The 121,896-nt window shown below is 34.7% G+C and overlaps 5 protein-coding genes, 3 long non-coding RNA genes and 1 pseudogene across 13 annotated transcripts in view; 3 read left to right on the top strand and 6 right to left on the bottom strand.

The window, feature by feature from the left end:
• Window positions 1-1,796: 1,796 nt before the first annotated feature.
• On the bottom strand, window positions 1,797-3,073 carry LOC127987147 (uncharacterized). Its single transcript, XR_008161061.1, has 3 exons — window positions 3,023-3,073; window positions 2,830-2,894; window positions 1,797-2,123 (listed from the first exon to the last, which is right to left on the bottom strand). It is a non-coding gene; the product is annotated as an uncharacterized LOC127987147 (long non-coding RNA).
• Window positions 3,074-7,309: 4,236 nt separating this feature from the next.
• On the bottom strand, window positions 7,310-12,827 carry LOC127987141 (uncharacterized). Of its 2 annotated transcripts, XR_008161053.1 has the most exons (5): window positions 12,706-12,827; window positions 12,529-12,596; window positions 9,483-12,168; window positions 9,250-9,389; window positions 7,310-7,984 (listed from the first exon to the last, which is right to left on the bottom strand). It is a non-coding gene; the product is annotated as an uncharacterized LOC127987141 (long non-coding RNA). The 2 variants fall into 2 exon arrangements; XR_008161052.1 differs by having other exon boundaries at window positions 9,250-12,168.
• A 336-nt stretch (window positions 12,828-13,163) lies between these two features.
• LOC127987128 (SLAM family member 9-like) lies at window positions 13,164-14,489 on the bottom strand. Its single transcript, XM_052589427.1, has 2 exons — window positions 14,041-14,489; window positions 13,164-13,917 (listed from the first exon to the last, which is right to left on the bottom strand). Exons 1-2 carry the CDS (start codon window positions 14,285-14,287, stop codon window positions 13,535-13,537), a joined length of 630 nt encoding a protein of 209 aa, XP_052445387.1. The 5' UTR covers window positions 14,288-14,489; the 3' UTR covers window positions 13,164-13,534.
• A 1,605-nt stretch (window positions 14,490-16,094) lies between these two features.
• On the top strand, window positions 16,095-21,606 carry LOC127987119 (uncharacterized). Its single transcript, XM_052589417.1, has 6 exons — window positions 16,095-16,240; window positions 17,499-17,903; window positions 19,091-19,162; window positions 19,589-19,693; window positions 19,796-19,846; window positions 21,481-21,606. Exons 1-5 carry the CDS (start codon window positions 16,195-16,197, stop codon window positions 19,843-19,845), a joined length of 678 nt encoding a protein of 225 aa, XP_052445377.1. The 5' UTR covers window positions 16,095-16,194; the 3' UTR covers window position 19,846; window positions 21,481-21,606.
• Window positions 21,607-24,159: 2,553 nt separating this feature from the next.
• Window positions 24,160-28,445, bottom strand: LOC127987137 (uncharacterized). Its single transcript, XR_008161044.1, has 5 exons — window positions 28,359-28,445; window positions 28,171-28,252; window positions 26,682-26,833; window positions 26,416-26,505; window positions 24,160-24,822 (listed from the first exon to the last, which is right to left on the bottom strand). It is a non-coding gene; the product is annotated as an uncharacterized LOC127987137 (long non-coding RNA).
• Window positions 28,446-38,660: 10,215 nt separating this feature from the next.
• LOC127987088 (natural killer cell receptor 2B4-like) lies at window positions 38,661-58,952 on the bottom strand. The gene is made up of 6 exons (XM_052589381.1): window positions 58,530-58,952; window positions 57,878-58,204; window positions 57,406-57,717; window positions 41,017-41,124; window positions 40,375-40,442; window positions 38,661-40,012 (listed from the first exon to the last, which is right to left on the bottom strand). The coding sequence occupies exons 1-6, from the start codon at window positions 58,600-58,602 to the stop codon at window positions 39,959-39,961; spliced, it is 942 nt and encodes a 313-aa protein (XP_052445341.1). The 5' UTR covers window positions 58,603-58,952; the 3' UTR covers window positions 38,661-39,958.
• On the top strand, window positions 44,254-51,638 carry LOC127987111 (uncharacterized). 3 transcript variants are annotated; one of them, XR_008161040.1, is made up of 7 exons: window positions 44,254-44,467; window positions 45,558-45,956; window positions 46,274-46,345; window positions 47,040-47,165; window positions 47,273-47,323; window positions 47,672-47,838; window positions 49,775-51,638. XR_008161040.1 is itself a non-coding variant. In XM_052589408.1 (6 exons), exons 1-5 carry the CDS (start codon window positions 44,422-44,424, stop codon window positions 47,320-47,322), a joined length of 693 nt encoding a protein of 230 aa, XP_052445368.1. In that variant the 5' UTR covers window positions 44,254-44,421; the 3' UTR covers window position 47,323; window positions 49,775-51,638. The 3 variants fall into 3 exon arrangements, 2 of the variants coding, with proteins under 2 accessions (XP_052445368.1, XP_052445367.1); XM_052589408.1 differs by lacking the exon at window positions 47,672-47,838; XM_052589407.1 differs by lacking the exon at window positions 49,775-51,638 and having other exon boundaries at window positions 47,672-47,913.
• An 11,206-nt stretch (window positions 58,953-70,158) lies between the features above and the next one.
• The window catches only part of LOC127987070 (NXPE family member 3-like), a 79,358-nt gene continuing 27,620 nt past the window's right edge, over window positions 70,159-121,896 (top strand). Inside the window, exons 1-9 of one of the 3 annotated variants that reach the window (XM_052589366.1) lie at window positions 70,159-70,353; window positions 70,443-70,501; window positions 71,313-71,586; window positions 71,676-71,789; window positions 73,424-73,722; window positions 73,810-73,880; window positions 79,206-79,409; window positions 83,058-83,395; window positions 84,483-84,865. In XM_052589366.1, coding sequence (XP_052445326.1) covers window positions 70,461-70,501; window positions 71,313-71,586; window positions 71,676-71,789; window positions 73,424-73,722; window positions 73,810-73,880; window positions 79,206-79,409; window positions 83,058-83,395; window positions 84,483-84,680 — 1,539 coding nt within the window. In that variant the 5' untranslated portion in view covers window positions 70,159-70,353; window positions 70,443-70,460 and the 3' untranslated portion in view covers window positions 84,681-84,865. Of the gene's footprint in view, window positions 70,354-70,442; window positions 70,502-71,235; window positions 71,587-71,675; window positions 71,790-73,423; window positions 73,723-73,809; window positions 73,881-79,205; window positions 79,410-83,057; window positions 83,396-84,482; window positions 84,866-121,896 lie in introns of those variants that run through there. The other 2 variants (XM_052589364.1, XM_052589365.1) reach the window with 2 other exon arrangements.
• Window positions 106,729-112,496, bottom strand: LOC127987081 (NXPE family member 3-like; annotated as a pseudogene).

The following is a 121,896-nucleotide window of genomic DNA, read 5'->3' as shown; positions in this document are numbered from 1 at the left end:
CACCTTTTTAGTTACACCCAGCATCACAAATAATAATATTTATATATAGCATTTTTTTTTTCAGATGAACTAGAAACAATTAATTTATAAGGTTTTATTTTGAAATGTAAGCCAGGAGCAATTGGCTGAAGCCACAGCCAATGGTGAAAGTCTTTGCGAAAGGAGACCCCGCCCCATTTTGGAGTTCACGCCCCATTTTGGAGATATTTGGTCTGCAGTTATACCCACTTGAATTTAGCCATCTAGCCCCATAGACTCCCATTCATTTTGCACTCATTTTTGGAACTCTGGTGGAACTGCAACCAAAATTCAGTACAATAGGACTTAATAGGGAGTGGGAAGGCTCTCCATAGACGGGCTCTGCTTAGATCCCGAGTTTGTGGAGTGCATGCGCATGAATGTGTGACATCACTGGTGAACAGCCAATCACAAGCCTTGCAACACAAAGCAAGTTTGATTTACTTCAAATAAACAATTTATAATAACAACTAAAATTGCTTGTGTGTGAAAGATAAATAATAATAATAATAATATGAATCCCAATAATTATATAAATCATAAAATGGCTTTTTTTTTTTTTTTTTTTGCATTAGTAGTCTTTAATTTGGAGCAAGATAAACTGGAGTGACTTTGTGTAAGACATGTGTCACTTCTCTCACATCTGATTGGTCCAACTTCAGCACTGTTAAAAATCGCTGTAAAAAAACGGCCAAATTTCGACAGTAACATAGACCAAGGGAAGTCATGGCCTAGTGGTTAGAGAGTTTGACTCCTACTTGGTTGTGGGTTCGAATCCCGGGCCAGCAATAATACGACTTAAGTGCCCTTGAACAAGACACCGAACCCCCAACTGCTCCCCGGGCGCCGCAGCATAAATGGCTGCCCACTGCTCTGGGTGTGTGTTCACAGTGTGTGTGTGCACTTTGGATGGGTTAAATGCAGAGCACAGATTCTGAGTATGGGTCACCATACTTCACTCTAAAAACTGCTGGGTTGAAAACAACCCAATTTGGGTTATTTTGACAACCCAGCGCTGGGTCAAAAAGGGACGAACCCAGCGCTGGGTTATTTTAACCCAACCAGTTGGGTTATCATATATAACCCAGCCTGCTGGGTTGCCTTTTTTATGGTTTAAAATGACTATATTGCAGGGTTTCAAAAACCAGAGCGGGTGTTTTTTATCACTGTATTTCAGAAGGAAAACTACTGTATTTATAAAATGTTCGATATCATTTCGCATGTAACGCTTGATAAGGCAGCGTTTGTGAGCTCAGCACCGCTCTGCAGCCGTTACCGGAGAAACCCTTACCTCTCCCGCTCTTAGCGCCTCCTCCTGGAAGAAAATAAACTCGCAGAGTGCAGCCATGTGGGGAAACAATGCATTTCTACGTTAAAATTAACCCAAATTGAGCTAGGCATTAAACCTACAAATGTTGTTCATTTTAAATATCACTTTTACACACAAATAATAATTATCAAAAGGAAAATATTTATTAAAAACAAGAGAAAAGTCAAAAAGTAACATGTTAGAAGAAATGCAGAAAAGGATGGCATTAACAGCTACAGAGTTCATAAACAAAGCATTGAACATTTGATAAATATAACTCAGGATCAAATTGGACTTTGTTCAATTGTATATATTGTATAAAAATATACGAAAACACATACAATAAATTTACAATTAGTTAGGTTCTTTCAAACTATTCTGGCATGACAGTACACAAATAAATCACAACATTAACTTTGATATTATAACATTTAACAGACGCATGTGTGTGTGTGTGTGTGTGTGTGAAAGAATGTGAGCAGGTGTATGAATGACCGAGTGTAAACTCTTCTACTAAACACACAGAAAAAGCATTTAACTTTTTTTTTTTTTTTAACAAATTATACACTTACAGTTTGTTTCATAGTCCATGAATACAGATCATGCATCACGGTCAATTTTCATGATCTCTTTAGCATAACTGATGTAATCATGAAGAAACCCCATCAGCACAGCATGTGACATCTTCTACATCATCCAGGGCAGCGTCCTCCTTTAAAACCACCGCTGTTTAGGGGAAAGTTTCTCCTCTCTGACCAGCATTCATCCCAGTCACCGCCTGCTCTTCATCAGTGACCTAAGAGAAACACATTTGAAAAGAGAAAACATTTAATTAAACTATCCATTTTCAGGTAGAGGTGTATTCACATCCGTAAGGATAGGTAAATAATCGGTTTTAAAGTTTCAACACTTTGTGCGGTTGTTTAATGTCTCAGTCCACCACAGCTCTCATGAAGTCTGTAATGGCAGCACTAGTGTGAGGGCAGGTGATATTGTTTGAAAAAATATTGCTTTCAGAAAGCTTCTTTACTGAAACATTAAAACAGACATGACATTCACATACCTCACAATATTCATGTACATGGAGGGCTGCTCTTCAAACCGTTAGTTCACCAAATAATTAAAATGTTCATAATTTACTCTCCCCATGTTTTTCAAGAATCATACAAACTCTGCTCATTTTTTGGAAAACATATGAATACATTTAATATTCTCTTTTTGTGTCCTCCATTGCTGGTCTGGGAGACCAGTATTTTATTTTGAACATACATGTTTGCTATCATATAATTTAAGATGTATTCATATATAAATATCAGAATTTACTTCTACAATAACTCTATATTTATGAAGCTTGAAAATACTGATTATCTAAACTATAAATGGATTGACAAATATTATGAGAAAACTAAAAATATATTAATTTATGTTGTAAAGACAGACAAAAGTCTTATAGGTTTGGAATGACTTGAGGGCAAGTAAATGATTTTTTGTGTGAACTTTACCTCTAAGAGCGAAGACCAAGAATAATGACTCTCCAAATCAGACAACTCCAAAGTTGGTTTGATTTCTGCAATAAAAAACACAGACATCAATGGTCTTAATGAAATGAGCACGTAATCACACTGTTGTTGCATCAAAATGTGAAGTAAACTGGCAGGAGACAACAGAAAAATGTATTTTCTAAAAATAACTTACATAAAATCTCAAAGGAATGATGCTCTCCCATGTCTCTTGCTTTTAATATCTACAAAAACAAAAAACAAACATTATTTTACTCTTAGTAAAACACAACAACAACTGATAACATGAAATTATGAAGTTTACTTGCCTTAAACGATCTTTCCCTCTCTTCAGAAGAAGCTGAGAAAACCACCTCCTCACACAAGCAGACTTCTGTGTCCTGAACTCCAGTTAGTTTGAGTTCTGCAAAGAGGGACATCAATGGTTTCAATAAAATATTCTCATATACATACATACATACATACATACATACATATATACACACACACACAGACAGAAATGTGAAGTTAACAGGCAGGACACAACAGAAACATTAATTTTCTAAAAAAAAAAAAAAAAAAGTAATAACTTAACTTACATCAGTCTCAAAAGAATGAAGTTATCTTGATGCTCATTTCAACATCTAAAAAAAAAAAAAAACATTTTAGTCTTAGTAAAAATAAAGATAGCTTGATGTTATTCTGAAGTTTACTCTCCTTAAACCGTCTGTCCCTCTCTTCAGAAGAACACCTCCTCCTCATCCTCACACAGGTCTGTGACTCCTCACACAAACAGCTTCTGTGTCTTTAACGCTCAGCGCGAGGACAATGAAGACAGGAGCTCGACAAGAAATATTACATGTAAAACATACTTTTAACAGTAACCACTTCAACAGCCTCAAAATAATTATGCTAGTCTTTACTACACAATGCCGTTACCTTTAGGAGACAAACACACATTCAGTTTAACCGCGAAAAAAAAGACATTCACATTAGCGTAACCGTGACCATAACCGTCTGTTAACGCCTCAAAAAGTACAGATAATGTAAAATCTTATGTAAATATGACAAAATACATTCACGGACGTTATATTAAAAGTACATCCTCCGTTCAGTACCGTTACATGAGGCAGTTAAGACCTCCGTGTCTGAGGCGAAAACCGCGTCCGTTTTTCTTTTTTGTATATATATATATAACGTTAAGCTCCTTTGTTTCCGCCTTTCATAAAACCTTCCGCCTTTCATACAACCGGGTAAACAATAAAAGATAACTTTACATTTTGAATATTTACTTACCATAGTCTTTCACTCACTTCTCGCTTCTATCACGCTGAGAAAATGGCGGCTGCTCGCACTGGAGACGTACGAGCTTGACGTGACGTGCGTGCTCTCCTTCACGTCCGCGTCCTCAACCCAGCCTCGCTGGGTTAAAAAAGAGAGTTATTTTCAACCCAAACTTGGGTTAAAACATCCCAAAGTCCTATCCAACGGCCTCAACCCAGCATTTGGGTTGAAAAAACAACCCAGCGTTTTTTAGAGTGTTGGCTGAATGTCATGTCACTTTAACTTTTTTTCAACGCTACTTTTGCGTCATCGAATGGTAACGCCCGTTTTTGGGGGAAAACAAACAGATTCCTGATACAGAACTCGCTCCAGGGACCTTTTGTTTTTCATTGTTTCTGATGTGTACAGGCCAGTCAGAGACAATTTCAAACAGATATTGTTTAGTCATAACCTGCGAATATATCAAATGTAAAATCAGTTAACAGCCAAGGTAGCGTGCCTAATGAGAGCTAACGTTAATCATGTAGCTACTAGCAGCTTCGTATTTCTAACTACAACAAAATTGTCAATAGCTTAAATCAAGTGAAATATGATCCAAGTAAACCACTGACTCCTCTTGACATGGCCTCATCATCTAGTTTATCATACTGTGAGTGTGTTAATGACAAAAAATAGGCTACTTGGTGATTCCACGAGATAATGGTAACGTTATATGTCCATATTTGGCCACTGCGTGGGGTTATTAATCCAGTTTTCCACCATTTCAGAGGGACACCTCTGTAAACACCGTATGCAGTAGCTTCTTTAAATATCTCACACGGTCCTCGGCCGGCAAAGAGAGTGTGTATGTTTGTGCCATTTTTGCTATAAAGAAATTAGAGCGAGTTCTGTATCAGGGGAATCCGTTTGTTTTCCCCCAAAAAAGGGGCGTTACCGTTCGATGACGCAAAAGTAGCGTTGGTCTATACTGTTTTTCAATAAAACAGTGCATTCTGGGTAATATTCATCATTTTCGAGAAGGTAGCCTGCTGCTATATATCGTAAATTAACAACGTTCAAAGTCGACACTCAGCGGCTGTGTTTCAAATCACACCCTACACCCTCATTCACTATTCCCTACATGAGTTTACTAATATTGTCCACCTGACAGAGAGAATGAACACTAATGAGTGAATTCAGACACTGATCAACAGCTGCTGTTAATGAGTACAATCACTGAAGAAAAAAGAAACAAGACAAAAGCAGTTAAAGTCAGTCACAGTAAAAAGTCACAGTAAAGTCTACTGGGGAACATTTACCTGATCATTACATTCATAGACAGCTTGCCTTTTTACACTACACTTCATTAATGTCCCAATCAGTCACAGTCTCCATCAAGCTAATGTCATTTGGGTTATGAGTTATCACTACATCATTCTCTTGGAAGACAACAAAGATTCACAGATGGCAAAGAAATAAGCAGGACTGATGAACCACATACACAAAATAATACAAACGTGGAATTAATACCAGAGACGAGCTAACAATAAGAGTTTACTGATCGATCATCAGTGGTTTGTTTTTGTTTGAACTGATTAATGACGCCATCTGGAGGATTGTTAAAGAACAGCAGCTAAACAACATCAGCACTGTGAGCTCAACCACTAACATGTGTCTCATGGATGTTCTGTTGCATGTATTTCAGTGAATATGTCATATATATTTGCATATTCATTTACAAAGAAGTAATGATTACAGAATACACCTTCACAGACCTGATAAATATCAGCTCTTCATAAGGGTGGAAAGTTAAAAGCAAAATGTTTCCAAGCATGTACAGTGGTTTAATGCCTGCAAACACATAATAATAGCTAAATGCACTAGAGAGTTACAGAAGGCCTCAGAGTGTTATTTTCCCAATTAAAGCATATATATATAATATATTTACAGTACAGACCAAAAGTTTGAACACATCTTCTCATTCAAAGAGTTTTCTTTATTTTCGTGACTATGAAAATTGTAGAGTCACACTGAAGGAATCAAAACTATGAATTAACACATGTGGAATTATATATGGAATTATATACATAACAAAAAAGTGTGAATTAACTGAAAATATGTCATATTGTAGGTTCTTCAAAGTAGCCACCTTCTGCTTTGATTACTGCTTTGCACACTCTTGGCTTTCTCTTGATGAGCTTCAAGAGGTAGTCACCTGAAATGGTCTTCCAACAGTCTTGAAGGAGTTCCCAGAGAGATGCTTAGCACTTGTTGGCCCTTTTGCCTTCTGTCTGCGGTCCAGCTCACCCCTAAACCATCTGGATTGGGTTCAGGTCCAGTGACTGTGGAGGCCAGGTCATCTGGCGCAGCACCCCATCACTCTCCTTCTTGGTCAAATAGCCCTCGATGCCTTCAGTGTGACTCTACTATTTACATAGTCATGAAAATAAAGAAAACTCTTTGAATGAGAAGGTGTCTCCAAACTTTTGGTCTGTACTGTGTATATATATATATATATATATATATATATATATATATATATATATATATTAACTAAATAACTGTCTAGAGGTCATACTAAAGAAAAACATATATTGAGCCATCACCACAGACACTTTATTAAAATTAGAAAAGAAAAGAAAAGAAAAGAAAAGAAAAGAAAAGAAAATAAAATAAAAGAAAAGTCATCTAGCACTCTGTTCTGGCTTCTAATCTAATGTTATAAAAGGTTAATTCCCGGAATTTAGTGTATTGAGGCTATCTGGTGGTCAAAACACTGAATATAAATTCATATTTCATTTTATTATTTATTTACTCCTTTTTTTTGTCAGTATGCTGTTTTTATTTTGTTTTATAATTATGTGCAGGAAGCAACTCAACAAACACACAAATAGAAATACATATTTCATTTTATTATTTATTTATTTACTTTTTTTTTTTGGGTCAGTATGCTGTTTTCATTTTGTTTTATAATTATGTGCAGGAAACAACTCCACAAATACACAAATAGAAATACATATCACGTAGATAAATCACTGTAGAATTAAACTGAAAACTGAATGTTACGTATGAAACTGATAAACCTTTATGAATTAGCCTATATTTGAAAAGATGCTAATGTTGTCACATCACGGGACAAAAGAACGAACAACCCAAAGACCTGAAAGATGAACTGATCAATTCTCTTTCTGGCTCAATACTGCATTGACTGACACAGGTGAACTTTGTTTTATTTTAATTTTATTATACCATACATCAAAACAATGCAACGAGAAACATTAAAATGAGAAGGAAAAAAATATGAACAACATTAATATGAAAACCATGCCAGAGGACAATAACAACATAAAAATAAATAGATAAATATTTTGGGGGTGTCACTTTATACCTGTTTACTATAAGCTCGAATAGGTTTTTTACTTGTGCAATTTCATAGAATCTTACAATTCAGCTTGGAATCATTTAGAAAATGAGAAAAGTTTGGTTTGGAGCCTGACCACTTCATTTTATGAATATAAAACTTCCCCATTACAATTAACAATTGTATGAAATATGCTTCATCTTTGTCAACTCCATGATCACTGAAGTATATTATTACATCAAATCCACTCAACTGCAAATAAATGTCCAATATTTTCTTAATAAAAAACTCCACATCAGTCCATATTTTTGTATGTATACAATGAAAAAATAAATGAAAAATAATTTCCTTTTCACCTTTACAGACATCACAAGAGTAATCAATTTCTGATTTAAAGCATTCCAGCACATGTTTAACTGGATCTATTCTATGCATTATTTTAAAAGAAAACTCTTTTACTTTATTAATATAAAATTTGTCTACTGTTCTCCAAGCTTTACGCCAATTCCCATCTCCAAGACCAGAAAAAGCGAGCTGGAGGATAAACAATGTTATTAAGTATATTCCTAATATAATTATTTGAGACTCTATTTTGTATAATATTTGTATTAGCAATAAATATTTTACTCTTGATCTCTTCAAAATTCAAATTTTTCTCATGTCATGCATTTCTAACAAGAAACAAAACTTATTGAGGGATTGCATCCATTACAACTGCAAATTCCTTAGGTTTAACTGGTATTTTAAATTTATTCAAAAACTATTTATATGTTAATAAAACTCCATCATTGTTTGGGAGCTGGCTAACTGCTATATTTGTTTTCAAACCAGACACAGGTGAACTACTAGCAGAACAGAACCTATATAATAGCTATTGCGCATGCGCGACTGAACGAATCACTTCCCCGAGACGACTCGTTATTCCCGAGTCAAATTAAAGATTCAAATCTTTAAAAAACTACACATCACTACTTCCTTGTTGGGATGATGCCGGCCGGTGTGGGTGCTCTCCTGGCTTCCGCGTAGGACTTAATTTTACTTCGAATTTCCAACATATCTCGTTTATTTGAGGTACCGCAGTGAAAATGATGGGATGCTACGTTGTGATCATTTTATTTGCCTTTTTCGTTCAGGGTAAGACATCTATTTGATTATGTAGGCTATTTTTTACACTTTGTTTTCCATGATGAAAAGTTCTTCATTTTCGACTATGCCCATCAGCATTTCACTTAAAATTTTGCCTTTTATTTAGCGCTGTTTAAGGCATTAGTATAAAACATAAATACAGTGATTTTGTTCGTATGAATCAACTTTATGGAAGTGCATTGCTTAGTTTCTTTAGTTCTTCCTGTTCCGGAATCCGATTTTACACAGTTTCACGCTCGTCATCACTTATTTCTAATTCAAGCTAACGTTACATATTTATCTGTAATTTCGTAATGATCGTTGTTTAAAATGAAACGTGTGTAAATGAATGTAAATGTCATTTGCCGATCAAATCCAACTTTATTTACAAAGCACCTAATAAAACAACGAAGTTGACCAAAGTGTTTAACATTTTAAACAAACCCCACGCCTCCTAGGGAAGTGTGGTTGCTTTCGCCACACATTGAATTCAGATCAATAAACCAAGATTTACCTCAGCTGGATTAATTTATTCAAATTTATTTTTCTTTTTTGTTATAAAATGTAAATCATATAGTTATAGATTAAAGTAGTATATGGCTATATACATATTTAATAGAATCACAGATAGTACCTTAAACACTGACGGGCTCTTAAGAGGAATCGTTACTTACCAACGACTGCTTGGAAAGGAATTGCTGCGTGGAGATCTCGTAGCCCTATCTGTGCTGTTATCTGCTCTGTGGAAGGATTGAGTTGGCTTCCCATTCTGTTATCTCTTGGGTTGGGACCATTGTACCAAGAGCTCCCACCGCTGCTGGACCGAGGGGAACAGAGTTGGAACTCTTCCATCACGTGTTTTAGTATTTAGGATCTTAACTTGATAAAACTGAACATTTATACTTACCTTGCTGTCCGTCTGTGCTGTCTCTGGGTAAACTCCTCGAGGTGGTACGTTCGGTAGGGGCCCGTTCCGGCCTGTGACAACTCTCTCAATGGGAGGAAGCCATGCTCTATTTTGGAGGTCCCACCCCATTTGAGTTTTCGCCCCTTTTGGAGTTCTCCAGGCTGCAGTTATACCCTGCTCGCTAAATTTGTCCCTTTCACCCGAAATCTCAGATATGATTGTAGGTTTTGCAAGTTCAACATGGGTTATAGGTCAAAAGTTGAATGAACGAGTACTTATGTCCTTTCGATTTCCTACAGGTTGAGTTGTTGCCCATAACACACTAGCATTCTGCTAATGAGCGCTAATTGGTCAGTGAAGGAATGATAATGACCAGAGATACCGCTTGATGGCTTCAGAATCAGCGGGATCAGAATGTTAAGGCGGACTTTTTCGCCCAAGTTTTTCTTTTCAACGCAGCAACTCTTTTTTTTTTTTTTTTTTTTGTTGCTGGCAATTTTATCTGTCTATTGTTATACATGTACTTTGAAATTTACATGGAAAATAAATTGAATTTGAGTACTTCTTGTGTTAAGAAATACCGGATACATATGGTATAGTATCGCCACCTTAAACACAACTGTCATGCTCAATAGTGCTAAATATCAATTAAAAACTGAAAAAGAAAAAAAAGAAAAATGCCTCACAGGTGTGCAATGATAAATTGTTCTAATAGCGGGCAAGGGTTGTACTATTTCTCATTTGCCAAGGACGAAAAAAGTTAACCCATGTGGACTGTTAATCGTCAAAGCCAACCTGAATTTACGGAGGTTCACGTGGGAGGGAAAGTTGGCCAAATGCCAAGTTGGCTAATGTCCAAAATCAGAGCACGAAAGCATCAGAGCGATTAAATAATTTTTCAACGGCTCTGGAAAGCACCATAGACATTCTCTGAAAGCACCAAACTGACTGAAGGATTGCCATAAAGCAGTACCTCTGGTCTTACGATGTGTATGACGTCATTGACATTTTAAAAGACTTTTTAAAGCAAATAAGTGTCTCTAAAAAAATCAAGCACCCAGCAATGTGTGATTTCTTTGCATCTCCTTTCGAATACAACATTCAAATTACTAGACAAAAAAAAAAAAAAAAAAAAAATCCTCAGAAAAGTGGATTTTGAGGGTATACCGCCATTGACCACCATTCATTCTGCACTTGTCCTGTGAGCGCCCTCATATGGAATCAGAGTGGAACTGCAACCAGTTCAGAAGCCGAATTGTAGTGAAAGTGAAACTTCTCGCCATATTACACATTCTTTGATCTAAGCCTGAATTGACAAAGAAAGTTGATGAACAGCATAATGGTACCAACAAAGCCGGATTGGAGAGGTTTGGTTTTGTCAACTCAAAACTAACCCTGTAACTGAATTTGTTCATGGTACAGGCCCGTGGACTGAATGAATGAATGACATCATTGTGATTTTCAATAAGATTACTTTAGTCTCTGGATGAACCAAAACTGTATAAAAGGTTATCTGCAAGATTCTTATTTTGACACTAGATGGCGCTCAGACAAAACGGCCTTCAAAGTTTTTTTTAAAAAAGTGTCTGTTTTTGCCAAATGTGTTGCTGTTGCATTTTGCTTTTGGAAGCACTGTTATACAACTGAAAAATATACATATTTTTTGTTAGCGGTGTTGTTAGTTAGCTAGTTAATTATCCCCAAAATGAAAATAAGTCAATAACAACCATCAGACATCTGCATGATATAACAATCACAGCAGTGAACAATGCATTGCATTTATCTCTAATGATGGTAAAAACAGGTTATGAACTGTTTTGGGCTTGATATGAAGAACATCAGTAGTTTTCAGAAATAACTGCCTGATTTGACTAGAAGCTCTTTATATTGGAGAATAGCACATACATCCAGTTTACTTGTGCAGGTCAGTATATATCAAAACTCTGCTTCATCAATTTAAACATTTAGATTATCTCCTGGCTCAAATCTGCAAAATATTATTTAACTTTAACATCATAGTTTTCTGTAAAACTGCTTTGAAACAATTGCTATTGAAAAAAAGTGCTATAGTAACAAATCAGACTTCACTCAAATTGACTGATATTTTAACACATACTATTTTATCTGAGAGAATCGTGTATCTGTTAGATTCAGGATTTCATGGTAAAGTGGTTCGTTAATGCTAAAGTTAGACTGAGTTTCATAAGAAATGGAAATGGAAAAAGGCATTTAACCACACGCCAATGACGCCTTAGCAGTGTCTGTGTTTAAGTCAACCGCAAACATTCAGCAATGTTCAAGAACAACTGTTTCCTGCAAATCTACACCGATGTAAATCAGATGCAAAAATGTTTCTCGTTTTGGGAATTTGTTAAAAATAATAATAATAAAATAATTATAATTATAATTCCTTAGGAGGCTATAGAGTCAAACAAGAAAATGTTTGTGTTTCACAAGATTAAAATGATTTTGTTTTCTTTAAGAGAGAATTTCATTAATCCAGCCCTGAATTAAACTTACAATCCTAAAACTCAATCTACATGCTTTCAAGGGCTGAGATGAAATGACAGACTCAGAGGTAGTCACAAGAGCTTCCTGTGAAAGACACAAAGCGGGTCTGATACGTGTCTGATCATCTTCTCTTGACGATAAGTGCATATTCCACGTCATCATCCTCTTTAACATCCTGTAAAAAATAAATAATTAATTCAGTCTTATGTGTCTTTGACATCATGACGTTTTTCAGAAGCATTTGAAGAATCACAAAAGAATGTTCAGTATCTGAAACTGAAGATTTTAACTGTGATGACATCAGCTGACAGGAAATACTTCATCAGAGGCTCATTTTGAGCACCGGAAGCATGAACTAAGGGACTTTTTGATCTGTTATCCTTTAGTTACATGGTAAAAGGTTTCTGTGCACTGAATATTGATCCTATGACTTTATACTTCTCTAATATTGAGCCGCTTCGTGCTTTTGGCTCTATCACACAGATGGACACACTGTTGAAATGACACAGATACACAACATTGTTTAGTATATTACCGGTTTCTGTGCTTCTCTTTTGTAGAATGTAGGCTCAATGTAAGTGATCTCATCTTCATGAGTCTCAGCTGTTTCAACGATAAAAATAATGGATTAAAACATTGCATTTCTGTGTTTTTAAAGAAGCATCAGTGAGACAGCTGAATAGTGCTGCATAGTGTGTGATTTAACACTTACCTTCTTTGTCTGTTTGTCTACATTTCCTGCAAATACAAACTATCACGACTGCAGCAACAATCAGCAGAGATCCAGCAGCAGAAGAAGAGATCAGTACTTTAACAGATGTTGAGTCTGAAACTATACAGATAGACACTCATTATGGTGATCTATTGAGAAGTGAACACAGTAATATTTTTCACAAGGAGAAACAAACAGATACGGGACATATGAAAGCGGACATTGAACTAACAACAGAGGAAACAATTTAAAGACAGACACAGGTGAGATAAAGCTGGAAACAAATTAATTAAACAGGGAACACTTGGAACTAATAGAACTGAAGACAAGAACAGAAAACATTACCAAATAAGGAAAACAGGAAGTGTTGTCCAGAACACTGACATACTGCGGCTTACAGTAAAAATCAAATTGGACTTCATTTTCTTCATTTCAGGCTTAAACACCTGTAGTATGCATATAAATATGTACAGTACATACAATTCATCCAATTGAAAAAAAAGAAAAGAAAAACATAGCTCAACAATTTTCAGAAATGTTATTTATAAACATAAAATGCTGAACATGTCTTGAAGATGTGCTGAAACAGTGGCCACATTTAAATCTAGACTCAAAACACATCTGTTTAGATGTGCATTTACTGAGTACGTCCGAATGATTGCACTGTTTTTTTTTGTTTGTTTGTATTTTTGGTTATTATTATTATTATTAAATGCTTTAATTCATTTTAAATCCATTTTTAAATAAATATTTCACTTTAATTTATGTAAAACACTTTGGTTTACTGTGTATGAACTGTGCTATATCAACAAATGTGCCTTGCCTTTTATCATTGTAACCAGCTACAGTCATTTAAATCAACTAAACCCATTTTAATCAAATCTATTATACACATAAGAGCTGCTGTACCTGAACATGTGTGACAGAGTTGAGTGATATTAAGATGTGTGGTCTGGTTTGTGATGGGATTGTTGAGCACACAGCTGTAGCTGTTTTTCTCCTGATATTCCACCTCCAGAGGTAGAGAGAGACTGATGCTGAGATCAGACACACTGATGCTGGACAATAAACTGTTTCCTTTGTACCAGGAGAGAGTCACATGACCCACATTCAACACTGAACACAACAATGAACAATTCTGCTGTGATGAAGATGATGATGATGATGATGATGATGAACAGTCTCTGGTAATGTCAGGAACAGACAGACGAGCTGAGAAAGATTAGAAACAAACATGTTAAGTGAGAGTTCTTGATGTCATTCAGTTTAAACTAAATATTTAGGATGCATTTACTTTTAAAACTATTGCAAATAAAAGACAAATATTTATCTCACCATAGACAGTCAGATTAAAACTTTTGCTAACATTTCTGATAATCTGTAGTTGATAGAGTCCAGTGTGTTCAGTTCTGGTGTTTGTGATGGTCAGAGATCCAGTTTGATGATCCAGCTTCAGTCTGTCTCTGAATCTCTCATCAAGAACATCATCAAATACAGTGATGCTGCCGGCCATTACATTGATTTCAGCTACTGAAGTGTTTTCAGATCCAAACTTCCACAAAATCAGATCATCATTCATCATTTCAGTAAAACCAGATTCTAGAGTGACTGAATCTCCCTCCGTCACTGACACTGACTTCACTGTATTAACACCAAATGTACCTGAAGAGTTTGATCAAAGATGAAAAGGTAAACAATTTTATCGTCTTAACTGCTCTGTATTCAACAGTGAAATGAAGAACAAAGAGGAAAAATAATAAATGAAAGGAGAAATAGATAGACAGGGATGGGAGATAAATCACCATTGATATATATATATATATATATATATATATATATATATATATATATATATATATATATATATATATATATATACGGATTTGGTGAGCTCATGTGAACAAACTGACTGAATCTGTCCTTAATATGATCTCCTGCGATCCAATAAATTGTACAATAATTTTCCTGTTCAATTTCAGAATGTATTTTACTCCGATATAATGAATGCAAATCAATCTTCTTACCCTATATAAAAACCAAAGCATGACCTAAATCAGCTGAAACATTAAATAATAATAATAAAAAACATACATTTGTAACTTACCATCCAGTTGCCACAAACACAAGCAGAACAAAATGACAACATAAACCATTTTCTCTGAGCACTCTTAATATTATCATGAAACTCTATGAAGACAGCTCAGACTTGACAGAAGTGTGACGTAAGTGTGTGTGTGTGTCTGTGGATCCTCCCCCAACAGGATTCGACCACCCTTCACTGACCACACACACACTAGGATTACACACTAATTACATCTAATATATGCCATTTATTCAGATTTACTATACAGTGGCAGAAAACAATCTCTACAGGCAGATGTTAAATGATTATTGCAGTTTGTTATCATGGGAATTTTTTTTTACCTTAATTTATAATGGTCAGCCTGTGTAGATGTGCTTTAGTGTCTATGAGTGATGAGTAAGAATAATTGGTTCCTGTAACTCTCAATGGACTGTTTCTCATACATCAGTAAAGGTTTTTTTTTTATTTTTTATTTTATTTTTTATTTTATTTTTTGTAAAAAGGAAGTCAAATCGTAAGGTTCATATTAAAACAGGAAATGAAAACACTCTTTACCCACCTAACCTACTACTGACCCACACGCATAAACTCGCATCCAGTAAAACACAGCGGGTTTCCATCCAATCTGCTCACATTACATTTCTTTGAAGATAAACGTGACCACAGAATGTTTCACTTTGACACATCAACTACGCGCATTGCTGGTCACGTTCATTCTCTTCGTTAGAAGAAAGAAAGAAAGAAAGAAAGAAAGAAAGAAAGAAAGAAAGAAAGAAAGAAAGAAAGAAAGAAAGAACATTTTCTTATGGGCGTGTTTGAATTTAATGTGGTTTAAAAAAAAAATATCGTCTGTATTGTGCAACCATAGCGGTAAGGTTCTTCGCCTTCAAGGCATTTAAACAAAACGAAAGTAAACTTAGCCGTAGATTACGTGATTTGCTGAGAAACGAGCCTCGAAATGGAAATGAAACTCTTTATGGATTTAGCCTCTGTTTCATACGTAATATCATTAATACATTGATCTACAGGTTTAGGCTGGCGCTGGTCTCCCTGAATAACCAGCTGATAAATGCTCAAACGTTAAAAGCTGACAATAGTTGCACAAGCTAAAACCGGCATACGAGCAGGTGTATGATAGCTTTCAGCAGCGATAACCAAATTGCATTGTAGATATTTAACTTGCTTATTACTATGAGTTGACGAACAGAAAACTAATATAATATAAACACGATAAACACCCTCCTCCTCTCTCCTCCCCCATCTTACATACCTACAATAATAGCAAGTTACTATCGCTTTCTTTATACAGCAACAGCGGCACCAGCATAACTTCTCCCTTTTTAATTACTTTTCTTTTTTGTTATTACAGATTTAACTGATCGATCAGGGGAACATCAACTGCAATCATGGGAGGCTACCTTGTGCTCACTTTGTTTGTTTTTCTTGTTGATGGTAAGTCATTTGAATTAAATTGCATGTGATATTTTCTTAAATAAATGTCTCTGGCAATCTCTCTCTCTCTCTCTCTCTCTCTCTCTCTCTGTCTCTTTCTACACTGTATATAGGTTAGTATAAAATCTAAATTTAAATAGAGCGATCTAACTCCAAGTAAGGACTGATTGCAAGTACACCCGGCTGCAGCCTGCAGATCGAAGCGGGGCTGCACCTGGGGCGGGGTTGCACGTGTAGCCCCGCCCCACACCTACTCTGATTGGTTCGATCGTCTTTCATAGACATTAATGAAAGGAAATGTGTGCGAAGTTGGTGTAAGACAGAGTTGTTTAAAAAGCCAAAAAACGCTGTGCAGTTTTACAAAGCCTTTATTATAAAGCAGGTGTTTAATTGTTAACTTGTCTCACTATGTCTGATTTATTGAATCACGAGATGTTAGCTGCTGCAAGTTTAATCTTCTAGACCAATCGAATTCACAAAAGAATTAGGGACATTTTTAAACACTTAATGTGAAAGTACGTGGCTTTATACATTAAAAATGTTTTAAAAAGACCAAACTCAGTAAACAAATTATTATTAAAGCATTCTACTCAGAGACAAGAAGATATGATGACAGAATACAAACGCAACGCGTTTAATTACGCGTTAAGCATTTTCCTCCCATAACCTGCTTGTCTGTAAATAGAATGCTTTATTAAAAATGTTTGGCGTTTGGAGACACCCAGACAGCAAGCAGTTTTGGCCCAGATCCGGCCCACATCTGGCCAACATGGATTTCACACGGGCCAGCTGTGGGCTGGATCTGGGCCGAAACTGCTTGCTGTCTGGGGAGCGGAATGTTGCTGCTCGGATCGTATTCGAATTCTGAGTATGGGTCACCATACTTGGCTGTATTCACTGTCAGTTTCACTGTCACTTTCAACTTAACTCAACCAATTGAGTGTACACTCTAAACATAAGAGTCAAACAGAAAACGAAAGTTTTGCTTTGATATTCAAAGAAATGATTCCAGCTTCAGTTTCACTTCACTAATATGACCTTCAATGGTTGACTAAACAGATGATAAAGTGTTCAAGTAGTTAATGTATTAAATGTTTATCTGCAATTATCCTACCTCACATTTTCTTTTCCCCATGAAAAATGTAGAACAGTAAATCCCATCTTCTGTGATTGTATTCACCGAAATCATCTTTTGCCATTTAAACGACAAACAATTAAAGTTAAGAAAGTCAAAAATATAGTTTGTCACTGTCTCCAGGTCTGGTTGCTGACACATCTGGATTGAACTTGCTGTCAGTGATGGAGGGACACAATGCGACTCTAAGCACAGGAGTTACCAAACAACAACGTGACAAGATGCTGTGGTATTTCAACAATACTCTGATAGCTCTGATCAATGGAGATCCCAGTAAGAGTTGTCTGTATTATGGTGAAGGAGGGATATTCAGAGACAGACTGAAGGTGGACTATGAGACTGGATCTCTGATCATCACAGACATCACAACTCAACACGCTGGACGTTATGAAGCAAATTTCATCCAAAGCAAGAGCACGGGAACCAGCCAAAGCTTGAATCGAAACAGCAAGTGTGACGGCACAAAAATCACCAGAAAAATGAGCAACATCGGCGAAGCCATCAAAACTTCAAGTGTTTCTGTCACTGGTGAGTATAATTCAGTCATTCAGGGATCCATTCACTCACAAGCTGCATTTTACAAACAAATATGGTTAAACTCAGCAATTCTCTGAATGTGGATGTTTAGATGGTGTTAAAAATATTATAATTTGGTCCTCTAAGACATTTTATCAGAATTGATCACTTTGACTAGTGATGTTCCTTATTCCACAATAACAGCGATATTAGAAACAGGATGCTGTAGGTGGTTTGTTCCTTGTTTGGAAAGGTTTTCCTGCAGCTACAAATAAATAGAAATGGCTTTAAAAAAATAATGGATTAAAAAGTAATACTAATATCCCTCCAAATTGGGGATCTATCATCTTTGGACTGTAATGTTGTGCGAAATTTGGGTGTCATTTTTGATAAATCTATGTGTTTTAGCAGTCATGTAAAATCTGTGGTTCGTTCCTGTTTTTTCCATCTCAGGAACATCGCTAAGATTAGATCTGTGGTTTCTAAAAAAGAGATGGAGATGCTTATTCATGCTTTTATTTCTTCTCGTCTTGACTTTTGCAATGTACTGTACACTTGTTTAAACAAATCCTCTATGGACAAGTTGCAAGTGGTACAGAATGCAGCTGCAAGACTTTTGAATAAGACCAACAGAAGAACACATATTACACCTATACTTAAGGCTCTACATTGGCTTCCAATTAGTTTTAGAGTACAGTTTAAAATTTTAACCATTACTTACAGAGCGTTGCATGATCAGGCTCCCTCTTATATCCAGGATATACTGCATGTATACACTTCTGGTCGCTCTTTGAGGTCTTCTGGTCAAAACCTTTTAACTGTTCCTAGAACACGTTTTAAAACAAGAGGTGACCGAGCCTTCTGTGTGGTGGCTCCAAGGCTCTGGAACTCCCTTCCATTAGCCTTGAGAGCTTTGGATTCAGTGGAAGCTTTTAAAAAATGCCTTAAGACGCATCTTTTTAGACAAGCATTTAATTAGCAATATGGTTTTGTATGTTTTTGTGTATCTGTGTATATTTGTATGTTATGTGCATGAGTATATCTGTTAAGTGTATATTTTAATTTAATTAATTAAAAGACTTTTTTGTCTGTGAAAAGTGCTATAGAAATAAAGCTTACTTACTTACTTACTAAATAAAAATAACAGTTTTTTTTTTATTATTATTATTTATTCATTATCATTCCATTGTGTTTTCCAGCCTCTCTCTCTAGTACTGACAAACCCAACAAAGTATCATACAATGGGGACAAGGAACAAGAGCATGAAAGCAGTATGTTTTTTCCTCCCTTCTTTTTTTATTTATGTACAATAGATCACAGAACAAATACTAGTTCATTTATAAAGGCACATTGTTCTAAAGAGTGACCGCCTCCAACATATTCCTCCCAAATTGATCTCTGTCAGTTATATTCAGGTTTGTCAGCAATGATTTTATTGTTAGTATTATAACTGTTATTTTACATATAATGTTATTTATTTTTAACTGACTGTAATCTTAAATATCTTATTTGAAATAAATCAATCAAAAGATTTAGCAATGTATTTAATAAACAATAATTTCAAAAATTTTAACAGGAATTAGTCTTTCAGATCTCTATAGGATCTTTGAGAGGCTCCATAAAGAGAATATATCCAGTGAATACTGTACAACAGACTGTCAGATTCACTCACACTAATGTCTCTTTTCTTAATTCAGGTCTGTCTTTGGGTCTTATAGCTGGAATATGTGTTGGTGTGTTGCTGCTAGCTACAGCTGCTATTCTTGGTGTGATTAACTATCGTTGCAGGAGATCTAGCAAGGGCAAGTATCACCTACAGATAAGAATTTTACAGAAAAACCATCTTTATTAACCAAAATTAGTGTTTAATTGTCTGTGTGTTTTTCTTTTTTTTTTTTTTACAGAAAACATTGATAAAAACAAGTCTGAGCAGCTGCTGAAAGTCCCATTGTAAGGTAAGACACTGCGTTATTGTACATTGAACTTGAAATCAATTTATTTTAGCTATATTTAAATGAACAAATTTAGTTGACTAACTTTCAACATTTTATTTAAATGTAGCTAAAATGAAGGTATACGGATTAATAAATGCCTTCCGAAGTGAAGCGATGCATTTTTGTAAGAAAAATATCCATATTTACAACTTTTATAAACGTTAATCTCTGAAGTAGCATCCATCAGATGATGTAGGCCAGGGGTCGGCAGTCTACAGCACGTGTGCCAACAGTGGCAAGCAGATGGATGAACGCTGGCACGCGAGCGAGAGCGAAAACTGCATACTGACGTACATTCTGAGGTAATAACTTCTCATAGTCACAAAGGAACTGATAGGAACTATAAATACTATTAAAGTATGAGAATTAAGTTGTGCTAGTCGCTGCACATACTTGGCGCTTCAGATCAAATCCTCAGCGGTCTTACAGCGCTCGTCAATGTCAAAATGACTGAGATGGCCAATCAAATCAAAGTAGGCGGGGTTTACTGTTCACAGAATCAAAGTGCAAAGCGTCAGTTTAATGTTAAAGTTGGCACGTCATGCCGAAAAGGTTGCCGACGCCTGATTTATTATTATATGATTATATTTTAGAGTAAAATCTTGATTAAAGGTTTATTATTATAAATTATTATTATTATTATTATAAATAATAGCTATTTTTATCACTTGTAGTTATAAATAGTCACTTGGAATTATGAATTTGATTTACTTAAAAAAATTATTTATTTTTATTTTGTCTTATTTTATGCATTTATCATACGCTAAGAAAAAGCCTCTCCATGTTAGTTAATATAAAATGTCATAAATAATAATATATACGTTATATTGGCTTATGCTGAAATCTCAGACATTTGTCTTTACAAATCTTTGTTTTGTTTTGCTTTCTCCTCTGTCACTCGCGTATTCGTCATTGCGTTTGCCCACATCCTACGTCATCCGGTGGACAACACTCTCGTGAACGTGCGCACGACAGGTAGCGGAGGCTAAAGACAAAGGTTTAAGTTGTAAATATGGATATTGTTCTTAAAAAATGCATTGTGCCGCTTCAGAGGGCCTTTATTAACCCCTCTCGGAGCTGTGTGGACTTCTTTTATAATGGATTGGTTCAGTTCTTTTGGACATTAAATTCTGGGCTACCATCCACTCCCATTATAAAGCTTGGAAGAGCCAGGATGTTTTTAAATATAACTCTGATTGTATTCGTCTGAAAGAAAAATGTCATATATGAGGCTTGAGGATTAGTAAATCATGGAGTAATTTTCATTTTTGGGTGAACTATTCCTTTAATATAACGTAAATTATGTCTCCATGTAGCCGTTTCACATCATTAAAATAATGTCGACCCAACATATGTATAAAACAATGTGGATTTTTTTAAATAATGCAAGTCTTTCATGGGTTTTTTACTACACCTTTCAGACACATCATGTCTATTATATTAAGCCACAGAAGCCTTAATACTCTGGGTTCCCTTTAACTGGAAATCTTGTTAACTTGATGACAGATGTGATGATTTTTTAAAACAAATAAATACACTGTAAACATTGTTTATTTATTTCTCTTTGTTTTCTGTGATTACTTGTTTTCTTACAGAACGACAAAGGTCGAGCGATTTGACAAGATTGTAACAAGAACTGGGCCCCCTCAGACTCAAATATAAGGAGAGCAATTTAGTGGGGAAGAACAGTGAACCAAATCTTGTAAAATGTTCATTAAAAGTACAAATTACTATTTACTTTTACTATAAAATTTGAATGTTCCTGGAGTGGCTGTTTGAGTGTTTCTGCAACCACGAGGTGGAGGCAGTCGCTGTAATACCTACCGAAATGGAAATGTTTTTTTCTTTGTACCTCGGTATCTATTTACAAATAATCTGACTGTAACACTGTTTCTGAAATTATACAGCCAATACCTTGTGATTATTAGGAAAATGGACATATCTAGACTGTGTAAATGTTGTTAAAATGCTATCGAAATTATTTTTATTAGCTTTTATTTGCATCTCTGTACTATGCATTAGCCAACTATGAAACTTACATAGCACAAAGTTGCTTTTTGAGGAGAAACATATATTAAGAGAAACATATATTAAGCTATTCTGTATAAGAGAACCACTAATTTTACATAGATATATTCCACATGAAGTACTACACTACCCATATAATAGTATATAATACTGTCTGTGAAAACTGTTTAAATGCTGTAAACAACAATTCACGTGTAGACCAAATAAGAGCTGTAAAAATCTCCCTCCTGATTATATGGGGATATAACCACCCCAAAATCGTGGCATTAATCACTTACCCCATGTCGTTCCAAACCCGTAAAACTATTGTCACTATTGTTCATCTTCGAAACACAATTTAAGATATTTTGGATGAAAACCGGAGGGCTTGAGAGTGTCCCATAGACTGCCAAGTAAGTAGCTAACACTCTCAATGTCCAGAAAAGTATGAAAAGCATCGTCAGAATAGTCCAACTGCCTCCAGTGCTTGTTATGAAGCGACGAGAATACTTTTTGTACACGAAGAAAACAAAAATAACGACTTCAACAGTCCACCTCCTCTGTGTCTCTCCAAAACACCGTAGCGCCATTTTGGCAAATCTGAGCTGTACGCAGATGGCGTATGGAGTCGCGCGACAAGGATGCATTGTTTATGTGTTTTGGTATTTACGTTTTGGTTTGAATGAAAACAGTGCGACAGCGCAGCGCGGTTGACAAAGAAGAGCGTACGGCCGGTGTTCTGAAATATTCGGTTTCTGAGATTTTCGGTGACGCTGGGCGGAGCATACGTGAATATTCATGAGTTTCCTGTTTCGCGTTAAAGCGACCCTGAAAATATTAGTACTTTGTCACCGGATCACATAAACTGGTCAACACGGTAGTTTAATTACGTTTCAGCTTTGAATGAAGATAAGCAAACGTAGAATATAATTGTTCGTTTGTGCACTAAATGTTATTAATTGTTTGCTTATTTGCCAGAGGCATCTGCCCATCGTTAGAATACGCTACAAGTAAATGGACCAGCAGCTGTTAAACATTTAATCACATTCCTCTGTTGCTATTAAAAACATCTCATTTGATAAGTATGTCGTTTGAGGTTGTGAATGGTGTCACAAACTTTTTTTTTCTCCTTAAAAAAGGTGTCAAGTGGAAGTACATGACAAAGCCTGCAGTTTATGTGAAGAAGCTGTTTGTTTGCAATTAATATATCTGTTACAAATCAGCAGAGTTTGATACTTGCACTTCTGCCTCTTATTTTTTTTTTCCTATGTCAAACAATCAATCAATCACCTTTATTTATATAGTGCTTTAAACAAAATACATTGCGTCAAAGCACTGAACAACATTCATTTGGAAAACAGTGTCTCAATAATGCAAAATGATAGTTAAAGGCAGTTCATCATTGAATTCAGTGATGTCATCTCTGTTCAGTTGAAAATAGTGTCTGTTTTTATTTGCAATCAAGTCAATGATATCGATGTAGATGAAGTGACCCCAACTAAGCAAGCCAGAGGCGACAGCGGCAAGGAACCGAAACTCCATCGGTGACAGAATGGAGAAAAAAACCTTGGGAGAAACCAGGCTCAGTTGGGGGGTCAGTTCTCCTCTGACCAGACGAAACCAGTAGTTCAATTCCAGGCTGCAGCAAAGTCAGATTGTGCAGAAGAATCATCTGTTTCCTGTGGTCTTGTCCTGGTGCTCCTCTGAGACAAGGTCTTTACAGGGGATCTGTATCTGGGCTCTAGTTGTCCTGGTCTCCGCTGTCTTTCAGGGGTGTAGAGGTCCTTTCTAGGTGCTGATCCACCATCTGGTCTGGATACATACTGGATCCGGGTGACTGCAGTGACCCTCTGATCTGGACACAGACTGGATCTGGTGGCCACGGTGACCTCAGAATAAGAGAGAAACAGACAAATATTAGCGTAGATGCCATTCCTCTAATGATGTAGCAAGTACATCAGGTGTTATGTGAAGTGTTTCCGGTTCCAGTTTACCTAATTAATGCAGCCTAAAAATCCTTTAACGGATTTGGATATTAAAAGCATACACTGTAAACCCTAATAAGTTGAGACTACTCAAATGATTTGAGGAAAGTGGTTGCGTAAGTAAAATTGAGTAATGGCAAAATTGACAACTCAATTCAATGGAGTTGACCTAATGTTGGTCTCTTCATTGAATTAACTTAAATGTTCAAGTACAGATAACTTAAAAAGGAAAATAGACTTAACTTAAATTTTTGAGTTTTATGTGGTTTACTTGTTTTAATGATTTAATACAAATATTGTTTTTCCATTAACAGCTTTATTTGGTTTATACATTTACATTAATTTAAGAAACATTACTAATATCAAGCTCATATTTTTAAGTCACATTTAGACACTTGAACAGCACTTAAGCTCACATTTTTAGAAAACAGTAGCTCATATTTTTAACAGCAAGCTGCATTTTTAAGTCACATTAAAATATTGAGCTCATGTTTAACAGTAAGCTTACATTTTTACAGAACATTACACTCACAAAAAAAAAAAAAAAAACATTAAGCTCATATGTTTAAGTCTCATTTTCAAAAGACCATGTTTAATGTAAATGTGTTGCAATTAAAAGTGCGCCAAGCAATTTCTTGATTTTAGCCAAACAGCTGGTTTGCCAACGATTGTGTTTTAGGCTGCAGGTCTTTCTGCCCCAAGGAAAGTAAAATCCGCTGAATGAAGTCAAACATGTATCCCAGTGACTTTGGGTAACTCAGGTGCAATGCATATAGAAGTCCGAACAGAAGGCACATTGCTTCTTCAGGAAGGTCATGTAGATTGTCCATCACTAATTTTCCCTCGATTATGATTCCAATCGAAGAGGGAGACCCATCTTGTCCCATCTTCAACTATCAAAATCCCCACTGGCACATAAAGAATTGAGCGGTGATCATCGGACATCTAGTGAAAAAACATTAACAAATTAAAATTAATTCACATACATGCAAGCTCATTTACATTTCAAAAAGGTGCAACTTAAAGGGTTAGTTCACCAAAAAAATTAAAATTCTGTTAGTAATTACTCACCCTCACGTTGTTTCAACGCAGTAATACATCATCGGAACACAAATTAAAATATTTTTGATGATCCGAGTTGTCTCACTCCTCCATAGGCTTCTCTGTAATTTAACTTGCCAGCCCAGAAAGTTTGTAAAGACATGTTAAAATAGTACAAGTGACCACAGTGGCTGAACCAGAAATTTATCAAGCGTAGCGTTACGTTATGTAACAGCGCAGCGCCTCTGGGTTGTACATCAGAACGGAGGCTCACGCTGGTCATGTGTGTGATGGTGGCCAATAGTGAGCCTACGTTCTGACGTACAACCCAGAAGTGCTGCACTGTTAGACTACTTGAACTCACTCAGAGAAACAGAGGACAATGTATAGTTGAATAGACGTTATTTTGTTTGTTTTTTTGCGCACAAAAGTATTCTCATTGCTTGATAAACTTTAGGTTGAGGCACTGTAGTCACTTTGACTATTTTAACAATGTTTTTAACTTTCTGGGCCGGCAAGTTACAATTACAATAGAAACCTATGGAGGAGTGAGACAGCTCTCAGATTTCATCAAAAATATCTTAATTTGTGCTCCGAAGATGAACGAAAGTATTACAGGTTTGGAACAACATGAGGGTGAGTAATTACTGACAGAATTTTCATTTTTTATTACACATTCACACGATGTCTCACATACACTGCATCAATATCAACCTAAAAGGGTTAGTTCACCCAAAATTTAAATCTCTGTCATTAATTACTGAACCTTGTGTTGTTGCACATCTGAAAGACCTACGTTAATCTTCGGAACATATTAAAATATTTTTAATGAAACCCATGAGGTTTCAGTCTGTCCATTCTAGAGATCCAATTCAATTACCACTTTCAAGGTCCAAGAAGGTATGAAAGACATCATTAAAGTAATCCATGTGACTCCAGTGGTTTAACCTCAATTTCATGAAGCTGCACAAGTAAAAAAAAAAAAAAAAAAGTACAACTTATAAAAAAATATTATCTCCAATGCACGGTCACGCAATTACGTCTGCTCTCACATGAATACAAAACTCACACGTTGTGGCGCTATATGAGATACTGTCTTGAGCGGGCGTTGCAGATAAACAATTACACTGGTAAATTATGTTTTTTTTGCACAAACATAGCACTCGTTTTGCTTCAGAAAATTGAGGTTAAACCACTGGAGTACAGAAGTACAGAGTACTGCAACAAAGTCTTTCCTATCATCCTTGAAAGTGTAGTTGTGTTGGATGTCAATGGAGGGACATAAAGTTACAGAATATCATTAAAAAAAAAATCTATTGTGTCTTAAAGATGGAATGACACAAGGGTGAGTCAATGAATTACAGAATTTTCATTTTTGAGTGAATTAACCCTTTAGATTGATACAGTGTGTGTGAATGACCGAGATTGTGAATGTGTTAGAGTGTGTATAGAGGGTGAGAGGGTGTCTTTTGGACATTTTCTCCTTGGAACACTTACCAAACACATCTTAAAGAAAGCAGGAGTCATCTCCAAACCAAAGGGGTAGTCCTTTAAGCACCAAAGTTCAGTTTCAGTTGGCTCTGATAGCTTGTGTGAAAAAAATAAAATGTTATTAAATCCAACCACTTGATAATAATACATTATTATAGCCTTTAAACATTTAATCAGAGATCAACTATGAAGTCTATATTGCAGTTTATAAAGAATCAATCTACTATCTTCTAAGATATATCTAGGATAAATTATTGGGACTTCTAACTAACCTTTGTTGCTTCAGAAGGTTCATCAAAAGCTGACCAGCAACTCCCGTTCTGGCTCTGAAAATGTCCAAGAGCCATGTACTATGTTGGTCAAGGGTCTCGTAAAATTCCCTTTTCAAGATCTTACCAGCAATCCTATTAAACTCCACGTAGACCTGAAAAAATTAAGAAGGGGAAAGTAACAACATGCATGCATGGTGTGCTTGATTATTTTTTAAGATAACAAGCTAATTCCAGTCAAAGGTACAAAAATGTGTTAATTAAAAAAAGGTTAATTATTTATTTACTTACATTTAAAAGGATTTTTCATTCATGAATAAAAATTTGCTGTCAATTTACTCACTCTAGCATCCAAGATGTGGGCGACTTTATTTAGCAGAACATTAAGGGAGATTTTTAGCTGAAACTGTTGTCTTTGGCTATTCATATAATGAAAGTCAACTGTAACCATCCCTTTGATTGTCAAAAAACGTGTACAAGCAAAACAAAATCGATAATTGTGATTCTTGATGATATATTTGTGTCTTATGAAATGAAACGATAAGTCTATGCAAGCAAAATTATTTATAACATTATTACCTTTACCTTGTACAAACAGCCCTGAGTGTATTTTCTACAGTCTGGAGTGCGAGTGTAAAGATATATCAAACTTTGGGAATATGTGAAAACTCAATCTTCCCAATTTGAGATCACTCATGTGAACAATCTTACTTTTTTATACAGGTTACAGCATCAAGGATAGTAGCAAGTACCATTTTGCACATCCTGCTAGTTGTAAATAAACCACACATCAGGGTGCTTGCGCTCCAGGCTGTCAGGAGGAGATGGGTCTGTTGTGTTGTTCATCAAAATGATACTTGCTGCTATCCTTAATGTTGCAACCCGTTTAAAAAAGCAAAATTACATTCACATGTGTCATCTCAAATCGGGAAGATTGACAGATTCCCAAAGTTTGATGTACATCTTTACGCTTGTGTTCCAGACTGTAGTAAACAAATTCAGCTTTGTTTGCAGAGGCTGTGAATTAAAGGTAATATATGAGGTTTAGTTTCTTGCATAGACCTATCATTTCATATAATTTCATTCCACATAACTATTCATTAATTAATAATATCTCTGTAAATGTGTCGCAGGCAGGAAAAGGTCTGCTTTTTTTATTAACATACCGGCCAAAGAAATTCTTATAACGATTAACGTTAGGCAATAGGCATAAGTCAGTATTCACGCGGCAGCCCAATTTTACACCAAATAAAAGAAAAGTCCTTTCACAAATTACACAAAGAGACATTTCAGTGTCTGGAAATAGATTTTTCATGAAGTTCGAGCCGCAATATCACGCTTAGGTCTATTGTAAACAACAGTGCTAAGTTAGTCTGTAAAACATTGACTATGTTTGGAAGTTAGGGGATTTTAACTTAAACGCATTTATACCTTAAGTCCAGTTGTATAAAAAAATAAAATAAAACATAGCAGACAATAAAGCAAAATTTACCAGCGTAACGTTACTCCTGTGGCCTCGACTCTTCCCCCTCCTCGTCTGCTTCATAACCACCTGCCTGCTAATGTTACTGTCCCTACAGGAGGAAAACGGGAAATTCAGATGTTCTTACAGAAAGTTGGTAACACGAACGTGGCAGCTAAGCAAAATTTAAATATATATTTTTCCATTATTCTACCTACCAGCGTACTCTGGGTCTTTCACAACGACTCTCTTCCCGCCTGCTTTAACGCCTGTCTGACTGCTTGTGCAGCTGCCCGCTGCCAGAGTAAAACGGAAAAGTATTTTCAACATGCAAATAATATGACAATAAAACGTATAAGGAAATAAAAAAACAACGTGTGTATATTTATGCGTTGTGTTTAAACCTTTACTTACCTATTTAACTTTAAACTGTATTATTTATTTCTTCTTTCAGGTGTTCCTGCAAATGATTGTGAACCACAATCAGTGCTGCGTCTTCAGCAAATTCGAACAACAATTCCCGCCTTGTGTTATATTGGCCAATCAGCGCTGTTGTCAAGGCAGAATTTCAAGCGCGACCAATCATTTTTAAACAGAGACGTAGCGAATAATTTAAATAAATGGAAATTCTGAGTTAATAACACTTAAAATCTTAATTCAAAAGATTTTTACTGCCAATGAGTAATTTAAACACACCTGTTTAAGTTTTGATGGCAAAACTTGGTGTTATAAGTAATGTGAAGTTATGTTAACTTGATTTCTTTATTAATTACAACATTAGGGTTTACAGTGTATTAGTATGTTATGTGTATGCCAGGTTAAAGAGATGGGTCTTTAATCTAGATTTAAACTGCAAGAGTGTGTCTGCCTCCCGAACAATGTTAGGTAGATTATTCCAGAGTTTAGGCGCCAAATAGGAAAAGGATCTGCCGCCCACAGTTGATTTTGATATTCTAGGTATTATCAAATTGCCTGAGTTTTGAGAACGTAGCGGACGTAGAGGAGTATAATGTAAAAGGAGCTCATTCAAATACTGAGGTGCTAAACCATTCAGGGCTTTATAAGTAATAAGCAATATTTTAAAATATATACGATGTTTGATAGGGAGCCAGTGCATTGTGGACAGGACCGGGCTAATATGGTCATACTTCCTGGTTCTAGTAAGTAATGTGTGTACTTTAGTGTAATAATTAAACAAATCATATGCAAAAAAAAAAAAAAAAAAAAATTTGTAAAGCTTGCTATTTGATACAAATGTTGTGTTGTTTAACCAGTATTGTTTAAAGTTTTACTACAATTTGTTCCTGAAATCCACACTTTTGAAATCAAGATAAATCAAAGGTAATCAAACCAAGCACAACCTAATAAAACACGTTTCATGGATAAAGGGCTTTGTAAAAAAAGATCATGTTTGTGGATATTCTACTAATATTAAAAACACGTGGGTCATTCTTGAATGGCTTATTCTGCAATGGGTATAAAAAATCTGGTCCCATTGATTTGGAAACATGTTTCTTCTCCCAACATTTAGACTGATTTATTTAAATTTGTTCATGGTGTTTAAATCTCTGTTTGCCATTTGTTGTTCATATAGGAATTTACTTTAATAATGTATTTAATAATTTACTTACAACAGAAATCCTATAACATGTGCTTGCTTATGTGAATCAGTAGGCCTGTCCCTAAACACATATACAAGTAAACCCTTGTGTAGCTTTCACCTGTTATTTTTTTTTAAACATGTATTTTATGTTTATACAGGTGTGTAGTAAATGTCATTTATGTAATTCCTTCACCTCATCTGTCAATAAAACTCTTAACACAGAATCAGTTGAAGTCTTTATTCAGCAAAAGCAATCTACTTTTATTTTTGGAATGAAAATAAACAAATTACTGTATGTTTTGATATAGCCATTTGTTATTAAACTACAAAACATTGTAATTGTTATAAGTTTTTAGAAAATAAGCAAAACATTGTTAAAGTACGACAAGGTTGTAGATTTCAAAACTTGACCTATACACATTTGAGTCAAAATTATTTTCAAGTGCACCACAATGCAGTTTATGATTAAAGACGTTTTTTAATTTATTTTAATTATATAGTGCATTTTATCTACTAAATTTCTAAATTTTGGGGCAAATAAATAAATTAAAATACAGAGATTAAGCATGTTTATATTCCAGTTCATATGTGCATTAAAAAAAAAAAAACATCCAGCTTTCACTTTTGTTATTAAACACATTTTTTTTGAATGACTGAGTAAACGATTAGGAATGACACAGAATAATCATTAGAGTTCAGGAGATTGTGTTGAACAGGACCACATCCCTAAATGCATTGAAGCAACTGCCATGAGATTGGTTGATTAGATAATCACATTAATGAGAAATTGAACAGGTGTTCCTAATAATCCTTTAGGTAAGTGTAGATCTGCGATCTATTTACACTATGTGCGTGAATCGGTGGGCGGGGCTAAACAGGCAGTGATGGCGTAGTAGCAGGCATTGATCATCTTCTGTGGAGGCGGTGTTTAAGCACACTATTACATCATAGAGTCCTACATTCCACAAACGTTGTTTTAGCAGACTGGCTTCAATATAAGCTGTTTTTAGACTAACAAGAATGTATTGAGTTCTAAAACTTGCTTTTATGATACAGTGAGCCCATATATGTCAAAAGATCAAGGGAATTTCGATTTCTAATTTCATGACCCTTTTAAGGCTCCACCTGGCTCCTTCTTCTCTTTGGCTCCACCCCTTTTTGGCTTCATTTTTCTCTTCCTTCCCTCCAGATGCACCTCAGTCCTCACTTCTGGTGCTATCCTGTCAGACCCTTTTCTTCGCCTCTATCTCTGAATCCGGCAGCATTGCCTCGGACTACTGTGCATAAGATACCATGCTGAACCATTGCCAAAGCCCTCTCCCTCTACCTTTGAACAGTCTGATATGACACAGTGTTTAGTTGATTTTCCTATGTTTCCATTCAGTTTTCTATAGTCACTATAGTCTAGAATGAAGTACATGAGATTTGCTCAGATTTTGCCCCAGTCTGCAGTCTGGAGAAGCTGACACTAGATGCTGAAGGCAGAGCCAGTCTATAGATTTGATTTGACCTATTTCATAGAAAAGTGAGTCATGTATGATGGTCACAGACTCCATTTTTTTTATTCTTAGACTATTAATCCATTCAGATGGAGGAGACCAGATGTCTGATATTTTGAGTGGATTTTAGAAAGCATATTGTTTTGTGAACCACATTAATGTCTGATAGTGTATGATTTTACTTATCGGGAAAAACAGTGTAATTGACACTCAATACAGTTTAAACTGAAATGTTAAATAATATTCACCTGATGGCCACACATGTACTGGAAACCTTTGATACAGTTCAGAAGAAAACACTGATCATTTTTATTTTAGCAGATGAAACCTATTTAAACTAAGAAATGTCACAATATTAATGGATTTCTGTTCTGTTTTCAACTTTAACAGTTTTTGTAAGATCTGATGTCATTGACCAAAACAACAACAGCAGCCGCAGCAGCCACGCCCATCAAAGCAGTGACGACCAATCGGATCACAGCTTCAACTGTATCACAACACTGGACACAGACTTCTGGGGATGTAAAAAAAAAAAGAAGTAATAATAGTGCTGTCATTTTTAACAAGATGGTTTATTCTCTGTAACAATCTCAAAATTGTGTTAAAAAACATTAATATCACGGCTGGTTTACCTGCACGTGCCTGACAGAATTTAGTGAAGTTGAGCTGTTCATATTCTGATGAAGATGAAGATGATGATGAAGACAGAGAGTTACTGCTGATGGCACGGACAGGCAGACGAGCTGAACATGACATAAATATTCACAACATAGGTCAATAAGACACTGGTTCAAAAGTTTGCCACTGAAGGCAATTTCAGTAAACACACAGGATTGGAAACATTTTGAAACAGTTATGAAATAATTAAGCCTCATTTACTAAAATCACTTGACTGCTGGTGTGATGTGTACTCTACGAAAAATAAGTTTATTCAAGTGTGCTATTAGTATACTTCTTTTAAACTAAAATTAGGAAAGTATGCTTTTAGTTTACTTTTTATGTACTTATCAGAAATTAGCTTTATGTGCTCTTCAGATATATACTTAATATTACATTTAAGTATACTTTAATTATTCTTACAAAAAGTCTAAATATATTTGAGCTATAATCCTAGAATCCATGTTTTCATTATTATACAGTAGAGGGCGCTAGTACACTTCTTCTGCACAGAATTTCCAAAATAACACAAGTGATGAAGAAAAAAGAAACACCAGATACTAACCTGTTTTTATACTGTCTATGATACTAACACATGTACTCTAACACGATCATCTGACATGAAACAGCATCAAAACTGTAATGTTATGGAATAAAATGTTGACCGATGAAGAGGTAATAATTACAGTCAAGCTTTGGGGTGTTGATCGATTCCATCTACATTTTGATTATCATTCTGAATCCAATTCATAGAGTTTTTTTCAGCTTTTTGTTCAAAATGTTATTTCTTTATTTTTTTATGAAACCTAACCACATTAAAATGTTTGAAAAAAGAATGCATGAAGCTAGAATAAAATGTTTTTGTTTACAAGCAGATACTCTGTTCTTTCTTTGGATGTTTTGTATGTTCAGATATTCATATAACAAAATATATACACAAGAACTAAATGGTGACATAGAAGTATAATTAAAGTATGATGTAAAGTTCACTAGAATATAGAATACAATAGAATATAGATAACATATCAAATGATGACAGTGCCATTTTGAAATGTCATGTCAAATATTGGCTCATTTTGGATTTCATGAGAGCTACACATTCCAGAAAGTTTGGGACAGGTAGCAATAAGAAGCCGGAAAAGTTAAATGTACATATAAGGAACAGCTGGAGGACCGATTTGTAACTTATTACTTATTATTTGGAAAAGAGCATAATATCATCCAAACATTCAGAGAATCTGGAACAATCTATTTAAAACAATTTAAAATTAACTTATTTTTCACGTTAAAATCATATATTTTCTCAGTTTAAACATTTGACATATCATCTATGTTGTATTCTTAATAAAATACTGAAATTTGAAACTTCCACATCACTGCATTCTGTTTTTATTCCCAATTTGTACAGTGTCCCAACATTTTTGTAATCAAGTTTGTACTTAGAACTGTCACGATCTTTAGTTGGAGTGCCCATGATCTTCTGTAGAGGGCACTTCACTCAGGACTCAATCAGAACTCCATTTCCCATCCTGCCTCATTCCTGGTACTGATTGCACACAAACACCTGCATCTGCACTCACACCTGCACCTCATTTCAGCTAATACACACACATATATAAGCAACACACTCACTCCACCCCGTCGACTTTCAAGAGTCTAGTCAGGTCACCGTTGACCGTCCAGAGTCAGGTCAAGTCACCATTAACACCCAACAGTCAAGTAAAACAACAGTTAAACTTCATGAGTCAAGTCAGTTCCCTGTTGACCTCCCAGAGTCAAGTCAGGTCCCCATTGATCAGATCCCTTTACCAGAGCCTAGTCAGATCACCGCTGACCATCCAGAGTTAGGTCAAATCACCTCTGACCATCCAGAGTTAGGTCAAATCACCTCTGACCATCCAGAGTAAGGTCAAATTCAGCCGAACTCCCAGAGCCTCGTCACATCTCTCGTCACAAACTTCCAGAGCTCTCGTCCTATCCTGCCAGGGCCATGGAGGCCGTCTATGAGCTCTCATTTGTTCCGGTCATGGCTATGGAGGCCATCCACCAACTCTCTGTCTGTCCTGTCATGGCCACAGAGGTCCTCCATGAACCCACCGCCTGCTCTGTCTCATTTGCTCAACTATGGTGGTCTACTGCTCCGCCCTGGCGGGCTTCTGTCCCGTCTTCTCGGCTGTGGTGGTCCTCTGCTCCACCCTGGTGGGCTTCTGTCCTGTCTTCTCGGCTGTGGTGGTCCTCTGCTCCGCCCTGGTGGGCTTCTGTCCCATCTGCTTGGCTGTGGTGGTCCTCTGCTCCGCTCTGGTGGGCTTCTGTCTCGTCACTCCCACGTTACCTGCTCTGCCCTGGCGGGCCCTTGTTCCCAAGTTAAGCCCACGGTGGGTCCCTGTTCCTGAGTTAAACCTTGATCCCGAGTTAAACCCATGGTGGGCCCCTGTTTCCCATGTTATGCCCAGGAAGGGCCCCTGTTTCCCATGTCAGGTGCAGCAAGGGCTCCTGATCACCATGTTAGGCCCAGGAAGAGCTCCAGTTCTGCCTGCTCTGCCCCGGTCCCCGGCCACTGCACTTCCACACGGACCTGGCCTACCGTCCCTGCCCCTGTTCCACCTCTGCTCCACCGCCCTCCTAGATTATCTTTAGCTTCTGGAAGCCACTCCTTTGGGGGTGGGGGCTGTGTCACGATCATTAGTTGTAGTGCCCATAATCTTCAGTTGAGGGCACTCCACTCAGGACTCATTCAGAACTCCATTTCCCATCCTGCCCCATTCCTGGAAGTAATTGCACACAGACACCTGCACCTTTATAGGGAAGTCGTGGCCTAATGGTTAGAGAGTCAGACTCCCAATCGAAAGTTTGTGGGTTCGTGTCTCGGGCCGGCAGGAATTGTGGGTGGGGGTAGTGCATGTACAGTTCTCTCTCCACCTTCAATACCACGACTTAGGTGCCCTTGAGCAAGGCATTGAACCCCCAACTGCTCCCCGGGCACTGCAACATAAATGGCTGCCCACTGCTCCGGGTGTGTGTTCACTGCTCTGTGTGTGCGCACTTCGGATGGGTTAAATGCAGAGCACAAATTCTGAGTATGGGTCACCATACTTGGCTGAATGTCACGTCACTTTCACTCACACCTGCACCTCATTTCAGCTACTACACACATATATAAGCAGCACACTCACTCCACCAGATTGGAAAGTCTTGTTTAGCCCTGCTTACATTTCTGAGCATTTGTTATTCCCATGTTTGACCTTTGGACTGTGTATTCCTACTCTGATTCTCTACTGCCTGTCCCGATCTCTGCTTGTTTCTGGTTATCCCTGACACACCTGATGCCATTCCTGATCTCTGCCTGTCTGACCATTCGTTTAATAAATGCTGCAATTGGATCCGAATGTTTCTGACTCTCTCTTCGTAACAAGAACACTGATATTTGTATACTACATAAAGTATACTTAAAAATATACTTGAAGTTAAAATAAGTATACTTAGTCAAATAAACTTGAAAAATACTACTTTTTGGTAATGGTACTCAGAAACACTGAGTAGTTTCACTTCAGAAGCACACCTTTGTATGCTTTTGTATCCACCTTTTTCTTCAAGGTGGAGGTAAGCCTCTCTGCGAGACTTCCGGGTTCATTAGCAGCTATAAGGAAATAATGAGAAGAATAACAACCTGCAGTAAACACTAAAACTGTTTGCACTACAAACCTGTGTTAATTAAGATAATACATTAAAATAATATGGTAAGACACACTATTGTCAATATCAAACAGAAAATTAACTGTTTGTATAGCTAAAAATAGCTGTACATAAATAATTATTAAAATAATGACATCATTATAAAGAATAAAAATTAACTTTTTTTACAACTATATATATTCTACTTTTTATCTCATAAATGGGCTTAGAACCATAGAACCGTGTGTTTCTTCAAGAAAGAATATAATCACAATGAGGCATAGCAGGTTAAATCTTAGCCTGTAATATGTAACTGTGACGGTTGGGTTTTGGGAAAAACACAAGGTGAGGGCAGGATCCAATTGCAAGTATGGGTTTATTTAAAGAAGGGAAAAATACAAAATAAACAGTCATGAGAGACAAACCAAACAAAAGAGGGAACTGGATGAAACTCGGAGGAACAAGAAGGTAAAGGGAAAACTCGGGAGACGAGCACAACTCACACATAGGGTAAGGACTCCATACAGACAACAGAGAAAGACAGCTCTATATAGGAAGACTAATGACTAAGGATTGTCAACACCTGTGCGATTTAATTGGAGTGCAATTACTGTGAAGACATGACCAGACTAGCGGAATTAAAGTGCCTATGGTGAAGTGCCTAAGGAGAAGTGAGCTCACTAGGGGACACCCAGGAAAACAGAGACTGACAGCGTGACAGTAACTCACCATACACAGCAAGACTGAATGTCTTGCTCACATGGTTGCTCTGTAGTTTATAGAGTCCACAGTGTTTTTTTATGATGTCTGTGATAGTCAGAGATCCGGTTTGATGATCCACTGTCAGTCTGTCTCTGAATCTCCCATCAGGACCATCATCATATATAGTAAAGCGGTCTGTAGTTACATTGATTTCAGCTATTAAAGTGTTTTTAGTTCCAAACCTCCACAGAATCAGATCATCATCCATTATTTCAGTAAAACCAGTTTCTAGAGTGACTGAATCTCCCTCCGTCACTGACACTGATGTCACTTCATCTGTTTCACCAAACATACCTAAACAAAACAGAATCACAAAATAAGTGTTCACACTTGTAGTTCGGTTTTGCTTGTTTGTTTGTTTTTTTAGTCCTGCTTCACTAAGAGTTCATGTTGGCATTATAACACCTAACCTAAATACAAAAATAAATAAAAATGTGATGTATGATGTACATAAGCCTAATCTATATTTTTGTTATGGAACTTTCAAAACATTGCTATGTGCTGTGTGCTAGGCTAAATGCACTCATACTAGTATCCGGATGTATGTGACTATATGGTATCTTTCTCAGATGGGATCTCACAAAAAAGCTTAAAAAATGAGGAGTCAAAACAGCGGCAGGAATTCTTCTGTTGCACACAGATGAAGAACAAAGGCCACACTATTTCTGGTAGATTTGGGAATTTTGGTCTAGTTTTTAATAGTTCACCAAGTAAGTACATTAATCAATGTAAACAAGCAGCGCAAAACAATATAGTTATAACAAAATCAGGACTTTACAAAAACAATATTTTAAAATAAACAAGTAAGAGCAAGAAGCGGTGTCTTAAAATGAAGATTATTATAACTTACCAACCAGATGCCACAAGCAGAACAAAACAAACATTTGAACCATTTTCAGATTACAGCAATTTAAATATGTGAACACTTCTGTGACGGACAGCTTGTGAACAACAGGAGAGTGTTAAAATACGATATAGTGTTGCTTGTGATACTTCAACCAATAATATTTGACCAACACCCATCCATTGCACATGTACATGCTCTTCTTGCATGCATTGGTTGTAATTCTTAGAAATAATTATCTCACTCTCATAGAAGCAGACCTGATGTTGTATAACACTATCACTATATATATATTTTTTTTTTCTTTGCAGAATGCAGAAGCTGTTTGTCCAGCAAACAGATCAAACCACAAGTCTGTAAAGATGCCAGTAAGAGTTTCACTTTGACTCACAATCTGAGCGGCACAAGCGTCACATGCATTCAAGTGAATATTATTCCTGTTTGGTCTCTTGTTCTCCTGTGCTTTGTTATATTATACATTTTTGAATAACTAATAATTCTGTTTTCCCATAGAAAACCACAGCTCATGGTTTTGTTTTTCTAGCACATAGAATGGACATTATACCATGAATGCAATAGCTGTGGTGAAGTGAAACTTCTGTGGTCTGCCTTATTTTCAAGAAATGTTAAACCTGAAGAGTAGAAAACCTGTGTATTATTGGATGCCAGAAGCACGTGTCAGTTGTTTGTTGGTAAAGAGTCTTTTATTTCCTCTCCTGTTGATGCAAACCTCACAATCTGACTTCCTTTTCAATGAAAACAGCGTTACAGACTCTATTTCACACAGCTGAGCATTATGAATAACGTTATGTATTTATTTTACGACACTAATACTTCCTGTTCTGGCATGTGTATATATGCACATATAGAGACGCTGTCTCAAAACAAAGACTATTATTGTCTGTCACTTCATAGCGAGTCTAAATAAGTGCTCTATATTGTGATGACAGCTAGTGTGCTCACTGATGGAGAGGATCCACACACACGCTGCATAAATTACACATTTTAGAGATTTTCATTATAATATTGTATAATGTTGCAGTGCTCAATGACAGCGCTTTATGCTGCACTTCTGGTCAGCTTGTGTTTGTGGCCACTAAGTAAGTTACAAATGTTTTTATACTGTTGTAGTTAATGCTTTGTTTTTATAATGAATAATGTGCTGAATTTGCATTCGTTATTTCCAGATAAAAGATTCGAGCAGTTATGTTAATGTGAGATCTCATTTGGACTTGGGTATCTTGTCATAGATCTCATTATGGACAGATTTTCAGACTCTGTTCTCACTTTTGGTTTGAAATAAACTATTGATGCCAACATAAATGTAGCTTTAATCCAAACACAGAAAACAGTGTAATTAGCACTTACAAAAAAAAAAAAAAAAAAAAAAAAAAAATTGAATGTAAAATATGCCATATTAAACATTTTTTTGAATCTGTTTGGCCAATTTTTTTATTGACAAAAAAATAAAACAACAATATCTTATTTAATAAAAAGAGCATACACATACATATATACATGCATATATATACAAATGTTGTCATTATACAAAATGTACTAACCAAGCAGAAATTAAAACAAAACAAAAAACAAAGAGGGGAGAAGTACTTCAAAATACATGTCAAAAGCAAAAAGGCTATATAAAAGAATCTAGCAGATCTGACGTCATTGCCTAGAAGAAGTGCAGCAGCTGCAGTAGCCACGCCCACCAGAGCAGTGACGACCAATCGGATCACAGCTTTAGCAGTATCACAACACTGGATGCGGACTAGACACTAGATGGCGCTCAGAAAGAACGGCATACAAAGTTTAAAAAGTGTCTGCCTTGGCAAAATGTGTTGCTGTTGCATTTTGCTTTTGATTGGCAGCACTGTTATACTACTGGCAAATATACATATTTATTTATTTATTTATTGTTAGCCCTTGAGTGTTGTTAGCCGTTAATTACCCCAAAAAGTGAAAATGGCAAAAATGGCACTGACGGCAAAAACAGGTTATGAACTGTTTTGGGCTTGATATAAAGAACATCAGTAGTTTTCAGAAATAACTGCCTGATTTGACTATAAGCTCTTTATATTGGAGAATACCACATGCATCCAATTTACTTGTGCAGGTCAGTATCTATCAAAACTCTGCTTCATCAATGTAAACATTTAGATTATCTCCTGGCTCAAATCTGCAAAATATTACTGAGACATTAAGATATTATAAACTTTAACATCATAGTTTTCTGTAAAGCTGTTTTGAAACAATTGCCATTGAAAAAAGCGCTATAGTAATAAATCTGACTTCACTCGAATTGACTTATATTTTATCACATACTGTTTTATCTGAGATAGTCGTGTATCTGTTAGATTCAGGATTTCATGGTAAAGTGGTTAGTTCATGCTAAAGTTAGACTGAGAGTTTCATAAGAAATGGAAATGGAAAAAGGCATTTAACCACATGCTAATGACGCCTTAGCAGTGTCTGTGTTAAATGTCAACCGCAAACATTCAGCAATGTTCAAGCACAACTGTTTGTCCACCAGAAGATCAGCACAGATGTCCTAAATCAGATGCAAAATGTTTTTTTTTTTGAGGATTTAAAAAAAAAAAAAAAACATTCTTTAAGAGGCTATAAGAGTCAAGCATGAATATGTTCCAGTGTGCCAAAAGATTAAAGTCATTTGTTCAAATTCCCTGTATTACAGCTTTAAACAGCTCAGATGAAACGACAGACTCGGAGGTAGTCACAGGAGCTTCCTGTGAAAGACACAAAGCGGGTCTGATACGTGTCTGATCATCTACTCTTGTTGATAGGTGCATATTCCACATGATCATCCTCTTTAACAACCTGTAAAAAACACAAGATAGCAATTTCAATTAAAAAATTAAGACTTAGTTCTGTGACATCATGTTGTTTTCTAAAAGCATTGTAAAAGAGTCACAAAAGCATGAACAGTATGTGAACATGACTGTGATGTCATGAGCTGACATAGGAAATACTTCATGAGTGAGCACTGGGAATATTAACTATGTAGATCTGCTTTAGTTAGACTGAGGAAAGTGTGTTGTATGTGTTGTTAAATATGAGTCACGGTTTCACACACACTGAATACTGATCTTGTGACTTTTATACATATTTAACACGCTGCTGTTTGGTGTTTTTGTCACACGCACAAGCACACACACTGTAATAATAATAAACAATCTCACCGGTGTCCGTGCTTGTCTTTTGTAGAACGTAGGCTCAATGTAAGTGACCTCGTCTTCATTAATCTCAGCTGTTTCAATGACAACAATAACAGATTAAAACAACTCTGCATTTCTGTGTTTTCAGTGTGTCGTATTGAAGCATCTGTGAGACAATGTAAATATACCGATAACTGCTAAACCCAACATCTACAGACATTATTTTGTGTTCTTTCCTCTGACCTTTGCATGCTGAAAAAGCTTTACTTTATTTGGTCTCAGTGATGTGAATTTATCCATCTCACTTTTAAAGTCAAACAAGTATTATTTGTGGATAACTGTAAGACTGTTCACTCAAAACCTACGCTCACATTGATCAATCATGTGCCTGTGATCAAGAAAGAAACACAAAACCCGTGCTAAGAAAACAAGTTGGTTAAAAGACTGAATCCAATATTTGGTAAAATGTATAAAACGTACAAAAATTGTCTGATTTCTTGAGAAGCAAATTTGGTAAGTTTTAGTCCAATGCAATAACATTTAGGAAAAAGAGGTCTCTCTGGATCAAAATTACTACAACACGACATGAGCATTAGAAGGAACTAAGTAAACACTCTTTTCTTTTACAAATGTAATAGCCGTTAAGAGATTAACTGTAACACTTGCCTTCTTGATCAGTTTTTCTACATTTCCTGCAAATACAGAATATCAGGATTGCAGTCAAAATCAGCAGAGATCCGGCAGCAGCGGCAGAGATCGGCACGAGTTTAGACACTGACAAAACAGAGAGACAGTCATTAGTGTGACCGACTGATGCTTTAAAATGAACATTTATGAATTTGAAAGTTTTAATTTATTTTGCTGTCTACAGTGGGTTACAAGAAAAATTACAAGGACATTTTTTGTCATTTCAGGCTGAAAAGCAGGAGATACTATAAGAAGAATCATGATTCAGCAATTGGTAATTTCCAAGCAGTAAAATGCTGAACTTTGTTTTTTTTACTATCAATCTTTGGAATCAATAATTAAAATCAACACCATGAATAATCACAAATGCACCTGGACATGGCTGACAGAGTTTGCTGATGTCCAGATGTGTGGTCTGGTTTGTGATGGGATTGTTGATCACACAGCTGTAGCTGTTTTTCTCCTGATATTCCACCTCCAGAGGTAGAGAGAGACTGATGCTGAGATCAGACACACTGATGCTGGACAATAAACTGTTTCCTTTGTACCAGGAGAGAGTCACATGACCCACATTCACCACTGAACACACCAGTGAACAATTCTGCTGTGATGATGATGATGATGATGATGATGATGATGATGATGATGATGATGAACAATTTCTTGTGATGTTAGGCTTGGGTAAAGAAGCTGAGAAAGAGTAAAAACATCCGAGTCAATAATACTGTTTCAGTCGTTGTGTTATAGAGTGTGTGATATCATTCAGTGAGTGTTTGTGATTTCAGTTTTTTTATAACACTGTCTGAGATACCAACCTTGGAATAATTCATCAAAAGGAAACTGATTAATCGGTTTACAATTAAAGTCAATATGAAGGTGTGTCTCAGATGCTATCATTTTTAAGACTGAGACGCTTTAGCATGTATAAACTTTAAAGCTACAAATTAAAGGAATAGATATTTATCTCACCATAGACCACAAGACTGTATCTCTTTCTCAAACTGTTGCTCTGTAGTTGATAGAGTCCAGTGTGTTCAGTTCTGGTGTTTGTGATGGTCAGAGATCCAGTTTGATGATCCACCTTCAGTCTGTCTCTGAATCTCTCATCAAGAACATCATCAAATACAGTGCTGCTGTCGGCCAGTACATCGATTTGAGCTAGTAAAGTGTTTTCAGATCCAAACCTCCACAGAATCAGATCACCATCCATCATTGCAGTAAGACCAGAGTCTAGAGTGACTGAATCTCCCTCCGTCACTGACACTGACTCCACTGTTACTGTATTAGCAAACACATCTGAAGAATAGAAGGTTTGTCAGATCAGAGATTCTGGTGGTTCCAAAACATTTATTGATTGGTGATTCGTCACAAAAGTTATATTTTATAAGTAACATATAAAACAAAATAACTGTGAATATTTTTCAATCTTTACACTGTAAAACTATATTTGTTTCAAATATTTAATGGGACATTTAAATTTACTTTTTATTATTTTTTTTTTATTTGATGAACTCATGTGAACAGGTGGACTGCATTTTATTAAATTGACCTCCTATGAAGTAAGACCTGAATCCAATAGATCTTACAGCAATACATTAGTTTGGTTTTATAATATTATTTTTCTACACAAATCCATCTGCCATGTGAAACAAACAAAGCATGAATATAAAAGCACAAAAACACACATTTGTAACTCACCATTTACTTGCCACAACCCCAAGCAGAACAAAAGGACAATATGAACCATTTTCTTTGCACATGCTAACATTCTAATGAAAATATCTGAAAGCTGACTACAGAAGTGAGATATAAGAGCGTGTGGATCCTCCCCCCAACAGGATTCGACCACCCTTCACTGACCACACACACACTAGGGTTTCACTTAAATTACAGTTACAATGTATAACATTTATTAAGACTCACTGTATATTGGCAGAAAACATTTTGTAATGCAGTCAAAGCTTATGACAGTTTATTAGGTAAGTCTTTCAAATATATATATATATATATATATATATATATATATATATATATATATATATATATATATATATATATATATATATATATATATATATATTCCCTTCAGAGGTTCATTCATATGAAAACTTGAATTAGTGAGAATGAGAAAAGTGTGAAAAAATATAGCCTCTATTGACAAGGAAGGTCCACTGAATTTTTTTTTTTTTTTTTTTTTTTTTTTTTCTGGCAATGTATTTATGCACCCCCCAGAACGGGGAGAAGTCATGCTATGAAATGAATTTATAACTTTAATATTTCTCATGCTTAGCTAGTTAATGTCTATGAGAGATGAATTGCGAGTATAAGGGGAAAAAAAACGTGTATTGTGATTCGTATAGGACTCTTTCTCAAACATGAAAACTGCTTTTTTGTTAAAAGAAAGTCAGACTGTGTGGTTCCTATGAAAAAATAAATGATGCCGTCAAATAATACGCACAGGCTTTCCGTCCACAAGGTCGAACCACATTTCTTTGTAAATAAATGAAACCAGATTGTTTCACTTTGACCACACAGGCGGGTGAACTGCGTTCTTTCTCTTCGCAAGAAAAATAGCGCTGTTTTTTTTAGGATGTGGTTTTAAAAAACTGTCTTGTTCCCCCAGTGGGGGAATTCATTAATTGTAATTAATTATTTGCGTTTTTATAATGGACAATTTTTTTTTTTTTTTTTTTTTTTGGGTGTGAGATTCCAGTGACAGCGAATCAATCAAAACTTCCTTTGTTATGTTTTAAATCCCCTGTAGTGTTTTTTTTCTGGCAGCATCCTCATATGCCAGTTTCAAATGAAACGAAACTTGGGCTACTTTCCAGGTCACGTGATTTCGTGAGAAACGATAGTCCTGCCACGAAACTTAAATAGCGAAACTTATATATCCGCTTTATGCACTATAGCTATGTTACGTGGGTTTCATACATAACATCGCTTACGAATATTTTACACTGATTTTGTTCATTTTTATTAGTATCTTTTTATGGAGTAGATGGTATCATAACAGATAATTTATCAAATAAAGCAGCAAACAGACTAGCATCCAGCAAACAAGCTTTTTTAAAATAATAATAATAATAATAGTAATTAAAGCTGTTTTCAGTGTGATTGACCAATAGAATTAAAGCTGATCTTTTTAAGTGTTGGTTGGTTACACGTCACGCCCTCCGCCCCGCCTACAGACGGTGGAATAAAAGCACATCTAGTATCGCTTTCTTGTATCAGGAACACCAGTCACCAGAGCCTATAGGCCTACGTGTTCTTTTTCTTTTTCTTTTCCGTTTTCTTTTCTTCTTTCCCCCTTTTATCATTGCACTGACTTCTTTCTCAGAAAAGAAGGAAATAAGAAATCAAAACTAAAGGAAATTTTGAACAATGGAAGCCTACTCTGCACTTGCTCTGTTTGTTTTTCTGATTAATGGTAAGTCATTTGACTCTTTATGTCCAATATGTGCTTTGCCTGCATGCATCGGCCATGCAATAGGAATGCATTAGTTATAGAAAACCTGTATCAATTGAACATATGCTTTCTATAACAGATAGTCCTGCTCGCGTAGAAAAAAAAAATACCTTGCATTTCAAATACAAATGTATTGTTGTTTTGGGGAAAAATGTCCAAATGAATGTATAAAAATTCTCAGGATTGCATCGTTACCTGGCTGTAATCGTTTCCCTGTAAGTCACGTGATCGAGCCAAACTAAGTTTCGTTTTTTGTTCGTCACTTGTCTCTTGATAATCAGTTTTCAGTTGATAATCGAGTTGTCTGTCCACTAGCTGAAACTAGCAAACAAGGTTGGTAAGATGTTTTTCAGCAGAACTAACAACATCTAATCAAGGCGGATCATATCTTTATCTATTTGTCCATTGTACTAAGTTGACTTCCTGGTATTTGCTCTGCCTTTGCACACGTCCCACTTAATCAAATGATCTAACCAGGAACAAACATGATGTAATATGAGCCCTTTGTTCGTTATTTTTTTTTCTAGGCGTGTCTCTGTTTTCTCAATTTTTATTGAATTGATTTTTCAGGTGAACAACAGTTAAAATAATGGGAATCTATTTAGTCCTCACTTCCTTGGTCCTTCTCATTTATGGACGTTTGACTTTGTAACCCTTTCTATTTTTGGTGAACAGTCAAATTTTTCTGTACATTTTAATCTATTTTTCTATTTTCTAATATCATATTCTTAATGTAAAATGGCAAACAGTTTATTGTTCAAGTTGTATGAAAGGTTCAGCCCAAATGGCAAAAAAAAAAAAAACGTAGTTCTAGTCAATGGATATTATCATCTGTCTTTCAAACAGCCACTGTCAAATGTAGCCAAAGTATATCTTCTTTCACCTTATATTTCAAATACATATACAAAAGTACATACAAGATCTGAGGCTGTATGTTTGTATCTTTATTATCTAAGATCTCATGCGATTGGATTTCTCATAGGTGTGGTGTTGAATGCCATGTCAAATGTGCACACGCACATGAGTTATTGTTGTTTGTTTTTGTCCTCAGGTGTGGCTACTGATGATGTGACATCAATCTCAGTTATGCAGGGAAATGCAGTTGAAATGTCTTCTGACGTTACCAAACAACAACGTGACAAGATGCTGTGGTATTTTAATGACACTCTGATAGCTCTGATCAATGGAGAGCCCAGTAAGAGTTGTCTGTATTATGGTGAAGGTGAGATCTTCAGAGACAGACTGGCGATGGACTATGCAACTGGATCTCTGACCATCACAGACATCAGTCCTGAACACTCTGGACGTTATGAAGCAAATTTCATCCAAAGCAAGAGCACGGGAACCAGCCACAGCTTGAACCGAAACAGCAAGTGTGACGGCACAAAAATCATCAAGAAAACGAGCAACATTGGCGACAGCGTAAAAACATTCAGTGTTTCTGTCACTGGTACGTCACTTTTCAGTTCCTGTACATGAAGGTGACCCACCTAAACGGTGACTTTCAAACCAGTTCAGCCTGTTTCCATTTTTATAGAAAAACAACATCATAACATATTTTCTGAACAAATGTCATTTCTGCATTCCTGACCTTGACAAGAACAGACTGACACTCCTCAGTCTTACACTAATGATAATTAAAATATAATTGGTCGACAACATTTCTTCCGTTTGGAAAGGTTTTCCTGCTGCTACAAATAACTTTTAAATTTTTTTTATAAATACTGGCTTTTTTTCATTTTGTTGTTGTTTCATTGTGTTTTCCAGCTTATCTGTCTGATCCGCTCAACATCAATGAAGAATTGTTCAATATGGAGAAGGAGCAAGAGTCTGAAGAGAGTATGTTTTTAGCATTCCCTTCCTTTTTTATTTACAATAGATTAGACTACACTGTAAAACCCGACAAGTTCACTTAACTCAAAAAATTGTTGAAACACATTACATTGACGATTTTAAGTCAAATTAACGTAATATTTTTTAGTTCAATAAAATATATATATTTAAGTGTCTGTTACCATAACTGTAAACCCTAGTAAGTTCACAGAACTCTTAAGTTTACATAAAATTAGAAATTACATTTCCAGTTGCCTTAAATATAATAACACTTAATTTCTACATTTATTTTCCTTGTTTTCTGATGCAAAGCATGCTGGGAACTTGAATACGCAATCATTTTAAGTTTACCTTACTACAACAAAATTTTGAGTTTACAGAACTTTTTTAAATTAAGTCCAATGAACTTTCATTATTATTTGAGTGCAATTAACTATTTTCATTTGATTAATTTCACTGTTCGGTTTTACAGTGTATATATATATATGTATGTGTGTGTGTGTGTTCATTTATAAAAGCGTATTATTCTAAAGGTTGACATCTTCTGTCAGTCGCATTGATGTGTGACTGTGGTGATGTTAGTGATAGTATTATTGCTATATTAGTGTCATTTATTTTATTTTATTCTAACTGAGACTGTGTGTTTGTATCATTCATGCAATGCATTGTCTTTTGAACTGTCTGTCTTTCTCTGTTCTAGGTTCAGTACAGTCTTTAACTCTTGTAGCAGTAATGTGTGCTGGTGTTGGTGCTGTTGTTCTGCTGCTGGCTGTTGTTGCAGTTGTTGTTGGTGTGATATACCATCGCCGCAGGAGCTCTAATAAAGGCAAGTATAACTTACAGATACTACAGTGAGAGAAAAACATCATCTTTATTAAGCAAAGTTATTCTTTAATTGTCTGTGATTTTTTTATTTATTTTATTTTTTTACAGAAGACAGAAAGGTAAACTCATCTGAGCATCTGCTGAAAGTCCCAATATGAGGTAAGACTACTGCAGCATTTCCGAAATATACAGATTAGTGCAAATGATATGTTAGAATCTTCACCAAAAAGGTTTAAGTAAAATGAAGTATGAAAAACTGCAATATTTTCAAGATGCAATGGAGAAATCTACCTATTCAGTATATAAATATATGAACTGTAGCCTACAGTTTACCATTGAATACATGGAATTTAAAAAGTCATCATCATGTAAAAGAAATATTGTAAAGTAGAATCTTATTAAATGATTAATTACAGATGTGATGACTTCCTGAATTTTCTATAGCCTAAATGTAAACACTGTTCATTTTTCTCTCCTTTCCTTCTGTGAATTGGTGTTTTCTTACAGAAAGAGAGAGGTCGCTTTGTCTAAGGGCATCTCAACAGGATCAGCCCAGATATTCTTCTTCTTTTTCCCTCAAATTGTGGCCAAAAATCATAAAATTGGTCCCAGTCGTGCCCCGCTGCTCAGCCCAGACACTCCTTTGTCTGATACTAGGTGGCGCTTATAACAAGGTGATTTGCATTTCGGGCCATAACTTTTGAAGCCTAATGACTATCAACAAAATCATTTCCTCACTCTCAGTCCTTGAGTAAAATAATCTAAATAGAAGTAAACATAATTTTAAAGCTGGTAATGGAGGCTTGAGCCGTTGATAGCATTCTAATGCAGTTATTACTGAAGTTATTAGAAAGAGAGCGAGAGAGACATAGAGAGAGAGAGAGAGAGAGCTTGTGTGAATTAGGCTAACTTACCTATTTACCTCTCTAAACAGCGCTGTTATTACAGCACTAGTGAGAAATGTCATGTGTAGCCTTTAACTTTTTATACTATAAACTGTAGGCTCACTGATAAATTCACCAGAGCAGCGCTGACAACACCTATCTGTGCAATCTGCATGACCATTATTACTATTAACTATGTGAAGTGATCTGGAATTGTAATGTGGTCAGGAGAACTGCCTGGAATAATGTTCTCTGTGCGCTTCCCAGAAAATAATTGCACACCTCAGAACGTTCATCAGCCAATCAGATTCAAGCATTCAACGGCCCTGTAGTATAATAGAACATTCTTTTTTCCCCAACATTTAGAATTTTCTGAAAGTTGCTTTTGAAAGAGAATAATGAAAAATAATATGACATGGTAGAGTTCATTTTGAAAAGGGAATTGTAATGGACTAATTTTATTTACAATGCAGTTGGGGAATGTAGCTTCAGGAGCAAACAGGAACAAATTTAACAAATTACAAAAAAAGAGAAAAGAAAATACAATTACTTACTTAGCTCCCTATCCAAAAACAGCCACTAATGGTTCAAACTAAAACCCTTCCTCCCCAAAATATTATTAAAAACTAACATATCCCTGCAATATATATATATATATATATATATATGTATATATATATATATATATATATATATATATATATATATATATATATATATATATATATATATATATACTGTATATAGCAGGGATATGTTAGTTTTTAATAATATTTAATAATAATGATAATAATTATATATATATATATATATATATATATATATATATATATATATATATATATATATATATATATATATGTATATATATACTGTATATAAAATCCTGTCACAAGACAACAAATGTTAGTGGGTAAAAACATCAATTATGAATTATGAAAATGCATAAATCATGTTAACCACATTTTCTGAAAACCAGCTACCATTGAAAGTGAAGTGAAAAGTTGAAAAAAGGCATGTTATAAATAAGAAACGTTATGTTTTCACTAATAACTTCTTTTTGTTTTTTTTTACTTTTTTTATTTTTGAATTAACTTCAGTTAACTTTAATAACAAAATTCAACAAAATTTAATCTAATAATGCATTTCACTTTATATTAATTTGAATTATATTTCTTAAAAAATGCATTAATCTACAGGTTCATTTAGAGTAGAATTATGGTGCTGGTGAAATAGTTTTATATAATATCATAATATCATAACTTTTTTACTTGGGGAGACTTATTGTGCAATATAATCTAGTCTTACACTAACCTGACTCTCCATTTTGGTAGTATGTAAAATTTGTGATTCATAACTTTGTTTGAATGTACACTATGTGATATATGTAAATTATGTTGAGGGATAGATATCCTAATTTCATTGTGTATATATATAATGACAATAGAAATGCATTCAAAATATTACATGATTTAATTACAAGCTATTTTTTAAATATAGAAATAAATGAATAAATATTTGAAACTCAGTATTTCTATGGACATAATTGATAATAATGTAAATATAAAGTTTACTTTATCAAAAATAAAGTTTTGCACAGAAAATTATATCTTGTTGTTTATTTGACATAATTTGACATGTGATTCATCTAAATTTGTCCACACATGCATCATGTATTTTACGGCAGTAAAACACTTTAAAGAGGATTTTACGACTTCTCTTGCAGCTGAACGCTTTGGGCATGATTTCTTTGGAAGTGTGCTGCTGTAACCTCTCTCATCAAACCCGATCACCGAAGATTCAAGACGGATTTTGCTGTAAAAGACACACCATTAGACCCATCTCGACAGGATCGCTAATCAAACTTGAGCCTTTGGTGCTTGTGCGTGTGGCTATATTTACATCTTTATGCCCTTATTAGCAGTCAAAGAACAACACAGTGTTTGTGGAAGAGATTTGTCTTTAGTAGTTTGATGAAGGTTGAGATGATCTCAGCAGAACAGATGGAGGTTGAATGCAGTGTTGGTGAAAGTTACTTTTAAAAGTAACGTGTTACATTATTGTGTTATTCCATAAAAAGTAACTAATTGTGTTACTTAGGTACTTTTTATGGAAAGGCCCTATCATGCCAAACGTGAAATGATTAAGCCTCAAACTGAATGAAATGCCTTTTCCTCTTGGCACCTCACTCCCAATTTTTCTCAACATGGGAACAGGAGAGCTGTCGGACAACAAATGGGAAAACAAACTTATTTCAAAAAGTAACTGTGATATTTCCTTTGTCTGTGAAGTGACTTTGTGTCCCATTTTGATTGAACCACTAGCTGGTGGTTATTTACTTTAGTGGCTATTGAAATAATATAAATATGTCTACTTCATTTCTATTTATTTACACATAATCTGTTGGAAGTAGTCTTGCTGTAATTATACAATGCATGCTTGTGATTATTAAAAAGATGAAATAACCTGCATAGACCCTGCATAAATTATTGAATGCAGTAATGGTACCATCACAATGAGGACACAAATTCACTGTTCACAACTTGCACTTTCATTGGGTCTCAATGTTTTAAATGATTTTTCTTTGTTGTTATTTGCATCTCTGTACTAACTTGTTTTAGGCCACTTGTCATGCAGCACTTTATCGCAGAGCACGACTGTCACTTCTGGAAGTTAAAAATCCCTTTACTTTCCTTCACAGGGCAATTGATTTTTAACTATTCTGCACAGACCGTCAAGACAAACCAACCACAGACCCACAGTAGCAAACTTTAAACGGACACGCTCCACACACTACTCACAATCACGTCTGCATTGTTTAAATGCTGTAAAAGTGAACATTTGTTGTTCACCAAATAAGAGCTGTAAAAAGCTCTCTCATGATCATATTTATTCGTCTATATGCCTATACGTCTGCAAAAACACAAACAAACAAACAAGACAGGTTTATGTCTGTAATGGTTGGTTTGGGATAAATTTCCACCTCAGAATGGCTGATGTCTTCATTGTATTTGTGTTTATTAAATTATAATTAATTGAGATATTATGCATTAAGTAGGCTGCACATCATTCATCATAATCACCAGTTACGTCTACGGACCAACTAAGTGCAATTATTCATCCTGAATTTAAACGTTTATTGTCATTATAATAACACCCGTTTATAAAAGTAAAATAAAAAATAGGTCTATATATGATTCATAGATATTTTTCAGTTAAGTAGGTGCTGTTCCGTTTTCAGACTCAGTTTTATTGGCAAAGGCAATATTTCTACATTTGTATTTCCAAAGCATTTGCAGTGTTGCAGCCTACAGTTAAAGCAGTGAAAAATGTATGAAAATAAGAAAATATATTGAAAAAGAAAGATTAAATGGATGGCAGCAGGAAATATTAAAAACTATGCATCGTTTTGGCCACTAGATGGAATAAATGCAGTATTGAAAGTTTTGACTTTTATCATGATCCCAGAGAGCAAAGCATGGTGAGCAAAATGTCAAATCACTGAAGAGTACCTTAAGACCACGTTTTCTTTTGAATGTAATTATGTTTCTTTTTTTTTATATATAAAATTGAAAATCCTTTATACTTTATTATATTATACTGTCTTTATTATTTACATCTCTCTCTCTCTCTCTCTCTCTCTCTCTCTCTGCAAGCTGAGCTGCAAGCTTTTCCCATATTGGTCATTTTGAGCATTGGCCATTTTGAATTTTGTACTACAAAGCTGTATTTTATAAACACATTCGCATAATGTTACACTTACTGTACGCTTGTTCATCGACACGATGCCCTGATACCACATGCTTATAATTTTGGATGTGGTTGACTTATTTTCTTGGGTAGTCATTTACTATGATTCGTGAATCCCTGCCAAATCCAACGATACCACACATGAGGGGCTTTACCTTAGGATTTGTGCAATTCTGTGATATAGCATCATTTAAACAACTTTTGAATCTTCAAAAAAAATACAATATTTTATGAATGCTTACTATTGCAAAACTCTGCCCTGAATGTCCCCAAAAAGTTTTGAGAAAAGATATAATGGTATTTTCAAAAAAAAAAATTGTAATGAAAATGGTCTCAGTATATTAATTGGATCACGCCAAGACAGTAGACCGCAATGTGGTCATAGCTGGCCAGGCTTCCTGTCAGCCACTGTTGATGACATCTGGGCACCTTTGACTGTGGTCTTAATAATGAATTGTTCAGACCAGTTGGGCAACATCGTTCAGATGGTTCTGTGTTGATGCATATGCATCTCCGTCCATAAAACTCAACACTTTCACTTTGACTGTTCTACTGTATATTAAAACCTTTGTGCGGTCTAAGGTAATTTCTGACCAGAGAATTTTACATTTTGAATTTTAAAACATTATAGCTTCACCAAAAAGGTACCAAACTTGGTTACTTTTATGGCAATTGGTATGTGAACACACACACACACACACACACACACAATAATTGAGGGCATGATTCAAAAAAGCTAAGTGGTCATAAAAAAATACTCACACTCATGGTCTTTGTTCAAAAATGACTGACCATAGGAAATTAATGGGAAATGGGGAGAAAATCAAAAATTCTGAATATTTAAGTGTACAATTTGACTTTAAAACTGCAACAATGTTAAATAAAATAAATTTGACTATAATGCAGTAAAAAAGTGGACAGAAAGGAAGGGCTAAAACTCTAAAACATCAAGAGTGTAAACGAATACATCCACTCACACTTGCTTACATTCACAGACACACACACATACCAAGTGAATTGGTATAGTTATAACCATATCGTCAAAATGATTCGGAAGACTGAAATAAAAGATTAAAATCATATGGGTTAAACTCTGGTTAAGAATTTTTTTTTACATTTTTGTTTCATTTATATAGAATTGTAATGTTTTGTGTAACAAAGTGATTTCTGTGTTCAGGTTTGAATGTAGTAATAAAAGAATAAAACAAGAAAAATATGAACCTTGACAAAAAGTAATTTTTCAGAATGCCTTAACATACATTTAAATCCACAACCTAATAAAAGTTAACAATTATGAATAAAACAACTAGGGTATTCACAAGCCTCTATAGAGTCCTGTTAAATTACTAAGATATTAGACTGGTCCCGTTCTATATCCCCGCCACCAAAAGTTTTCTCAGTCCTCCTGAAAGTGTTCACGGCCATAGGAAGAAAAGGCAAAGCAGACACAAAATCTGGATATACCTTCACTTCAAATCTTTTATAGTTTTACACTGACTATATATTGGACAAAATAAGGGTGGTGGAATATTTTCAACCAATAGGATATAGATTATGTGTTGAGTATGAGCCAAAACAATGTTATGTCTGAGGTAAGCATCTTCAGCAACAACCTGGGCCCGAAAGGATCCTCCACCACTCTTCACCGATTCACCTCTATGTATCATATGTGCATGTGCGTATACAATGAGGTAAAGAGACATTAGACTAGAGAATAGAGAGAGAAAGCACAGATGGGAGGAGGGAGAAAACCAATGAGACAGAAAGGGAGGGCAGGAATAAGAAAGAGGACAACAACACTCACACCCAACCTAAAAAGGAAACATCTATGGAAGGAAGGCGAGTAAGAAGGGAGAAGGGATTGCAAAGAGGCAAACTCACAATAATATCTGACAGAGATCATGATATAACAAGTCCTATACAAAGAAAACAAGTGCTTTTTTTTTTGCTCTTACCAGGAGGTGCTATTCTGCATTCAAGAAAAAATTGGATAGGCCTAGACTCTATTTTAATCTGAAATACTGCATTAATATACTGTACTATTTTCAAAGGGAAAATTTTTAATCATATTTATTACATAAATATTAATTAGTACCATGAAATTCTCTCAAAAATGCAAAAAAAGTAAAAAAAAGTAAAAAAAAATATTACTGAAAAAATATTAGATCGATTTTACTAAATAAATAAATAGATAAATAAATAAAAAAATTATATATATATATATATATATATATATATATATATATATATATATATATATATATATATAAAGTTGTTATCATATTTCCACATTGACAGCTATTCCAGTTTAACGGGAGTATTTTCTTTCCATTGGAGGCTGTTAAAATAGACTTGTGTTTTTCCAGGTAAGACAACAATAATATGTCAGTGCTGATAGCCTTGTGGGCAGAACACTGTTGCACTCTCTCTCCCACTTTATTTCCTGTGTCCTCTATTCTTTCTTATCATATTAAAGTAAAGAAAAGAAAAAACAAACCAAAAAATAAGTGGAGACGAGACTGATGGCCTTATGAATCATTATCACACGATATGCTACTGAACAAAATAGTAGCTACTTTGCTACTTTAAATTAGTTTCACCCAAGACTGATTAAAGCAAAATAAAATGGGTTCAGCATTTTTAGTGAAGGCAGATATGACGCTTCATTTGTACAGAAGTAGAAAAAGTCCTTTACCCACACATTATTCACACAAACACTGCTAATAGACTGACATCAACCACAAACATCTAGCAATACATTCTCTTGAACAACTCATTTATACGCCGAGCAGGTCACACCCCAATTTTGGCACAGCTTTAAATAAATCCAACTAGAGCAGGTTTGAATTTGACTCACAAACTGAGCTTTTAATGGAGCCAGAGCTTCCAGGGTCAATCTTACCTCTCTATAGTGATCACTGACTGCAACTAAATCATGTTTCCTTGTTATTTGTAGCCAAATTAACACTAGGTATAACAGCTGGATTTAACTGAAATGTGAGATTTGCCATCGCAACTGGAGGAGGAATTAAAAACAGAAACTTGAAGTCGAACGCATCACTTTCTAGTGATGTCAGTGCGGTGTTAGTGTGGGTTGTGGTAACTATTTGCCAAATACACAGATGTTTTTTTTGCCTACCAACAGAAACACTTTTCATTCAATACTCCTACTGCTGGTCAAAAACAGAGTTCAGCATAAGTCTATCATATTTAAATACCAGTGAAGTGTGTCTATAATGTGTTTTATTTTGATAATCATGACACAATATTACACTAAGATTAGGCCGTGTATGAAATTGCATAGTTCTCCGCTACACAGTAGGCATTAATCAGTATACAAGCATCTCTGTATACACAGTGTTCAGTAAGTATTTGTTTACTGAAAGTAAGTAAATATTTCAATGCACCCAAATCTCTTCGTGTCACTGCTGGTGTGAACAGGACTTACATGTTACATGTAGATACTACATATTGTCACCGATCCCAAAACTCATCTACAAGTTTTAAAGAATGTAATGGATAATGGATGTCGCTGGAGGGTCTGGGTCTGGTACTCCAAAAAAAAAAAAAAAAAAAAAAATCATCTCATGGTGATTGGTGCATACTCTACTTGAGTTTCCTCTTTAACTTCCTGTAAAAAAAAAAATTAAAAATCATGTTAAATTAAATATATTTAAAAAAAAATGATATTATAATATTACTGCTGATAAATTTGAGATTCAATGTGAGTTCCCTGTTTAAAAAACAGCATATGCTGGTGTTATTTATGTTTTGAAGCATGGAACGCCACTCTCTCACGAACACGCATGCGACAGATTATGGTTTATAAAGATTTAAATATGGATATTTTTCCTATACAAACTCGTGTAGCGTTTGAATGCAAACTACATTACAGATGCATGTCTGACATCCACCTCTGGTTCAAAGAGTGTTATCACCTCTGCTGTCTTCTCCAGAGCAACTTTCTCTTGGAGTTTCAAAGAGATTCGAGGAAATGCACTGCGTAAATATGAACTCGTGTTCCCTGAATGGATTTGTTGAAATGTTGCTCATTTGCTGATACAGTAGAATGAGTGTCTTGAGTATTGTGGGTTATGAGTTTTTCTCTGAATCATGATCTATCATACTATACAAGCACCAATTTCACTGACTGCTCAGTTGATAAAGAGTTGAACAGCTTATCTTTGGAAAAAATCTTACCGTTTTATGCCCTTTTCTGGTGTTGACTGTTGGCTCAATGTAAATGATCTCTTCAGGAGACTGAACTGTTTGAGAGAATAATAATAGATGCATTAAACAACAACAACAACTCAATCTTAGCTAGATCTGGTTCTTCACAACATGTGTTGCGGTTATTATAGGGCTGTTCAAGTAAAACATTTAATGGTTCATTAATTGTACGGTATGAACATGTTTAATGCTCCATTGGTTTTAATGGCTTTAACAAATAAATTCAGTTAAACTTTCATACAGAAAATGGACTTGCAGATAATTTATTTATTAACCATACTAAGACAAATGCTAATGTAATTTGCATTTTATTCTAATATGATGAAATGTAATAAATGAAAGCGGAACTAAAATATCACCCACCAGTGAAACATTTACGTGGCATAAAATGCATAAAATGTATGCATTTCTGTCTCTGTATTTCCTGTGTGCTTTATTGCATTTTAAGAAATGCAAAATTAGTTTTTTCTGAGCGAGATGAGTAAAAAGCATTGCCCAGTGTCACTTTACAGATAACAGCCAAACAACTTGCCTTTTTGATCAGTTTTTCTACACTTCCTGTAAGTGAGAAACATCCCGAATGCAACCACAATCAACAGAGATCCAGCCACCGCTGAAAGAAATATCAGCACTATCAGAGACCGAGAGCCTGTAATTATAGAGACACAGTCATTAGTGTGAGTTTGATGTAATGGTAAGTGAACATCCAACTTAGTCTTTTCTGCTTTACTTCTTGACATCATATACTCAGTTTATACTTCTGATGAAAGTTCTGATTGTGAATTTGACATGTTTGTTATAGGTCTTTTTGTCACTTCCTGTTTCAGTGCCACGTTTGTAGTTTTATCAGGTGATTGTCTCCCCCATGTACATGTATTTCCCCTTTTGCTTTTTCCGTTGTCAAATGTCGATGTGTTTCTGTTTCCAACAGTCCTTGTTTTTTGGTTCTTGTTTTAACTTTGAGTGTAAAAAAGAATAACCTCTTTCTTTTAGATCTGTCTCTTTGCCTGCTTTCTTTTCTACTCCACCATTATTACAGTGTCACATTTACATGCACATTTGCATAATCAAATTTAACAGGCAGAGAAAGTGGGACTGATTGTGAAGTGAGTGTGTGAAAGCTTGGGTTGTTGACTAAGGAACACATCAGTGCTAATCAACTGTTTTGGCCTGTAGATTAATATCATTTCGTTCTGTCTCACAGCTGACTACTTTTCAAACAGCTCTTTTTAACGTAGACATTTTTATTGACAAGTTCAGGTATAAAGAAGTGGCTGAATAGATACAAACACAATGTGTGCTCTTTAGTGTAGCTGAATGTATTGAAGCACTACTATTAGTCAACGCTACGAATAAATAAATAAATACTTATCTCACCTGAACATGTGTGACAGAGTTTGCTGATGTCCAGATGTGTGGTCTGGTTTTTGATGGGATTGTTGATCACACAGCTGTAGCTGTTTTTCTCCTGATATTCCACCTCCAGAGGTAGAGAGAGACTGATGCTGAGATCAGACACACTGATGCTGGACAATAAACTGTTTCCTTTGTACCAGGAGAGAGTCACATGACCCACATTCACCACTGAACACACCAGTGAACAATTCTGCTGTGATGAAGATGATGATGATGAAGAACATTGTGAAGTGTTACTGCTAATGACAGGAACTGGCAGATGAGCTGAAAAAGCTTAATAAAATTATATCAAATTTTAGTATTTATAAGTAGCTGTTTCTGACCTTTTTGAATGTGTTGAGGGTGAGTTTGTGATGTCAGTTGTGACTTTTAAGATTTATAATTTCAAGAAGAAAAATGAACTACAATAATTAAAAAAAATATATTAACTCACCGTAGACAGTGAGAGTGAAGTTCTTTCTCACAGTGTTGCTCTGTAGTGTATAGAGTCCAGCATGTTCCTCTGTGATGTTTGTGATGATCAGAGATCCAGTTTGAAGATCCAGCTTCAGTCTGTCTCTGAATCTCTCATCAAGAACATCATCAAATACAGCCGTGCTGTCTTCCAGTGCACTGATTTCAGCTATTAAAGTCTTGTTATATCCAAACCTCCAGAGAATCAGATCTTCATCCATTATGTCATTAAGACCAGAGTCTAGAGTGACTGAATCTCCCTCCGTCACTGACACTGACTCCACTGCATCTAAACCAGCAAACACACCTGAAGAACAGAGAGTTTGTCACACATTAAGGGTTAATGACTTTATGTTGGTTTACTTTACCAATATCAGTACACTGTAAGAAGACAAAACAGCACCACAGACAAGAAAAAAAGCTCAATAATAGAAGATATAATAAACACAAAGGAAAAATACATAAAGTTGAGAGAATCTGAATCTGTTCTTAAGTTTTTCTGAGATGCTCTAGACATGAATACAAACCAGATTTAAAATACTTGTTGATTTTCAGTATATCGTAAAATAAAATAAAATTGTTATCCATCATATTTCTCATTTAGATGTATAAAACACACATGTATCACTTACCAGCCAGTTTGCACAAACAAATGCAGAACAAAAGGACAACATGAACCATTGTCGTTGAGGTCTGTATGATCATAACATCTGAAAACAGACTGCTTGACACAGCAGAAGTGAGACACCTATCTGGTGTATAATTCCTTCCCCAACAGGATCTGACCACTTTTCACTGGAACCTCACTAGCTTTGACCACAAATATGCGGCAGTAGTCACAAGATTTACTGTTCTTACTGGCAGAAAGTTATCTTTACCAGATTTATGAGGTGGATCACAAAGTTTCAGTTTTTTATCTTAGTCTTTCACTTCACAAATGGGGCTCAATCTACTTTGTTACCGTGCAGGAGTGTCCCATATATTCCAATGGTTTTACTTGTATTTTAAATTATACATTACACTTTGTTGTGTTTAAGGTTTAAAATAAATGTCTGTAAACTCAATAATTAAATAGTGATGCATGAAGGGAATACTGCCACTGACTGTTTTGTTGTTGTTGTTCCCCTAAAATCAGGGATGGATTCATAACTATTTCTGGTGCAATGACTAAGCATTGCAAAAAAAAAGGCCTGAAAAGCCTGAAAAGGAGTTAGGGCTAGACAATTAGTCGACATTTGACATTTCGACTTTTGTTCTGAGTGATAGTTGTTTGATCTAAGGGCAGGTTAGTTGACTGTAGTTGTTTGAGCGGTGTTAAGTTTAGTATGTAAATACTTTAAAGACAATGGTGAGAAAGCAGCAGTTAAGAAAACATCTGATTATAGCAATAGTGCACCAGCTTTGCAATCGGCACTCCAGTCCTGTCACTTTAATACTTTAAGACTTGAGCAATGATGCTGAAATTTCAGCTTAGCATTACAGAAATTAATGATATTTAAAAGTATATTAAAATAATAATAATAATAATAATAAAACGTTATTTTACGTTTTTTTATATTTTACATTTTAATTTCAGAAATATTTCACAATATTACACTTTTTCACATAAATGCAGTCTTGACAAATGCAGGCATAAGACACTTTCATAATGCTGCATAATTTTCAAAAATGGTAATATAATAAAGTCCTTTCACGTCACCATTTCGACAGCATACACTTCACATAACCGTTCTTTGGTGTCACTTGGGCTTCATTAACTATGATAGTTTCATGATAGTTGACTGATTTTGAGCACTTTGAGAGCTTAGAAAAGCGCTATATTAATGTAAGGAATTATTATTATTATTATCATTATGAACCAGAAAATGGTGTAGCCTACTATACATAAACTATACATACGTGAATTAAATACTGATTACCATTATTGCGACATTTAGCGCTGTTTGTGTAGTGCTTTTTTTAGTCAATTAGCATCCATTTTCTCAGTGATGTAATTTGATTTATAAATGAGACAAACAGCAGATCAGTAGCCAGAGTTCTCACTGTTTCTAGACCGTTCTGTGAATAATTACTGCAGGTTTCTCTTTGTCTAAACTGGCTGATTCAATTGGTCAAGTTTCTGACACTTGCTGGGTTACATTCTAGAGTCTTTAGACACTCCCTAATGTTGAGTTATTATTATTCATTATAAGATGAATGAATGGAGAATAAATAAATAATTCAAATAATAATAATAATAATAATAATAATAATAATAATAATAATAATAATAATACAAATGTTTGACGGTCCCGCCCTGTGGTTGGGCCTTTCATATCACGCAGGGTTTTTCTAGCTTTTTCTTTCTTTTTGACTGAGCGCAGCCAATTGCTCCACGATTCTTTTCATTTGAACTACGAAATTACTATTATTGTCATTTTATCTGAATAAATAGGTCATGTGTTTTTAGCATCCATAATTTATTTATATTTACACACCAGATATCCAATTATCGGTAAGAGTCAGCAGTCTCTAAAGTAAATGTACCCTGTTTTTACCATGGCAAATATTAGTTAACGATAACGTTTATAATTAAACCACAGTAACCACAAATGTACATTTGTCTGAGACATTATGAAATGTTCTTTATAAGTCAACACAGGTCACAAGTTAACACGGTCACATTTCCTTGATTCAGTCAGCTGCACGATGTGACGATGAACGTCCTGTCTTCAATCCAGAAATCTGGAACTGAATCAGTGTAGATTGGTGTTCGAAAGCCACACCAACACATACTTACTTTATTTTTTATTTTTTTGCTTATCCTACTTCAGCCGCTATGGGTGATCTTACCAATAACTTGTAATCTTTACAAGAATGTAAAAATCAATCAATGAGCAAGTCTGAGTTTATTAATATCTCATCAGTTAACACGGTAACCAGTTAAACCATAAAACCGGGTCGGGGCCATGACGCACCACAGACGTGTGCCGTGTAAATAAGGGGTAAAATATTTTTTCAGTGTAGTTACTTTACTGATTATAATGGGAGTGTTTTGAAAGAATCAGGGATAATAGGCAGTAGCTACTCACGGATTGACACACCAGTGACACAAGTATTGATTGCAAGAAGAACAGAGACAAGGAAGCAAAAATTGAAGAAAGAGTATATTAGGAAAGAATATGTGTTGTCTGTATGGAGCCATTTTCCAATTCATAATCCAGTTCACAGTCTCTGGGCGCACCAAGCCTGCACTCCACGATTAACAACATTCATTTCTCTCACCACTGTGACTCCGACTGAGAATTCAGACACAGATACACAAATGTGTACATGTTCTTCACACAGACTGGGGTTGAGTCTTAATTAAGAATGAACACCGTTAAGCAAGTTTGTTCTAGTAGTTGTTCTAGTTCAAGTTTGTTCAATTTACACACGTACGTTCACATTTGTGAGTTAGACAGAAAGTGGAGCTGAGTTATGGTCAGTCTCAAAGACACTTTATCAGGTTCTTCTTTTGGATTGTTGCATATTAGCTGGTGTGGGTTGTTTTTTCTTCTTTTGACTACCTCAGTATGTCTTACATCCTATCCCAGTAGATTATAAAGACACTTCATGTATTTGACATCATCTTAAATGGGGTTTCTTATTCTTGCAGACAGTACCGCGGCTCAGTACAAAGTGTACTCAGTTTGCGTAGGGCACCGACACCCAGGGGGACACCATCCAAACCATGGCTTTGATACTTCAAATAGCTTCAAATTATAATTTACGAAGTATTTGAATAATATTTTTGTGTTGATAAAAACAGACATAAGCGAACAACAAACTTTTAAAAAAATCCATATAATGCACTATATAAAAACAATGAGGCAATAAAGATTGGTTTATTAATAATAGTTGAATAACACGGTTAAAATACATAATCTAATACAAAATAAATAATTCATTTACATAACATAGGCTATTATTACAAATGCTTGCAAAGGGCGCCAGAGGTCTGATAATTGCTGTTGTAACACTTACATGACGATCACATTCTTTTTTAATATTGACCAAACATTTAATTAAAATATCCATTTAATCGTTCATTTTTGGCCACCTTTTTGCAATAGAAATGCTAGCCTCTATCATTTCTTCAACAAAAACATGCTGACATCGCAACCCTTACAAAGACTAATCCACTTTTTATTGAAGTAAAATAGTCTTTTCTGAATGGTTGAGACTATAAAATTTTTTTTTTTTTTTTTTATTTTTACTTCCATAATAATTTGAGGAGGGGACATAATACAAATTCTGCTTAGGGCACCCATTTGGCCAGCAGCATTCCGTATTCTTAAAAAATAAAATGATAAAAATAATACATTAAAAAAAATCCATGGATCCAATTCATATACACTGTTAAAAATCGCTGTAAAAAAACGGCCAAATTTCGACAGTAAAATACTGTTTTTCATTTAAACAGTGCATTCTAGGTAATATTCATCGTTTTCGAGAAGTACACTGTTAAAAATCGCTGTAAAAAAACGGCCAAATTTCGACAGTAAAATACTGTTTTTCATTAAAACAGTGCATTCTGGGTAATATTCATCATTTTCGAGAAGTAGCCTGCTGCTATATATCGTAAATTAACAACATTCAAAGTCGACACTCAGCGGCTGTGTTTCAAATCACACCCTACACCCTCATTCACTATTCCCTACATGAGTTTACTAATATAGTCCACCTGACAGAGAGAATGAACACTAATGAGTGAATTCAGACACTGATCAACAGCTGCTGTTAATGAGTAGAATCACTGAAGAAAAAAAAAACATAAGACAAACACATGAAATACAACTGACTTCAGCCACAGCCTTAGATGAAATCAACTGAAGATTTAAACGATCAACAAACAGCTTCACCAACTTCACACATTACTAACCAGACTGACTTTATTTCTGTCAGATCAGAGAACAGAGATCAAAAGATCTTATTGAGAATTAAAGAGATTTAGATGATAATGTTACTGTTTCGTTTAGCGTCACCATTGTGGAGATCAGTGTTTGCTTTAGTTGGGCTCCTGACCATTGACTTTTGCATTTTAAATTTTGTTTTATTGCTGTATTTGTATCTTTATGATGCATCTGTTACAGCAGTATTAATTTTGATAGTCAAGTGATTATGGTTGTTTCTAACAGGCATGATCTTCTAGACTGACTTAAAGTGTTGCTATAATAATCAAATATTAATTTGGTGTTGAAATATTTGAGTGAATGACACTTCAATTTTGTTAGATTGAAAAGTAGTGTGATAACCAGTATTTATGGATTTAACGACTAGTTTTAGTTAAAAAGTATTTCGGGCAGCAGTCCCAACAACACTCAAAGTGAGAAATCAACAATCAGCATATGAATCTCAACAATGGTGACAATCAAAAGGTTCATGATGCAATGCATGCTGGGTACCAGCACAGGATAAAATTCATCCATGATTCCCAGCATGCATTGCAGCATGAATAAATTATGCCCCTGAATTGTTCACTTATTTTCTTGAATTCTTATGTGCTTATAATTTTGCATTTGTTTTAAGTTTTAGTAGCATGTGTTGTGATGTTCAGAATTGATCTGTTCATTTATTTTGTGAATTGTCACCATTGTTGTGATTCATACGCTGATTCTTGATGTTTCTGTCTAAATTTCAGCAAAGGTTTTTTTTTTTTTATTATGAGTGAAATTTTCTTAACAGTCTTTCATAACTTATGGCTCAGCAGTGTTCCTTCTCATGCTGTAGTATCAATATTCAATAAGAGAAGAGACACGGGATTAGATCAGAAATACTAGTATTTGTTCTTGTCAATCTATAAACAACAATATCAGATTTTTTTTCTTCTGTGTATTTTTGTTTTGCTATAACAAGTTCCAAAGGCGCATTGTTACAGCATGAAAAAAAAAAAAACCTTAGTTGTTGAAAAGTCACGTTCAAGAGCCCAACTAAAGTAAACACTGATCTCCATCATGGTAGTGAAAAAACACGTAAACCTATTTAACTCTCCATAAGTTCTTCTGTAGACATCTGACAGAAATAAAGTCAGTCTGGTTAGTAATGTGAATCTGGTGAAGCTGTTTTATGAGTTGTTTAATCAGATCTTGAGAGATTTGATGTATTCTTTTATTCAGTTGATTTCATCTAAGGCTGTGGCTGAAGTCATTTGTAGTTCTTGTGTTTCTCTTTCCTTCAGTGATTCTGCAGGTGTTTATCACTTATGCTCAATCATCAATTAGTCACCGAATTATCTCATTAACTTCACTGATTCAGTGTTACTCTAACACTCTGTAGTGTGCACACATTATAAGTGTTCATTTAAAACTGAGGATTTTCTTGTGGGGTTTAAAGGGTTAAAGATTTAAGATGAAGAAAAAACAGAATGAAACATAATTTAACAGTAATAAACTGTAATTAATTTACAGGAAACAAACTGTAGAAAAACAGTTATTTACTGGCACCCCTGCTGCCAGTAAATAACTGTTTTTCTACTGTTTCTTGCCGTAAATTAATGGTTGCCAGCAAAAAAAAAAGTGTTTTTCTACAGTTTTTTGCCGTCAAGTCAAGGAAAACAGTAATATACTGTAAAATGTAAACGTCAGATTTACCAAATGAAAAAAAAGTTAATTTAACTAAAATATTTGTGAACATCCATAGAAAAAAAATTAGGCAAAGTCATACACTGATAATGAGAGTAAATACTGAACTTGACTGTATTAGTGTGTGTTTGAACAAGAGAGATCGTTTAGTTTAATGTAGTTTTGTTGTTCACCATTGTGCTGGAGAGTAGAGCCGGTGCTTCAGTCAATGATGAGCCACAAATTCTGATTTTCTGCTGCTTTATATAAACACAGTAAATGTGGAGTCGCTGATACAGTGATGATCTCTGTGTTAAGTACTTCAGCACATACATGTGTAATACAGCTGACAATGAGCTGCAGTGATTTGAGTAAAAGTCATGTATTTAGTTACTTTATTACTGCACATTAAGTGTAAGAAATATTCCTTCTCAGTGGACTCAAATGAAATAAGTTCATAGTACTAACATCGTGGGAATGCTAGTTTAAAAACTCAAACTGTTTGAAGCAGTGGGAGTGGAGTTAATTTCCATGGTAGAATTTACGGTAAAATACTGTTAAAAAATAAGAGTGGTAAATTAATGGTTAAGAGCTGTAAATTAACAGTACTTTACTGGCACCCCTGCTGCCAGAAAATTACTGTTATTTAACGGCAAAATTTTTTACAGTGTAGCCTGCTGCTATATATCGTAAAATAACAACGTTCAAATTCGACACTCAGCGGCTGTGTTTCAAATCACACCCTACACCCTCATTCACTATTCCCTACATGAGTTTACTAATATAGTCCACCTGACAGAGAGAATGAACACTAATGAGTGAATTCAGACAATGATCAACAGCTGCTGTTAATGAGTAGAATCACTGAAGAAAAAAAAACATAACAAGACAAACACATGAAATACAACTGACTTCAGCCACAGCCTTAGATGAAATCAACTGAAGATTTAAACGATCAACAAACAGCTTCACCGACTTCACACATTACTAACCAGACTGACTTTATTTCTGTCAGATCATAGAACAGAGATCAAAAGATCTTATTGAGAATTAAAGAGATTTAGATGATAATGTTACTGTTTCGTTTAGCGTCACCATTGTGGAGATCAGTGTTTGCTTTAGTTGGGCTCCTGATCATTGACTTTTACACTTTACATTTTGTTTTATTGCTGTATTTGTATCTTTATGATGCATCTGTTACAGCAGTATTAATTTTGATAGTCAAGTGATTATGGTTGTTTCTAACAGGCATGATCTACTAGACTGACTTAAAGTGTTGCTATAATAATCAAATATTAATTTGGTGTTGAAATTAGTGATGGGATTTATGGCTCTTTGAGGGGATCCGGATCTTCGCGATCCGTTCCTTTCAAAGAGCCGTTCAAAAGAATGGCTCTTTTGGCTGTTTTTAAATATTTAGTCAGTTTTAAGAAGCCAGCTTGGGAGCATCTCAGTTTATCCTGGAAATAATCACTGGGAGGTATTATGAGGTGAGATTTGTAGTCAAATAATTAAAGCTCAGATATCACACACCAATATCTGAGTTTTAATTATTCTGAAATATTGATTATTACCTCATTTCTCATGTGTCGACTATATTTCATAGGGTTGCACAAATCCCTCTGCTTAGACAGTGACATCATTATTTTGATTTACCTTTAGTACAAAGTGTGTGTGTGTGTGTGTGTGTGTAAAACTACGTTGACTTATGTTATTCATACAATACCTACTCACAAATAAACATAAAAAACAAAGCCGGCTGCAATGAATTTCTGTGCAAAACAGCTTTTACTACAAACACTTCCACACAAGAACATTGTTATCACACAAGAACATTTTGATAGAAAACTAATTTTTTTTTTAAGTAGATAAAATTAGAATAAATAAAATGGAAATGTCTACATACTACATACTATTACTACTGTAAACTTTGCAAATAGGACATCAGCCCCTTCAAGTCAATGAACAATAACAAAGTGGGCTGCAATGAATGTCTGTGGAAAACAGCTTTTAGTGAAACATTTCTATACAAGTACAGTATCACAAAAGAACATTTTTAATGATTTTAAAATAAGTTTTAAATGAACACAAAATGCAATGTAAATGCATGCACAACTAATAACTAATATCATCATGCTATAAAGGGTTGGCCTGCGCTGGGTGCGCCCCTCCCCCTATAACTGTTCTGTCTCCTGGCGGAGCTCATTTGTATGAACACGCATAGGAAAAAAGAACGATAGAAAGAACGGCTCCTCTCCAGTCGCGACTCGGCTCCCATCGTTCATGTTTATGAGCCGTTCAAAAGAATCGGTTCGTTCGCGAACGTCACAACTCTAGTTGAAATATTTGAGTCAATGACACTTCAATTTAGTAAGATTGAAAAGTAGTGAGATAACCAGTATTTATGGATTTAACGACTAGTTTTAGTTAAAAAGTATTTCGGGCAGCAGTCCCCACAACACTCAAAGAGAGAAATCAACAATCAGCATATGAATCTCAACAATGGTGACAATCAAAAGGTTCATGATGCAATGCATGCTGGGTACCAGCACAGGATAAAACTCATCCATGATTCCCAGCATGCATTGCGGCATGAATAAATTATGCCCCTGAATTGTTCACTTATTTTCTTGAATTCTTATGTGCTTATAATTTTGCATTTGTTTTAAGTTTTAGTAGCATGTGTTGTGATGTTCAGAACTGATCTGTTCATTTATTTTGTGGATTGTCACCATTGTTGTGATTCATACGCTGATTCTTGATATTTCTGTCTAAAGTTCAGCGAAGGTTTTTTTTTTTTATTATTATGAGTGACATTTTCTTAACAGTCTTTCATAACTTATGGCTCAGCAGTGTTCCTTCTCATGCTGTAGTATCAATATTCAATAAGAGAAGAGATATGGGATTAGATCAGAAATAAAAGCATTTGTTCTTGTCAATCTATAAACAACAATATCAGATTTTTTTCTTCTGTGTACTTTTGTTTTGCTATAACAGGTTCCAAAAGAGCATTGTTACAGCATGAAAAAAAACACAAAAAACCTTAGTCGTTGAAAAAGTCACGTTCAAGAGCCCAATTAAAGTAAACACTGATCTCCATCATGGTAGTGAAAAAAACACCTAAACCTATTTAACTCTCCATAAGTTCTTCTGTAGACATCTGACAGAAATAAAGTCAGTCTGGTTAGTAATGTGAATCTGGTGAAGCTGTTTTAGTAGTCGTTTAATCAGATCTTGAGAGATTTTATGTATTCTTTTATTCATTTGATTTCATCTAAGGCTGTGGCTGAAGTCATTTGTAGATCTTGTGTTTCTCTTTCCTTCAGTGATTCTGCAGGTGTTTATCACTAATGCTCAATCATCAATTAATCACCGAATTATCTCATTAACTTCACTGATTCAGTGTTACTCTAACACTCTGTAGTGTGCACACATTATAAGTGTTCATTTAAAACTGAGGATTTGCTTGTGGGGTTTAAAGGGTTAAAGATTTAAGAAGAAGAAAAAACAGAATGAAACATAATTTAACAGTAATAAACTGTAATTAATTTACAGGAAACAAACTGTAGAAAAACAGTTATTTACTGGCACCCCTGCTGCCAGTAAATAACTGTTTTTCTACTGTTTCTTGCCGTAAATTAATGGTTGCCAGCAAAAAAAAGTGTTTTTCTACAGTTTGTTGCCGTCAAGTCAAGGAAAAACAGTAATATACTGTAAAATGTAAACGTCAGATTTACCAAATGAAAAATAAGTTAATTTAACTAAAATATTTGTGAACATCCATAGAAAAAAAATTAGGCAAAGTCATACACTGATAATGAGAGTAAATACTGAACTTGACTGTATTAATGTGTGTTTGCACAAGAGAGATCGTTTAGTTTAATGTAGTTTTGTTGTTCACCATTGTGCTGTAGAGTAGAGCCGGTGCTTCAGTCAATGATGAGCCACAAATTCAGATTTTCTGCTGCTTTATATAAAGGCAGTAAATGTGGAGTCGCTGATACAGTGGTGATCTCTGTATTAAGTACTTCAGCACATACATGTGTAATACAGCTGACAATGAGCTGCAGTGATTTGAGTAAAAGTCATGTATTTAGTTACTTTATTACTGCACATTAAGTGTAAGAAATATTCCTTCTCAGTGGACTCAAATGAAATACTCTCAGGTGAGAATCTTTTCTACCACCGGTGACATAATCTCTACTCAGAGGTGTGCTCTTACATCTGAGCATGCTGATCAGTTAGTGTTCGTCAAGAAGAATATGCCTTGATGTGTCCACTGTTTAGAGTAACTTACTACTGCCGTTTCAGTATTATGGTTTACACATGTTAATGTTCATGTTGTTTTGTAATGTTCATGCACTTTTATCTGTCTAGATGTACAATGTTTACATTTAAGACCAGGAGGCAGTGAGTTATTATGCAAATGCATATTTCTTTGCACGATGTTGGAAATGTTGGCATTAATAAATGCATAAAACTTCCTTATTTCCTTATTCCTTCTTTTTCTTTTCAGTCACATATATCGTGATATATCTTTGATAAAATTTCTTCCAATATATTCAATATCGTAGATATCACGAATCGTGATATTATCATATCGAGGACAACATATCGCCACAGAATTGAATCGTGAGGTACCTGTATCGTCCCACCCCTAGTTATGAGTACTCTGAACTTAATTCAGTTGAGTTTACTGAAAGAAGATACATTTCAATTAAGTGATTAACTGAGTGATAATTGTTAATTAGTTATTAATTGGTTATTAATAAGTGGAGCTGGTGATGCTGTTTGTGGGGTTGTTTAATCAGATCTTGAGAGATTTCATGTATTTTATTTCAGTTGATTTCATCTAAAGGCTGTGTCTGAAGTCAGTTGTAGTAGTTCTTGTGTTTCTCTTTTCTTCAGTGATTCTGTTTGTTAACAGCAGCTGTTCATCACTAATTCACAATTATCACTCAGTTAATCACTTAATTGCAATATATATCTTCTTTCAGTGAACTGAATTAAGTTCAGAGTACTCATAACAGTTAGTTTTTTCAACTTATATGGTGGAAAACTAGTGGAAAGTGGAAAATAAACTAGTGGATAGTGGAAACTAGCGGGTGGGTCTTTGATTAGTTTTTTTATTGTTTTCCGCCATTCTTCTCGCTTCTCTTTTTTCTGCAATTCTGTGTTGTTGTTAGTAAACTTGTGTTCTTCACCGGCCGCTGTTTGCGTCACTTTACCCCTATTTACTCGAACAGTGCCCCCCGCAAACAGAATGGTAGATATTGGGTAGTGACAGTGACACTGACAACGGGTAAATGAATAATTTTGTGTTGTAATAAAATATCGATATTGGGCGTTAGTGTATCGATTATTTATTGCGACAGAGAGCACAACAATATATTGCAATATCGATTTTTTTTTCCCCACCCCTACTCATAACTATTAGTTTTTTCAACTTAAATGGTTTAAGGCAATTGGTTTCCTCAAACGGTTTGAGTTAACATAACTTGTCAGGTTTGAGTGAGGCTGTGTCTGAAGTCAGCTGTAGTTCCTTTATCTCTTTTCTTCAGTAATTATGTTTGTTAACAGCAGGTGTTCATCACTGAAGCTCATTTATCATATTAATCTCGGTTGAAAGCAAGGGAGGGGTAAAGGTTGATCAGCCACCAGAACATCAAAGCGGATGTCACATAAAACAAAAGATAAGAATGGTTTAAACCAATGAGCATCAAGGTGCCAGGCATGATCATACTTTATGTGACTGACAAAACAACCAGTTTAACAGGTTTTTATAAGAAATTATTCCATTGCATATTAATCATTTACAAACTGATGACAGACTTAGCCGTGGTCATACCATCCACGATGGGTTCAAATACACAAGGTAATCAGAATTTCATGGGAATTATTACGAAGGGATGTTATGGTTGAACATTTGAAAGGATTTGGCAAGTGATATTTTCTGTGTTTCAGTTTACGGGTTAAGAAAATATGTATTTTTTACATGTTCGATTTGGATTACATTCTGCCTGGTAAGTTCATATTTAAATACATTTAAATACTAACTACACACATACACACACATACACACACACACACACACACACACACACATATATATATATATATATATATATATATATATATATATATAACTTTTATTTATCCCTGACAACAAGATAGGTTTGTTTAACATTGTGAATTGAATTGAGCAATCCATTATATATTTAAATTCAGTTCCTCAGTCTGATTCATACAAAATGCAGAATTTGAATTTAAGAAAGTCAAAAACGTATAGAACAGGGGTCTTATCTATGACCATTTATTAGCCAAAACATAGTGTCCCAGATTTGAGCATGAGCTGTCCAACATTAGAAAATCCACAAATTCTTAAATGATTTAGCACAAGCAGCACTAATATATGTGCCATTTACCCTTTAATTACAATTTCTGAAAAAGTTCTTCTGATTTAGATAGGGAATATCTTGGGGATTTCACATGATTTAACATTTTGATTTAACATGTTGGCTTCATTTGGAAATAAAATCTTTGTTACCTCATTGCCGGGGTTTTATTTATAAACGTTGAATATGCACAAAATAGGCATCGAAACTGTGTACACAATTTCGTATGCACATAACGCACCTTAGACCATGCATACGCACTATTTTTCCTGGCGTGAGAAAAGTAATTAAGTACGGAACAATTTTAAAGTCTCTTTTCATTTCATATATATATATCGATTTATATGATGATTCTTTTCCAGAGTTTATGGCAAATGAATTGTTTCCAAATTAGAAAGTTTCACCTCCCTTCCCCTAAACAAATTCTACCCAAAAATAGTTCATTAACAATATCAGCGTCTGAGATGGGAATCAGTGATGAGGAGTGGGAAAGTCTACAGAAGGCTCTCGACTGGCCTGGTCCAGATCTTCAAATCACACTGGATCTGAGCACAAGTCCAGTCCACTCAACATTCTCCACAGTGGAACCGAAAAAGAGTTACAAAGTGGGAGATAACATCTCCGTTATTATCACAGCCAGAGACCACAACAAGAACCTGAAAAGATATGGAGGAGATTTTTTCAAAGCAAAGCTTTTCAATTCACAACTAAAGGTGTGATTAAGTACATTTAGGTCATTTATAATACGTTTATTGTAAAGTTTTTTTGGCATTACAGTTATCCTCTTCCATTCTTCTTGAAGGCGAGTGTGTATGGGGAGGTTGTGGATCATCGTAATGGGACTTACTCAGCCGTTCTTCTCCTTCCCTGGGAAGGTCAGGCACAAGTCTTTGTACGCCTTGAGCACTCCAGTGAGGTTAGGGCTGCACGATTAATCGCATGCGATTGTCATGCGTGTCTCATCAGTAAAGATGGTTCTGTGATTAGCGGTAAATGTCCATCAGCTGCTTTCAAATGGAGCCGCACCTAATATACAGAGCCGTAGATCGCTGACAAGCTACGCAATATCGCGTTCATAACCGCATGCGATTAATCTGCGATTATGAACGTGATATTGCACAGCTTGTCAGTGAATTACGGCTTCCCATCACACTAGATGTGGACTGACATTGCTCAGAAGTCAGATGTTGGTTGAAAGTGAAAACCCAACCTCTGTTTGGTGTCAAACTCTAGCGTAAATACTCCAAAAACATGACAATCTTCACTTATTATAAACAAGATTTATTTCTGTCATAAATGTAAAAAAGTTCTTATTGAGATTAACAGAGATGTTGATGGTTTATTGAAAATTATAGTTTAGTTTGATGTCACCATTATGCTGATCAGTACTTAGGAAGTATGAGTCTTTTCAGTGTTAGCGTTCATTTAGCTGCTGTAATTATACCTGTTACAGCAAAAACATTGAGAAAAAGATGTCATTAGATAATGTTGGTTACTGGCTGATATTAAAAATGTCTTAATGTAACAATCTGGTCAACTGATTTTACCAGGAGTCTATTCTACGCTATTAATTTAATATTAATGACTATAACAGATGTGTTGTAATACACAGGATCCTGACAATTTATGTCATTTTATTTTCATCTGACCTTTTTAAACTACATTGTTTTAGGATCACTTCGAACCTTAGGATGCTTAGACATACAGAGACCTTAAGAATTAGTGTAAGAATCTCAACAATGGTGACATGCTTCATGCCGCAATGCATTCTGGGTGCCATGGATGAGTTTTGCATGATGTACCAAGAATACATTGCAGCATAAAGCATGTCACCATTGTTGAGATTCATACACTGAATCTTGATGTTTGTGTGACAAAGCAAAGTATTTTTTTTTTTTAAATCCTTGAAATTATCTGCTTTAAATTCAACTGGGTGTCAGGTTGTTGACCATTGAGTCACTTTAATAAATAATACTTAACTAACACCACACAGTAGCTTGGGTGAAAACAGGTAATCAGACATATCAATCATCAGCAAGCAAACAGCACCATTGAACCACATGTTCTCTTGCTGTTTTAGCCACAATAAAGATGACAGCAGCTAAAAAAACAACACTGACAAGTCAAGTGTCAAATTGCACAACTAAAGCCAACACTTACCAGCATTATGGTGACATCAAACCAAGCTATTACTTTTAAACAGACATCAACATCCACATCTAAACATCCGCTTAAATCTTAATTAGAATGTTATGGAATAATGTTCTAATAATGTTATTGATAAACATTTGTAGAATGTTTTTAGAGAACGTTATCCTATCTTTTGAGAGAACGTTCTGGGAACAAAAATAAAACTTCCCGCTAAAAACATTGTTAGAACAATCCATGGGAATGTTCTTAGAACATTTTAGAACAAAGAAAATTCTAGCTGGGAAGTGCCGCTCCATTTGAAACCAGGTGGTGGACATTTACTGCTAATCACAGAACCGGCTTTACTGACAAAGACACGCATGACAATCGCATGCGATTAATCGTGCAGCCCTAAGTGAGGTTGTGCAGATTCTTAAAAAATACAGGGAGTCTTCATTCCCACGCAGCCACTATAAAGGCTACTTTGGAGGAGCAGGACCCAATAAAACCAGGATCAGTGAAGTAGTAGAGTGTAATATTAAATGGGGTGAAGGAAGTTGGAGTAAAAGCAACTGCTGCTGCGAGTATAAGGATATAAAAACTGGAACGGTGTGGCAGTGTGAGAGACCAAAGAAACTGCCATGTGACAAACTGGTTTATCACTCAAAAGGAGGTTTGGAAAATCCATTAAATACCTTTGAGAAGCAGTTTTTTGCGAAGTAAGAAATTATTCGAAACTAATTCCAGAAGAAATGTATATCCGTATAGAAAAAAAGTTTAGAAAATCTCTCTCTCTCTCTTCACAGGACTTTAACAAATGTTCGTATTACTGGAGACACACAAATCATCAATATCCTTCCCAACACGGCAGGCAATGGTATGAGTATATCTCTGTGTTAAGTGCTTCAGCACATATATTTGTGTTATAGCTGACAATGCAGTGATTTGAGTGAAAGTCATGCATTTAGTTATTTTACTACTACACACTAAGTGTTTGCATTTTTATATTAAGAAATATTCCTTCTCACTGGACTAAAATGAAATAAGTTCATAGTACTAACATCGAAGGAATGCTTTAACAGTTTGAAGCAGTTATTTAAGCTGTTATTTAACGGCACAATTTTTTACATTGTACACTGTTAAAAATCGCTGTAAAGAAACGGCCAAATAAATTTCGACAGTAACATACTGTTTTTCATTAAAACAGTGCTTTCTGGGTAATATTCATAATTTTCGAGAAGGTACACTGTAAGAAATAGTGCCTTTAAATAACAGTAATTTACTGGCAGCAGGGGTGCCAGTAAAGTACTGTTAATTTACAGCTTTCAACCATTAATTTACCACTCTTATTTTTTTTTTTTACAGTATTTTACTGTAAATTCTACCATGGAAATGAACTTCTTTCATTTAAGTCCACTGACAAGGAATATTTCTTAATATAAAACTGCAAACACTTAATGTGTAATAGTAAAGTAACTAAATGCATGATTTTACTCAAATCACTGCATCTATAGCACACATGTATGTGCTGAAATACTTAACACAGAGATCACCACTGTATCAGGAGACTCCACATTTATTGTCTTTATATAAAGCAGCAGAAGATCAGAATTTGTGGCTCATCATTGACTGAAGCACAGGCTCTACTCTCCAGCACAATGGTGAACAACAAAACTACATTAAATGAACAGATCTCTCTTGTGCAAACACACATTAATACAGTTGAGTTCAGTATTTACTCTCATTATCAGTGTATGACTTTGCATACATTTTTTTTGAATGGATGTTCACAAATATTTTAGTTAAATTACCTTTTTTCATTTGGTAAATCTGACATTTACATTTTACAGTATATTACTGGTTTTCCTTGACTTAACGGCAACAAACTGTAGAAAAACTGTTATTTACTGGCAGCAGGGGTGCCATTAAATAACTGTTTTTCTACAGTTTGTTTCCTGTAAATTAATTACAGTTTATTACTGTTAAATTATGTTTCATGCTGTTTTTCCTTCATCTTAAATCTTTAACCCTTTAAACCCCACAACAAAATCCTCAGTTTTAAGTGAACACTTATAATGTGTACACACTACAGAGTGTTTGAGTAACACTGAATTAGTGAAGTTAATGAGATAATTCTGTGATTAATTTATGATTGAGCATCAGTGATGAACACCTGCTATTTAACAACAGAATCACTAAAGGAAAGAGAAACACAAGAACTACAACTGACTTCAGCTACAGTCTTGAATTCATCAAATCTCTCAAGATCTGATTAAACAACTCCTAAAACAGCTTCACCAGATTCACATTACTAACCAGACTGACTTTATTTCTGTCAGATGTCTACAGAAGATCTTATTGAGAGTTAAATAGGTTTATGTTTTTTTCACTACCATGATGGAGATCAGTGTTTACTTTAGTTGGGCTCTTGAATGTGACTTTTAAATAACTAATGTTTTTTTTTTCATGCTGTAACAATGCATCTTTAGAACTTGTTATAGCAAAAAAAAAAAAAGTCAACAGAAGGAATAAATCTGGTGTTGTTGTTTATAGATTGACAAGAACAAACACTATTATTTCTGATTCAATCCCGTGTCTCTTCTCTTATTGAATATTGATACTACAGCAAAATAAGAAACACTGCTGAACTTTAAGTTATGAAAGACTGTTAAGAAAATTGAACTCATTTAAAAAAAAAAAACTTTTTAAAGTTTTAGAAATTTAGACATAAACATCAATAATCAGTGTATGAATCACAACAATGGTGACAATCCACAAAATAAATAAACAGATCACAAAACATGCTACTAATGCTTAAGACAAAAGCAAAATTATAAGCACATAAGAATTCAAGAAAATAAGTGAAAAACTAAGGGGCATAATTTATTCATGCCACAATGCATGCTGGGAGTCATTGAGTTTTATCCTGTGCTGGTACCCAGCATGCACTGCATCATGAACCTTTTGATTGTCACCATTGTTGAGATTCATATGCTGATTGTTGATGTCTCTCTTTGAGTGTGGCACACACTGCTGCCCAAAATATTTAAAACTCAAACTGTCATTAAATCCATATATTCTGGTTATCACATTGCTTTTCAATCTTATAAAGTTGAAGAAACTAATTGTATAATTCACTCACATATTTCTACACCAAATTAACATTCGAGTACTACAGCTAGTTAGTCTAGTAGATCATGCCTGACAGAAACAGCCATTATCACTTGACGATCAATATTGCTGTTACAGATGTACCATAAAAATACAAATACAGCAATAAAACAAAATGTATAGTACAAAAGTCAAGGGTCAGGAGCATAACTAAAGCAAACACTGATCTCCACAATGGTGATGTCAAACGAAACAGTAGCATTATCATCTAAATCTCTGTAATTCTCAATAAGATCTTTTGATCTCTGATCTGATAGAAATAAAGTCAGTCTGGTTAGTAATGAGTGAAGTTGGTAAAGGTGTTTGTTGATTGTTTAAATCGTCAGTTGATTTTATCTAAGGCTGTGGCTGAAGTCAGTTGTAGTTCATGTGTTTGTCTTGTTTTTTTTTCTTTTCTTCAGTGATTCTGCTCGTTAACAGCTGCTGTTCATCAGTGTCTGAAATCACTCATTAGTGTTCATTGTCTCTGTCAGGTGGACTATATTAGTAAACTCATGTAGGGAATAGTGAATGAGGGTGTAGGGTGTGATTTGAAACACAGCCGCTGAGTGTCGACTTTGAACATTGTTAATTTACGATATATAGCAGCACACTGTAAAAATTTTTGCCGTTAAATAACAGTAATTTTCTGGCAGCAGGGGTGCCAGTAAAGTACTGTTAATTTACAGCTCTTAACCATTAATTTACCACTCTTATTTTTTAACAGTATTTTACTGTAGATTCTACCATGGAAATTAACTCCACTCCCACTGCTTCAAACAGTTCGAGTTTTTAAACTAGCATTCCCACGATGTTAGTACTATGAACTTATTTCATTTGAGTCCACTGAGAAGGAATATTTCTTACACTTAATGTGCAGTAATAAAGTAACTAAATACATGACTTTTACTCAAATCACTGCAGCTCATTGTCAGCTATAGCACACATGTATGTGCTGAAATACTCAACACAGAGATCATCACTGTATCAGCGACTCCACATTTACTGCCTTTATATAAAGCAGCAGAAAATCAGAATTTGTGGCTCATCATTGACTGAAGCACCGGCTCTACTCTCCAGCACAATGGTGAACAACAAAACTACATTAAACTAAACGATCTCTCTTGTGCAAACACACATTAATACAGTCACAACAATGAATCACAACAATGGTGACAATCCACAAAATAAATGAACATCAATTCTGAACATCACAACACATGCTACTAAAACTTAAAACAAATGCAAAATTATAAGCACATAAGAATTCAAGAAAATAAGTGAACAATTCAGGGGCATAATTTATTCATGCCGCAATGCATGCTGGGAATCATGGATGAGTTTTATCCTGTGCTGGTACCCAGCATGCATTGCATCATGAACCTTTTGATTGTCACCATTGTTGAGATTCATATGCTGATTGTTGATTTCTCTCTTTGAGTGTTGTGGGGACTGCTGCCCGAAATACTTTTTAACTAAAACTAGTCATTAAATCCATAAATACTGGTTATCACACTACTTTTCAATCTTACAAAATTTAAGTGTCATTCACTCAAATATTTCAACACCAAATTAATATTTGATTATTATAGCAGTAGACCATGCCTGTTAGAAACAACCATAATCACTTGACTATCAAAATTAATACTGCTGTAATAGATGCATCATAAAGATACAAATACAGCAACAAAACAAAATGTAAATTGTAAAAGACAATGGTCAGGAGCCCAACTAAAGCAAACACTGATCTCCACAATGGTGACGCTAAACGAAACAGTAACATTATCATCTAAATCTCTTTAATTCTCAATAAGATCTTTTGATCTCTGTTCTCTGATCTGACAGAAATAAAGTCAGTCTGGTTAGTAATGTGTGAAGTTGGTGAAGCTGTTTGTTGATCGTTTAAATCTTCAGTTGATTTCATCTAAGGCTGTGGCTGAAGTCAGTTGTATTTCATGTGTTTGTCTTATGTTTTTTTTTCTTCTTCAGTGATTCTACTCATTAACAGCAGCTGTTGATCAGTGTCTGAATTCACTCATTAATTTTCATTCTCTCTGTCAGGTGGACTATATTAGTAAACTCATGTAAGGAATAGTGAATGAGGGAGTAGGGTGTGATTTGAAACACAGCCGCTGAGTGTCGACTTTGAACGTTGTTAATTTACGATATATAGCAGCAGGCTACTTCTCGAAAACGATGAATATTACCCAGAATGCACTGTTTTAATGAAAAACAGTATTTTACTGTCGAAATTTGGCCGTTTTTTTACAGCGATTTTTAACAGTGTAGTTTTGTTGTTCACCATTGTGCTGGAGAGTAGAGCCGGTGCTTCAGTCAATGATGAGCCACAAATTCTGATTTTCTGCTGCTTTATATAAAGGCAGTAAATGTGGAGTCGCTGATACAGTGATGATCTCTGTGTTAAGTACTTCAGCACATACATGTGTGCTATAAGTGACAATGAGCTGCAGTGATTTGAGTAAAAGTCATGTATTTAGTTACTTTATTACTGCACATTAAGTGTAAGAAATATTCCTTCTCAGTGGACTCAAATGAAATAAGTTCATAGTACTAACATTGTAGGAATGCTAGTTTAAAAACTCGAACTGTTTGAAGCAGTGGGAGTGGAGTTAATTTCCATGGTAGAATCTACAGTAAAATACTGTTAAAAAAGAAGAGTGGTAAATTAATGGTTAAGAGCTGTAAATTAACAGTACTTTACTGGCACCCCTGCTGCCAGAAAATTACTGTTATTTAACGGCAAAATTTTTTACAGTGTGTGTACATTTTGACAATTTAATTTACTGTTTGGAAAGGAATAAATAGAAGTAGAAAGGAAATGATGGATTTTTTTTCTTCCTCTTTTAGCAAACTGAATGGCTTGATTTCTTTAATTCACGTACATTCTCTTAGCTTTTTTTTTTTCCAAACAGGAATTGGTCAAAACACACACAAACCGATATCATCTTAAATCAAATTTAGCGATGGGAGAATTGACTGAATTAGAATAATTAGTGCACAATCCTTTCAGATGAATGTTTCTTTGCTTTAGGCACAAGAGAGAGATGCAGATCAGGATTGAAGACACCAGTTCCTGCAGGGTTCTATTTGAAAGATGTCTGGAAGTCTTTCGTATGCAACACTCAACAGTTTGATTCTGCCCAAATGTTGAAATGTCTCCAAAATAAGATTGTCTACATGATAGGAGACTCCACCACACGGCAGTGGTTTGAGTTTTTTGAAAGCAAAGTGCCAGGTAAGTTGATCAGCGACATAAATGGCTTTGATTTGGGGGTTATGACTTTTCTGTCTCTCAATAAAAAAAAAATGCGTGATAGCATGGATGTATAACATGTCTTTGTTTTAGACGGTTGAAACTGAGGCATTCTTCAAAATATCTAGTTCAAGGAAAGAAAGATATTATGAATGTAATACATAATACATCTCCAGTGTTAATTTAACACTCTGAGTGTGGACTCATATAAACACTGAAGCAGTGTTAAAAGTAGGGCTGCACGATTAATCGCATGCGATTGTCATGCGTGTCTTTGTCAGTAAAGCCGGTTCTGTGATTAGCAGTAAATGTCCACCACCTGGTTTCAAATGGAGCGGCACTTCCCAGCTAGAATTTTCTTTGTTCTAAAATGTTCTAAGAACATTCCCATGGATTGTTCTAACAATGTTTTTAGCGGGTAGTTTTATTTTTGTTCCCAAAACGTTCTCTCAAAAGATAGGATAACATTCTCTAAAAACATTCTACAAATGTTTATCAATAACATTATTAGAACATTATTCCATAACATTCTAATTAAGATTTAAGTGGATGTTTAGATGTGGATGTGTCTGTTTAAAAGTAATAGCTTGGTTTGATGTCACCATAATGCTGGTAAGTGTTGGCTTTAGTTGTGCAATTTGACACTTGTCGGTGTTGTTTTTTTAGCTGCTGTCATCTTTATTGTGGCTAAAACAGCAAACGAATATGTGGTTCAATGGTGCTGTTTGCTTGCTGATGATTGATATGTCTGATTACTTGTTTTCACCCAAGCTACTGTGTGGTGTTAGTTAAGTATTATTTATTAAAGGGACTCAATGGTCAACAACCTGACACCCAGTTGAATTTAAAGCAGATAATTTCAAAAATTTAAAAATAAATTTGTCACACAAACATCAAGATTCAGTGTATGAATCTCAGCAATGGTGACATGCTTTATGCTGCAATGTATTCTGGGTACATCATGCAAAACTCATCCATAGCACCCAGAATGCATTGCGGCATGAAGCATGTCACCATTGTTGAGATTCTTACACTAATTATTAAGGTCTCTGTATGTCTAAGCATCCTATGGTTTGAAGTGATTCTAAAACAATGTAGTTTAAAAAGATCAGATAAAAATAAAATGACATAAATTGTCAGGACCTTGTGTGTTGCAACACATCTGCTATTGTCAATAATATTAAATTAATATTAAACAGACTCCTGGTAAAATCAGTTGATCAGATTGTTACATTAAGACATCTTTAATATCAGCCAGTAACCAACATTATCGAATGACATCTTTTTCTCAATGTTTTTGCTGTAACAGATATAATTACAGCAGCTAAATGAACGCTAACACTGAAAAGACTCATACTTCCTAAGTACTGATCAGCATAATGGTGACATCAAACTAAACTATAATTTTCAATAAACCATCAACATCTCTGTTAATCTGAATAAGAACTTTTTTACATTTATGACAGAAATAAATCTTGTTTATAATAAGTGAAGATTGTCATGTTTTTGGAGTATTTACGCTAGAGTTTGACACCAAACAGAGGTTGGGTTTTCACTTTCAACCAACATCTGACTTCTGAGCAATGTCAGTCCACATCTAGTGTGATGGGAAGCCGTAATTCACTGACAAGCTGTGCAATATCACGTTCATAATCGCAGATTAATCGCATGCGATTATGAACGCGATATTGCGTAGCTTGTCAACGATCTGCGGCTCTGTATATTAGGTGCGGCTCCATTTGAAAGCAGCTGATGGACATTTACCGCTAATCACAGAACCATCTTTACTGATGAGACACGCATGACAATCGCATGAGATTGTCATGCGTGTCTTTGTCAGTAAAGCCGGTTCTGTGATTAGCAGTAAATGTCCACCACCTGGTTTCAAATGGAGCGGCACTTCCCAGCTAGAATTTTCTTTGTTCTAAAATGTTCTAAGAACATTCCCATGGATTGTTCTAACAATGTTTTTAGCGGGTAGTTTTATTTTTGTTCCCAGAACGTTCTCTCAAAAGATAGGATAACGTTCTCTAAAAACATTCTACAAATGTTTATCAATAACATTATTAGAACATTATTCCATAACATTCTAATTAAGATTTAAGTGGATGTTTAGATGTGGATGTTGATGTCTGTTTAAAAGTAATAGCTTGGTTTGATGTCACCATAATGCTGGTAAGTGTTGGCTTTAGTTGTGCAATTTGACACTTGACTTGACGGTGTTGTTTTTTAGCTGCTGTCATCTTTACTGTGGCTAAAACAGCAAACGAATATGTGGTTCAATGGTGCTGTTTGCTTGCTGATGATTGATATGTCTGATTACTTGTTTTCACCCAAGCTACTGTGTGGTGTTAGTTAAGTATTATTTATTAAAGTGACTCAATGGTCAACAACCTGACACCCAGTTGAATTTAAAGCAGATAATTTCAAAAATTTAAAAAAAAAATTGTCACACAAACATCAAGATTCAGTGTATGAATCTCAGCAATGGTGACATGCTTTATGCTGCAATGTATTCTGGGTACATCATGCAAAACTCATCCATAGCACCCAGAATGCATTGCGGCATGAAGCATGTCACCATTGTTGAGATTCTTACACTAATTATTAAGGTCTCTGTATGTCTAAGCATCCTATGGTTTGAAGTGATTCTAAAACAATGTAGTTTAAAAAGATCAGATAAAAATAAAATAACATAAATTGTCAGGACCCTGTGTATTGCAACACATCTGCTATAGTCACTAATATTAAATTAATAGCGTAGAACAGACTCCTGGTAAAATCAGTTGATCAGATTGTTACATTAAGACATCTCTAATATCAGCCAGTAACCAACATTATGGAATGACATCTTTTTCTCAATGTTTTTGCTGTAACAGGTATAATTACAGCAGTTAAATGAACTCTAACACTGAAAAGAGTCATACTTCCTAAGTACTGATCAGCATAATGGTGACATCAAACTAAACTATAATTTTCAATAAACCGTCAACATCTCTGTTAATCTCAATAAGAACTTGTTTACATTTATGACAGAAATAAATCTTGTTTATAATAAGTGAAGATTGTCATGTTTTTGGAGTATTTACGCTAGAGTTTGACACCAAACAGAGGTTGGGTTTTCACTTTCAACCAACATCTGACTTCTGAGCAATGTCAGTCCACATCTAGTGTGATGGGAAGCCATAATTCACTGACATGCTGTGCAATATCACGTTCAGAATCGCAGATTAATCGCATGCGGTTATGAACGCGATATTGCGTAGCTTGTCAACGATCTGCGGCTCTGTATATTAGGTGCGGCTCCATTTGAAAGCAGCTGATGGACATTTACCGCTAATCACAGAACCATCTTTACTGATGAGACACGCATGACAATCGCATGCGATTAATCGTGCAGCCCTAGTTTATATGAGTCCACACTCAAGAGTGTTAAATTAACTCTGGAGATTTTGCTGTGTATAATATTATAATAACATAATAATACATGTTACATGTGTTTGGGTGAGCTTGAGTAAGTGATGTGACAGGATCATTTCCATTATGTGCCCATATACTTCTTGGGATTGCTGTATACAATATCCTAAGGCAACTTTGTAAAGCTGTTTAATTTTTGCTTCTCTTTATTAGGCTTAAAAAGAATGAACCTCCAGACTCGTTCGTATGGACCCCTAATGGCTGTGGAGTTGAAAAATAATGTCATTATTCACTGGAGGCCTCATGGTGTTCCTTTGCGATTTTCTGTAATGCCTATTACCAACCTGCATTATATCTCCAATGTTATTGATAATATAGCCGGTGGTCCTCATGTAGTCGTTGTCTTTACAATCTTTGCCCACCTGGTGTTTCACCCGTTAACATTTTATGTTCACGAAGTGGCCAAAATCCGTCAGTCTGTTGTTGCCCTGCTGAGTCGTGCACCACAGACCACCATCGTCATCAAGTCTGGAAACACTGCAGGATATAAGGTATGCTTAGTCGCTTCAAATACTTTTCCATCTTGTTTTATAATGACAATATTTATGGTCAATGGGAAAATATGATGCATTTGTTCTGTTGGTGTCATTTTGAAAGTCTAGAAATACTGGGCTCATAGGTGCGTGTTAGGCAACAAATGTATTCTAATTTACAACAATAATTTAGATTCAGTATAAAATTCCTTAGTTTCAAAGGATAATTTATCAATAAATAAATAAATATTTCTGTCATGCCTCCACTGAGCCCACTGAGTTTTAACAGACCCTCTGAAGCGTGCAGTGGGTTTAGTGGGGTAAAGCCCTGCATTTCAGCCCGAGCCCGACGGGCCCCGATTTATTTATGCCCCTACACAGCAAAATCTCCAGTGTTAATTTAACCTAAGTGTGCCTAAAATGAACACTCTTTAAATTAAATCACTTGCAAGAGATAGCTACAAAATGTTTAGAAAATGCAGATGCTTTCATTGTGGAATCAAAGCTGTTACAATCAATAATGGAAGTTATTTAGAGAAAACACTGTAAATTAGTTCAGTAACAATGATTACATTAAAACATAATCATCATCACCCGATGACTTTTGCTGTTGGCTTGCCAAACAAATTTTAAATGTAAAAAGCCAGAAGCCAAGATCCCAACTAAAGCAAACACTGACCACTATAATGGTGACACACAAATTGTGATTTTCTTGTTTGGCGAGTCTGCTTGTTAACATCAGGTGTCTTCAATAATGCTCAATCATAACTCAATTAACTTCTTAATTATCACATTAACTTCAACTCTGCTTCAGTGTTACTTTTAACACTGCTTCAGTGTTTATATGACTCCATACTCAAGAGTGTTAAATTAACACTGGAGATTTTGCTGTGTAGAGCTGGGCTTCGGGCCAATTTTCACGTTGTTAGTTAAAAGTTAACTATTTATAAGACTATCTGAACATGAGTTCTCAAATAAAATATATTGTTTATATTGCTAATGCATTGAGTTATTATTGTTATTGAGGAATAAAATAAATAAATAATTAAAACTGAGAAATTTCATGTCTGACAGTATCTTTTGTTACTGATCTTTGTTGTTACAGGATATTTTTCAAAGTGACTGGTATACACTGCAAGAGAACATAGTGATGAAAGAGATGTTCAGAGATATTGATGGAGTAATCTACTTCGATATCTGGCAGATGACTTCCTGTCACTATCTCACTGAAAATATTCACCCAGGACCTGTTGTCATTGCTAATGCAATCAGTGTGTTTCTCTCATATGTCTGTCCTGTCTAATATATTAAAACAATATTTGCTTTTTCATCTACAAGATGCTTATATAACTGCTTATATAAATAACTGCTGCCCAGAACATTTTCTTTCTTTCTTTTTTTTTTAACTGCATTATAAATGTAATAACACTAATTGTTGTGTGAATATATTATTTTGTAAATAAAGTGTTTTGTATGTTGCAATAATCTGTACAGTAAATGCCTTTTAAGTTACCAAATATTTTTCAGCATAGCCCAAACACAGTTTTAAGTACTGCACTACAAATATTATCTTTTTTAGATTGCAAATGTTATAATTGCTGTTCAATTCTGAAGCAGACTTGAACTTATTTCATTTGAGTCCACTGAGAAGGAATATTTCTTACACTTAATGTGCAGTAATAAAGTAACTAAATACATGACTTTTACTCAAATCACTGCAGCTCATTGTCAGATGTATTGCACATGTATGTGCTGAAGTACTTAACACAGAGATCACCACTGTATCAGTGACTCCACATTTACTGCCTTTATATAAAGCAGCAGAAAATCAGAATATGTGGCTCATCATTGACTGAAGCACCGGCTCTACTCTCCAGCACAATGGTGAAAAACAAAACTACATTAAACTAAACGATCTCTCTTGTGCAAACACACATTAATACAGTCAAGTTCAGTATTTACTCTCATTATCAGTGTATGACTTTGCCAAATTTTTTTTCTATGGATGTTCACAAATATTTTAGTTAAATTAAATTATTTTTCATTTGGTAAATCTGACGTTTACATTTTACAGTATATTACTGTTTTTCCTTGACTTGACGGCAAAAAACTGTAGAAAAACACTTTTTTTTTGCTGGCAACCATTAATTTACGGCACACTGTAAAAAAATTTGCCGTTAAATAACAGTAATTTTCTGGCAGCAGGGGCGCCAGTAAAGTACTGTTAATTTACAGCTCTTAACCATTAATTTACCACTCTTATTTTTTAACAGTATTTTACCGTAAATTATACCATGAAAATTAACTCCACTCCCACTGCTTCAAACAGTTCGAGTTTTTAAAACTAGCATTCCTACGATGTTAGTACTAGGAACTTATTTCATTTGAGTCCACTGAGAAGGAATATTTCTTACACTTAATGTGCAGTAATAAAGTAACTAAATACATGACTTTGACTCAAATCACTGCAGCTCATTGTCAGCTGTATTACACATGTATGTGCTGAAATACTCAACACAGAGATCATCACTGTATCAGCAACTCCACATTTACTGCCTTTATATAAAGCAGCAGAAAATCAGAATTTGTGGCTCATCATTGACTGAAGCACCAGCTCTACTCTCCAGCACAATGGTGAACAACAAAACTACATTAAACTAAACGATCTCTCTTGTGCAAACACACATTAATACAGTCAAGTTCAGTATTTACTCTCATTATCAGTGTATGACTTTGCCTATTTTTTTTCTATGGATGTTGACAAATATTTTAGTTAAATTAACTTTTTTTTTCATTTGGTAAATCTGACGTTTACATTTTACAGTATATTACTGTTTTTCCTTGACTTGACGGCAAAAAACTGTAGAAAAACACTTATTTTTGCTGGCAACCATTAATTTACGGCAAGAAACAGTAGAAAAACAGTTATTTACTGGCAGCAGGGGTGCCAGTAAATAACTGTTTTTTTACAGTTTGTTTCCTGTAAATTAATTACAGTTTATTACTGTTAAATTATGTTTCATGCTGTTTTTTCTTCATCTTAAATCTTTAACCCTTTAAACCCCACAAGAAAATCCTCAGTTTTAAATGAACACTTATAATGTGTGCACACTACAGAGTGTTAGAGTAACACTGAATCAGTGAAGTTAATGAGATCATTCTGTGATTAATTGATGATTGAGCATTAGTGATAAACACCTGCAGAATCACTGAAGGAAAGAGAAACACAAGAACTACAAATGACTTCAGCCACAGCCTTAGATGAAATCAACTGAATAAAAAAATACATCAAATCTCTCAAGATCTGATTAAACAACTACTAAAACAGCTTCACCAGATTCACATTACTAACCAGACTGACTTTATTTCTGTCAGATGTCTACAGAAGAACTTATGGAGAGTTAAATAGGTTTAGGTGTTTTTTTTCACTACCATGATGGAGATCAGTGTTTACTTTAGTTGGGCTCTTGAACATGACTTTTCAACAACTAAGGTTTTTTTTTTTTTTTTTACATGCTGTAACAATGCGCCTTTGGAACTTGTTATAGCAAAACAAAAGTACACAGAAGAAAAAAAATCTGATATTGTTGTTTATAGATTGACAAGAACAAATACTATTATTTCTGATCTAATCCCGTGTCTCTTCTCTTATTGAATATTGATACTACTGTTAAGAAAATTTCACTCATAATAAAAAAAAAAAATCTTAGCTGAAATTTAGACAGAAACATCAAGAATCAGCGTATGAATCACTACAATGGTGACAATCCACAAAATAAATGAAAAGATCAGTTCTGAACATCACAACACATGCTACTAAAACTTAAAACAAATGCAAAATTATAAGCACATAAGAATTCAAGAAAATAAGTGAACAATTCAGGGGCATAATTTATTCATGCCGCAATGCATGCTGGGAATCATGGATGAGTTTTATCCTGTGCTGGTACCCAGCATGCATTGCATCATGAACCTTTTGATTGTCACCATTGTTGAGATTCATATGCTGATTGTTGATTTCTCTCTTTGAGTGTTGTGAGGACTGCTGCCCGAAATACTTTTTAACTAAAACTAGTCGTTAAATCCATAAATACTGGTTATCTCACTACTTTTCAATCTTACTAAATTGAAGTGTCATTGACTCAAATATTTCAACACCAAATTAATATTTGATTATTATAGCAACACTTCAAGTCAGTCAAGTAGATCATGCCTGTTAGAAACAACCATAATCACTTGACTATCAAAATTAATACTGCTGTAACAGATGCATCATAAAGATACAAATACAGCAATAAAACAAAATGTAAAGTGTAAAAGTCAATGGTCAGGAGCCCAACTAAAGCAAACACTGATCTCCACAATGGTGACGCTAAACGAAACAGTAACATTATCATCTAAATCTCTTTAATTCTCAAAAAAGATCTTTTGATCTCTGTTCTCTGATCTGACAGAAATAAAGTCAGTCTGGTTAGTAATGTGTGAAGTTGGTGAAGCTGTTTGTTGATCGTTTAAATCTTCAGTTGATTTCATCTAAGGCTGTGGCTGAAGTCAGTTGTATTTCATGTGTTTGTCTTGTTATGTTTTTTTTTTCTTCAGTGATTCTACTCATTAACAGCAGCTGTTGACCATTGTCTGAATTCACTCATTAGTGTTCATTCTCTCTGTCAGGTGGACTATATTAGTAAACTCATGTAGGGAATAGTGAATGAGGGTGTAGGGTGTGATTTGAAACACAGCCGCTGAGTGTCGACTTTGAACGTTGTTATTTTACGATATATAGCAGCAGGCTACTTCTCGAAAACGATGAATATTACCCAGAATGCACTGTTTAAATGAAAAACAGTATTTTACTGTCGAAATTTGGCCGTTTTTTTACAGCGATTTTTAACAGTGCAAGAAACAGTAGAAAAACAGTTATTTACTGGCAGCAGGGGTGCCAGTAAATAACTGTTTTTCTACAGTTTGTTTCCTGTAAATTAATTACAGTTTATTACTGTTAAATTATGTTTCATTCTGTTTTTTTCTTCATCTTAAATCTTTAACCCTTTAAACCCCACAAGAAAATCCTCAGTTTTAAATGAACACTTATAATGTGTGCACACTACAGAGTGTTAGAGTAACACTGAATCAGTGAAGTTAATGAGATAATTATGTGATTAATTGATGATTGAGCCCAACTAAAGCAAACACTGATCTCCATGATGGTGGCATAATTTTAACCAATAAAACATCAGCATCTGATCCTCTGTAAAGCCCAATAACAGCAGGTGTTCATCACCAATGCACAATCATCATTTAATTAGTCTCTTAATTATCTCATTGACTTTAACTCTTTGAGGACTTGGGATTTGAGTTGAGACTAGTTTGTGACTTGGAAGGAATGACTTGTTTCCTCCTCTGGTGAAATCAGCTGCTGAGTTCATGGGTGGAGCAAAAATGTGGCAGGACTTTTACTTTCTGACACCTGGACTCTCCACCTCTGCTCAGCATGCATTGCATCATGAACCTTTTGATTGTCACCATTGTTGATATTCATATGCTGATTGTTGATTTCTCTCTTTGAGTGTTGTGGGGACTGCTGCCCGAAATACTTTTTAACTAAAACTAGTCGTTAAACCCATAAATACTGGTTATCACACTACTTTTCAATCTTACTAAATTGAAGTGTCAATCACTCAAATATTTCAACACCAAATTAATATTTGATAATTATAGCAACACAGTCTAGTAGATCATGCCTGTTAGAAACAACCATAATCACTTGACTATCAAAATTAATACTGCTGTAATAGATGCATCATAAAGATACAAATACAGCAATAAAACAAAATGAAAAGTGTAAAAGTCAATGGTCAGGAGCCCAACTAAAGCAAACACTGATCTCCACAATGGTGACGCTAAACGAAACAGTAACATTATCATCTAAATCTCTTTAATTCTCAAAAAAGATCTTTTGATCTCTGTTCTCTGATCTAACAGAAATAAAGTCAGTCTGGTTAGTAATGTGTGAAGTTGGTGAAGCTGTTTGTTGATCGTTTAAATCTTCAGTTGATTTCATCTAAGGCTGTGGCTGAAGTCAGTTGTATTTAATGTGTTTGTCTTGTTATGTTTTTTTTTCTTCAGTGATTCTACTCATTAACAGCAGCTGTTGATCAGTGTCTGAATTCACTCATTAGTGTTCATTCTCTCTGTCAGGTGGACTATATTAGTAAACTCATGTAGGGAATAGTGAATGAAGGTGTAGGGTGTGATTTGAAACACAGCCGCTGAGTGTCGAATTTGAACGTTGTTAATTTACGATATATAGCAGCAGGCTACACTGTTAAAAATCGCTGTAAAAAAACGGCCAAATTTCGACAGTAAAATACTGTTTTTCATTAAAACAGTGCATTCTTGGTAATATTCATCATTTTCGAGAAGTAGCCTGCTGCTATATATCGTAAATTAACAACGTTCAAAGTCGACACTCAGCGGCTGTGTTTCAAATCACACCCTACACCCTCATTCACTATTCCACATGAGTTTACTAATATAGTCCACCTGACAGAGAGAATGAACACTAATGAGTGAATTCAGACAATGATCAACAGCTGCTGTTAATGAGTAGAATCACTGAAGAAAAAAAAACATAACAAGACAAACACATGAAATACAACTGACTTCAGCCACAGCCTTAGATGAAATCAACTAAAGATTTAAACGATCAACAAACAGCTTCACCAACTTCACACATTACTAACCAGACTGACTTTATTTCTGTCAGATCAGAGAACAGATATCAAAAGATCTTATTGAGAATTAAAGAGATTTAGATGATAATGTTACTGTTTCGTTTAGCGTCACCATTGTGGAGATCAGTGTTTGCTTTAGTTGGGCTCCTGACCATTGACTTTTGCACTTTAAATTTTGTTTTATTGCTGTATTTGTATCTTTATGATGCATCTGTTACAGCAGTATTAATTTTGATAGTCAAGTGATTATGGTTGTTTCTAACAGGCATGATCCACTAGACTGACTTAAAGTGTAACTATAATAATCAAATATTAATTTGGTGTTGAAATATTTGAGTGAATGACACTTCAATTTTGTAAGATTGAAAAGTAGTGTGATAACCAGAACATGTGTATTTAACGACTAGTTTTAGTTAAAAAGTATTTCGGGCAGCAGTCCCCACAACACTCAAAGAGAGAAATCAACAATCAGCATATGAATCTCAACAATGGTGACAATCAAAAGGTTCATGATGCAATGCATGCTGGGTACCAGCACAGGATAAAACTCATCCATGATTCCCAGCATGCATTGCGGCATGAATAAATTATGCCCCTGAATTGTTCACTTATTTTCTTGAATTCTTATGTGCTTATAATTTTGCATTTGTTTTAAGTTTTAGTAGCATGTGTTGTGATGTTCAGAACTGATCTTTTCATTTATTTTGTGGATTGTCACCATTGTTGTGATTCATACGCTGATTCTTGATGTTTCTGTCTAAATTTCAGCTAAGGTTTTTTTTTTTTTATTATGAGTGAAATTTTCTTAACAGTAGTATCAATATTCAATAAGAGAAGAGACACGGGATTAGATCAGAAATAATAGTATTTGTTCTTGTCAACCTATAAACAACAATATCAGATTTTTTTTATTCTGTGTACTTTTGTTTTGCTATAACAGGTTCCAAAGGCGCATTGTTACAGCATGTAAAAAAAAAAAAAAACCTTAGTTGTTGAAAAGTCACGTTCAAGAGCCCAACTAAAGTAAACACTGATCTCCATCATGGTAGTGAAAAAAACACCTAAACCTATTTAACTCTCCATAAGTTCTTCTGTAGACATCTGACAGAAATAAAGTCAGTCTGGTTAGTAATGTGAATCTGGTGAAGCTGTTTTAGTAGTTGTTTAATCAGATCTTGAGAGATTTGATGTATTCTTTTATTCAGTTGATTTCATTTAAGGCTGTGGCTGAAGTCATTTGTAGATCTTGTGTTTCTCTTTCCTTCAGTGATTCCGCAGGTGTTTATCACTAATGCTCAATCATCAATTAATCACCGAATTATCTCATTAACTTCACTGATTCAGTGTTACTCAAACACTCTGTAGTGTGCACACATTATAAGTGTTCATTTAAAACTGAGGATTTTCTTGTGGGGTTTAAAGGGTTAAAGATTTAAGATGAAGAAAAAACAGCATGAAACATAATTTAACAGTAATAAACTGTAATTAATTTACAGGAAACAAACTGTAGAAAAACAGTTATTTACTGGCACCCCTGCTGCCAGTAAATAACTGTTTTTCTACTGTTTCTTGCCGTAAATTAATGGTTGCCAGCAAAAAAAAGTGTTTTTCGCCGTCAAGTCAAGGAAAAACTGTAATATACTGTAAAATGTAAACGTCAGATTTACCAAATGAAAAAAAAGTTAATTTAACTAAAATATTTGTGAACATCCATAGAAAAAAAATAGGCAAAGTCATACACTGATAATGAGAGTAAATACTGAACTTGACTGTATTAATGTGTGTTTGCACAAGAGAGATCGTTTAGTTTAATGTAGTTTTGTTGTTCACCATTGTGCTGGAGAGTAGAGCCGGTGCTTCAGTCAATGATGAGCCACAAATTCAGATTTTCTGCTGCTTTATATAAAGGCAGTAAATGTGGAGTCGCTGATACAGTGCTGATCTCTGTGTTAAGTACTTCATCACATACATGTGTAATACAGCTGACAATGAGCTGCAGTGATTTGAGTAAAAGTCATGTATTTAGTTACTTTATTACTGCACATTAAGTGTAAGAAATATTCCTTCTCAGTGGACTCAAATGAAATATGTTCATAGTACTAACATCGTAGGAATGCTAGTTTTAAAAACTCGAACTGTTTGAAGCAGTGGGAGTGGAGTTAATTTCCATGGTAGAATTTACGGTAAAATACTGTTAAAAAAATAAGAGTGGTAAATTAATGGTTAAGAGCTGTAAATTAACAGTACTTTACTGGCACCCCTGCTGCCAGAAAATTACTGTTATTTAACGGCAAAATTTTTTACAGTGTACTTCTCGAAAACGATGAAAATTACCCAGAATGCACTGTTTTAATGAAAAACAGTATTTTACTGTCGAAATTTGGCCGTTTTTTTACAGCGATTTTTAACAGTGTACAGTATTTCTTAACTACATATGGGCTGTCGTTCAATGGAAGCTTCTATTATTACAAGTCCAGATGTCTGCGGTTGTGGAGACGTATTCCAAACGCTCTAATGTTTTTTTTTTTTTTAGTTCATACTCCATATCCGCATAGGGCTGTCACTTTTCGTTCGAAAATCGATTGCACAATCGATCGGACCAACCAAAAAAAAGTTTCGAAAATGAAAATAGGGAATCGATTTTGACCAAACTATTAATTTTAAAATAATTAAACAATTACACAAATATAGATGTAAAAAAAACTCGTGTTGGGGCTTAATTTATATCATCTCCCTTGTCAAAAAATCCTAAAGGATTCCAACAGGAAAATTGTACAGGATTCTTAATGGAATTTCTATCATATTTTGGAACCATTCTTACAGGATTCCATTAGGAATTGTCTTATAGGATATTTTTGTCTTGTCCTATTAGATTCTTATTGGATTCCTTTAAGATTCTGTTAGGAATTGTCTTATAGGATATTTTTGTTTTGTCCTATTAGATTCTTATTGGATTCCTTTAAGATTCCGTTAGGGATTGTCTTATAGGATATTTCTTGACCTATAAGATTCTTATCGGATTCCTTTAGACAATACATAAATATTCTGTAGGGTAATTTTTTACAGGGTTTTAATTGGATTAATTCAGTCCCTATTCATGTCTATATGTGAATTTGTACTTATTGATTTTTATTTTAAATCTTATAATCTTTAAAGTTGTTTTAAGAACCCTAAAGGTGCACTTTTCCACTGTATATTTTACTAACCAATAGGATTTCTGGATTGCATCTTACAGTTTACTTAAACTCACCTTGATGTAGACATTTTTCATTGTTCAACATGTTGCACAACCTGCAGTCACATTATAAACTTTAGATGTGATTTGTGCACACAACATTAGTGCACAAATGGCGCTGATATTGATGAAATAAAAGACAAATAAAACAAATCAATTTTCTATTGTTTTATTTTCATTATTATTTCATTTAATATAGTCTTCTTTCATAAGTTGAATTATATTGAATTTATTACCTTTTTGTTCTCTGTTCAAATGATATTCATTACAGGCTTTCACAAACAAACAATAACTAAAGCAGTAACTGGGAAATACAACATTACACACAATCACTGTTGTGCCGTTTTGCCAACTTGCATTCGTCTGTGCATTTCTGGGAGATGGCCTTCTTAATTACATTTGCTTCAACATTGAATTTATTTTTGATGTAGCCTGTAAGAGAAAAAAATGAACATAATGCAAGTTTAGAAAACATTGCAATTACAGAGGAATGGTTTTAGCCATCTATGTTCACAACAGAACTACTCAACAGACTGAGCCTAAAACTAGTTTTCCTGATTTCTATTACTTTTGATCTATATTCACTGTTTAATAATTTATGTATTCAATACATCTTATATATTAGAATTCCTGTACATGCCATAGCTTGTCATGGATTTAGCCACTATTGTACTGAGGTGACTGGTTTGCAATGTATCCCTGATTGCTAGTACCAGAAAAAAAATAGAGAGCAACAACATACAGTGGTTAAAAAAAAAAACCTTTTTTTTTGCGTTTGGCTATCTTATACAGTACCTTTTTTTATCAATATCTTAAAATATGGCAACCCTGCCAACACTTAATTTTCAGAAAATGATTACTTACTAATGATGTCAGACACTTTTTCAGAATCAAGTTGAGGTTTGGCTGCTTTGTTTTTGAATGCATTGGAACATCTTCCTGTGTAGCAGTGTGTTGCGAGAACACCTCTTCCAAACACTGCCATCAAGAGGTCTTTTGTGGCTTTTTTGTGATCAGTCCATTTCACGTGGGCAAACTGTTCAGCAGTGATTGACGTGTTGGGGCCAATTCTTACCTGAAAACATTGAAACAATAACAGAATTCTAAGGTGAACTCAGTAATATTTTGATTAATAATTTTGATGCAGTGATCGCGTCATTGCAATGCGTTTTCTCTCACAAAATGCTTTCACCACAACTAACAGCAAACACTATTTCAACATCAATACAGTAAGAGCTTCGTTGTGCAGCATAACGGTGTCATTCATTATAACAGCAGTTTGGGCAAAAGTGCAGATATACTCGCGATGTGTGATTGATAGCTCCGAACAAAATAAAGGGAGCTTCTTTAATCGCTCTCTATAGTTTAACCACAATTTAAATAACAGATTTGTTTCATGCTATGCTACTAAGAGAAACAACATGAAGTTGATGGTTTAGTCACTGGCTTGATTCACTGATGCATAAACCGTATTAAACGGTTTAATAATAAATTCTGTGTGAACTTGAATAATTAGCTACACATCAGAAATCACTGATCACAGATCAGGCATCAATGAAAACTGTTACTCACTGTTTGTGGCGGTGCTGTTGAATGGTATAAGTCTGTTTGCAACGGCTGTGCTGACATTGTGACTGAATTACGTGTAAATGTTTGGGCAGGCAAAGCAGAGAAAGGGGAGGTAACCTTTGTCGTCAAAGGGGGAAGAATCCAGATCCCCATTTTCACAAAGGCAGAGCAGGACACCCAGGGCTTGGTTTACACCTATCGAAATGTCCAGGCACTGGGGGACCATAGGCAGGCTAGGGGAACTCATATTAATGTAAAAAAAAAATCATGCTATGTGACCTTTAAAATTGACTCTTCTGTAATTAATTAATGGAAAAAAACTTTCTTTGAATGAACAAACATATACTTCAGGTCATTGTGTATGTTGTCACTAGAGATGTATCAATCCGATACTCGGGATCGGTTTCGGCTCCGATACTGCCATTTTCTGCGGATCGGTGTTTTGATCAGACGAGACCGATCCAAATCCGATACCGTGTTATTGTTGAGCTACATTTTTGTGCACATATTTCAAGTGTTCTGAAGCTGTTCCATAGTTCAATATGAGGTAAAGATTTATACAAAAGTAATTAAATACAAGTTCACAAACTCTTCTTTCTGCTGAGCTGTCTGTTAACCTCCATTCAGCAATCAAACTGCATTTTGCGTTTGGTTATCTTATACAGTGCAGTTTGTCGATCTAAAATGGTAATTGTGCATTAACAGCTGTCAATTGATGCTGCGTTCTAGGCAGGTATTTGAGCCTGTAAGTCACGACTCACAACTTTGTAGTGTTCCAGTCAAGTCACGCCAAACTAGGGCTGTCACTTTTAGTTTCAAAATCGATTGCATAATCGATCGGACCAACCAAAAAAAGTTTTGAAAATGAAAATAGGGATTCGAGTTTAACCAAATATGTACAGTATTAATTAAAATAATTAAACAATAAAAAATATAGATCTAACAAAACTCACAAACAAGCAGAAAAAGAATTCCGAAAGTGCAGTATGCCTTGCAAAAGCTAGACAGAAAATACCAACAATTTTACGCACCTATAAAACCCAGTGACGTCGAAAGCGACCTGTGCTGTGTTCACACCAAACACGAATAGAGCGTCTGGCGCGAATGATTTTAATGTTAAGTCAATGTAAAGATGTGTTTACACGCGTCTGGAGGTCTCGCGGCACGGTAGACGCGAATTCGCCTCATTCGCGCATCTAGTTACACGAGATTCTGAGTTATGAAAAGGACCATTGCAAGCTGAGAGCGACCGGCTTTAGTGGTGGAAAATTAGCTGTACCTGAGTGTCCCTGGGACATCAGTGCGGTCAAAGCGCGTCTTCTCAAAAGCTGGACATATAGTGAATAAAAAACGCTCTGCTCTGGACCCCGAAAAGCTTGATCGGCTTGTTTTCCTGTCCAATACATTTGTAATGGCCCTAGCCTTTAATTATGCCTGCCTAGTGCCGCCTAGCCTAAGTTTCAGTTACGTTCAACAAAAAAAACACATGGCCTGTTCTCAAGTCCATTTAAAGTTTCATTTTTTTGAACAGTTTTTGAAATCGATTGAATCTTTATTTAAAATAATCATGGAGATTTTTAAATTGCCTAAATCATAAATGCAGCCGGGCTGAAGCCTGCAGTGATGTTTTTCTTTTGTTATGGCAGCCGTCCCCTCTGCATATATATTTTTTTGAGAATGTTGCACTCCTGTTGCTGTTTATTATGCTGCACGAAACTTCATGCCAATAAATAAGAAATATTGCTGACTTGTGCGTTTCCAGTGCTCTCTTTACGTTCGTCCATTATTTGGCATTGAAAAATGAAACTTTTTTTCTTAGACATGGAAAATCGTTTTTACAATCGATTCAATGAACACTTATGTCTTAAAAATCGAAAATGATTTTTTCACAAAAGTGACAGCCCTACGCCAAACTGCCAGAGCACAAGAAATAGCTAGATGAAAACAAACCAGCATGGCAGACCATAAGGGGCTTATGCTCATTTACAATCATTTCTATCGCCAATGGTGCTTATGCCTTGCTTATGTGATTAATTTATACAGTGAACACATGTAGTTTAAATACCTTTTTGCCGTTACCATTACTTCTAGACTCCTTTATATTAAGAGTCTGAAGAGAGGAACTCGAGGCTGGTATGACTGCAGAAGACTCTGAACTGCAGGGAATCAAATCTGAAGTGGGTCCAGGGGGGGTTCCCAGTGTTGGGATTGGCGCAGTCATTAATGGAGTGCATCCTAGAACAAAATAACTTTTTATAGCATTTGATTTGAAGCAATCATTTACCCAGATTAAAAACTTTACACAGGTTACCATTTTTTAAAAGTGTCAGAGTTTCCTAAAGAGCACTCTTGATTTCTGCAAGTTCTGCAAGTATCTGAACATTAAATTCACTGTCATTGTTTCTAGATGTTACTGCCTCCCTGTTTGATTCCTAGAAAGATAAAATAGTTGTTAGAACAATTTGTATGTAGTTATTAAAGGGGTAATTCACTGAAAAATGAAAATGTAATGAAAATGTACTCACCCTCAGGCCATCAAAGATTGATTGAGTTTTTAACAGATTTGGAGAAATTTAGCATTACATCACTTCGATTCTTGTATTATTCTTACCAACATACATACAGCTTTACACTTTACAAGACATTAATTGATGGCCTGGAAATGGTGGATTATTTGTGAATGTGATGTTTTTATCAGCTGTTTGGACTCTCCTTCTGACGGAACCCATTTACTACATAGATTCGGTGAGAATTGGTGAGCAAGTCATGTAATGCTAAATTTCCCCCAAACTGTTCTGATAAAGAAACAATCTCATGTACATCTTGGATGGCCTGAGGGTGAGTACAATTTCAGGAAATGTTCATTTTTGCGTGTAATATTCAATAAAAAATAAATGAAATGTTAATCCTTGCTTTTAATAAATATAAAACAATTAAAGAGTTAATTCTAGCAGAATTCCAGACAAAATAATACATTTAAATTTCAAAATACAGTTACAATTACAATTGCAATACAATTAGAGGGTGTAACAATACCGGCACACAAAAAAATTGATGGCTCAGTCCATACCTCGATTTTGAAGTCATGCTTCGGTAGAGCAGGAGAAGAAAACTAAACAGAATTGCTTCTCTTTTTTAACAGTAGTTTACTGAACAAATTGTGTCTCTGTCTTTAAAATAATTTATATGTAGATCCAATGGGCCAGGGCTAGGCTGGGCAAGTTCGGTACGCCACGAGAGTCTCGTGGTTCATACCGTTGGTGGTGTATCATAGTTTTTCAGTTTGGTTTGAATATTATTACACCCCTAGTAACAATATACAGTTTACCATAGGCCTAATGCACATTTTAATTATAAGTATCTACAATTTGAAGCAAGAGATAAAGACTAAAAACATCACATATATGTCACTTTGTAGAAATAATCTTACTTTTTCTTGATTATACTGCTGTAGAAAAGATCTGGCTCTTATCCTGTTTATGTTCTTTGCAGCAACCTGTTTGTTGACAGACTGTAGAGAATTATAAAATTACAAATATAATCTTCAAATTATCTGCAAGTAGCAATCATCTGGGTAATGTACTGTATAGGGATGCATCGATACGATACTCAGGATCCATATCGGCTCCGATACTGGCATTTTCTGACAAAATCACTGCTATACAAATATATAGTCTAATCTGTTTGTTTTGCATGTTTCTCTGTGAATGAGCAGCATTGTCATGTACTAAATACACAAGTATGCGCCAGCGTGGCTAAAAGTGCCAGGTTTAACAGTGCCTGCTGTCTCACTATCTGAGGACGTGAACACAAACACTGAGAGCCTCACTGAGAGAACAATTAATAATAATTTCAGACTTTTATTTGAGAAACCCCTGTCAAAAACAAATACACTGACACTCAAAGCTCTTCAATACAACCCATCCAAATAAAAGTTTGCTTTTTAACTTGAAGAAATTGACAGAAATTACGATTGTACTATAATGTAGCCTACTTCTTAAATAATTATGAGAATAATTTACATAAACATTAAGGAATATAATTTTTGTCCCTCATTTTAATTTTGTAAATCTCTGTTTTGCAGCCCTTTGCAAAAAAATAAAAGAATACAGGTCTTTAAACATCAATTAGATTGTTTAATTTGTATGCATTTTCATTACCACCATTTTTTATAGTATATTTATATTAAGTAATATAAGTACAGAATCCAGAAAAATTAAGTCAAACCAGAATTTATGAATTTGTATGAATTATTAATGATAAATATAAGTTATTAAACTAATAAATAATCAATGGTAAATTTTTATTGTTTTTGAGTAATGACATTTTAATAAACACATGCTTTCAAACATTTGCTCAACCCCCCATCCAAAAACAAATTGTTTTAAATGTTTAATACGTATACTGTGAAACCGTATAACCATGGTATTTTCTCAGACGGTTATCATACTAGGAAAATCTCATTCCATTACAACCCTAGTCTGAAATTACCACCACATACAAAAAATCCTAAATTACCTCATATTCCTCACTGCTGGAGCTCTCCGACAGTATTCGGCGGTATTTTTTGCGCTGCCCTCTCCCCAATTGTTCTCCATTTCCTTCAGGCCCCGTCCTGTTGATGACCGTATTTAGCTGCTTCAGCATTGCAGATCTAGTTCCTTAAATTATAAATAGTAATAATTATCAAAGTTTGCATCAATTTTTTCACAGAACTTATATATTAATACAAACACATAAAATTACTTACCAATGTTTAAAATTTTTGCAGGGCTTGACTCATCTTCGTATGAAACGTCACATATACAACCAATTTCACAGCGGCCATGTATCATTTTATTGGTTGGAAGCACATCCCATTTTGGGGGATCTTCGATCCATTGTATCAGCATGAACCTCATTTTTCTAAATAGGATTTTTTTTTTTTAAATCTTAAATTCTTCAGCATCAATATTCTGTCAATCAGATAGTTGAGATGTTGGCAAATAAAAACATGTTTATTATAATAGTATATGGTTTCATTGAGGACAAGACTGTGATGCAAATTCAGGCCGTGATATCTCACACTCATCCAGGCCACACAGAAAAATAGGGGCAAAAACAGCTTGACACTGTAGCAGTACTCTTAAAAGGACATATTTCTACCTTTTAAACCCTAACAGGGACAAGTCTAACTATTAAGGATAAAAAAATTATCAAATATGTCCTTTTAAGGATATTGCTCCAGGGACAAGTTGTTGAACCCCAAAAAAAATTCTGAAACCACAAGTCCATGGAGAATAATTAAATGTTCTCTCTTTCACTGCACCATTGCTTCCCTTTTCTTAATTTTCCCGCAAACCCCAATTTTTGGTGGGGGGGGGGGGGGTCATAGAAATTCTTACTTTTATTTAGCAAGGATGCTTTAAATTGATCCAAAGTGAAGATAAAGACATTTATAATGTTACAAAATATTTATATTTCAGATAAATGCTGTTCTTCTGAAGTTTCTATTAAGTAACCCTGCTTAATAAAACGTAACAAAAATAATAATAGACTGGTAATAATAATAATAATAAAAAACGGCCTTGGTGCTTGCAGGTCTGAACGTTATGACAGCCTGTTGCTTGCTTTCTCTAGGCAGAGATATGCTCAAAAGCAAAGAACACAAGTTGTTAACTTCTCATTTATATTCAAGCGATAAGCCCAGTGAACTGAGGTTTATGGTACACTGTAAAAAATTTCTTGTTGTTTTTACAAAAACTTTTTGGCAGCTGTGGTTGCCAGAATAATTTTGTAAAAATACAGAAAACTGTAAACACATTTACGTCAAAAACTGTTAATTTTACAATATAAAGCTGTAATTTACAAACAAGAAAATGTGAATATAAACCAGTAAATTCAACAACACACAAAATTAAATCTGTTTTGTACCTTGAAAATACTGACAACCACCATAATAATAAAGATGGTACTGTATAAGAGAAAGCCACATGAAGTATCAAAGCTCATCACAAGTAGCTTCACCACAAGCAGAAGTATATATTAACATATAGAAGGTGCACATTTATGGAAACACAAAACACCATCATGGTAACACACGTGATACTTAAATAATGCAAAAAACTTTCATTAAGCAACAGAAGATGTAACATAAAGCTCAAATGTACATAACTGATAACGAGAACTATTTAAAAACATGATTATTTAAACAAAATACTTTCAAATGTGGAGTGTCACGCAGGGAATTCTGGGAATATCAGTTTACAGTTTTAGACTGTAAATTATACATTGATTTGTTCTTTTTTTACTTCTAAAAGCTGTATAATTAACAGAATTTTACTGTAAATTTACATTAAATGCTTTGTTAGATCTTTTACAGTTTTTCCCTGTATATAGTACGGGAACTTACTGTTAACCTATTATCAGTTTTTTTTCCGTAGCGTTTTTACAAAATTTTACAGTTAAAATTACACTTATTTTTTACAGTGTAGATTTAGAACAGTGCAGGGGCTTTTCCCTCCAAAATGATGTTCAAAACTGTTACTAAGCAACCAGCGCGTAAGACGGAGCGTTAGGCCTTAACTGACAGCCACTGACGATCATCTATTTCGATATTATTGCAAAAATAACATTTAAGAAATTAGTATACAGTTTCTACTTATGGTTTAAGTAGCTGACGAAGGTAACCCGTTAAATAATATCATAATATATGTATTTTTTTTTTCTATAGCGACCTAAGACTAACCAGATGTTTACGTAAGTTAGGCCACTTAACAAAAACATTTTACACAGGCTTACGGTTAAATATTTCTATATTGTGTGAAATACTGACATGAATTAAGTAGTAAATATGTCACTTACAATTTTCTGTCAGTGCTCCCTCCGGTTTCAAGCTCCTGTCGTCTCCTCCTGTCGTCCGACCGTGGCAGTTTGTGCAGGAAATGCGCATGCGCAATTAAATGTTCATGCCTACCAAGTGAGTTGTGGGCGGTGTTTTATATATATATATATTAATCGTTCTTTTTATATTAATTTTTTTTATAATTTTGATTTGAGAAAGGTTCTGAAACTATTATTATGCAGGAAGATACATTCATATTTGATCTTTGCACAACAGTGACCACATGATTCAGCTAAACCAGAAGATATCCCTACAGTGAAATGAATGCACGACAAAGAGGTCCTTACAAAAGGTAGCCTATTTTTACAGCTTGAAGTTAAGCAATAAAAATAATACATTTAAAAAAAAAATATTTCGAATAATAATGAGTACATTTAATAAATCCAAACTCTTTTTTTATATTTATGGATATTGTAAGTCTTATACAATATTGTTATTGATTTGATTATTTGTTTTTGTTGTAAAAAAAAAAGTTTTTAAACCCTCTAGCATTGTTCATTTACTCTAGTCACGCTTGTATTGTTTGCAGATCGGAGAGAAAAAAATATAATTTTTAAACAAAATATATGATTTTTTTTCTCTCATATTTCTATATATATGTCTAGTGTGACTAGAGTAAATGAACAATGCTAGAGGGTGTATATATATATATGTATATATATATATATATATATATATATATATATATATATATATATATATATATATGTATATATATATATATGTATATATATATATATATGTATATATGTATATATATATATATATATGTATATATATATATATGTATATATATATGTATATGTATATATATATATATATATATATATATGTATATATATATGTATATGTATATATATATGTATATATATATATATATATATATATATATATATATATATATATATGTATATATATATATATACATATACATATATATATATATATATATATATATATATATATATATATATATATATATATGTATGTATGTATATATGTATATATGTATATATATATATATATATATATATATATATATATACATATACATATATATATATATATATATATATATATATATATATATATATATATATATATATATATATATATATATATATGTATGTATGTATATATGTATATATGTATGTATATATATATATATATATATATATATATATATATATATATATATATATATATATATATATATATGTATAAACTCTCACCCTCTTTATATAAACATGGAGAAAAAAAATCCAATGAATTGAGGCATATTGGTGCCATCTGGTGAAAAGAAAATCATCTAAATTACAAGAAGCCTACTTATTTATTTGTTTATTTATTTGTTTAGAAATGTTCATATGCAGTGTCAGTTTTTACATAATGATTACACTTAAAACATTTTGTAATAATTATAACATCAAAATTCAAAATGTAACAAAAATGAACAGGAATGCTTGATCAGAACTTGATTTATGTGGCTGATGATCTGATTTCTGAACCCACTGAATCAGAGCCAGTTGCATTTAGTCAGTGTGTTTACAGTCGGTGTTTAAAATCTATGTGTATTTAAAAATGCTTAAGTCAAAGGAAACTTTTAGTGTGTTGAGTTAAATCTTAGAATGTTTCAGCAAATGTTTTCCTAGTTTAAGTTGAGTGTTCCGGGTCAATTTAGAGTAAACAGTCTTAATCCTTTGCACACTTGATGTTTCAGAGTTCAGCCCCTTTAATAGCGGTGTGATTTTTCCCAAATGGATGATTCTTATACTTTAGGAAGTGCCACAAAAGTTACCAAACTGTGTACCAATTTGATGAAGTAAAAAGTGTAAAACTTTCTAAAACACAAAAATAACTAAACAGCTTCAGAGGGTTAAAGAAATGTTATGACTTTACCATATTACTTGAAAGCACTGTCACATGTTAAAATAGAACTTGATTACATTACTAGGTTTTTGGATCCAGAATCGTGTTGTCCTCTTCCAAAGACAAGTCGATGGCGAAGAAACAACACTCCTCATCACAGCTGGGAAGATGTTACCCATCAGAATGACTCCCTTGCAGACAGTGAGGAAAACGAGGAATTTTATGATTCTGTTGATGAAATGGACCATGTCGAATATGAGTGGAGTGACACTCAGGGAGAGGTAGAATCTGCTATGGATGACACTGCTGACACAAACTGTGATTCTAATTCACAATTTGAAAAATTTGGGACACCTCTTTACACAGGATCAGAGATAACAATTGAACAGGCTGTACTTCTAATTTTGTCCTTTTCACTGAGGCACAGTTTAACAGCAAGTACTGTGGAAGACCTTTTAAAGCTCTTGAATGTCTTTCTCCCGAGTAGCAACACATTGCCACAGTCTCTCCACCTCTTCCGAAAACTATTCCATGATCCATCTGAGTCTCTAAATGTTCACCTTTTCTGCAAAGTTTGCCGGTCACATTTTTCGAAGAACAACATGCACTGTCCAGAGTGCAATGAGATAAATGACCAACAAAAGAATCTTGCAGAAGGCAATTTTTATATAAGTCTCTCTATTGAGGACCAGCTAAGAGACATTCTTCAAAAAGAAGAGTGTGTATTTCAGCCAGAAGAAAATGGAACAAATGATGTGAGAAAGGGTGAAATGTATCAAATGCTCCCTAATTTCACAGCTAATGACATATCACTACTATGGAACTGTGATGGCATTCCAATGTTTAAGTCTTCACCTTTCTCATTGTGGCCAATCAGATGTGTAATCAATGAACTCCACCCAAATGTTCGTTTCAAAAACATAATACTCGCAGGTGTCTGGTTTGGGCGTGGTAAACCTGAAATGTCCACCTATCTTAAGCAATTTGTGGATGACATTCTAAAAGTTAATTCACAAGGTCTGGAATGGAAGCACCCACATACGGAAAAAATTGTGGTGTCTAAGGTTTTTCCTATCATATGCTCATGTGATGCAGTAGCAGTAGCCCGATGTGTTCTTCAAGGTATACATCAGTTCAATGGTGCATATGGATGTGGCCATTGCTTAAATGAAGGAAAAACAGTGCCAAAGGGAAAAGGATATGCCAGAGTCTATCCACCTACTGAGACACAAAAAAGAACCCATGCCCATGTTATTGAATGTGGGCAGATGGCCACTGAGAATGATGTTGACCATGTTTATGGTGTGAAGACAGTATCACCATTAGTCCTCCTGAATCCCTCGACTGGTTTTGACATTGTGGACAGCTTTCCAACTGACTACATGCACTGTGTTCTCTTGGGAGTGACCAAGCAATTCTTGGACTTGTGGTTCAATAGCAAGTACCATGACAGCCCTTGGTACATTGGTACATCACATAAGCATGTGGATCAAAGGCTGCTTACCATCAAACCTCCATCTGATATACCAAGAGTACCACGGACTGTGAAAGTAGCACAAAGGTGGAAGGCTGCAGAATGCCGAAGCTGGCTATTGTTCTACAGTGGACCTGTTCTGTACAAGATTCTTCCAACCAAATTTTTGAAACATTGGCTACTTCTAGTCTCTGCTATTTTTTGCTTTCTTAAAGACACAATCACAGAAAGTGACTTGGCAGCCGGAACATCCAAGATAACAAAGTTTGTGCAGGAGATACCAATGACATATGGCTTGTGCCAAATGTCCTTCAATGTCCATCTACTCACACACTTGCCCTTCTCTGTGAAGATGTTTGGACCTCTTTGGTGTACATCTGCATTTTCATTTGAGGGCCACAACCAAAAACTGAAGAGGTTGTGTCATGGAACAAATTACATCCCATCTCAAATTGCACGCCAGTTTAACATACTTCAGTCAATTCCTCAAATACTGAAACAAACTATGACTAACGCTGATGTCTCAAGTAGAGTGGACAAACTTGTCAATGACTGGCTAGGTGTTTATCCTCTTGTTGCTAAGGCACAGAAGCTGGAAGGTCTCGTTTTGTTGGGATGTTCTCGACAAAAAGTCCTAAATCACAAGGACAAGTTCTTAATGCTCCCAGTCTGTGATCTATCTGACAAAGATGAGTACTCGGCAGAGATATATAACAGAGCCATTGTAAATGGACAACTGTTAACTACAGAGAAATATGGAAAGGAGTACAAACACAACAGTTTTACTGTTCAACTAAGAAATGGTTGCATTGGAAAGATTGAATCAATTGTAAATATTATACATGATCACAAAAACAATCCACTGATCCAAGTTCAGCTTTTACAAACTGCACCTGCTGGTTTTGTGCCTGAAGGATCTCCTTCCCATATAAAAGAAGTGGTGCCAACTGCAACAGTCATGATTGTGAAACCTCTGGAAGTTGTCCGCAAGGTTGTGCACATAAGCTTCAAAAAAACATGCTATGTTGCATTACAACCAAACAACATAGAGCTTGACTGATATACAGTATAGGCCTAGCAAAGAGCTCAGCTGATGTTTGGATATTTTTATGGCACTTTAGCTGCATAGTGTAACTGCAACTGCAAATTTCTTTTAAATTGCATTTATATTCTATATGGATCTGTATAAATGTATATAATTTTTAAAGTGAGATGATTCAAAGAGCTCAGCTGATGTTTGGATATTTTTATGTTACCTTAACTGCATAGTGTTACTGCAACTGCAAATTTCTTTTAAATTGTATTTATATTCTATATGGATCTGTATAAATGTATATAATTTCTAAAGTGAGATGATTAAAATTATAATAATGTAAAAATGGTTACTTTATTGCAATTTATTGTTACCTAGAAAAACACCACAACTTATGCAAACATTTTATTGTCATCATAGCATATCCCAGCTTTAGATAAAAAATAAACTGTGTCACGATGTAGTGTGAGAGAGAAGCACAAGGAAGAAGATAAATAGCAAGTCTTTAATAATCCACATCGAGGTAATTCACAACAAGAAGGTAGAAACACACTTATACATCAACGAGACTGGACAACGAAACACTAAACAGAATTTAATTTATGTATTACATTCATAATATCTTTCTTTCCTTGAACTAGATATTTTGAAGAATGCCTCAGTTTCAACCGTCTAAAACAAAGACATGTTATACATCCATGCTATCACGCATTTTTTTTTTATTGAGAGACAGAAAAGTCATAGCCCCCAAATCAAAGCCATTTATGTCGCTGATCAACTTGCCTGGCACTTTGCTTTCAAAAAACTCAAACCACTGCCTTGTGGTGGAGTCTCCTATCATGTAGACAATCTTATTTTGGAGACATTTCAACATTTGGGCAGAATCGAACTGTTGAGTGTTGCATACGAAAGACTTCCAGACATCTTTCAAATAGAACCCTGCAGGAACTGGTGTCTTCAATCCTGATCTGCATCTCTCTCTTGTGCCTAAAGCAAAGAAACATTCATCTGAAAGGATTGTGCACTAATTATTCTAATTCAGTCAATTCTCCCATCGCTAAATTTGATTTAAGATGATATCGGTTTGTGTGTGTTTTGACCAATTCCTGTTAGGGAAAAAAATGCTAAGAGAATGTACGTGAATTAAAGAAGTCAAGCCATTCAGTTTGCTAAAAGAGGAAGAAAAAAAATCCATCATTTCCTTTCTACTTCTATTTATTCCTTTCCAAACAGTAAATTAAATTGTCAAAATGTACACAGATCATACACTGTAAAAAATTGTGCCGTTAAATAACAGTAATTTACTGGCAGCAGGGGTGCCAGTAAAGTACTGTTAATTCACAGCTCTCAACCATTAATTTTCCACTCTTATTTTTTTTTTTACAGTATTTTACCGTAAATTCTACCATGGAAATTAACTCCACTCCCACTGCTTCAAACAGTTTGAGTTTAAAAACTAGCATTCTTACGATGTTAGTACTATGAACTTCTCTCATTACACTGAGTCGGAAAATTTCTTAATGTAAAACTGTAAACACTTAATGTGTAGTAGTAAAGTAACTAAATACATGACTTTTACTCAAATCACTGCAGCTCACACGTATGTGCTGAAATACTTAACACAGAGATCACCACTGTATCAGGAGACTCCAAATTTACTTTCTTTATACAAAGCAGCAAAATATCAGAATCTGTGGCTCATCATTGACTGAAGCACAGGCACTACTCTCCAGCACAATGGAGAACAAAAAAACTACATTAATCTAACAGATCTCTCTTGTGCAAACACACATTAATACAGTTGAGTTCAGTATTTACTCTCATTATCAGTGTATGACTTTGCCAAATTTTTTTTCTATGGATGTTCACAAATATTTTAGTTAAATAAAATTTTTTTTATCATTTGGTAAATCTGACATTTACAACAAACAGTATACTACTGTTTTTCCTTGACTTAACGGCAACAAATTGTACACTGTTAAAAATCGCTGTAAAAAAACGGCCAAATTTCGACAGTAACATACTGTTTTTCATTAAAACAGTTCATTCTGGGTAATATTCATTTTCGAGAAGGTAGCCTGCTGCTATATATCGTAAATTAACAATGTTCAAAGTCGACACTCAGCGGCTGTGTTTCAAATCACACCCTACACCCTCATTCACTATTCCCTACATGAGTTCACTAATATAGTCCACCTGACAGAGACAATGAACACTAATGAGTGATTTCAGACACTGATGAACAGCAGCTGTTAACGAGCAGAATCACTGAAGAAAAGAAAAAAAAAACAAGACAAACACATGAACTACAACTGACTTCAGCCACAGCCTTAGATAAAATCAACTGATGATTTAAACAATCAACAAACAGCTTTACCAACTTCACTCATTACTAACCAGACTGACTTTATTTCTATCAGATCAGAGATCAAAAGATCTTATTGAGAATTACAGAGATTTAGATGATAATGCTACTGTTTCGTTTGACGTCACCATTGTGGAGATCAGTGTTTGCTTTAGTTATGCTCCTGACCCTTGACTTTTGTACTCTTCTTCAATTTTATAAGATTGAACAGCAATGTGATAACCAGAATATATGGATTTAATGACAGTTTAAGTTTTAAATATTTTGGCCAGAAGTGTGTGCCACACTCAAAGAGAGACATCAACAATCAGCATATGAATCTCAACAATGGTGACAATCAAAAGGTTCATGATGCAGTGCATGCTGGGTACCAGCACAGGATAAAACTCAATGACTCCCAGCATGCATTGTGGCATGAATAAATTATGCCCCTTAATTTTTCACTTATTTTCTTGAATTCTTATGTGCTTATAATTTTGCTTTTGTCTCAAGCATTAGTAGCATGTTTTGTGAAGTTCAGAACTTATCTGTTTATTTATTTTGTGGATTGTCACCATTGTTGTGATTCATACACTGATTATTGATGTTTATGTCTAATTATTTTTTTTAAATGTTAAATTTTCTTAACCGTCTTTCATAACTTAAAGTTCAGCAGTGATTATTAATAATACAGTTATTTTGCTGTAGTATCAATATTCAATAAGAGAAGAGACACGGGATTGAATCAGAAATAATAGTGTTTGTTCTTGGCAATCTATAAACAACAACACCAGATTTATTCCTTATGTTGACTTTTTTTTTTTTTTTTTTGCTGTAACAAGTTCTAAAGATGCATTGTTACAGCATGAAAAAAAAAAAAAACATTAGTTGTTTAAAAGTCACATTCAAGAGCCCAACTAATGTAAACACTGATCTCCATCATGGTAGTGAAAAAAACATAAACCTATTTAACTCTCAATAAGATCTTCTGTAGACATCTGACAGAAATAAAGTCAGTCTGGTTAGTAATGTGAATCTGGTGAAGCTGTTTTAGGAGTTGTTTAATCAGATCTTGAGAGATTTGATGAATTCAAGGCTGTAGCTGAAGTCAGTTGTAGTTCTTGTGTTTCTCTTTCCTTTAGTGATTCTGTTGTTAAATAGCAGGTGTTCATCACTGATGCTCAATCATAAATTAATCACAGAATTATCTCATTAACTTCACTGATTCAGTGTTACTCTAACACTCTGTAGTGTGCACACATTATAATTGTTCATTTAAAACTGAGGATTTTCTTGTGGGGTTTAAAGGGTTAAAGATTTAAGATGAAGAAAAAACAGAATGAAACATAATTTAACAGTAATAAACTGTAATTAATTTACAGGAAACAAACTGTAGAAAAACAGTTATTTACTGGCGCCCCTGCTGCCAGTAAATAACAGTTTTTCTACAGTTTGTTGCCGTAAATTAATGGTTGCCAGAAAAAAAAGTGTTTTTCTACAGTTTGTTGTCGTTAAGTCAAGGAAAACCAGTAATATACTGTAAAATGTAAATGTCAGATTTACCAAATGAAAAAAGGTAATTTAACTAAAATATTTGTGAACATCCATTAAAAAAAAATGTATGCAAAGTCATACACTGATAATGAGAGTAAATACTGAACTCAACTGTATTAATGTGTGTTTGCACAAGAGAGATCTGTTCATTTAATGTAGTTTTGTTGTTCACCATTGTGCTGGAGAGTAGAGCCTGTGCTTCAGTCAATGATGAGCCACAAATTCTGATCTTCTGCTGCTTTATATAAAGACAGTAAATGTGGGTCCGCTGATACAGTGGTGATCTCTGTGTTAAGTTCTTCAGCACATACATGTGTGCTATAGATGCAGTGATTTGAGTAAAAGTCATGCATTTAGTTACTTTGCTATTACACATTAAGTGTTTGCAGTTTTATATTAAGAAATATTCCTTGTCAGTGGACTTAAATGTCAGCTATAAAACAAATATATGTGCTGAAGCACTTAACACAGAGATATACTCATACCATCGCCTGCAGTGTTGGGAAGGATATTGATGATTTGTGTGTCTCCAGTAATACGAACATTTGTTAAAGTCCTGTGAAGAGAGAGAGAGAGAGAGAGAGAGAGAGATTTTCTAAACTTTTTTTCTATACGGATATACATTTCTTCTGGAATTAGTTTCGAATAATTTCTTACTTCGCAAAAAACTGCTTCTCAAAGGTATTTAATGGGTTTTCCAAACCTCCTTTTGAGTGATAAACCAGTTTGTCACATGGCAGTTTCTTTGGTCTCTCACACTGCCACACCGTTCCAGTTTTTATATCCTTATACTCACAGCAGCAGTTGCTTTTACTCCAACTTCCTTCACCCCATTTAATATTACACTCTACTACTTCACTGATCCTGGTTTTATTGGGTCCTGCTCCTCCAAAGTAGCCTTTATAGTGGCTGCGTGGGAATGAAGACTCCCTGTATTTTTTTAAGAATCTGCACAACCTCACTGGAGTGCTCAAGGCGTACAAAGACTTGTGCCTGACCTTCCCAGGGAAGGAGAAGAACGGCTGAGTAAGTCCCATTACGATGATCCACAACCTCCCCATACACACTCGCCTTCAAGAAGAATGGAAGAGGATAACTGTAATGCCAAAAAAACTTTACAATAAACGTATTATAAATGACCTAAATGTACTTAAACACACCTTTAGTTGTGAATTGAAAAGCTTTGCTTTGAAAAAATCTCCTCCATATCTTTTCAGGTTCTTGTTGTGGTCTCTGGCTGTGATAATAACGGAGATGTTATCTCCCACTTTGTAACTCTTTTTCGGTTCCACTGTGGAGAATGTTGAGTGGACTGGACTTGTGCTCAGATCCAGTGTGATTTGAAGATCTGGACCAGGCCAGTCGAGAGCCTTCTGTAGACTTTCCCACTCCTCATCACTGATTCCCATCTCAGACGCTGATATTGTTAATGAACTATTTTTGGGTAGAATTTGTTTAGGGGAAGGGAGGTGAAACTTTGTAATTTGCAAACAATTCATTTGCCATAAACTCTGGAAAAGAATCATCATATAAATCGATATATATATATATATATATGAAATGAAAAGAGACTTTAAAATCGTTCCGTACTTAATTACTTTTCTCACGCCAGGAAAAATAGTGCTTATGCATGGTCTAAGGTGCGTTATGTGCATACGAAATTGTGTACACAGTTTCGATGCCTATTTTGTGCATATTCAATGTTTATAAATAAAACCCCTGCAATGAGGTAACAAAGATTTTATTTCCAAATGAAGCCAACATGTTAAATCAAAATGTTAAATCATGTGAAATCCCCAAGATATTCCCTATCTAAATCAGAAGAACTTTTTCAGAAATTGTAATTAAAGGGTAAATGGCACATATATTAGTGCTGCTTGTGCTAAATCATTTAAGAATTTGTGGATTTTCTAATGTTGGACAGCTCATGCTCAAATCTGGGACACTATGTTTTGGCTAATAAATGGTCATAGATAAGACCCCTGTTCTATACGTTTTTGACTTTCTTAAATTCAAATTCTGCATTTTGTATGAATCAGACTGAGGAACTGAATCTAAATATATAAAGGATTGCTCAATTCAATTCACAATGTTAAACAAACCTATCTTGTTGTCAGGGATAAATAAAAGTTATATATATATATATATATATATATATATATATATATATATATATATATATATATATATATATATATATATGTGTGTGTGTGTGTGTGTGTGTGTGTGTGTGTGTGTGTGTGTGTGTGCGTGTGCGTGTGTGTGTGTGTAGTTAGTATTTAAATGTATTTAAATATGAACTTACCAGGCAGAATGTAATCCAAATCGAACATGTAAAAAATACATATTTTCTTAACCCGTAAACTGAAACACAGAAAATATCACTTGCCAAATCCTTTCAAATGTTCAACCATAACATCCCTTTGTAATAATGCCCATGAACTACTGATTACCTTGTGTATTTGAACCCATGGTGGATGGTATGACCACGGCTAAGTCTGTCATCAGTTTGTAAATGATTAATATGCAATGGAATAATTTCTTATAAAAACCTGTTAAACTGGTTGTTTTGTCAGTCACATAAAGTATGATCATGCCTGGCACCTTGATGCTCATTGGTTTAAACCATTCTTATCTTTTGTTTTATGTGACATCCGCTTTGATGTTCTGGTGGCTGATCAACCTTTACCCCTCCCTTGCTTTCAACCGCACTCCTCTGTCTACGTTCCAAGTGAAACATTAAAAAGACAGGAGGAGCAAATGACAGACACAGTGATGTTATGGTACACAGTGTACTTTAAGACTTGAGCAATGATGCTGAAATTTCATCTTAGCATCACAGAAATTCATGATATTTAAAAGTATATTAAAATAATAATAATAATAATAATAATAATAATAAAACGTTATTTTACGTTTTTTTTTATATTTTACATTTTAATTTCAGAAATATTTCACAATATTACACTTTTTCACATAAATGCAGTCTTGATAAATGCAGGCATAAGACACTTTCATAATGCTGCATAATTTTCAAAAATGGTAATATAATAAAGTCCTTTCACGTCACCATTTCGACAGCATACACTTCACATAACCGTGCTGTGGTCACTTGGGCTTCATTAACTATGATAGTTTCATGATAGTTGGCTGATTTTGAGCACTTTGAGAGCTTAGAAAAGCACTATATTAATGTAAGGAATTATTATTATTATTATTATTATCATTATGAACCAGAAAATGGTGTAGCCTACTATACATAAATATACGTGAATTAAATACTGATTACCATTATTGCGACATTTAGCGCTGTTTGTGTAGTGCTTTTTTTAGTCAATTAGCATCCATTTTCTCAGTGATGTAATTTGATTTATAAATGAGACAAACAGCAGATCAGTAGCCAGAGTTCTCACTGTTTCTAGACCGTTCTGTGAATAATTACTGCAGATTTCTCTTTGTCTAAACTGGCTGATTCAATTGGTCAAGTTTCTGACACTTGCTGGGTTACATTCTAGAGCCTTTAGACACTCCCTAATGTTGAGTTATTATTATTCATTATAAGATGAATGAATGGAGAATAAATAAATAATTCAAATAATAATAATAATAATAATAATAATAATAATAATAATAATAATAATAATAATACAAATGTTTGACGGTCCCGCCCTGTGGTTGGGCCTTTCATATCACGCAGGGTTTTTCTAGCTTTTTCTTTCTTTTTGACTGAGCGCAGCCAATTGCTCCACGATTTTTTTCATTTGAACTACGAAATTACTATTATTGTCATTTTATCTGAATAAATAGGTCATGTGTTTTTAGCATCCATAATTTATTTATATTTACACACCAGATATCCAATTATCGGTAAGAGTCAGCAGTCTCTAAAGTAAATGTACCCTGTTTTTACCATGGCAAATATAAGTTAACGATAACGTTTATAATTAAACCACAGTAACCACAAATGTACATTTGTCTGAGACGTTATGAAATGTTCTTTATAAGTCAACACAGGTCACAAGTTAACACGTTCACATTTCCTTGATTCAGTCAGCTGCACGATGTGACGATGAACGTCCTGTCTTCAATCCAGAAATCTGGAACTGAATCAGTGTAGATTGGTGTTCGAAAGCCACACCAACACATACTTACTTAATTTTTTATTTTTTTGCTTATCCTACTTCAGCCGCTATGGTGATCATACCAATAACTTGTAATCTTTACAAGAATGTAAAAATCAATCAATGAGCAAGTCTGAGTTTATTAATATCTCATCAGTTAACACGGTAACCAGTTAAACCATAAAACCGGGTCGGGGCCATGACGCACCACAGACGTGTGCCATGTAAATAAGGGGTAAAATATTCTTTCAGTGTAGTTACTTTACTGATTATAATGGGAGTGTTTTGAAAGAATCAGGGAAAATAGGCAGTAGCTACTCACGGATTGACACACCAGTGACACAAGTATTGATTGCAAGAAGAACAGAGACAAGGAAGCAAAAATTGAAGAAAGAGTATATTAGGAAAGAATATGTGTTGTCTGTATGGAGCCATTTTCCAATTCATAATCCAGTTCACAGTCTCTGGGCGCACCAAGCCTGCACTCCACGATTAACAACATTCATTTCTCTCACCATTGTGACTCCGACTGAGAATTCAGACACAGATACACAAATGTGTACATGTTCTTCACACAGACTGGGGTTGAGTCTTAATTAAGAATGAACCCCGTTAAGCAAGTTTGTTCTAGTAGTTGTTCTAGTTCAAGTTTGTTCAATTTACACACGCACGTTCACATTTGTGAGTTAGACAGAAAGTGGAGCTGAGTTACGGTCAGTCTCAAAGACACTTTATCAGGTTCTTCTTTTGGATTGTTTCAGAAAACCTGATCTGTAGCATATTAGCTGGTGTGGGTTGTTTTTTCTTCTTTTGACTACCTCAGTATGTCTTTCATCCTACCCCAGTAGATTATAAAGACACTTCATGTATTTGACATCATCTTAAATGGGGTTTCTTATTCTTGCAGACAGTACCGCGGCTCAGTGTACGCAGTTTTCGTAGGGCACCGACACCCAGGGGGACACCATCCAAACCATGGCTTTGATACTTCAAATAGCTTCAAATTATAATTTACAAAGTATTTGAATAATATTTTTGTGTTGATAAAAACAGAAAAAAATCCATATAATGCACTATATAAAAACAATGAGGCAATAAAGATTGGTTTATTAATAATAGTTGAATAACACGGTTAAAATACATAATCTAATACAAAATAAATAATTCATTTACATGACATAGGCTATTATTACAAATGCTTGCAAAGGGCGCCAGAGGTCTGATAATTGCTGTTGTAACACTTACATGACGATCACATTCTTTTTTAATATTGACCAAACATTTAATTAAAATATCCACTTAATCGTTCATTTTTGGCCACCTTTTTGCAATAGAAATGCTAGCCTCTATCATTTCTTCAACAAAAACATGCTGACATCGCAACCCTTACAAAGACTAATCCACTTTTTATTGAAGTAAAATAGTCTTTTCTGAATGGTTGAGACTATAAAATCTTTTTTTTTTTTTTTTTTTTTTTACTTCCATAATAATTTGAGGAGGGGACATAATACAAATTCTGCTTAGGGCACCCATTTGGCCAGCAGCATTCCGTATTCTTAAAAAATAAAATGATAAAAATAATACATTAAAAAAAATCCATGGATCCAATTCATATAGAATTAACTGTAAGTAAAAAAAAAAAAAAAGTTGTACAAAACATGATCCAAATTATGCATTAATTTAGCAGCATTCCAAATGAAAAATAATTAAAAGATATACAGCTTTGGACACAAGAGAAAATAAATAAAATACAAACATAATTAAAGTAAATAAAAGAAAACTACAATAGGAGGCCGTGAATATGAATATGAATATGAATAAATACCAATACCAGGCTACCAATTTGACTTGCAAACCACTAATAAAACATAATTACAGAAAACAAACTGATAAAGATATAAATAGAAGCCCGTGAATATGAATACGAATATGAATAAATATAACAACTGAAGGAGGATTTACTAAAAGAGGAAGATGGTAGCGCCCTGAACACGCTCGTTTGAGTAAACCGATTGCCTTGACTTTAAAACCCGACAAGTAAACTTAACTCAAACGGTTTGAGTAAACAGATATCCTTAAGTTATGTTAACTCAAACCGTTTGAGGAAACTGATTGCCTTAAACCATATAAGTTGAAAAAACTAACTGTTATGAGTACTCTGAACTTAATTCAGTTGAGTTCACTGAAAGAAGATATATATTGCAATTAAGTGATTAACTGAGTGATAATTAGTGATAATTGTGAATTAGTGATGAACAGCTGCTGTTAACAAACAGAATCACTGAAGAAAAGAGAAACACAAGAACTACTACAACTGACTTCAGACACAGCCTTTAGATGAAATCAACTGAAATAAAATACATGAAATCTCTCAAGATCTGATTAAACAACCCCACAAACAGCATCACCAGCTCCACTTATTAATAACCAATTAATTACTAATTAACAATTATCACTCAGTTAATCACTTAATTGAAATGTATCTTCTTTCAGTAAACTCAACTGAATTAAGTTCAGAGTACTCATAACTAGGGGTGGGACGATACAGGTACCTCACGATTCAATTCTGTGGCGATATGTTGTACACGATATGATAATATCACGATTCGTGATATCTACGATATTGAATATATTGGAAGAAATTTCATCAAAGATATATCACGATATATGTGACTGAAAAGAAAAAGAAGGAATAAGGAAATAAGGAAATTTTATGCATTTATTAATGCCAACATTTCCAACATCGTGCAAAGAAATATGCATTTGCATAATAACTCACTGCCTCCTGGTCTTAAATGTAAACATTGTACATCTAGACAGATAAAAGTGCATGAACATTATAAAACAACATGAACATTAACATGTGTAAACCATAATACTGAAACGGCAGTAGTAAGTTACTGTAAACAGTGGACACATCAAGGCATATTCTTCTTGACAAACACTAACTGATCAGCATGCTCAGATGTAAGAGCACACTTCTGAGTAGAGATTATGTCACCGGTGGTAGAAAAGATTCTCACCTGAGAGTAGTTCACCGTGATAGCGAACGAGGTGCATTTGCAGATTCATACACTGTAAAACCCGACAAGTAAACTTAACTCAAATCGTTTTCATCAGGTGTTAACCTGTACCTAGCTGTAGATTGTTATACTTTATATAGGTGATGATAATTATTCATTATTATTCACAAATATTGATCTGTCTAATCGGAATATAATCTCTGGTGAAACAAATGTGTAATTAGTAGAAGAGGACCTAATAAAAATGACACTAAGGGCCAGTGATTCAGTGTTAGTTAATATAAAAATGACTTCATAAACATTTTGTACACAGACTTTTGTCTTCTATGCCAGTAACTGGTCAAACACAGACATCAATAATCAGAATATGAACCTCAACAATGGTGACAAAAAAACAGGCTGCAATGCATGCTGGGTACTATTGTAGTACAAAACTCATCCATGGCGCCCAGCATGCTCTGCAGCATTTTTTTTTTTTTTTTATGGTCACCATTGTTGAGGTTCATATTCTGATTATTGATGTCTTTGTGTGACTGTTTTTACACCGTAGAAGACCACACTGTTTGGAAAGTCTTTGTATTAACAGATTATCACAGAACCACTGGGTCTTAGGATCACTTTTACTATAACCAATCAAATTACACAACACTTATTTCATCAGAGATTAGACTCCAAGCAGTTCAATAATTGATGTTTATCATCACCAATATAAAGTATAACAACCTACATCTAGGTACAGGTTAACACCTGATGGCTTTTCTTCTGGGCTTTTGAGTTATAACAAATGTGTTTTAGAAACACACGGTTATAACAACCAGAGAAAAGACTAAGACAGAAGTCAAGGGTCAAGAGCCCAACTAAAGCAAACACTGATCTCTAACATGGTTACTTCAAATGAAACAATAAATCAATATCTAAACCTTAGTTCATTCTCAATAAGATCTTCTGTAGACGTCTGACAGAAATAAAGTCAGTCTGGTTATTAATAAGTGGAGCTGCTGATGCTGTTTGTGGGGTTGTTTAATCAGATCTTGAGAGATTCCATGTATTTTATTTCAGTTGATTTCATCTAAGGCTGTGTCTGAAGTCAGTTGTAGTAGTTCTTGTGTTTCTCTTTTCTTCAGTGATTCTGTTTGTTAACAGCAGCTGTTCATCACTAATTCTCAATCAGCACTTAGTTAATCACTTAATTATTTGAATGCAAAGTTTTAAAACTTACAGGGTTTAAATCAAGTCAATCTGTTTACTCAAACGGTTTGAGTTAAGTTTACTTGTCAGGTTTTACAGTGAGTGTGTAAAACCCGACAAGTTAACTTAACTCAAATCGTTTGAGTAAACCGATTGCCTTGACTGTAATACCCGACAAGTTAACTTAACTCAAACGGTTTGAGTAAACAGATATCCTTAAGTTACGTTAACTCAAACCGTTTGAGGAAACCGATTGCCTTAAACCATTTAAGTTGAAAAAACTAACAGTTATGAGTACTCTGAACTTAATTCAGTTGAGTTCCCTGAAAGAAGATATACATTGCAATTAAGTGATTAAGTGATTAATTGAGCTTTAGTGATGAACACCTGCTGTTAACAAACAGAATTACTGAAGAAAAGAGAGAAAGGAACTACAGCTGACTTCAGACACAGCCTCACTCAAACCTGACAAGTTATGTTAACTCAAAACGTTTGAGGAAACTGATTGCCTTAAGCCATTTAAGTTAAAAAAACTAATAGTTACGAGTACTCTGAACTTAATTCAGTTGAGTTCATTGAAAGAAGATATACATTGCAATTAAGTAATTAAGGGATTAACTAAGTGCTGATTGAGAATTAGTGATGAACAGCTGCTGTTAACAAACAGAATCACTGAAGAAAAGAGAAACACAAGAACTACTACAACTGACTTCAGACACAGACTTAGATGAAATCAACTGAAATAAAATACATGAAATCTCTCAAGATCTGATTAAACAACCCCACAAACAGCATCAGCAGCTCCACTTATTAATAACCAGACTGACTTTATTTCTGTCAGACGTCTACAGAAGATCTTATTGAGAATGAACTAAGGTTTAGATGTTGATTTATTGTTTCATTTGAAGTAACCATGTTAGAGATCAGTGTTTGCTTTAGTTGGGCTCTTGACCCTTGATTTCTGTCTTAGTCTTTTCTTTGGCTGTTACAACTGTGTGTTTCTAAAACACATTTGTTGTAACTCAAAAGCCCAGAAGAAATGCCATCAGGTGTTAACCTGTACCTAGATGTAGATTGTTGTACTTTATAGCTGTGATGATAATCTTTCATTATTATTCACAAACATTGATCTATACAGAGTCTAATCTCTGATTAAACAAATGTGTAATTAGTACAAGTGGACCTAATAGAAATGACACTAAGAGCCAAAGATTCTGTGATTATCAGTTAATATAAAAATGATTTCATACACATTTTGTACACATACATTTGTCTTCTATGCCAGTAGCTCGTCACACACAGACATCAATAATCGGAATATGAACCTCAACAATGGTGACAAAAAAACATGCTGCAATGCATGCTGGGTACTATTGTAGTACAAAACTCATCCATGGCTCCCAGCATGCTCTGCAGCATTTTTTTTTTTTTTTCTTTTATGGTCACCATTGTTGAGGTTCATATTCTGATTATTGATGTCTGTGTGTGACTAGCTGACACCACAGAAGACCAAACTGTTTGGAAAGTCTTTGTATTAACGGATTATTACAGAACCACTGGCTCTAAGAATCACTTATACTATAGTCAATTTTATTACACAACCCATTTTTTATCAGAGATTAGACTCCTAGCAGTTTCATAATAATATATATAATTGGTTGTTATACCAATATAAAGTATAACAACTTACATCTAGGTACAGGTTAACACCTGATGGCATTTCTTCTGGGCTTTTGAGTTACAACAAATGTGTTTTAGAAACACATGGTTATAACAGCCAGAGAAAAGACTAAGAGAAAAGTCAAGGGTCAAGAGCCCAACTAAAGCAAACACTGATCTCTAACATGGTTACTTCAAATGAAACAATAAATCAACATCTAAACCTTAGTTCATGCTCAATAAGATCTTCTGTAGACGTCTGACAGAAATAAAGTCAGTCTGGTTATTAATAAGTGGAGCTGGTGATGCTGTTTGTGGGTTGTTTAATCAGATCTTGAGAGATTTCATGTATTTTATTTCAGTTGATTTCATCTAAGTCTGTGTCTGAAGTCAGTTGTAGTAGTTCTTGTGTTTCTCTTTTCTTCAGTGATTATGTTTGTTAACAGCAGCTGTTCATCACTAATTCTCAATCAGCACTTAGTTAATCACTTAATTACTTGAATGCAAAGTTTTAAAACTTACATGGTTTAAATTAGGGCTGCACGATTAATCGCATGCGATTGTCATGCGTGTCTCATCAGTAAAGATGGTTCTGTGATTAGCGGTAAATGTCCATCAGCTGCTTTCAAATGGAGCCGCACTTAATATACAGAGCCGTAGATCGCTGACAAGCTACGCAATATCGCGTTCATAACCGCATGCGATTAATCTGCGATTATGAACGTGATATTGCACAGCTTGTCAGTGAATTACGGCTTCCCATCACACTAGATGTGGACTGACATTGCTCAGAAGTCAGATGTTGGTTGAAAGTGAAAACCCAACCTCTGTTTGGTGTCAAACTCTAGCGTAAATACTCCAAAAACATGACAATCTTCACTTATTATAAACAAGATTTATTTCTGTCATAAATGTAAAAAAGTTCTTATTGAGATTAACAGAGATGTTGATTGTTTATTGAAAATTATAGTTTAGTTTGATGTCACCATTATGCTGATCAGTACTTAGGAAGTATGAGTCTTTTCAGTGTTAAGCGTTCATTTAGCTGCTGTAATTATATCTGTTACAGCAAAAACAGTGACAAAACGATGTCATTAGGTAATGTTGGTTACTGGCTGATATTAAAAATGTCTTAATATAGCAATCTGATCAACTGATTTTACCAGGAGTCTATTCTACGCTATTAATTTAATATTAATGACTATAACAGATGTGTTGTAATACACAGGATCCTGACAATTTATGTCATTTACGTCTTTTTAAACTACATTGTTTTAGAATCACTTCGAACCTTAGGATGCTTAGACATACAGAGACCTCAAGAATTAGTGTAAGAATCTCAACAATGGTGACATGCTTCATGCCGCAATGCATTCTGGGTGCCATGGATGAGTTTTGCATGATGTACCCAGAATACATTGCAGCATAAAGCATGTCACCATTGTTGAGATTCATACACTGAATCTTGATGTTTGTGTGACAAAGCAAAGTATTTTTTTTTTTTTTAAATCCTTGAAATTATCTGCTTTAAATTCAGCTGGGTGTCAGGTTGTTGACCCATTGAGTCACTTTAATAAATAATACTTAACTAACACCACACGGTAGCTTGGGTGAAAACAGGTAATCAGACATATCAATCATCAGCAAGCAAACAGCACCATTGAACCACATGTTCTCTTGCTGTTTTAGCCACAATAAAGATGACAGCAGCTAAAAAACAACACCAACAAGTCAAGTGTCAAATTGCACAACTAAAGCCAACACTTACCAGCATTATGGTGACATCAAACCAAGCTATTACTTTTAAACAGACATCAACATCCACATCTAAAC

Source organism: Carassius gibelio, chromosome B22, assembly GCF_023724105.1.
Source record: "Carassius gibelio isolate Cgi1373 ecotype wild population from Czech Republic chromosome B22, carGib1.2-hapl.c, whole genome shotgun sequence".
In the NCBI taxonomy this organism is placed as follows: domain Eukaryota; kingdom Metazoa; phylum Chordata; class Actinopteri; order Cypriniformes; family Cyprinidae; genus Carassius; species Carassius gibelio.
The sequence above is the reverse complement of the archived record's forward strand: the minus strand, read 5'-3'. Positions and strand labels throughout refer to the sequence as shown.

What these genes read in the sequence shown, in the direction of transcription:
- LOC127987119 (XM_052589417.1), top strand. Translation starts at nt 16,195, where the DNA reads ATGGGAGGCTACCTTGTGCTCACTTTGTTTGTTTTTCTTGTTGATG. An exon ending in TTCAAGTGTTTCTGTCACTG is followed by an intron (nt 17,904 to 19,090) that starts GTGAGTATAATT and finishes TGTGTTTTCCAG; the next exon opens with CCTCTCTCTCTAGTACTGAC. An exon ending in TTGCAGGAGATCTAGCAAGG is followed by an intron (nt 19,694 to 19,795) that starts GCAAGTATCACC and finishes TTTTTTTTACAG; the next exon opens with AAAACATTGATAAAAACAAG.
- LOC127987111 (XM_052589408.1), top strand. Translation starts at nt 44,422, where the DNA reads ATGGAAGCCTACTCTGCACTTGCTCTGTTTGTTTTTCTGATTAATG. An exon ending in ATTCAGTGTTTCTGTCACTG is followed by an intron (nt 45,957 to 46,273) that starts GTACGTCACTTT and finishes TGTGTTTTCCAG; the next exon opens with CTTATCTGTCTGATCCGCTC. An exon ending in GGAGCAAGAGTCTGAAGAGA is followed by an intron (nt 46,346 to 47,039) that starts GTATGTTTTTAG and finishes TCTCTGTTCTAG; the next exon opens with GTTCAGTACAGTCTTTAACT.
- LOC127987128 (XM_052589427.1), bottom strand. Translation starts at nt 14,287, where the DNA reads ATGATGAATGATGATCTGATTTTGTGGAAGTTTGGATCTGAAAACACT. An exon ending in TTTTAATCTGACTGTCTATG is followed by an intron (nt 13,918 to 14,040) that starts GTGAGATAAATA and finishes AATCTTTCTCAG; the next exon opens with CTCGTCTGTCTGTTCCTGAC.
- LOC127987088 (XM_052589381.1), bottom strand. Translation starts at nt 58,602, where the DNA reads ATGATCATACAGACCTCAACGACAATGGTTCATGTTGTCCTTTTGTTC. An exon ending in CTTCACTCTCACTGTCTACG is followed by an intron (nt 57,718 to 57,877) that starts GTGAGTTAATAT and finishes AATTTTATTAAG; the next exon opens with CTTTTTCAGCTCATCTGCCA. An exon ending in TAGAAAAACTGATCAAGAAG is followed by an intron (nt 40,443 to 41,016) that starts GCAAGTGTTACA and finishes TCATTGAAACAG; the next exon opens with CTGAGATTAATGAAGACGAG.